This window comes from Ictidomys tridecemlineatus, chromosome 14, assembly GCF_052094955.1.
Source record: "Ictidomys tridecemlineatus isolate mIctTri1 chromosome 14, mIctTri1.hap1, whole genome shotgun sequence".
In the NCBI taxonomy this organism is placed as follows: domain Eukaryota; kingdom Metazoa; phylum Chordata; class Mammalia; order Rodentia; family Sciuridae; genus Ictidomys; species Ictidomys tridecemlineatus.
In genome coordinates, this window is record NC_135490.1 from 35,129,498 (window position 1) to 35,262,578 (window position 133,081).

The 133,081-nt window shown below is 37.3% G+C and overlaps 4 protein-coding genes and 1 long non-coding RNA gene across 12 annotated transcripts; 3 read left to right on the forward strand and 2 right to left on the reverse strand.

The window, feature by feature from the left end:
- The first annotated feature begins 2,712 nt into the window (after positions 1-2,712).
- Positions 2,713-21,561, forward strand: Tlr3 (toll like receptor 3). Of its 6 annotated transcripts, XM_078031063.1 has the most exons (10): positions 2,713-2,895; positions 3,183-3,290; positions 3,375-3,444; positions 4,864-4,943; positions 5,060-5,125; positions 12,915-13,056; positions 13,268-13,715; positions 15,222-15,413; positions 17,816-19,668; positions 19,893-21,561. In XM_078031063.1, the coding sequence occupies exons 7-10, from the start codon at positions 13,272-13,274 to the stop codon at positions 20,119-20,121; spliced, it is 2,718 nt and encodes a 905-aa protein (XP_077887189.1). In that variant the 5' UTR covers positions 2,713-2,895; positions 3,183-3,290; positions 3,375-3,444; positions 4,864-4,943; positions 5,060-5,125; positions 12,915-13,056; positions 13,268-13,271; the 3' UTR covers positions 20,122-21,561. The 6 variants fall into 6 exon arrangements, with proteins under 6 accessions (XP_077887189.1, XP_077887190.1, XP_021584703.1 ...); XM_078031064.1 differs by lacking the exon at positions 5,060-5,125; XM_021729028.3 differs by lacking the exon at positions 3,375-3,444.
- Positions 21,562-35,249: 13,688 nt separating this feature from the next.
- Fam149a (family with sequence similarity 149 member A) lies at positions 35,250-89,278 on the forward strand. 2 transcript variants are annotated; one of them, XM_021729026.3, is made up of 14 exons: positions 35,250-36,380; positions 64,017-64,127; positions 64,313-64,454; positions 68,677-68,819; positions 70,466-70,591; positions 71,542-71,712; positions 72,818-73,008; positions 73,823-73,977; positions 75,986-76,089; positions 76,582-76,791; positions 79,574-79,694; positions 80,949-81,077; positions 81,187-81,265; positions 88,481-89,278. In XM_021729026.3, exons 1-14 carry the CDS (start codon positions 35,734-35,736, stop codon positions 88,552-88,554), a joined length of 2,403 nt encoding a protein of 800 aa, XP_021584701.2. In that variant the 5' UTR covers positions 35,250-35,733; the 3' UTR covers positions 88,555-89,278. The 2 variants fall into 2 exon arrangements, with proteins under 2 accessions (XP_021584701.2, XP_013215765.2); XM_013360311.4 differs by lacking the exon at positions 35,250-36,380 and adding an exon at positions 59,338-59,472.
- Positions 49,010-60,718, reverse strand: LOC120893104 (uncharacterized). The gene is made up of 2 exons (XM_040294788.2): positions 58,644-60,718; positions 49,010-56,346 (listed from the first exon to the last, which is right to left on the reverse strand). Exon 1 carries the CDS (start codon positions 59,630-59,632, stop codon positions 58,994-58,996), a length of 639 nt encoding a protein of 212 aa, XP_040150722.1. The 5' UTR covers positions 59,633-60,718; the 3' UTR covers positions 49,010-56,346; positions 58,644-58,993.
- A 5,179-nt stretch (positions 89,279-94,457) lies between the features above and the next one.
- LOC144370335 (uncharacterized) lies at positions 94,458-97,668 on the reverse strand. Its single transcript, XR_013430318.1, has 3 exons — positions 97,541-97,668; positions 96,450-96,508; positions 94,458-95,787 (listed from the first exon to the last, which is right to left on the reverse strand). It is a non-coding gene; the product is annotated as an uncharacterized LOC144370335 (long non-coding RNA).
- On the forward strand, positions 97,664-118,097 carry Cyp4v2 (cytochrome P450 family 4 subfamily V member 2). Of its 2 annotated transcripts, none has more exons than XM_005329193.5 (11): positions 97,664-98,156; positions 102,573-102,685; positions 103,163-103,248; positions 104,088-104,278; positions 104,660-104,729; positions 106,107-106,233; positions 108,255-108,428; positions 112,851-112,953; positions 115,276-115,410; positions 115,507-115,686; positions 117,245-118,097. In XM_005329193.5, exons 1-11 carry the CDS (start codon positions 97,943-97,945, stop codon positions 117,415-117,417), a joined length of 1,566 nt encoding a protein of 521 aa, XP_005329250.2. In that variant the 5' UTR covers positions 97,664-97,942; the 3' UTR covers positions 117,418-118,097. The 2 variants fall into 2 exon arrangements, with proteins under 2 accessions (XP_005329250.2, XP_040150714.1); XM_040294780.2 differs by having other exon boundaries at positions 98,151-98,290.
- Positions 118,098-133,081: the final 14,984 nt, after the last annotated feature.

Consider the following 133,081-nt stretch of genomic DNA (forward strand, 5'->3'; position numbering starts at 1 on the left):
AGTTGGACAAAGTGTAATTACTACTCAATATTAACGTGACTTTTCAAATAGATGCATTGAGGAAAAAAGTCTCCTATTTGCCCCACAATTTCAATTCTCTATATATGTGGTCAAAAGCTGAAATGATATAATTTTTTTAATTGATGCTTTTTTTTTTAAGGACTGGGGATTAAACTCAGGGGTACTTAACCACTGAACCACATCCCTAGCTCTATTTTGTATTTTATTTAGAGACAAGTACTCACTGAGTTGCTGAGCGCCTCACTTTTGCTGAGGGTGGCTTTGAAGTCGAAATCCTCCTGCCTCAACCTCCCAAGCAGCTGGGATTAGAGGCATGCACCACTGCACTTGGCTGCAATGATATAATTTTGATGTCTTATTTAATCCATATGGAAGATTGTAAAGATTGTTCCATAGAGTCTTCTGCAATGTAGTATTGCAGATTTTAATAATGACAATAATGAAAAGGATAATCAAGCTCATAATTAAAAGGTTCCCACTAGATATATATTACCCTTAATTATAAAAAATTATTTGCCTATAATTAAACTGTTTTTAAAATGTTATTTAAAAATAGTTACTGTTTTATAATTATTATTTAATAATTATTGTTAGTAGCAGGCAGAAGATACCAATGTCCTTGTAGTTTAACAAATATATAAATGGTAAATTAATATTTATCACTTCCTGAATCTATAAATTTCTATTTTCTCAAGCTATTTTTCCAAACTCTATGTACACATTATCTTATAAAATTCTCATGTAAAAAGAATCCCATCAGTTAAAGAATGGAATTTATTGTATATTTAAAGGAATTTGGCTTCTAGAATTCAGTAGATCTGCTGCAATACTGTAGCTTCACAATCACTTTGAGACTGGCTGATGTATAATGCTGTAAAGTGACAGTAAACACTGGATTTGTTATTTTATACTCGTGAGCATATAGCACATTTTTTATTTAATTCTCTTATAAAGGGAAAAATAAAAATTTTTACTGCAACACTTACTGCCATATTCCTAAATGAGTTAGTGCATGATTAAGAAATGTACATTGGATAGAAAGTGACCTGTGTTGTATTTAGAAAAGAGCAAGAATTGAGTACTAAGAACACCTGGATTTTAACTAGCATTAAGTCTAAACCTGAGGTGGGGTTGTGACTCAGCAATAGCAGGCTCGCTGGCCCAGCATATGAGAGGCCCTGGGTTCGAACCTCAGCACCACCTAAAAATAAATAAATAAAATAAAGGCATTATGTCCAACCACAACTAGAAAATTTTTAAAAAGTCTAAATCAATCATTGCATTATGAAACCATTAATAAAAATTATTTATTGAAAGACATTTGCTAGGCAAACAACTTTATGAAAAATCTAACCCACATAAGGAAACATAAGACATAAGAGATAGGTGTGAAAGGTTTCGGAGGAAATGTGTTGGATTTATCTAATGAAACATTCTATACCAGTCCAAATTATTTTTGAGTTAAAGCAGCACGATCATTCATTTGCTTTTCTGAAATTTTGGTAGGACTTATTGAGGAGTCCTGTTTCTGTTCCATTTGACATTACTGGGGTAACTCAATTGGCATCAGAAGTTCTATTCTCAATTTGACTTGCTCATATTTCTAGCAAGCTGAAGCTAGTTGTCTTCTGGGAACTCAGTTGCAACTGTAGCTAGAGCCTCCATTCTTCCCCACATATCCTTTGCACAGGCTGAGTTCCCAAAAGGAAGCATATTAGAGAAGGTGTTCCAAGAAGATGAATTCCAATATGTAAGTGTTTATCAGGCATTGGTAATCACGGTTAGCAGTCTTACCTTCCTACTTTCTAATCCCCTATTGGCCCGAACTAGTCACATGACAAGCCCAGAGTCAGTGTAGGAGAAGACCTTATAATGGTTGAATATTGAAAAGGAGCATGGCTCATTGGAGGCGAAAGCAACAATCTACCATAGAAGGATGGCTAGAGCGTTATAATACAAAGAATGTACATGATTCTGCCTTAAAAGACCTCACAGAGATGAAATCTTTTAAAGACTATTGGTTTTATTGCATATCCCAGTGGGTAGATGTGGGTGACAATCGTTTACTCTGGATAGCTGCTTGTGGTATTATTTTATAGATGTTATAACTGAAAAATCAGAAAAGTGTGATCAAGAGCCTAGTAACTACAGAGTGGTTGAGTGAAGACTGAGTCAGAAGAGAATAATTTGCCAAGGTGAAACTTATTTCGTTTTTATCAATTCTGCAATCAATTCAAGTTATCTACATATTTCAAATTTCTGAGACTGTTTTATAAGTTGTTTGCATAAAGAACCATTGTGGTAACATGTGTTAGGTCCTTAGGCAAATCACTCACCTCTTTAGGTTTCATTTTCCTCATTTCTCATAGAAGAATGTTAAATTAGATGTCCTCTACAGTTCCTTCTGCTTGTTATATTTTACTGTATAACAATCTGGTTATAAACATCATTGTACAACAGTAATAAAAGAGTGTGAGTTCATTCCTTGGAAGCACATTCCTTTCACTAATTGGAGTCACCAAAGCTAATTGAGAATGAAAGAGTGCATCTAAACTTTCTCTGGACACACCTATTTGATCTCTAACAAGTATCAACTAGAAAAGTGGACTGGAATGAGTTAGGACTGGCTCTTGGCTTTGTGACAGCCAGCTCTTTCTCTGTTGGGAAACTTGGTTTCCTCTTTGATCAAGAGGTTAAATTCTGCCTTGCTTATTTCACAGGTCTGCAAAAAAGATAAAGCACGATAAGCGAAGGGAAAGTGCTTTAGATTCCCTCAGGGACTGAAGTTTCTTTTTCCATCCCTCTCACCCCACACTACTCAAATCGGACAGCGGTTGCCACAGTCTGCAAAAAGTAGAAGGATTCACTGCCAGTGTAAGACTTTATTCCTTAACTTCTGCAGTTCCAGCCCCGCCCAGAGTAAACCCGGGTTCCCACCCTTTCAACTTTCTCCATCGTTAAATTCGTGATCATTTCAATGAAATCCAGGAGAGGATACCAAAATATTTTCAGATGAGACGTTTTTTAAGAAGCAATTTACACTGCACCGAGATTGTCCTGGTTGTCCCCGCCGCCCTCCCTCCAGCCCTCCACTACCTTTGCCCTCTTTTGAATGCACCAAATACAAACGCCTTGTTGTATTTTTTTTTTTTAAACTTCAGTTTCACTTTCGAGATGGCAGTAAGCTCACCACGCAGATTTCCCCGATGAAAAACGTCTGGATGTGAACTCATGAAAAACAAGGAACCGGCAGCCGTCATCAAGGGAAGGTATATATTTTAAATTCTTTTGGGGGGTCAGGATTTCTCTTGCTGAGTAAAGCCAGAATTCACTTTGATTTTAACATTCATCAGTCTTTCTTTGGTGCTGGAAATCGTGTCAGAATCATTCAACAAGGAAAATGGAAGAAATGGGATGAGACAGGTATGGACAGAACTGTGTCATAAATCAGAATACAAATAATAGCAAAAAAATCTAAGATAATATAACATTTTATGCAGCAATTTAAAAAATTGTTTTTAAATTCTTTCTCTGTAGAACTCTGTACCTGGAAATACACATTAAGGAAGCTATGGAAGTCATTTTGCAATAGCTTTTTTTTTTTTTTTAAGTCACACTTTTTAAAAAAAGTCACATTCTAGGAATTTAGAAAACTTTGTCTATTTCTCAGTTTTGTTGACTGGAAAGGAGACAGGAGCTGGTCCTTTTCAATAATGAGCTTGAAAAATAAAAAAAAACTCTTCAGGTGTTCCTAAGAGCACATAGATGGCTTTTATTTAATAATGGAAAATGAGATTTGGAAAGATGTTCAGATGTGTAGAAAGATCAGAAATTAGCATCAGCAATTGTGGGGTACATAGGTGAAAATAGAGGCAGCTTTCAGTGGTATTAAAGTTCTGGCAATTCCAACTTTACAGTTGTGACTATGTGCTAGTATGTGTCTGCATATAGGTACCTGTGTATCAACTTAGAAAAAAATATTATAAAGTTTACAAACCAAACCATACAAACTCACCTGTAAATAGTAGTTAACTCCACATATCCTGGCTCCAGACTCCAGATCCTAACCATAATACAATACTATCATCTATCAAAATGAAAAGTAATTTTATGCACCTTAAAAAAACTTCCCAAAATTACAAGTCACCTTGAAATTTTTTTCTTTCTTTCCTTCATTTTTTTTGTTTCTCTTGATCTCATTCAATAGCAACTAGTTATTCACTCTCATCTCATCCTTAAGCTGTATTTTTGTCTGATTTATTTAAGTGTGTCTTGCAATAATTCTTCCTTCAGGTTGAATGGTTATAGTTCTATTTTGTTTTCTGGATGTTTTTGTTTTTGTTTTTTGGTTTTGTTTTGTTTTTTGGTACTGAGGAGTAAACTCAAGAGTATTTAACCCCTGAGGCACATCCCCAGCCCTTTTTTGAATTTTATTTAGAGACAGGGTCTCAGTTGCTTAGGGCCTCGCTAAATTGCTGAGACAGGCTTTGAATTCTTGATCCTCCTGCCTCAAGCACCCTATCGACTGCTGGGATTACAGGCATGTGCCACCGTGCCCAGCAGGTTCATGGCAAATGTCTGTCTGTGCCCAGCAAGTTCATGTCCTCTGTGCTCTGCAGATTACATGGTTATAAGCTTAGTGAATCTTTGCCAATATCAAAATACCACTTCCTTTTCTTTCATTGTTCAGCTGGTCATGAAATTTAGATTCAAGATGATTTCCCCTAACATTTTGAAAGTTTATTTGTATTGTTTTCTAGTGGTTTGTGTGACTGATGAAGAGTTTTATACCCATCAGGATCTCTTTCCTTTGGAAGTAATCTATTATCTCTCTCCTTACAGGACTTTTTGGTGAATGGTCACAATTCTGAAATTTTGCAAGACCCTTTCCATGTATTTTCATGTATCCTGCTTATCACTTGGTAAGTGTTTCCCTTCAGATGAAGTGTGTTTTCAGATCTGGGAAGGTCTTTATCATTTAGAGACATACTTTGTAAATGCACTAGTCCTTCTAGGTAATTCTGGTCTCTATCTACAGCTGGTCCAGAGGAATAAATATCTCCTGAACAAGAAGAATACATTGCAGGACTGTACCTCTGAGTAGGTAGGTAGAAGTAGTAAGTCCTGATGGTACTAGGAGAGGAGATGTTGGGGAGAATCTCAGACAGGTGAGCTGGGGGGAGTCGGTCCCTCATTTCCAGAATGTATCCTTTCAGCCCCACATTCTTCATGCCCCTGAGCAAATTGGTAACATGCATCCTTTGTACCCAAGGTCATGATGTTCTTCAAAACCTTTGGATATAAAAATTATGTGCAGCTTTAAATATTTAATGCCAGCATTATAAAGGCTTGAAAGGCTGGAATATTCATTTATAAAAGCTATTTATTTCCCCTGAGAACTATACTAAAATATCAGTAAAACTTACTAGTGTAATTCCTAAATACTCAGACTAGTTCTATTTTTCTAGAATTAGTCACTGATTAGTATTTTATTCTCTGAAATTTACCTGGCTTTATTCTTGTTTCGTGAATTAGATCTTTTGGGAAATCAATTTAAATATTATTACCATTGATTCATTTCACACTCTGAGGATGCATTCCATTTTTTAAAAAATATTCCAAAGTGAAAGTAGGTTGCTGATCATATATCAGACAGTACTATGTTGGACATACATCCCACCAAAATAAGATAAGAGTGGTTTTCTTGAGCTGATTAAATCCCCATTGGAAAGCTATTTATTTAACAGGTATTTGTTTATATATGAAACAGCTATGTTCCAGGCATTCTTGTAGGAACAGGCAATACTATATGGAATAAAAGCAACCATAGCCTCTACTATATCTTTACATTCTAGTGAGGAGGAATGATTAACAAGTAAATAATATTAGATAATTCTCATCAGCCACAGGATGGAAGAAGCGATTTGATAAAAGAAGAACAAAATGAGAGGATTTAAACTTCAGATTTCAAGACTTACTATAAAATTATATGAGCCATGCACTGTGTACACTTATAATCCCAGCAGCTCTGAGGCTGAGGCAGGAGGATCACCAGTTCAAAGCCAGCCTCTGCAACTTAGTCATGCTAAGCAACTCAGTGAGACACTGTCTCTAAATAAAATACAAAAAAGGGCTGGGACATGGCTCAGTGCTTAAGTGCCCCTGGGTTCAATTCCCAATACCCCCCCCCAAAAAAGACTATAGTCATCGAAACAGTGTGGTGTTGACATAAAACTGACAAAGAAAGTAAAAGAGAGCCAAGAGCCCAGGAATAGACCCACACTGAGGTGTTTGGTTTTTAAGAAAGGCACAGAAGCAATGCAGGAGCAAGAAGGAAAAGTCTTTTTAAAACTATCGTCTAACTGGATATACACTTGAAAAAAAAAATGAACCTGACTCCTGCTTCACTCCATACATGAATATTAATTTATCAGAAATCACAGAATTTCACATGAAAGCTAAAATGGTAATTTTTGTGGGGGGCAGGGCAACGGTATCAGGGATTGAATTTAGGAACCATTGAGCCACATCGCCAACCCTATTTTGTATTTTATTTAGAGGCAAGGTCTCACTGAGTTGCTTAGTGCCTTGTTTTGCTGAGGTTGGCTTTGAACTGGAGATCCTCCTGCCTCAGCTTTCTGAGCTGCTGTAGTTATAGGCGAGTGCCACCATGCCTGGATAAAAATCATAATTTTTTAAAGAAGAATATCTTAAAAATTTGGGAGTAAGCAAAGTTGCTTAAGACCCAGAAAGCAATAAAAATAGAAGAAAAAATGTTAAATTCGACTTCATCATAATTGAGAAGACATTCACAAAATAAGGAAGCAAGCCACAAACCGGAAGAAAATGTCATGAAAATATGAATCTGACAAAGGACTGATACCCAGATATATAAAAAAGTTGATAACAATACTAATCTCAAAACAACCTAATGAATAAATGAACACAATCTTTTTGTGTACAATAGTATATATGGACAATAAGCACAAGGGGATTTTTAAATGTGATTAGTCAGCAGGAAAATGCAAATTAAAAATTATTTACCTATGGATACATACTCACAAGGAAGATAAAATGAAAGGAGTAACAGTATCAAATGTTCATACCAATTGGCCCAAACATCCAATTCTAAGTACTTATACAAACGATACAGAACACATATGTCTATGAAGATGTGTACAAGAATGTTTGTGACAAATTTTATTCACAATGGTGAGAAATTTCAAGCAATCCAGGCATCTTATTATATAAGCATGGATAAAGTATGCTACTCAATTAAAAAAGCGAAAGAAAAAAATATGTAGTACTTCCTCTTTATCTGCAATTTCTCTCTCTGTAGTTACCATTATCCATGGCCAACTGTAGTCTGAAAACATTAAATGGAGAATTCTAGAAATAAATAATTTGAAAGTTTTAAATTCTTACCAAGTAGCATAATGAGTAGCATAATGAAATTTCATGCTATCTCACTCAGTACCATCGGGACATGAATCATTACTTTGTCTCATGTATCCATGGTGTATAGGCTACTCACCCATTAGTCACTTAATACTTGTCTTGGTTATCAGATTTTCTGTCACAGTATCACAATGCTTATTTTCAAGTAAACTTGATTTTACTTAATGATATCAAAATGCAAGAATAGTAATGCTGGCAATTTTATTTAAAAATTTATTAAATGTCCCCAGCTTAAAGCATTTTTTACTTTATGAAGGTATGAAAGCAATGCACATTCAGTAGAAACTAATTTGCCGCAGTCCGGCTGCAGCAAAATAACCCCGGGGGTGACGAAAAACTTGTGTACATTGATATAGCAGGAGTGGGAGCCGTTTATTGTAGGACAACAGAGGTATTTATACATTCCACACAGCTTATCTTAATTAACATAAACTAGATACAGCAGTCAACCAATAAGGAATCTCCACACTTAATGGCTCGCTGGCGTTACTTCATAAACCACTCCCTCTGGCATTTTGCCAGGCGCCATCCTGACTTGTTTACAGACTCTAACACTAATTAATTTTGAATTTGATCTCATCTGGGTTAACATTATATAATACAATAATCTATTGAAATGCTGAGCAGTAGCAGAAAGCTGCAGCTCCCAGTCAGCCACATAATCATGTTAATAATCAATATTCTATAGTGTACTGTGTTGCTAAGCTATGATGTTCAGTAAGGTACGTGTATTTAAAAGTGCTTTTTACTTTTAGTATTTTCAACTTACAATGGGTTTATTGGAATATAATCTCATTGTAAGTTAAGGAGCATCTGTATATTGTTATAATTGTTCTATTTTATTGTTAGTTATTGTTGTTCGTTTCTCACAGTGCCTAATTTGTAAACTATGCTTTATTATAGGTTTGTATGTGTAGGAAAAAATGTGACATCCAGAGAGTTTGATATTATCTGTGGTATCAGATGACCACTGGGGTTTTTGGAATATGTTCATAGATAAAGGAAGACGACTTACAGAAATAATAAATGTGGATAAATTTAAAAACTAATATGCTGAGTGAAAGAAAACATACGAAAGAGAATGAATATGATGTGTGTACGACGCAGAAAACGAATGGATAGTGGGAAAAAGAACAGTGCCTACCTCTAGGAAGTAAGAGTGGGAACAAAAAGAGATGAGGAAACTGTAGGGTTTGCACTGCACAGATGTATGCATTAGTCAGAACTCAGAGGATGTACACTGAATATTTGTGTATTTCATTAAATGTGAATCCTACATCTAAAGAACAACTCTATAAACAAGAAACACTGTAGTTAAGAATGTACATGTTTGTGAAGTGATGATGGATGAATGAGTAGATATATGATAACACAAGCATGGTCCCTATAATGTTATTGAATGGTGCTGTATATTTTTATTTTAAAATGTCAATATCAATACAATGGACAAAAACAATTAACTGTGATATATCTATAGCAATGAAAATGAACAAATGCTATTATTATGGGACCTTTGTGTTCTTTTAAGAATTAATGCTGCCCATAAATATGACAAGAGTGTAGCAGAGCTTGGTAAGCTGAATGAAAAAGATGTCACCCTGTGCCTCTCAGCAAGTGACTATGGAATGATCAAGGCAACGTGCTATGAGACATATATGTGTGTGTGTGTGTGTGTGTGTGTGTGTGTGTGTGTGTGTGTGTATGTGTGTATTTCCCCCCCACTTGTAATTAATGACTTCTTCAGAATGATGTCTATATACTATAGTTTTTTCTATACATACATACCTATGATAAAATTTAATACATAACTTAGGCACAATAAGAGACTAATAAAAATAACTAATAACAAAATAGAACAATTATAACACCACTCTGTAATAAAAGTTATGTTAGTATGCTCAATCTCTAAAACGTCTTAATTCCTCATTCCTCATTGTGATATTTTTATATCATGGTTTGCCACAAGTAACTGAAACTTCAGAGGGTGAAACTGTGGCTAAGGAAAGATGAGTATAATGCATTAAGCTCATTAACATGTACTACACAGCAGCTGAACTTTTGTATAGGAAATAACAAAGTTCTTGCTTTGGGGAAGGAGGAGGTGATGACTGGAGAGGATCATGAGGCTTCTTGGGTGTCATAATCCTTTTTTTCTTGATCCAAGTGTTGATTACATGGACATGCTTATTTTGTGAATATTCATCAGCTTTTACTTTTGTGATTTGTGAGCTGTTCTGTATATATTTAAAATATAATTGCTAAAATCTAAACAAACAAACAAACAAAAAACCCACAGTGTTGGTCCTGGTGTGCAAAAGCTGAGCTCAGGTCTAGGCACATAAAACAAAAGACAAAAAGAAAGGAAATATAAAATTTATGTATGCAGAGGATACACAGGAGGGTCATTGTCTAAGTAAATGTAGTTCCTAAGAAAAGAATATAGGAAAGTAGGAAAGGAAATGATTCAAGTAATAATAGAAAAAAGAAATTATAGAAGTTTAAGGAAAACATGAAACTTCACATTGAGATACTGTAGAGCTTATAAGCTATGTTTTAAAGAAAAGACAGTTTGAAATTTTACATTACTGAAGATAAAGACAATAAAAAATTTTTTATAGTGAAAAACAGAAATGCAATAAAGATGTCCTTTATGTTAAGGAAGGAAAATCAGATGGGCATCATCAGACTTCTTACCACCCTGGACACTGGAAGGCAGTGAAATAATGCCTTTATTATTATGCATCAAAACTTCATATAGCCTATACATCGAAATCACTGAAGACAAAAGGAACAAAAGCAAGACAGGGGTGTCAGCAGAAGAACTTCTCAAGGAGGTACTCCAGTCAGAAAAAAAAATATTTCAAGAGAAAATATACTGAAATCCATAAGAGAGTGACATCAACCCAAGAGTGCAGTGCAATAGAGTTTGTGATGACAGCCATGCAGCAAGCTATATGTATCCATCCATCCATCAGTCCACCTCTCCACCCATCCATCCACCCACCCACTTACCTCTCCACCCATCCATCCACCCACCCAACTACCCCTCCACCCATCCATCCACCCTCCCACCCTCCCCTCCACTCATCCATCCACCCACCCACTTACCCCTCCACCCATCCATCCACACACCCACTTACCCCTCCACCCATCCACCCACCCACCCATCCATCCACCTACCCACCTACCCATCCATCCATCCATTTACCCATTTATTCAAACTGGTGATTCAGCCTATGATTAAGAGGGTAGATGAGTGCTTACTTTAACAAGACTTAAACAGGGGGAATGATAGACTTTAAGGAAGTCAAGTTTCAAACAGTGAACTAAAGAAGACATTATTCCGAAGAATTGGTTAGTTAAAACGGGGAATAATCCATGTTGCCTTCATAGGGTCATCTGCTAAGAGGCATAAGGTGACATCTTTTGCACTCACTGTACACTTCTGCACTTCTGTTTTATTTATGGGCAGTATTTATTCTTTAAAAACTGTATTGAGTGCAAAGATCCCATAAATTAAAATCTTACTTCCTTTCATCTCTATGTGTAAAGCTGTGATTGGTAATTTAGGCTCCTTAAAGCACCCATTTAAAACATCAAATGGGATTTATTTCATTTATAAGAATCACCAGTAAAAATATTAAAGTAGTTATGTAATTTTTCATGAGAAATATTATTTATTCACTATATAAATGTTATCATTAAAACTTCCAAAGCCCTTTGGATTTTGTTGATGTTATACTAGCAAATACTGAGTGACCCATGGATGCCTCACAACCCAGGATGTTTTTTTCATTCTTTAAAATGAAATTGAAAGCAGACCAGTTTGAAAGACATGGATCTCCTTGTAGGAAGAGTGATTGAAATTGTCCAGGGAGAATGCTGGTTGCTGCTCAACCTATGAAGGCAGCCAGTGGTGTACTCTTCCCCTAATCCAAGGTCCAGTTAATAAGAAGCTTTTGGAATCCTTTTCACCATTCTTGAAGTTCTTTGAATTTCAGTGAGTTGACCATATTGGTGCTCTCTACTATTGCTTTCTTGTTTAGTGGTTAGTTGTGAAAATCTCATTATACATACTGTCTTTTTTGTAAGCTTTCTCTATAAAGTGACAATTTTACCAAATAGAACATAGTTGTAAAGTCGTAATTATCTATATAGAGATCATGAGATTATCACACTGATGTAATAGTATTAGAAATTACTATAATTTCTGCTTTATGCCAAGTACTCTTAGGCTATACTACTTCCTTTCATCCTCATAACACCCTATGAAGGAGAAAACTAAGACCTGAGAAATGAACTAATTTACCAAAGGCTACAAAGCAGAGGCACCAAGAACAGAATGCAGTTGAGGTAACTCCAGGGTCTGTCCTCTTAACCTTTATGTTTCTCTGAGTTTTACTGAAGCTACAATAAATATATACTTATATAGTTGTAAATGACATTTGTTAACTTTAGATTTTTCAAATTAATCTAGACTAAGTATTGCATGTTTAGTCGTACTTTCAGGATGAATGCTAACATTTCTTATCATGACAATATCAAGCAGTGGTATAGCTGACAGTTTTAGGATGGAAGAAATGTGGAGAAAACACAAGAGCGTGCATTTCTTGTATCACAGAATGAGGTCCCAGGAGATTTTTGTGTAAAGCTGGTTGCACAAGAAATATAATTCTAGGTATACTCTTCAAGATTATAAATAAAACATTAAAATTTAAAACTAAAGAAAAGTTGGGAAGAGAATGAGGAAATAGTGTAATTAAATTTCTTAGTGGGGAAAAAAAGTGCATAATTAAAGTCAGTAAAACCATGGATGCCCATTATGTTCTATGAGCCTGGAGGACATTACGTTAAGTGAAATAAGTCGGACACAGAAAAACAAATGCCTTATGTTCTCACTTACACGTCAAAGTGAAAACAGTTGATTTCATGGAATTATAGACCATTGGTTGCCAGAGGCTGGAAAGGGTAGGGAGTGGAGTAGGGAGAGAGGGTGGTTAGCAAGTCCAAGGGTGGAGCTGGACAGCAGGAGTAATTTCAGACTTTCTATGTAGCTCAGTAGGATAATGGTGATTGACAATAAAGTAGTTGCATATTTCAAAATGGCTTGTAAAAAGGATTTTGAATATGTTCCACACAAAGAAATAATAAATGTTTGAGGTAATGGGTATGCCAGTTACTCTGATCTGAGTATTGAAATGTCACAGTTTTACCCTATAGATAGGTACGATTATTTTGTGTCAATGAAATAATTTTTATTTCACTAAAATAAAAATTTTGACTAAAATAAAGATTTTGACTAAAGTTGGCTGATTTATCATTTTAGATATAGTCTTCAAAATTATAAATGACACAATAGATTAAATAAACAATCACTGAGGATAAATGGTGAACAGAATAAGGAAGGAGTATGATTATGTTCTCTGTTTTTATAGTGGGAAGTAAAGGCTCAACGTCAGCGAAGATAAAAGGATAAGTTTCTGAAGGGGATCATGAGAATTTAAAATAGAAACTGTCAAGAGAGCTTACTTTTGAAGATTGCAACTGGCGTAGAGGTACAGGACAAGAAAGGAGTTGGTATGTTTCTCTTTTTCATCTTTCTGTGCTATTTGAATTATTTCTGTGTGGTATACTACTTGTATAATATATAGCATAAAAGTCGTGGGTAAATAACATCATACATAGTCATGTTTTGGTTATGTATTTTACACGGAATATACCAATGCATGTGAAAGCATGTATTAATAATGTTGTCCATTGTTTTTTTCATATTTCTTTCATTGGGTAGAATCATGAGGCTGCATTTACCTTATCGTATCTACTTCTTTTGGGGACTGTGGCCCCATTGGATTCTGTGTACATCTTCCACCAACAAATGCACTGTGAGACATGAGGAAGCTGACTGCAGTCATCTAAAGTTGACTGAAATACCCAATGACCTCCCAGTAAACATAACCACATTGAACCTTTCCCATAACCAACTCAGAAGATTGCCACCTGCCAACTTTACAAGATATAACCAACTTACCATCTTGGATGGAGGATTTAATAGCATTTCAAAATTCGAGCCAGAATTGTGCCAAAATCTCCCGTGGCTTAAAATTTTGAACCTCCAACACAATGAGCTATCTCACGTTTCTGATACAACGTTTGCCTTCTGCTTGAACTTGACGGAGCTCCATCTAAGGTCCAACTCAATCCAGAAAATTGAAAACAACCCTTTTAAAAACCAGAAGGTAAGGTGGGAATGACCATTTCTATCTCAGAAATGTGAAGTTACGCTGTCCAGTGTTAAGTTTTCAAGAAATTTATTCATGGCCTTACACTTCCTAAGTATCAAGATAAGAGTAAGGAATATGGTTTACCCAGTTGGGACTGGGGGGACTCATACGCAGATTTTGCCATTGGTTTTGAAGCCGTTTTCAAAATTATAATCTTAAATCAGTTTCAACCTTAATTTTAAAGAAATCTACCTCTTTTGCTTACTCCCAAAATATGGACTGAGATAGAAAAAGTAGGAGTCATCTAATAGGAAAGAAACATCGGATAGTTTCATGAGGATCCCGGAAAATAAATTCACAAAGCTGATGATTTAGTATCTAAGGTAGTGAAAAAAAAATGTTGGGTCCAAATTCTGACTTTAAAAAAAGCTAGTGAGTTGATACAATGATAAACACAATGTTCACTAAAAATTATCTACTTGTTATTGAAGGAATCTCCTCAAAGGATCAACGTTTTCAATAGCTACTACTTCTTTCTTTTCAGCACCTTGCTTGAATTTGAAATCAGTGAACTAACATGTGTTTTTATCTATACTTCTGAAGCAATTTTTAAGTGTCTTCTTAAAGTCATTTTCTAGTCTTTTTGTTTTCTTCATATGCCTTATTAAAAAAAAAATGGAGCATACTACCTCCTTAGAGGCCAAGAGCAACATACAAATTTAAATATGCCGAGAAACCTTAATAAGGTGATTTGTTGACTAGCTATTCTAAATCTTTTCTTGTGCCTTCTTAAATTTTCTTGTGGATGAAATGTCTTTGGACACAAATACTTCAAAATCTGACTTAAGAAATTATTGACAAAAATGTTATTTTTCTTTTAAAAACATAAATAAAAGCCTTATTCTCTTTAATGGGGATTACATTAGATTTCTTTCCCTAATGGATACTATGGGGTTTTTTTACCTTTTACCTGAGTTTGAAGTTAACATGTTCAAAAGTAAGATAAAATGATAAATACTCCCAATACTGAAAAAACAAATTTAATATTTCTGTGTTAGTTATGACCCCAAATTTATATAACTTCAAATATTTCTCAGCACAAAAATCTTTCCAGAATTTTATGGATGGCAAAGCTTTACACGTGTTTATTAAAGTAAATGTTATTCTTTTTCTGTTATTTATTTTCAAGGTTAATGCATAAGACTGCATGTTAGATAAGCCACATGGATATTCCTTGTATCATAAATACTTATTTAAATAAATTATGATTTTTTTCTATAATAAATAAATAAGCTTTTATTTTGGTAAGATAAATAAAGTGACTTTAAAGGAAGAAACAAATCCTTGCAACAATGGTGTTTTTAATCACCACCAATGTGATTTATACTCCCATTACTGGTTCTCTATAAAACAATAGGTGACATTTTGATATTGAGATATTTCTGAGATTGACTTAAATTTAGAGGAGCTATTTTTAAAAGTGAGACTCTAACATATGTATTATTTTTCTTTTGTGCTCAGAATTTGATCGTATTAGACCTGTCTCATAATGGTTTATCATCTACAAAATTAGGAACTCATCTCCAACTGGAAAATCTCCAAGAGCTTATATTATCAAATAATAAAATTCGTGCTCTAAGAAGTGAAGAATTTGATTTCCTTGGCAATTCTTCTTTACAAAAATTAGAGTTGTCATCAAATCAAATTAAAGAGGTAAGAAGTAAAGTTATTTTGTTTTCTGTCTTTTAATCAGTATCATCTCTCCTGTGTCACAGTAGGACGCTAAAGAATTTTGGAGGAAAAAAAAATTTGTAACCTTCACAATATCTTCCAGAAATGCTGCACACTTATTGCTTAGGGATGTTGGTACCAATGTCAAGACAGAGTTTTGGTAGTGGTTAGGAGATGAGGCTCTGCCACCAAACAGCACCGTGTTAAAATCCTTATGCCATTTTATTCTTTGACCTTGAGAAAATTACTGATCTTATTTTCCTTACCTTTAAAGTGGAAATAATATTCTCTATCTCACAAAATCTCTGAAAGAAATACAATAGTATAATGGCTAAGAGCACAGGTCTTAGAGTTGAGCCAGCTGTTCCTCTGTGTGGACTTTAATCTTTTAGTGATGTAATGGAAGCAAGTTATTCAATTTCTCTCTGCTTCAATCTCCCAGCTTTCAAACTGGTATAAAAATAACTGTACTTCATAGAACCACATAGTAAAGAATTTAGTACAGTGCCTGTTGTATAGTAAGAGCTCAAGAAATGATAGCTTGTACTGTGTTTATAATATCCTTTAATGTAGTATTCTAGTTAACTATTTAAGTTGAACTATTTTCATACACAGCTGTGTCTGTATTTTACACATGTCTTATACTTTTACAGGCTAAGAAAGATTGGAAGTTCTTAGCTAGAACAGCTTCTCAAAAGCTATATTATTTTTCAAATGAAAAGACTGTTCAAAATTATCCTGAGATGACAAGGAAATATTTTTGAGCAAGCTACTCATTTTATTCTTTAAACAGCATTTTTTTTAAAATTGAAATTTATTGTCATCATCACATAAAATATGTAAATAATAAGGGGTAAGAAAAATGAAGGCTAATAAAAATCACTCAGAAATCTATAATCAGAAACAAGCACTTAGCATTTGGGTATATTCATAATTATTATCCAAATAATTATGAGAAAAAAAAACAGCAACAACTAAAATTTACACAGTACCTAACAGAGTGCCAAGCATGTGACAAATTATTTTTAATATTTTATGTATATAATTGTTTTAATCAACTCACTCTGATGGTCGTTTTGCATAAGAGTAAACTGAGATGAAGAAAGGAAAAGTGACCTATCCAGGGTCCTTCAGAACCCAGCTGATTATAGAGCTGGGTTCCTGGCAGTGTGACCAGAGCCCATGTTCTCACCAGCTGTGCTACATTGCCTCCTGAGGGTAAGAATGCTTCCTGCTCTTTAAAGTTAGTGTCATGTCATACTCATCTCCCATGCAATTAAGAACTGTTCAAAAATTTAATTTTAATGGTGACAAAATAATGCTACCACGTAGATGTATCATATTGAATTTAACAATAATTTATTTCATTTAATCATTCCTGCTTTGCATTCTAATTTCTGTTATTTTCGAGGAAGCACGCTTTTTTTCACGTTTTTCTCTATCACCCAGACCTCTCACAAGTAACACATTAGCAATCAGATTGCTCTGGCTCCCCTGGTGGGTTTAACTGCCAGGGACTCCTCAGACAGTCCTCTCTGGATTCCTTGTCACCCTCCATCTCATCTCATGGCCCAGCATTGAGTCCCCAAACAGATAAGGTTTCTGATAGGGAAGTGGGAGCAGGCAGAAGGGAGTTGGAAACAGTATAGTAAAATAAAGTCAGGAGAAAACCTGGGTAGAAAACATGAAAGGTGTGTCGCTGTTTCATGATAAAAGCTGTCCGTTATTTCCCTCCATAACGTTCACTGACAGGCTGTCACCAAGATAAAGCCAGGATCTGCCCCAGGGGTGACTTCACAGATAATTCATTAGTTACAGTTGTATCAGTGGGATAAAGTAAAAAAAAAAAAAAAAAGTACCACGAGTCTCGAATAGGAGATCTGGGACAACCCCCTGAAGAAGTGGCATCTAAACTGAGCTCTGAACACTGAAGAGAAGTGGCCAGTGGCCTGGGGAGGTGAGAGACTGGAGCAAGTGGATGGTACAGGGACAGAGTCAGGAAAAAGCTCTGAGGAATGGAGAGAGATGCCTTGCCCAAGGGAATGTAGTGGAAGGGGAAGGGAGACCCAATAAAGAACCACATTTAAGTTTTCCAAGGGTCACACAGAGTCTTTTTTTTTTTTTTTTTTTTTTTTTTAGGGGATTGAACGCAGGGACAATCAACCACTGAGCCACATCCTCAGCCCTATTTTGTATTTTATTTAGAGACAGAGTCTCGCTGAGTTGTTTAGTGCCTCGCTTTTGCTGAGGCTGGTTTTGAACTCATAATCCTCCTGCCTCAGCCTCCTGATCTGCTGAGATTACAGGTGTGCGCCACCTTGCCCAGTTTAGAGCCTGTTTATAGATTGTGGTGGTTATTAACCTTTTCCCCTCTCCATCTTTAGTTCTCTCCAGGATGTTTTCACGCAATTGGAAAACTGTTTGGCCTCTCCTTGAACAATGTCCAACTGGGCCCCAGTCTCACAGAGAAGCTGTGTTTGGAATTATCAAGCACGAGCATCCAGAATCTCTCTCTGAGTAACATCCAGTTGTACAGAACCAGCAACATGACGTTCTCTGGACTCCAACAGACAAATCTCACCATGCTCAATCTTTCCCACAACAACTTAAACGTGATGGGTAACAATTCCTTTGTTTGGCTTTCGCATCTGAAATATTTCTTCCTGGAGTACAATAATATACAGCATTTGTCTTCTCACTCCTTTTATGGACTTTCCAATGTGAGATACCTGAATTTGAAGCGATCTTTTACTAAACAAGGGATTTCCCTTGCTTCGCTTCCCCAGATTGATGACTTTTCCTTTCAGTGGCTAAAATGTTTGGAGTACCTTAATATGGAAGATAATAATCTTCCTGGCATCAAAAGCAATATGTTCACTGGATTGGTAAATCTGAGATACTTAATTCTATCCAACTCTTTCACAAGTTTGCAAACTCTAACCAATGAAACATTTTCATCACTTGCTCATTCTCCTTTACTCTTGTTCAACTTAACCAAAAACAAAATCTCAAAAATAGAGAGTGGTGCTTTCTCTTGGTTGGGCCACCTAAAGGTGCTTGACCTTGGCCTTAATGAAATCGGGCAAGAACTCACAGGCCAGGAATGGAGAGGTCTAGAAAATATTTATGAAATCTACCTTTCCTACAACAAATACCTACAACTGACTAGCAACTCCTTTGCTCTTGTTCCGAGCCTTCAACGACTTATGCTCCGGAGGGTGGCCCTGAGAAATCTGGAGAACTCCCCTTCACCTTTCAGCCCTCTTCATAACTTGACCATTCTGGATCTAAGCAACAACAACATAGCCAATATAAACGATGAACTACTGAAGGGTCTTGAGAAGCTAGAAATTCTGGATTTGCAGCATAACAATTTAGCACGGCTGTGGAAACATGCAAACCCTGGTGGTCCTGTTCATTTTCTGAAGGGTCTTTCTCACCTCCACATCCTGAATTTAGAGTCTAATGGCTTTGATGAAATCCCAGTCAAGGTGTTCAAAGACTTATTTGAACTCAAAAGCATCAATTTGGGACTGAATAATTTAAATGTACTTCCACCGTCTGTCTTTGATGACCAGGTGTCTCTAAAGTTCCTGAACCTTCAGAAGAACCTCATAACATCAGTTGAAAAGAATGTGTTTGGGCCAGTTTTTAAGAACCTGAGTGATTTAGATATGAGCTTTAACCCATTTGATTGTACCTGTGAAAGTATTGCCTGGTTTGTTAACTGGATCAATCAGACCCATACTAACATCTCTGAGCTATCAAGGCATTACCTCTGCAACACTCCACCTCAATATCATGGATTCCCAGTGATGCTTTTTGATACATCATCCTGCAAAGACAGTGCCCCCTTTGAACTCCTGTTCATGATCAGTACCAGCATGATATTGATTTTTATCATTGTTGTACTACTTATCCACCTGGAGGGTTGGAGGATATCGTTTTATTGGAATGTTTCAGTACACCGAGTTCTTGGTTTCAAGGAAATAGATGGACAATCAGAGAAGTTTGAATATACAGCGTATATAATTCATGCCCATAAAGATAGAGATTGGGTCTGGGAACACTTCTCCTCAATGGAAGAAAAAGACCAATCTCTCAAATTTTGTCTGGAAGAAAGGGACTTTGAGGCAGGTGTCCTTGGACTTGAAGCAATTGTTAATAGCATTAAAAGGAGCAGAAAAATTATTTTTGTTATTACACAGCATCTATTAAAAGATCCATTATGCAAAAGGTAGGTAAACATTGTGAAATTTTAAATATGCACTTGTTTTTCAATTAAACTTTCTAGTATTACTACTTAACAGCTCAAAGAATTTTGAAAATAAAACTTTTAAGAATCCTGATTTTTAGTGGCAGATTGAAGCAGATTCCAGAAACAATCTCCAATTGTTGAACTTTTGGCTGTTCGAAACTGTATATTGATTATTTAACTTATTTATTTATTATTTTGCTTAGATTCAAGGTACACCATGCAGTTCAGCAAGCAATTGAACAAAATCTGGATTCCATTATATTGATTTTTCTTGAGGAGATTCCGGATTATAAACTAAACCATGCACTCTGTTTGCGAAGAGGAATGTTTAAATCTCACTGCATCTTGAACTGGCCAGTTCAGAGAGAACGGATAAATGCCTTTCATCATAAATTGCAAGTAGCGCTTGGATCCCGAAATTTAGTGCATTAAGTTTATTTAGAGATTAAATTATCTAAAGGGTAGTTTTTCAATTTAAAAAGTCCCATGGTAAATTTAAGTTTTACTAGAAAGTAATCTGGTACAGGTGATGGTGTTACATCACAGTTCTAGCTCTTCCATGGAAATGTATTTCCCTGTTTCAGGCCTCATGTGGAGAGCTGCTTGATCTAACCCAAATAAACCCCTAATAAGCACCTTCCCTGCAAATGAAGGCACAGTTGGTCATTGAGACCCATCACAACTTGAAATCATTTAAAAATAGTCCTCACTTTTAAGAAAGTTAAAGTTTTGTGTGGTTTTGAAATAATTAATGTTGGATACACTTTGAAAGATATTTGTTTTAATGAGCTTAAGGCTATTTCAATTGCAAAAGAGTAAAAGTTTAGAAAAGCTTAGTTACATTAATTTTTCAGTTGAAAAACTTTGTATTTGAGTATACCACTATTAATTTATTCAATGTGAAAAACCCCTTTAAATTTGCATAGCCAAGGGGAAGAAATCTCTTACAATTGAGTTTGGGAAAATTCATGAAATAAATATTGCAAGAAATAGTTACTTGTATTTTTCCAATGCATGAGTTTCTGCTCCAGGAGAGTAGAAACAATACTATTACTTAAAAATAGCATAGAAAGGCTTACTCCCTGTTAGTCAGTAAGTAGATTGGCTTTGTGGAAACAAAGAATTTTCTTCCCTAGTCACAGACTCAGGAGATGATGCTGGTCAAATCACTTGGTCCTACTGGGATTCTTTGATTCCCAATCTTGAAAATGATGATGACAAATAAGAAGTTTCTGATGATGAGTATGGTATAGTATATTTACATGGAATGTACTATTGCACCATAAGATAATATGCTGTATGTGAGTTAATCCCTAGCTATCTAGAAAGAGTATTATTTTAAGTTTTATTTTTGTTTTACAATAAAACAAAAAAAATCTTGTCTTGTTTTATAATGAAAAGAGTCTAGTTATTAGAAATAGGTGTGACAAACTTTTTGGAATATTCATAGTTCTGGTATTCAAATGTAGGAAAGAATCAAAGTTATAATGCTAATTTCTGCACTTGAAATGCTCTTTTGTCTGTGAAAGTTAGGAAGCATCTAAGCTGTCCCATTTTGATTTAAATACATTAGTATTCTCGGGACTAAATTCACATGAACTTGGAATAAATAACTCAGCACTGCTGGTTCTGAGAGTGTAGAATTTAAGCGTATGAAGGAATGATTTTACTTTCACATTATTTGCCAGCCTAACACCTCAGACACTTGTTTTATAGCATTTTAGATAAGATTTGTTTTTAACCGATATAATCCTGTTTTTGCATCATAAGATAAAAATCACAAATCCTTGTTTTCTTAATACACTTTGTATGTTTTGTATCAAAATTCATAGTTCTTCATTAAAATATTTCTAAATAAATTATTTTTATAAATTATTTGTTGATTTGTGAAAAGCAGGGGAGGAAATAATTTTGCTCTGATTTTCTTGTGTACTTATAGGATAGTTGATCAAATGGCACAATTTAAATTGACTTCAAATGCATTTTTTTTTATCAAGTTGCTTTAATATTTAAGAGGTTAAGATACCCAAAGAATAACTTGTTTAAATGGATACAGTGTAAACCTAACTTGTATTTGACCCACACAGGAAGCAACATTCTCAACTTCTGTAGGATGCCTTTAATTGTTCTCAGGGGGAGTCCTTGTCCCTTGGGTTCAAGAAAAGGGAATTGCAGAAAAGGATGTTTGTCTGACCTCCTGTTTACTTGCCACAGTGGCTTGCCTTGTTTGAATAGTCTCTGGTGCCACCATGTAATCTGATCACTCCAAGGCCTTCCTGTTTTTCATTTTGCAAAAGGAAACCCAATCTGAGTCAACCTGGAGTTTAAAATAAATCTCAGTATCCAAGTTTTACCTGAAAATTATACCTTTCAGATTGTGATAGATTGTGTGTAAAGGGGACACCCTGATAAATGATAGTGACCATTAGAATATAAAGATACTTCAAACCAAGGTGTATTTCTTGCAATCTATAGAAACAAAACACACTGATGATTGAGTGGGCCTAGGGACAGGTGTGATGAGTTACTGTAATAGGCTCAAGAGATCTTTTTAGGGTAATGAACATATTCTAAAATTGGAATGACTGGGCAACTATGTAAGTTTACTGAAAATCATTGAATTGTGTAATACAAATAGGTGGCTGATGCCTTGTGAATTATGTATTTATAAAGAAACTTTAAGAAAGTTTTAACTTTAAGAACACTAACTTAGAAATAGTGTTCACTGAGAAGCTGCATATGCCTATCCCTTTTGTGCAAAAGGATGAGATAAGTTACAGAAAATGGGACAGAGGAGTGTGGGTAGGAAGTGATCCTCCTTGGTGAATGTAGACAGCACAATGTTCCATAGAATAGAGTCAGATACTTCAAAGGTGGGTGGGATTTTGAGGAAAGAGAGAGAGGGCACAATGAGTAGTAAGAGGGAAGGTAGGGAGGGAGATGTGAACTGGTTATTGGGAGTTAGAAGGAATGCTGAAGAGGATGGAGCCATGCTATGGAAGGAATGGCAGAGGCATTTAAATTGAATGAATTGAGGTGTTCTGGAGTTGTGAGTTGCAATTGGTAAAAACAGGCATTATAATCATATTCTCTCCTGGAACTTATGACTTAGATTTAGCTAAGTGATAACGAGTTGTATAGAGGAATATAGCTTATCATTTCATATCCAGCCCACCAGGTTGACTCTCATCTAACAAAGAGGTTTTGAAGCACTTGACTTTTTTCAATAAACATAGACACTCCTGACCCACACAACATTTTAGTCGATGATGAACTATGTATATACAACAATAGTTCCATCATATTATATTGCCTAGTGATGTCATAGCCATCTCAGCTTGCATAAATACACTCTATGATGTTTGTAAGACAATATTTCCTGAGGACAGATTTCTGAGAACAACCCCATCACACTGTATCCATGGCTGTACATCTATGCTAAGGTAATAAAGCATGCCAATCAACTGATCATTAGCTACTGAGTACAGTAGGTTGTATATAAGCCACTCTCAGCTCTTATAATTCCTCTAACCTTGATCCATCTTCCTGTTTAAGGAAGACACTGGTTCTGTTTTCTGACTTCTCCCTACCAGTGTAGCAAACCATCCTATGTGTGCACTGGACAGAAATCTTCAAACTTTTCTTTCTTTCTTTCTTTCTCTTTCTTTCTTTCTCTTTCTTTCTTTCTTTTTCTTTCTTTCTCTTTCTTTCTTTCTTTCTTTCCTTTCTTTCTTTCTTTCTTTCTCTTTCTTTCTTTTTCTTTCTTTCTCTTTCTTTCTTTCTTTCTTTCTTTCCTTTCTTTCTTTCTTTCTTTCTTTCTTTCTCTTTCTTTCTTTCTTTCTTTCTTTCTTTCTTTCTTTCTTTCTTTCTTTCTTTCTTTCTTTCTTTCTTTCTTCCTTTCCCTCCCTTCCTTCCTTCCTTCCTTCCTTCCTTCCTTCCTTCCTTCCTTCCTTCCTTCCTTCCTTCCTTCCTTCCTTCCTTCCTTTCTTTCTTTCTTTCTTTCTTTCTACCAGGGATTAAACCCAGGGGCACTTAACCACTGAACCATATCCCCAGTCCTTTCTTGTATTTTATTTTGAGACAGGGTCTCCCTAAATTGCTGCAATTGGCTTTGAACTTGTGATCCTCCTGCCTCAGCCTTGCAAGTTGCTGGGATTACAGGCATGCGCTATTGCACCCATCTCAAGCTTTTCAATAAGGGACCTCTTCCAGTTTTGAATGAGAATTTCTGGAGAGTCAATGTCAACTCTCTTTGGTCCCAACACAGGGCTAAACCAGTCGGGGTCACTCCAGGTGAACTGGGCTGGCACAAAATCATCACACAGGGACAGAGAGATATCTTTTTCTTTGGGTTCTGTGGTGGCTTCTCTGACCCAAGGCAGGCAAGAAAGAGAAAGGAGCACATGCTGAACCTTTTTACTAGGAGAAGCCATTCAAAGGAGGCAAGGGTTCAGGTTTCAGGGGATTGAGTCTAGCTTCCTGACGTCTTGCTGTCAGCAGATTGACTGACATTTTGGAAGGCCACGCCCATCCCAGGTGTTGTGTGGGGATCATAGGCAGAGCCAGCAAAAAGGACACATAATATCACCAGCCCAAACAGAGGGGCAATGTCAGTCCAGTCCACTTTTGTGCTCATCGTGCATACACACCCAGCCCATGGCTGGCTCGCCACATACACAGCTCCTGTCCAGAGCAGCTCCCGACACGCTTTTATCTTAGGTAAGTGCCCCAGAAAATAGACTCTGGGATGGAGATTTGCCTAGAGCAGATTTGAGAGAAATGATCTTATTTCTAGGGAGTAAAATAAACTGTGTCATGATAAGGATGAACCCTGTGCAAGTGCAGTTTGCAGGGGAGGCCTCGGCCCACCCTTCAGGGAGCGCAGGAGCTGGAGGAGCCCAGAGTTGGTGCAAGCCTAGGCAAAAAGAGCTGGACTGCTCTCTCTCCCATCACTGATGCAGGTGGCCCCAGAGAGGAAGTGTGACTGTGTGTGACCAAGACTGTGGTCAGAAGAAATTCTGAAGGAGGAACCTAGCTGTGAACCCTCAGATGCTAACACTGTGAGAAACAGGTGCCTGGATCCTGAGATCCTGAGCGGGGGATGTCCATGTTTCTCTCCAAACCACTACACCTTCTAAGTCATTTAAGAATTAAAATATGCAGCACTCAGATGGCTTCTTCTGGCACTTCTGCAAGCTTCCAACCTTTTGATATTTTTTTAAGTGAAGTCTTTTCCAGAATTTTGGGGGAAGAAATGACTTCACAAGAGCATGAACTCTCTCTCTCTCTCTCTCTCTCTCTCTCTCTCTCTCTCTCTCTCAGGTTATTCTAACAGAGTTAATGGCCCCTAGACATAGACAACTAAGGAACACACCTGTAATTCAACCAATTTTGATTTCACTCATTGTACTGAGTGGGGAGACACATTATGGGGTATCTTAGTAAGAAGTTTCTTGAAAAAACCTAGTTGGGGTACAGATGGGTAATTACAGGGAGAGAAATTAGAACACGGATAAAGTTGTAATTTCTTGAGAAATTACAATCTCTTAGCCAAGAGAAGAGCACTTATGGTTTTGGAAGGTGGCACAGTGACCTTCAAAATCATGAAGTGATCATGCTTTAATTTTACATGGTAGGGTAATCTTGTCTGGGATTGGTATTCTGTGAGGTTATTTATGCCCAATAGAATAACATAACCTACCCACAGGCTAGCTTCTGATGGTCAAGGTGTTTCTTATAGAAATATCTTTTTGATCTAGTGAATATTTGATTTCAAGTGACAGAAACATAAGATCATTTAGGCAAAAAAGGGAGAATATTTGTTGTATAACCTAACTGGGAAAAGATCAGGGGTTTATTCAGCTCTCAGGAGGAGCTAGAATAAGGGGCTTAAATATTACCACTCCTCTGTATGTGTTAGCATCTATAGTTTGTACTGCTGGAAACATGGTTGCCCATGGTTATAGTACATTTTATGTTGCTATCACAAAATACCAGATGCTGGGTAATTTTAAAGAAAAGAGGTTATTTATCTTTCAATTCTAGTTGTTGAGAAGTTCAAACAGTATGGCACCAGTACCTGACCAGAGCTCCCCTGTGTCACAACACGGTGGAAGAGTGAAAGGGGAGCTAAAAGCATGCACAATGAGCTAAGCATCTGGAGTGGCCTTGCTTTACAACAACCCAGTTTCAAGAGGATTAATTCAGTTACACAAAAACTGATTCACTCCCATGAGAAGGCATGAACCCATTCTTGGTGGTGGAGCTCCCATGACCTTCACTGGGCCTCATCTTTTAAATGGTCTTAACACCATTACATTGGGGACCAAGCTTCTAATACATGAAGCTTTGGGAAACAAACCACATTGAAACCATAGCACACAGGATCTATGAGGCTACCATCTTATATCAACAAGGGACTATCTCTCTTTCCTAGTCTCAATTTCTAGAACCTCAAGAAAGGCCTCTGATTGGCTCAGCCTTGGATATGTGTCCATGTTTGTCTCCTGTGGTTGGTAGTACTCACTAGAACCCCATGTCTAGAATGACAGAAGGAACAGAACTCCTAAGAGAATTAGTCCTGTTTCTCAAGTGGTGGGGGGCAACCACGAAAGCAAAGCAATTTACATATACCACATGAGACGCATATGACTGGTTTGCTTGATAACCTGGACTTGGCAAGGTATTAACATAAGAAACCTGACTGATGTTATTCTTTCTTTTTCTCTCAATGCCCTTTTTTTTCCTTTTTAAATCCTACCATTTGGATGAAACTTTATATTTATGACAGAGCTTTCCAGACACTTTTAGTACAAAGGGTGGCCTGGCTTCATGGTCACAGAACTCCAGTTTGGTATTTGTCACAAGCCCTAACTCTTGCCAGGCAAAGTTCGCCACCTCCCCAGCTGGGGCCCCATCAGCCTCTGGAAACTTTCCTGATGAAGGCAGCTGTGTTGGCTCTTTTCCTGGAGCCTCACTCCACCTGTTCTTCCACCTGCCACCTGACGCTCTGAGCACCTCCAGGATCTCGAGGGTTCAGAGCACAACAGAAAAGAGATACAAAGCACAGAGAAGGCTTTTCTTGGATGGCACAGGTATGAACTGGTGTCAGGGCTTCAGCAGCACAATGTTGAGTTGCTGGCTCACCTTCTCCTGAGACCTTCCATCACTTCTTCAGAAACCCAGGACCTTCTTTCACAGTCTGGTTCATAGTCTGGATAAACTTCCAGTCAGCCACTCCCAATACAGATTCTACCAGGATCTGGCTAGAATAAAACGTGTTCAAAGCTTTCCATCACCCTGTCTCAACCCAGTTTTCCAAACTGGTCTCCCACCGTTGTTCTGTACATCTCAGACATCAAGTCCTGTTCCTCAGGAGTCTTGCAACACCAGTCTTATAAACTAGCATCCTGCAAAAGGGCTCCCTGCCAAATAAGATGGGAAATACTGTATACTATCCTCCACTCTCAGAAATACACAATACATATCTGGATATTGGAAAGCTAAGATGCCTGGCAATAAAGAAATTTACTTAGCTTTTTCTTATTGAGACATTTCCTATACCAATTTGATTAGAGAATCCTTCTAATCATATAACTACTAACATTCTGCAGGTTTTGCATAACACACTTTTGAAAAAACTCTAAATAAACTAAATGATTCTAGTTCTCTTTACACTCCTTAAGAAACCTCTCTCCTTCATACCTTTGCCCACCTTAGGCTTCATATCTCATTCCTCACTGTCTTTTCTTCTACCTTTACACATATTTCTTAAAGTTCCAACTAAACACCATTCCTATTAGTAAATTGCTCTAGCCAGCATTGCAGCCTCTCCCTTCAGGCACTAGATGCAGATGTCCTTTTCTTTTAGAATGGATGAAAGCATGCGGTTGGAAAGCCTAAATATATCACCAAAGAAATTAGTCAGTGGGGCAGGCACAGTGGCACATGCCTGTAATCCCAGCAGCTCAGGAGGCTGAGGGAGAAGGACCTGTGAGTTCAAAACCAGCCTCAGCAAAAACGAGGCACTAAGCTACTCAATGAGACCCCTTCTCTAAATAAAATACAAAAAAGGGGTGGGGATGTGGCTCACTGGAGTGCAAAATAGGGCTGGGGATGTGGCCAAGTCCCCTAAATTTAATCCCCGGTACCCTGCCCCACCCCAAAAAAGAAATGAGTCAGTGGGAAAATGAGGAGTTAGAAAGAACTTTTTTTAAAATAGTAGAGGCATATAATCAAAGATGGGTTTTAATAAGGGCAAGGGAGTGAAACTATAGACCAAAGATTGAGGTTCTGGAGATGCTCCTATTAGAAGGAAGTTCAAATTAGCATGACTTTCAGAATGCGTCGCAACTAGGTGAAGTTTCTCTCTCTAGCTTGATTTTTTACCGCTTCTCCCATGCTTCATACTAGCCTGCTGAGCCACTCGGTGCCCAAGCACTGTCACTCTCACAACTTTGTGCATTGGCTTATGAGCCTCCTTCTGCACTCACAGTGCCTCACCTCTCCACGTGGGAGTCATCTTTACCCTACAGAATGAATCGTGTCATTATTTATGGACCATTAGGACTTGACTCACCATTTTCTATTTTGAGCCAGGTCTCCCAAAGTTTCTTAGGGCCTCATGAGGTTGCTGAGGCTAGCTTTGAAATTGTCATCCTCCTGCCTCAGTCTTAGGAGCTGCAGGGCGTGTACCATTGCACCCTACATAAAATGAATAAATTTAGAAGTAAGTGTAGTTATAATTTCTTTCCTTCGGGATCCTTCTCTGGTTAGTTAATGTAATTTGGTGTCACATAAAATAAAAATTAACTTATATTATGAGCTACTATGTTCTAGGTGCTAGGCTCCTGTGCTAGGCTCTGCTCCAGGGAGCTCACATGTATAAGTAACATAATTCTTACATGGTGTCATTATTTGTGTTAGGTCCCATTATTATCCCCGAATTAAGTAGAGAAAACTAAAGAACATAGAGAAGTGTTGGGAGCTGCCACATAGGAACCAAGCGCCCCTTAGCCTTGAGCCATGAGAATGTGGAGATGTGGCAAGCCAGCCATGGGCTGTGTGTGTGTGAAGTATGAGCATTGAGCTCAGAGGGTGGACAGAACCGATGCTACCCCTCCATTTGGGAGGGCAACATAAGGGTCATTTTTAAAATTTATTCTAATTTGTTATACATGATGGCAGAATGCAATTCATTTCACATTACACATATAGAGCATAATTTTTCAAGACACTGATTGTACAACAAAATATTTTCACACCATTCGTTTCTTATACATGTATTTAGGGTAATGATGGCTAACTCATTCCACTCCATACTCCATTACCCCCTCCTTTGCCTAGCTAAAGTTCTTCCATTCCTCCCATGAGCTCCCCCACCCCACCCCCTGCATTGCCATTATGTGTCAGCATCTTCATGTGAAAGAAAACATTTGGCCTTTAGTTTTTTGAGATTGGCTTACTTCACTTAGCATTATATTCTCCAACTTCATCTATTTACCTGCAAATGCCATGATTTTTTCTTTCTTTCTTTCTTTTTAAAGAGAGAGAGAGAGAGAGAGAGAATTTTTTTTTAATATTTATTTTTTAGTTTTCGGCAGACACAACATCTTTGTTTGTATGTGGTGCTGAGGATCGAACCCGGGCCGCACGCATGCCAAGCGAGCACACTACAGCTTGAGCCACAACCCAAGCGCAATTTTATTCTCTTTTAATGCTGAGTAATATTTTATTGTGTATATTACTAAACTTTCCCTATCCACTCATCTACTGAAGGGCATCTAGGTTGGTCCAACAGTTTAGCTATTGTGAATTGTGCTGCTATAAAAATTGATGTGGCTGTGTCCCTGTAGTATGCTATTTTTAAGTCCTTGAGAGGGATAGCTCGGTCAAATGGTGGTTCCATCCAAGTTTCCCAAGGAATTTCCATACTGCTTTCCATATTGGGTGCACCAATTTGCAGTCCCACTAGCAATGTACAAGTGTGCCTTTTCCCCCACATCCTCACCAACACTTATTATTGTTTGTCTTCATCATAGCTGCCATTCTGACTGGAGTGAGATGGTATCTTACAGTAGTTTTGATTTGCATTTCTCTAATTCCTAGAGATGTTGAAAATTTTTTCATATGTTTGTTGATTGATTGTATATCCTCTTCTGAATAGTGTCTATTCACTTCATTAGCCCATTTATTGATTGGGGTTTTTTTTTTGGTATTAAGGTTTTTGAGTGTTTTATATATCCTAGGGATTAGTGCTCTATCTGATGTGCTTGTGGTAAAGTTTTGCTTGCATTCTGTAGGCTCTCTATTCACCTCACTGCTTGTTTCTTTTGCTGAGAAGAAGCTTTGTTTAGTTTGAATCCATCCCACTTATTGATTATTGGCTTTAATTATTGTGCTATTAAGAAAGTTGTAGCCTAAACCCACATGATAGAGATTGGGGCCTACTTTTTCTTCCATTCGGTGCTAGGTCTTTGGTTTAATTCCTAGGTCCTTGATCCATTTTGAGTTGAGTTTTGTGTATGGTGAGAGATAGAGGTTTAATTTCATTTTGTTACATGTGGATTTCAAGTTTTCCCAGCACTATTTGTTGAAAAGGCTATCTTTTCTCCAATGTACGTTTTTGGCATCTTTGTATAATATAAGATAACTGAGGTTATGTGGGTTAGATTCTGTGTCCTCTATTCTGTACCAGTGGTCTACAGGTCTATTTTGGTGCCAGTACCATGTTGTTTATGTTACTAATGCCCGTTAGTATAGTTTTAGCTCTGAAATAGGGATGCCACCAGCTTCAATCTTCTTGCTAAAGATTGCTTTGGCTATTTTGGGTCTCTTATTTTTCCAGATGAGTTTCATAATTGCTTTTTCTATTTCTATAAGGAATGCCATTGGGATTTGGATTGGGATTGCATTGAATCTGTATAGTGCTTTTTGTAGTAAGATCATTTTGACAATTAATTCTGTCTATCCAAGAACAAGATAGATCTCTTCATCTTCTAAGGTCTTCTTTAATTTCTTTCTTTAGCCTGTCGTAGTTTTCATTGTAGAGGTCTTTCACCTCTTTTGTTAAATTTATTCCCAAGTATTTTATTTATTAATTTTTTTAGGCTCTTGTAAATGGGGTGGTTTTCCTAGTTTCACTTTCAGCGGATTTGTCACTGATGTACAGAAATGGCCTTTGATTTATGGGTGTTGATTTTATATCAACGTAAAGATCTTTTTGCTCATTCTGCCTATGATCTCCACACAGCATATGAGATGGGTGTGGCCTTCCTAGATGTCAGTCAAACTGCTGACAACAAGACTTGAGGAAGCTAGATTCAACCCCCTGAAACCTGACCCCTTGCCTCCTTTGAATGGCTTCTCCCCAATAAAAGGGTTCAGCATGCGCTCCTCTCTCTTTCTTACCTGCCTTGCCTCTTTTGTGGGAGCTGGGTCAGAGGAGCTGTCACAGAACCCAAAGAAAAAGGCATTTCTCTGTCTCTGTGTGATTATTTCGTGCCAGCCCAGCTCACCTGGAGTGACCCTGACTAGTTTAGTCATGTGTCACAACAGAGAAGCTTTATTATTGGTAAATGGCAGAGACAGAATATGAACTTAGACATTCTAGCCCCAGAGTCTATCATACTGTGAGGCCTCTCTGTGGTGCTTAGTAAATATTTATAAAATCAAAAAATATATCTTATTGTTCAGAACTTTTAAAAGTTTTATCATCAAATTTGACAGTATTTTTCTTTAAAGTTTCTGGTCTTAGTGTCATACTAAGTAAGGCAATTTCACTTCATGAAAATTCAATTAATTATTCTGGTTATCTGTTTTAACTTTCATGTTTCCAAAACACAACATTTCTTCATAGCAGTGTTGTCATAGCTCCTAATACTTTCTCATTCATATAGTGAAGCATTGTCATGCACATCAGAAAAATAATCAAATTCTTAACTAACCAAGATAAGCAGAAGAATTTTATCACATAAAACATTACTTTGACATTTCTAATTGTCTAAAATAAACACTGTTATAGATAGACACAATGATTTATTGTATTTTGGTTCATTTTCTTATTCTTGAAATAATGACTTGAGCCAGACCATTACGTCACATCACTTAAGACTCACCACTAATAGAATGGCATGCTGTGGTAATTAATGGAGTAGCCAGGGAGCATCTAATGTCTGGCTGAAAGACTGTTGATGGATGAACAATGGTCATGAAAGACCTAGCATCTTGCTAAGAATCATTTAGCATGTTTGCAATTGTAGGTCGTTTTCAAAGGAAGGACCTTCAAACAAAAGGATCAATCATTCCTTCATGTCCCTTTTCACCGGCTGGCTGTTCAGAAGGCTACAACCACTACCTTACCCAACAATGGCACTCCCGCCCCCTCCCCTGCCAACTCCTGTTTACAATTTCTGTCATTCTCCCTATAGATTTGACCTGTAAAATTATGACTATCATTTTAATTTGTAGCCAACTTTAGAGCAAATACACCCATTGAAGACTTTCATAGAAATATCAGAAAAACACTATGATTCTAAAGTGCCCTCCAAATTAACTAAATATTCACTAGTCTGGTTCCTAGGGTTGTCATAACAAATTTCCACAAACTGGACCCTCCTAACAACCTCAACTTAACTTGATTACACTAGTCACCCCCAATCCAGCTTTATTTTCTAGATTTCAATTGCCTGGTGTTGAACACAATCCAAAAATATTAGTATAGTGCAATTAGGAATTAAGATATTTCTAGAAGGCCTGACGCGGTGGCATATGCCTGTAATTTCAGCAGCTTGGATGGCTCAGGCAGGAGGATCTCACGTTCAAAGTCAGCCTCAGCAAAAGCAAGGCGCTATGCAACTCAATGAGACCCTGTCTCTAAATAAAATACAAAATAGGGCTGGGGATGTGGCTCAGTGGTTGAGTATCTCTGAGTTCAATCCCCAGTACCAAAAAATTCAATTAAATACAAAAATATATTTCTAGAGAGAAAACAAAAAAATCAATCATTCACATAACACTTATTACAGTATATTGTTATAATTACTCTAGTGTATTACCAACTATTGTTTCTACTCTCTTTTTGTGCCTGTTACAATTTTCATTGGTATGTCTGTATGTAGAAACATATATTGATATGTACATGTAAGGGTTGGTACTATCCTCAGTTTTATACATTCACCGGAGGTATTGGAATGTATTCCCCACGAATAAGGGAAATCTACTGTGCATCTATACAGACTCCAAATAAGGTCACATTTACATGAATTGGGAGTGAGGACTTCAACATATCCCTTTGAAGGATACAATTCAACTCATAACATATACGTGCAAACATCCCTTAGAGGATACTTTCAAGGATGGAATCTGGAAGAGCTAATAGCTTTTTGTGTTGCTTTATTAATAGTATTCATATCCGCAGAAGGGAAGTGATTAGTAATAAAGGATAGAAATATCTACCATCAGACAGGTGGTTAATGTACCACTGTTCAGGTACAGTTGCTCTTCCTTTTGGACGGAGCCTGATTGGTTCTTAAGGCTAATGCCCCTCATGTGTAAACCATATGACACCCTCTGCCCGTCCTTGCATGGATCCCAGGCTCACCTAAAATTACTCCAACTAATTTGGTCTTAACAGGAATTCCCCTACTAGAGAAAGAGCAGAAGATGCAACACTCTGAATCAGTGTTTTATGAATCAGATTAGTGGAGCTTCATTTATCCTAAGAAGCTCATCAGCTGTGCTCAGGAGGGGCCAGATTTCTGAGCGTGAAAAATCGAGAATCCTGAGATGTCCCAGTAAACAGTGCTGCCTCCAAGAGAAATGAATGAGTTTAATCAGGCTTTACTCACTATGGCCCTCCCTCGCTGCCTGTCCCTTCAAATTACATTACATATGTTCAGAATCAATCAGGCTAAGATTAGTAGATTAGACTCTGAAAACCCTACTTCAGAAATGATCTCCACTTGCATAAAGAGAGACCTAATACTAAGGATTTAACTGCCCTATGAATCAGAATCAAAATTCTTGTGATATAAACTACAACAACCAAAAATTAGAAACTACTTTTCAATACTGAAGTGGTGTTTGAAAAAGGTCCAATGGTCCGATGGACATTCCACACTTTGGACACTCCTTGGTGAGTTGCTACAGAAGAACTGTGAGAACATGGAAAATGGTGGTGGGTCAGCCTGGCATTGTCACAGAGGTGGCACAGCTCCCTGACACTTCTATCTCTGGTTTCTGTTGCTGCTCTTGGATGTGTCTGTGTTTCTCTTTCTCTCATTTTGATTCTGACAACTGCATACCCTTGCCTTGTCCAATTCTAATTATGATCTGACCTCCTTGCTACATCTCTTATTACTCTCTCACACACAAACTCTCTGCTTTCTCCAAGCTAATGGTGACTGTGGTGGTTGCCACCAACTTTATTTGTTTTCTGGGATGCTCCCCTGACACCTAGCATATGACATGAAACTGATTATCCCATGCTCTGGGAAGAGCACAGCTTCTTTGCCTCTCAGAGCTGAATGCAATCTCAAAGAAGAAAAGTGCCTAGAATGTGTTTGTTGTGGATGGTTGGATGCAGAAAAGTGATTACAACAGGTTGTCAGTGTCATAAGCGGGAAGTAGCTAGCTGTCTACAAAAGAACTCAAAGCTTGGCATTGCCATGGAAATGTACCATGGCTCAGAATCCAGTTTGATAACTTTTTTAAAGATTAAAGCATATAGTTGTGAATGCCAGTTTATTTTATTCACTATAAAATTTACTCTCTTTTTCTTGCCTCAGGCCAGAAAATACATCTTCTGAGATAAAAACAGAACCCCCTGAAATCAATGGATAAACCCTGTCAATATCTTTTTTAAACCTTGCTCAGTACTATCCCTACGGTGCTGTTGATGTTCACACTCATACACCATGCTACTGTTCACAAACTTTCCCTCAAATTAAGCAAAATGCAGTTTATTCCCTTTAAGAGCTCACCCCTTTCTGTCTTTGAATCTGTAGTTTGTATTTAGTCGGCATGATTAGTTACAGTTCTTAAACATCTAAGCTATACACTTTCTTGGTCTACTCTAATAGGTGTTTGAACATACACACTATCTATGGATTTTACTAATTCAACTCTTTTATGTCCGATTTGATCTCCAAGTTCTTGGATAAAGCACCTCACTGTTGTTCCCATGTATCACCCACTATGAACATGACCCTCAAAGGGATGGGGACAGTGGGCACTGCCATTTCAAGTGTACTCCCCTGAATACATATTTTTACCCACCTTCCCCACATCAGAGACCTGACTGACTCTGACCATATCACCTTTGGCCTGGTCAGACTGAATGAATTCCAGAACCTTTTGGAACCAGGATTGTGTTTCCCAGGGCTGTGTGTAGCTTCCTCTCTCTCACCCCGAGCCTGCTGAATCTGGTGAAGCTAAGAGTGATGGAGAAATTTGAGACTGTTTCTTTAAGGCATGAACCAAGGAGGGAAGCCAGTGTTTCCGTTGCAGACACTGCCCAGCTACAATCCCGGGGCCCAATTAGCGGTGAGCTAAGCAAGGTTCTGTTTAGCTTAGCAACCGCCTGCGGTCCCTGGGGCCTGTCGTGGAATCTCCAAGCAAGTCAAAGCCCCATCTACACCCTAAGCCCTCGGTGGTGCTGCCAGCAGCAGGTCCTTTCCTTGGGTTCCCGGACCCCTGACCCTCAGAGGTGTCCCGGCACAGGGACACAGAAGGACGCATTGCTCCTCGCGGAGGGTGGCCGACTTCCCACTGCCGATCCCCACAGCTCAGCCCCCTGTGAGTGGGTCAGTCTGTACTCCGAAGGTCTATCCCAACTCCAACCATGCGGAGCTGAGCCTCCGAAGATTTCCTAGGGGTGGAGAGAGAGCCAGAGGCCACCAGGACTCCACCGTGTCCCAGATCCTCGCTCGCACCCGGGATCGCCCCGTCCAGATCCCTGCGGGCGGCCTTGGATGGAGCCCTGCAGCACGGCTCCTCGTGTTCTTGGGCTTCTGGCAGCAGCGAGGACCTTTCCAAGGTCAAGTCATGAAGGTTGCTGTGTTGGACCTTGGCTCTCTCTTTGCCAAAATCTTCAAGACTTCGACGACGGCGTCCCCCGAGGTTCCCTCTCTGGTCGCCTCCTCCGGACACTCGGGAGGTGCTGCTGCCTCGGGATCAGCGGGCTCTGGCGGGGGCACTTCGCTTAGCACGACCCGGACCCTGACCCTCTTACCCTCGCTAGCTCCCGACTCCTCCTCCGCCTCCCGTGGCCCCGCCACGTCGTTGCACCCGCTGCTCACCGCCTCCTACCCCAGGGTCTCTGCCGCTAGTCGCACCGCAGAAGCATTAAGGTCCCCCTTTTCATTACCCGGTAGCCCAAGAACTCCAAAAGTCCAGCCTCTGCCCCTGCCTCCCCCCTGCGGCGGCTACAGTGCCACCAGCTCCCCCGCCCACCTGGGGGCCCTGGCGCGGCCACCCCCTGGCCTTGGAGGAGTCTGGGCTGCTCTGCCCTCTGTCGCGGGGGACAGCAGTATAGTCGCGAGCCCACGGAACCCTCGCCAGCCTGGCCCTGGGGAGCGAGAGCCCAGTTCTTGGATCCCTTCTGAGCCTGGCCCCAAAACACTGGTCTTCACTTTGCCGGACATCGGTGAGGAGTGGGCCTCAGACAGCGACTCGGAGGACAGCGGAGAAGGGTGAGTAGCTTCAAAATGCAGGCGTGCCTTTCTTGGGTTGAGACCACTCACCCCCACCTGCCAGACCTACCATCCTAGGTGCACTCCAGAAAATGCGCTTTTTGCATAACTTCCGCGAACTCCCCTGGGTGTCCTCCTTGCTTTTGAGCAACTTTCTTAGAGTGAATCCTCTGCTGTTTACCAGTGGAGAGGAAGACTGAAGGAAAGGACAAAAATTTGTTTCTTTTCTGCCCAAAGCGTGGAAGCGTGCAGAATTCAATTATTTGATTTACCCAAGAGCTTTAAAGGAGCCTTAAAGTCTCTTTCTTTGCCACAGAATATAGCAGATATGCAAATAGCTGAATGAAACCCTGGCAACAAGGATTTGATTTCAAGAAACAGTGAAACACTCTCTGCTTCTCTACTTTCTAAGGATCAGCCCCAACCCTAATCCCTGGTGGGACGGGTTTCCTTCATGTGACATCTAGATAATTAGCATATGTATCATAGCATCTGACACAAGCAGAGCCTTGTAATGCTCAGGATATTTCCCCTAAAGGTCTTTAGTTCTTGCCATTGTGTTAAGTTACTGCAAAAAGTTGACTACCTCTATGGGAAAGGTTTCGATGTGAAAACACACACACACACACACCTTTCCCTACCAAGATCAGTAACGAATATGTTACTCTAACATCATGTGTGTTCAGAATGAAGGCGAATTTTAATTTTTAATGAGCAGAACATATAGCTAGCTATCCTTAAACGCGTACAAATTTTTCATCCTTTTGAACGCTACAAAATAATAGTGAAATAGTCCCAAGAAAGATCAGAGGAGCCCATTCACAGTTGGAGGTTTCTGCATGGTGATCTCCTGAGGGAAGAAAGGCAGTTTTATATCAAGCTATTTCCTAACTTACCTGCTGCACCCCCACCCCCCACCCCACCCCTCACCAAAACCCAAAATAACCCCAAACCAAAAAAACATGTTCTGACTGGAGGACTTTCCTTTTAAGACTGACTCTTATTTCATTCACAATTTAAATAATTACAATTTTACAAAACAACATGACATTCATTACAAAGCTACAACAGGCAGCTAAATATTATGAAGTTATCTCCTTTCATTTAAAATGTTGTATTATGAAATGTGTTTATCAACTTCTGTTTTCCCTGAGGAAAATTAATTGCACTTGGAAGTGGCTAGGGTACTACGCCTAAGGAACTAGACCTTTGTTATCAGCAGCTGTTCCTTAACATTTATGCAATTAATGATTCATGAGTAAACAGATCTACACCCTGACCTTATACTCTGGTCTCTCTGCTTTTAACAAATAGGCCCAGGAATATGCAGCCTGTTTAGCAAAAGAAGTGGAAATGGTTTCAATTCTTGAGCATATTAGCCCACATTTATATTGTCCAATACTTTATAATAGATACATCCTGAACAGAACTGTATTTGGCATTATTTACAGAAGGACAATTCGGTATAAACAAACCCATCCACTTTCACTAAAAGTTAATAAATTGAATTTTGGATAATTGCCTTGAGAAACACGCACATGTATTTTCAAGACTCTTCCTGATGAAGTATGTTTTCATGTAGTATTGTCTGTAATAGCAGATGAAGGCATGAAGGCATGGACAGAGGCAGAAGAGCAGACAAAACTCCCACATGCACACACAGTTTTCTTTTTAAATACATAGCTGCTCCATATATTTATATGTATGTCTCGTGCATGGTAGGCAAGGGCTCTACCACTGAGCTACATCTCCAGCCCACACTGCATTTTTTTTTCTTAGTCACTAAAATGCAGAAAGGGATAGAAGGAAAGGAAAAAAGTATTGAGGCAATTGTTCCTTATTATAGACCTTTTAAATTTGAAAGACTATATTTCCCTCTTGGATTTGTTTGGTTTTTTTTTTTTTGTAACAATGAATAAGTAAACATCATAAGACAACAAATATAAATTCTCTCCCTGCCAGCTCATATGTCAATTAGCAGATAAGTGCTGCTGTTAGCCTGCTTGGTTAATATTAAATTCAGTATTTGATGTTCAAAACCCTGAAGACATGAAAAAAGAAAGATGGTTAATGTAGAAGTAAGAAGGAAAAAAAGGATAGCTTGACCAGAGAGGATGTGAATACATATAAAACAAATGGAAACATATCCACCAGGAATATAGATCTAATTTTAAAATGATTGCACTGTTATTAAATAAAATCCTAATTCACAATTCATATATATATGTGCATTTTACTTTGGATCTGACCTATACTTGACCTTTGTTAAAACTAAACATAGCAAAAGTAATTTAAGTACAAACATAAACAAACTCTCTTGCACTTCAGAGCCCCCACCCTCACCCCCACCACGGTGATGTTGATTAGCAGCTTGGGCTTTGAACTTTGACCCAGAAATTCAACAAATGAATGGTCTGTGGAACAGATGCTTACCTTGTTCCTTCACAGACATACTGACTGCTATTATGAACCAGGGGAGAGAATACTGAGTTCTCTTTCTTTACCCCAATGTCTTGCTCCCCTAGATAGGTTATCCACTTCTTTCTATCCTGACCGTTTTTGCCTCCAAATACATTTCATTTATACATTATTCTGCATTTACCCTGCTTTTCAGTGTTCCTCATCCCTCTTCACTGCCTCAGTTTTGTACTTCTGGTTTGAACCACACAACTGCCACCTTGTAAAGCTCTTATTCATTTGTTTTGCAAATAAAAGAATCCTAGCAGTTAATAAGAAAGTAGATGTATTGAGGTATGGAAGTAGGTGGGCAGTAGGAAAGGAGGTGGGCAGATCAATAATTGACATATATAAATGTTGGTAGGTTGTAAACTTCATGTAGTCACAAAGTATTTCTGTCATTTGTAAGTCATTGTCACTAGCATGTACTAATTTCTGAATGATTTGTGGTCTATTGTTGAAGTCATGTTAGTGTGGAAATATTGCAGTAGCTGTAAGAAAGGTTTATCAAATTAGCTGGCAATAAAATCACCAGAGTGACTCATACCTCAATCCATCCATCACTGAAGCAGGCTAACATCTGAATTAAGCCTACAAACCTAGAAATTGGTCAAATTGGATTCCAATCTCAAATCATTTACTGTCTAGTAATTCTGGACCAGTTATGCATTCCAAGTGGTAGTTTTTCTTCCTTGATAAAATGGCAGTGATAATAATACTTGCTGCAAAGTATTCAATTGAAGTAATATATTATTATTAATTGAAGCACTAATTGACATAATATATTAATTGCCTAACACATGGAGAAGTATTTTTTTAAAAAAAAAACTTATCTATGATGACTATCTGCTTTTTGGTACCAAAATTAACTTTGAACACATTTTATTAAATAAAATGTTTCAGGTAAAAAGAAGAATACGATATAATATGATTTATTTATATTATCATGTGAATATAATAAATGACATCTTTTAGTTCAATAATTTTGGAGAACAAATTACATTACATGATAATTTTTCTTTGTTATTTTCTCTGCAAGTCTTGTAAAAGATAAAGGTTAATTTCATTAACATGTTACCACTGATTTCTGTGCTGTGTAATACCAAGAAGAAAATGTATTTACTACATGGGGATCAAAATTTTAATTTTTAGGGACAATACAGAATAATCAGTAGCATCATAAGTTACACATGGCTGATTCTTTGTATATCAGTTGTTCATTCTTACCTGTAATCTGTGATTTACATTTACATCTCATGTCCTTCATTATACTATAATCACTTTGTCTTATGATGCTTATAGCAATATAAGCCCACAACATTTTCTTCCTCATATAATCCACTTTCATAAATTCCTAGTCTCAAACATCTAAAAGCAATTTAAATATTCTTCTTTTAGAATAATTATTGTCTTGGGTTGTTTTGTTTTGCTGTCCTGGAGTTTTCCCAGAGGTAGTGATGCTTTCTGCTGGGACTTTGCATTTCCACAGACATGAATGGTGAGCTCAGTGTATGATTGTCATGTGACTCTTACTTTCTATAATAGTCACATGACCATGACTTTCATTAAAAATAGTAATGAACTTGATATGGTCTTCCACATCTAGCATTTGCTTAAACCCAAGAAAACAATTTTGCTCTGCTATGTATTTCAAGAACAGGTTTTTAGTTTTTTCTAATATAAAAATTAACATGTATAACATTTGATGTCCCAAGTTTATAAAAACAATAATTATGATATGCAATGAGAACCATTTAGACTTGTATAATAGTAACAATTCTTTTAAATTAATATAATTTTAGAGCATGGATTGAAGTCATATTGAGGTTGATTTAAATTCCACTTTTTTATTTTTCTTAGACTCCTAATTAAGTATTCAAATTAAGCACTTTACTTAACCTCTTTAAATCTCACTTTCTCGTCTGTAAAATGGAAATTAACAGTACCTATTCAAATAGAAACTGTAAAGACTAAAAGAGATAATATATATATAGCATTCTCTGTAGTGGCTAGCACATAAGCACTCACTAAAAATTCATTGCTATTATTTTATAATGTTCATTGTTATAAATATATTTTTATCTATCACCCACTTTGTACAAAGTACAGTTTATGCTATGATCTGCAGTTGTTAATGTGTTATTTTTCAAATACTAATGGTCAACTTGTATTTAACAGTTATCCATCTAATATTCATACATAGCTTTACTTTTTGAGTAACTACAGAAAAACTGGAAATGCATCTTACCATCAAAGGGTAGGAAAAAGTTGATGAGTGAACCAGGAGAGGTTTCAGAACACAGAGCTAGGAGAGAAGATGCTCACAGATTGAGCTATAGGAAAAGGAAAGTTGTCAGAGACTGGAGTTCTAAAGAATGGGTAGCACTGGGGAACCTACATTTGGGGTTCGGGAGGACATTCTAGGAGACTAGAACTGTGAAAGAAAGCAAGGAGGTATAAAACTACATGGCATGTGAAGAGCATAATTTGTTAGGATATAACTTTTAGAACGCCACGGGAGGCTTGGATACCAGGCTCTGTTTAGTTGACACTGGAATAGCTAGCTACTGCATATGTTTAGGCAGGAAGTGGCCTCAGCAAGTCTGAGCTTTGAAAGGATTAAGTTCATGCATAGGGAGATACTAGAGTCTCTCTCAATAAACTGTGTGAGAGGTGAGAGTGAGACATAGAGGTTCTTGGGAATGAAGTAATCAAAAGAAAGATACTAGGATGACAAGCATCGTACCTTAGCAACATGTTGGGAAGGATGAAGAAAGCAAGGCAAAGAGCTTTTGTGTGTCTGGGAGGAAACTATCATCAAGGTGAGAATCCCAGAAGTGGGTTTGTCAGGTAGATGAGGAATTCACTCTGGTGTATTCTTGAGTTGAAGTCTTAGGAAAACGTCTAAGACAGACATAGAAAACATCTTAGGACAGAAATGGACAAGCATGATGGATCTTAGAGAAAGGTGAGGACTGCAAATATCCATAGCTCTCCCTCTGTGAGTAGTGAATGCACACAGCAAGTTTAAATTATTTAACAAATTACATCATATACTGTGCAAGGTACTTAGTGTTCCCTATTTTTGTCACTAAATATTTTAAGACCTTTCCAAATAAGAGATGTATCCCCTCTCGCTCGACCATTTTTCTCCAGATGGGCTCCATTAAGTTACCTGTGAACAATTACCTGTTGTTACCATCTCCCTTTCCATGAAAAGGACATCAAGTAAGGATAAGCATTTAGAAACTTCTACAGAGTAACTTTATGTCTATTCGACTCTAATAATGAAATGTTAATTTTTCTATTTTTGCATCTTTTAAAATCTTATTAATTATTAATTTATTTATCAATGGTAAATTTATTATTAATTTATTTTTATTATGTTTCTGTGATGGCCAGAATGAATTGGAAATTTTAAAAAAATGGTTGGACACTGCAGATGATTTGAAAAGCACTGAGTAGATTTTCCTAGATACTTTTTGATCAAATTGATCAAGAGATTTCTATACGTGAGAATTAAAAAAAAACCCACATTATTATTATATTTTATTCTCCTTATAATGTAGGGCTAAATATCATTAAAATAGTCTCCTATGATGAAAGATGAGATTTTTCTAAGTTGTTCTGTTATGCCAGATTTGTGGGACCCCAGTAGACCTCCAGGAGCCGAATCCGATGCAATCACACAAGAGTCTTTATTGCAAGCTTGAGCCTGGACTCACAACCGTTGCCTATGCAGCCGTCCCAGGGTCCTGGTCCTTTGTTCAGTGAGATTTTATCGGTTTGGGGGGGATACTCTATGCGTTACAACATCACACAGCAAATCATTCCACACCGTGGGAAAATCAAACAACAACTCTTAACATTGATGAGCACATTCAAGTTGGGCAGGGGTGATTGGTTAGTACAAGAGGGGGATTCGTTTGAATTGATTGGTTTAGACCTCGAGGGGTGTACGTGCTGAACTACATGGTTTCCCAACATGTTATGAACCACCATAACCTACTGGGGGGTCATCTGGTATCCCAGGTATTTTCCCTGTCTCATGCTGATTGAAGGTTGCTAGGGGGTTGCTATGGGTCCTCACCTAGCCTAACTGAGTCAGGGACACCTGGCGCCACAGACCTCTCCTGTTATTTACAAACAACTCAGCAGGGTGGGTATGTGCTTTGGAGTGCTCTGAGGTAGAGCACTTTGCTCTGAGGTAGAAGCTGGTTTCTCAAAAATGAAGTCACATTCTCAGTTCAAATGATGCAGAGTTGATGCTCAGTTCACAATGGCTTTGAGAACTAGGGCTGTGGGAATACAGCCTGTGGTCAAGGATCCACTGTTAGGAAGGAGGGACTTTCTGATACTTATTATTGCTTTTATCAAAGTTGACATGGTAAGTCAGCAGCAGTGGCTGTGTCATGTCCCGTCACAATTGCCTCAATTCATTGTCAGTCTCAATGACAGTTTTTCTCAGAAAGTGTAACCTATAGACAGAGGACCTTTGACAAGGAAATTTATACGTATGGCAAGCTCTCTTCTGTGGTTGTCAATCTATAGTCCATTATTGAGAAGAGTTCCTTGCTTAAAGCTAATAGATAGTTGCAATTTATTAATCCCTTTGAATTCTATGGGGACAATCATGTTACAGTGAGGTGAGTGATCTCATGCCACAGGAGGGGATTTTCCCCTAGTTTAATTTCTATTTGAAGATTAGATTCTGCCAAAGTAGCAGGAATTAAACTCAGTTAACATAGGTTTGAGCCTCCTTCTGATGATTACGTGTATCTATAACATTCAGTGATAGTGAAGAAGCCCATTTGTTCTCTGATGGCCTGTCCTTTCTGGAGTTACTGAAATGATTATAATCTCTTCTGGTCCTTCTTTTTGGCCCAGGTCTCCTGCACACACCCATGAAGGCCCTTCCTGTTAGTGACCTCTATCCCTTACTTCTGTGATATTCCTGGGAGCTCCTGGAGTCAGCCTGCTGCTGTCTCTATTTTCTGAAGCAAACATTTCAAAAAGAAAATGAAAACGCTAGGGAAAAAATTGATCAGTTTTCCTGATTCATGAATGGTTTACCACATATCCTTCACATACAGAGAACACTGAATTCCCTCCTGGGTGCAGTGCAAATATTTGCTTCATTTAACAACAGCCCAACCACATAGACATTTGTGAGTATGCATAATTTTACAATCCATAGGCAATAGCTTTTATTCGTTACCTGAACATTTTATGATCTTACAAATAGTATTATAGATCACGTATATAATAGCACATGATTCATTAAATAGTATGTACTATTCATGAAGTAAAAGAATAAACACTATTCATTAAATGAACAATGAAAATGCCATCTTTTATGAAGCACAGAAAGTATATAAAGGCTTTGCAATGATTAAATATCTCTGAACTTGGAAAAAAAGTTGATGATCTTTGGAAATGATAAAAAAACTCATAAAAACTATTTTTGTTTAGTAAATTGATTATTGCATCTAAGTTGAACTAAATAAAATGTTCATTTCATATGTACATTCTTCTTAGAATAATTGTATTCTTACATTTATAATAACCATAAATTTCAAAATTATATTCAAATAATGTAGCTTTATGTAGTGTTAAGAATGAAAATGAGGACAGACTCCACCTTGGTTACTCATGACTTCCATCAGGCTTTTAATACAAATGATTATACTTCAGAGAATGTCACTAGTCATAAAATGGTTAAAAAAAATGATTTTTTAGGATGAAATATTTAATTTCATTTAAATTCCTAATATCAAATAGTGCAAAGTCTTAGAAATTATCCATGTATCTGCAGGACTCTTCATAATCTAGGTGAAGTAAGAGTCTATACTGAATAAAAAATCTCTCACTGCGAACAAACACAGAATTTCAATGCTAGATTAATGAATGTAAAATAAATCCTAGTAAATTTTAATTTAAATACATAAAGTAATATTTTAGAGAAGCAAGTGATATGTTCTCAAGAAAAGCTCTACTTCAGTTAGAACTTTATTTATGTATTAGTGTTAACATTTTTGTAAGCTTGTTAACTAATATGAACATTGCTCAAATAAGTACTATTCTACAAGCATTTGAAATACATATTTTATTTTCTAATAAAGAACCAAAGAACCAAACACTGCACACATGTTTTATAGACATTATAACAAATTTCTAAAACATATGCACACAATAGGAACTTTATTTTCCATTTTACAGGTGAAGAAGCTGAGGCTCAGAAAAGATAATAAATTATCTGATTCTACATAGTTACTAATGAAAAACATAAGATTTAATTCCAGACAGTCACTCTATATTATTTGCACATATGTGGTCTCAAGGGTTTTTCATGGATTATCTAAGATAATAACTAGGATTAAAATCTGCTTCTAAACTAATGTGCAATATTTTTCCTGAAAAAGATAAAAACAAACTGACTCTAAGCAATTCTACTCTTTCCAATTGAAAAAATTTGAAAAATAAAAAAATCATATTATTAAGTAATCTAAAAATATCTTCTTCAAAATAATGTTCCTATTAGTACTAATAAGGAAACAGATGCCTATTAAAAAGTCATTTTAAAAATGACATTTTAAGAATAAAACATTCATTTTGTCAATTCACTTTAATTCATTATGTAATCATGCTTGTTATTAATTATTTTGTGTATATTTAATGCCAAATCAAATATTTTATTCATTCTAGTAAAACAGATAATGAGAAACATTGTCTTTTACTCCGGAAAAAAAAAATGGAGAAGCAATTAGATATGGCACTTGCTAGGGAAGGCTGTCTCTGTGCATTAGCATTTTCTTAATTAGAGGTTTCACTTAAAGATTTAGAAAAAGCCTTATAATTAAATATTGACAACTATAATCCTTGCCAGGCCCTAATACTCATGTTTACTAATGAGTGTTTCTTCCACATAGTATTTATCATTTTAGATCTTGTTTGACTGCTGATTTCTAAAACTCAATGATGTATTTTTGAAGATCTGGAAAATAAGTTTTTTTAATTTTAAAATTTATTGCAGTGATGATTTTAAAATTAGCCATTAACTAAAAAAAAAAAATCACAGGACAATACAAAGATGTAAATGAAGTATTGATTGCCTTTGTCTTATTTTTGAAAGGATACGCAAGGCTTATTTTTGGCAAAACATGGTTGTTGGTTTACACAGTTTGCTCTCATACTTGCAAATCTTGCCTGTATCTTTATGAGATGGGTTAATGAAAAGAGACAAATGCTAATTAATGTTGGGACACCAGTTATCCACAGACTTTTTTCATTCCTGCACATTCTTGGGGATATGCCCCAAATGCCAGGCTCTTGATGGCTCTTTATTGGGACTATTTCTCACGGTTGCATTTAAAATGATCACCCTTCACAGATGAGGGACAAATTGCAGGCTGGCCACTAGTTGCTGCAAAAGAATTATTGCCATGCTCAGTGTTTTTGTAACATAGTCAGCTGTTCATGCTGGTGTTTTCTAGAACCAAATGGTCACCCTTGTAGGAACGGGATTCAGAGAATGAACACAAATTCTGACAGTCTGGCTACTGCTTTCCCTCTAAGTAATAAAAGTCTTTTATCTCTGATTCAGGACTCTACTGCTTCTCAAGCCATCTACAAAATCATGACACAGCGTTTTAGTCGGCTTTTATGTTTGTGACCAAAATATCACACAAGATTAACCTAGAGGAGGGAAAGTTTATTTGGGACTCATGGTTTCAGAGGTCTTAGTTTATTGATGGCCAACTCCATTGCTCTGGGCCTAAGGTGAGGCAGCACATAGTGGAAGAAGGGCCCGGTACAGGCAAGCTGCTCTCCCCCCATGGCAACAAGGAAGGAGAGAAAGGGGAAGGGGAGAGAAAGAGAAGAAAAGGAAGAACAACCCTTCCAGAGCACACACCCAGGGATCCATCTCCTCTAGCAATGCCCCACCTGTCTAAGGTTACCACCAGTCAGTCCGTTTAAACTGGGGTGGACTGATTAGTTCACAGCTCTCATAATCCAATCATTTGCTTCGGAATATTCCTGCACTGACAGATACTTTTAGGGAACATCTCCTATCCAGTTGATAACATTCACCCTTGACCCACAAAAGCAAATGTCCCTCTTATAATGCAAAATGCATTTAGTCCATCTGCAAGAATTCCAAAGTCTTAACAGTCTCAGCATTACCCAAAAGTCCAAGTTCAAAGTCTCCCCTGACACTCCAGCAAACTCTTAGCGGTGAGCCCCTGCAAAAATCAAAAGCAAGTTACATATGTCGAGTATATAGTGGCTCACAGCAACTATTCCCATTCCAAAAGGGAAGTTTACGGGCAAAAAAAGAAGGAATGAGACCAAACAAGATTGAATCCCAGTTGAGCACAAGGTCCCCTAACTCCACATGACTAGCACATCTACGACATGATTGTGAAATGTTCTCACTGAAGGGCTTGGGAAGCCCTCGAGCCTTTGGCAGTATTGGTTGAAGTGCACTTGAGCTTTCTGTTAACCTGGCTCTCTCCACAGCCAACGGCTTTTCTCAGAAGACTATCCATATTAGTAGCATCTGCTAACTCCTAGGGTCTCTATTCCAGCTTTGGCTTCCCCTTCACAGCTTCCCACATTATCTTCTCTGGGGCAGCCTGCAGGGATACCAACCTGGCTTGGTACACTGTGCCTGGCCTCCCAGGCCTTCATTTGGAATTTCAGTGGAAGACTCCATGACCCTTTAACTCCAGTATCCTGCATTCCTGCAGAACCAGCACCACAAGGATGGTGTCAAGATCTGCCACCAGCTTAAGCAAAACCTGGGGCCCCTGGAATCATGGCTGCAGTGGCCTCTGAGTGCCTGTGTGGGCTCAACATGGTAAAACAACTTTCTAGACCTCCCTGTGTGAGCAGAGCACTCCAGTGATCTCAAAAGAATTTTCCCTTCTATATCCTTGAGACCGCAATGGGTATGGTCTTGCAAATTCTCAACATGCTCTCAAGCCATCTCTCCTGTTGTAATGTACAAAGTACTTAGCATCTTTTAAGGGCTATAATTTCTTTAACAAGCACAACTTTCTTGGCTACAAACTGCAAGTTTTAAAAACTCCTTTAGCTCTGTTTTCTGCTCCCAGTTCTCAAGGTAAACCTGGCTAAAAGCTGATAGCAATATCCATGCCATTGACTGACTGAATGCTGTGCTGTCTTGATATTTCCTCTGCCAGACTAATGCATCCATCACTTTTAAATTCAGCCTCACATGAAGTCTCAGGACTGTGGGCAAAATATATACAAGTTCTTTGCCTTATTTCCCCTTGAGCACAATCCACATTCCTATCATCACTCTGGTCTTCTGAGCTTCTACCAGAATCACTGTTTAAGCTCCACTACAACATTCTAAGGCTTTTCCAACTTGTATTCCCAAACTTTTCCAAAAGCTTCTGAACCACATAGTCAGGTTAGACATAGCAGTGACCCTACTTCTTGGTACCAATTTCTTATTTAGTTAGCTTTTGCATCACTGTGACCAAAATACCAGACAAGAGCAACTTAGAGGAGGCAAAAAAATTTGGGGGGGGAGGTGTTAGGGGCAGCTCATGATCTTAGTCCATAGAAGGGAATACTCTGCATCCAAACCATAACACACACTAAAATGCTAGCTTGAGACACAGTTTAATGAAATCTCAGATCCTTCACATTTCCTTGACAGCCGACATTATGGTTTTATGTAATTATGTGATAGCAAATTTAACTGGCATACTATTTTATTTATAAAACCATCTTTTTATGCTACAACTGCAAGACAGAAATTCTACTCTTAAAATTTGCAATCTTCTACACTCCATAAAATTTGAACTATCCAAAATTTTGTGGCATATAGGAGAAGGAGATACACACTGACACAGTGAGAAATTTGGTAGTGGCTAGTCACTTTGTTATCTGCATCCTCCACCCCCAAACATGTACATCCATAGTCAGAAAGGGACAGAATTATGATAAAATTCCTAGATGCATTTAAATCATGATTTTGTGAGTAGGAAATTTAACTATCATATATTCGTCCATACTAGAGACAAAGGGTGTTTAGTTTTCAACATTTTAGCATTTCCATAGAACATGACAACAATTATCAGTCTCTGTGGTAGCATCTCACTTTCTTTCAGTACTTTTTTCTGTAAATAATAATGGCATTTTGGACTTGCTGCTTTGTGACATGAGTCTGTCACTCCCATCTTGAACCATATCTCTCTCTCTGAAAGAGTACAACGCTAAGTAAAATACCTGCATCCACATGTGAGGCTGTCTTGACCGTGAACCTTGCACAGAGAAGGAGCCTAAGCAGTTTCTCAAACACAGAGCAATGATGCTCCTTTTCTATAGCTGATGGGAGCCAGCTTGGAAACCTGAGCAAGACACTCAATTCATCAGCTGGCCAGCAAGTAGAAAGCTCTGCCCAAGAAAGAATATAAGTGTAATGATATATGTTTCTATTTGGGTGGCTTTTCCCTGTGGATCTGGACTCTTGTTTTTAATATTCCCATTTTAATAATTCCCATGAAACAAAATCTTTCCATTATTATCACCTCACTTTCCTAGTTTATATTATTTATTATGAAGGGTAAAGTGAGAAGGCTCAGTTCTTGTAATCAAAAAGGATAAATTAATCCACTTTCCCTTCAAAACTTTTATCGTCACAAGTTCCCCTTCCCTTGCTGGATGGGTAGAATCTATCCACTCTCCAAGGTCCTCTGCCATATAGGAGCATTATGGTTAATTTTATGTGTTAACTTGACTGGGCTAAGAAATGCCCAGATAGCCAGTGAAACATTATTTTGGGATGTGCCTGTAAGACTCTTTGCAGAAGATATTAGTACTTGAATCAGTGGACTGAGTAAGAAGATCTGCCCTCACCAGTCTATGAAGGCATCATTCAGTCCATTGAGGTCTTGAACAGAAGATAAAGGCAGAAGGGAAAATTCTCTTACTTCTGAGGCTCAGCTGTTGTTCTCTCCTGCCCCGAGACTGTGGAACTCCTGGTTCTTTGTCTTCAGCTTCTGGGACTTAACATCAGCAGCACTCTGCACTTCACTTCTGAATTCTCAGGCTTTTGACTTTGGACTGGGATTTATACCATAAATCCCTACTTCTGGGTCCTAAAAACTCAAATTGAATTACACCATGGCTTTCCTGGTGTGATTCAGTTTGAGTTATTTTGTTTTTTGTTTTTTTCTTTTTTTGGAAAACTGTTTATCCATACATTGGTTTTTAAAACCTGGTTCCTGAGCTTGCAGATGGCAGATCGTGGGGCTTCTCAGCCCTCCATAACCACATGAGTGGATTCCCCTGATAAATGTCTTCTTATTTATGTCTGTGTATCTCCTATGGGTTCCATTTCTCAGAGGAACCCCAACTAATGCCAAAGGGATTGAGAGAGGCTTGCTCTTTACAAAGGTGCAATAGATCTCACAATTCTGTAGTGATTTTGAGCTAACTTTCCACTTGAGAACCACCGAAGAGGCTTACTGAGGAATAGAGTGGAATTTTATTATGGCAAAGTTGTTAGATATGTCAACTACAAAAGCTGATTACAATTGCTACTGTAATTGTTAGGACAGTTATTTCAGAGGCAAAACTTGTAGTCTGAGAATCTTCCTTTCCTAAGGCAGAGTGTATTGCTGTTGATTGTACTATCCAACAGGAGCCAATGCTACGGTCTCTTTCCAGTCTGCACTTATTGGCATCTCTTGGGTAGGTTGAAATCAGCCATGGAGGGAGTACTGACACCCTGTAAGTCCGCAAACATCTTAAGTCAGGGCTTTTTTTTTTTTTTTTTCCCCAGTGAATTGGTTTACCAGCTCAGTGATGCTAATGAGTTTTATAAAACATGTTTACTTTCAAAATCATCCTGGATATGACGGGTAGATTGAAATTAAGAGATTGTTTTTACAAAAGCCTTTGAGGTTACTGAAAATGATTCTGTTGTATGAACATTCAAAAGAGAAGTCTGAGAGTTTGCACCCAGAAGTCTCACAGCTGGAGCATAGGTACCAAGTGACTTTTAATGTTTGTTTGTTTGTTTGTTACTCTCTCCTACAACATCCATCAGAAAATGGCATTTGCATTCAGTGTAAGGTTTCATGAGCAATTGTTTGCTGCAGTTATATCACTGAATCTCAATGCGGACAAGAATAAGCAACTGTATATGAAAAGGATAGTCTGAAAATAGTCTATTTCCTAACGCAAATCATTGACAAACTTACTGCTACTTTTTTTTTATGGTAGTGAGTGTCACACCTCACAATTAATGTGAAAGTTAAGAACCATGATTTTAGATAATATAGGCATGAGAAGAAATTGTGCTCTGCAGAAGGAATCATTGCAATTTTTAAACCTTCTCAATTCATGATAAAAGAGCTGATTTTTATAGCTAAATGCTGTAAAAAAAGTAAACCAAACAAAATAACAGAAGCTTCTGTGAAATACCTTAGTATGCAATATGTTTTTTCCTTCTTATAATCAGGAACACATATTTTTATCTTTATTAAGATCAAGGACTTAGCTGTACATCTACAAACTGTTTACCCATACATTGATTTTTAAAACCTTTGTATGTTTCAACATGGTCCTTGGTAAATACTAGATAATCGTTCATTACAGATTAAATTCAGAAAGGATTACATTTATTTCCTATGGCAGACTGTGTTAAGGACCCTGGCAATCTCAGGTCATCTTAATCCAATCAAGTATTAAGAAGATTTAAAATTGGGTTTCAGGTCCTATGAGGTTGTTCTATTTCCAATTCACCTGAACTTCTGGGTGTGTTTCTAAATTTATTGTTTAGCTTTTCTAGTTGCCCTCAGCTTGTGGTTGGTCTAAAACAATCTATCTTTGCTGAAAGTAGAATCGAGGGAATTTTTATACTGAGATAATGCACAGTGTGGGATGGAAATCACCATTCATCTTCCAAGGAAATCTTCTTGAAACAATTTTTCCTAACGGTTTAATGTCAGAATAATTTTTTTTTTATGTAGACTTTCATCCTGCTTTATGGTCCATGTGGGGCAAAAATAGGGGCTTCCAACAGGGACAGTAATTATGTAAATTAGAAGTGTATTTGGAACACACACACTCACACACACACACACACACAGAACTAAGCTCAACATGTATTAACCAAATGAGCAATTGAAGTACATTAAATAATGATACATTAAATAATATATCCTTCAAGAATTAAAAGAAACATGGAAAGATCACCTGTTTTCACCATACAAATACATAAATTTCAAGTGGATTATATTTCTAATAGTAAAGGTAAAACAATGAAACTTCAAGAAGAAAACTTAGGTAGATGATGATGACTTGGATAGGTAACAAGACATTACAATCAGTAACCCCCAAATAAAAGATTTTTAAATTTCACTATATTAAAATTAAGAACTTCTGCTTATCAAAACAGACAGATGACAGAAAGTATTTAATTATCCTCAGTAAGATTTGCAAGCCTGGCTGGCCGTGTAATTATAATTCATGGCTGGAAATAAAATTCTTTAGAATTTGATTTTGAGTTGAATTTAGCTTCGGTTCTGGCTTTATTTATTTTATCTGTGAAAGGTTGGAAGACAAAACCAGTGGCAGATTAAGACTTAGAAAACCAGAAAAATTCTTCATCTATCAGAATCTTATTAACCTTAATTATTTGAAAAATATCTTGATACAATACTATATTCCAATTTATGCTGTTTTTAATACAAGGTAAATCTTTAAAGATGTATCATCTATTTTTATAACTGAAGCCATCTGTGTTGAAAAACACTTGTTCAAATTAGAAATTCCTGAATTTCATTGAATTGAAGCTGCTATTGAATAAAAGACTCACTATTATTTTACATTCCACTGCAAAAGAAATGTGCAAATTATTATAAAATACTTTCATCGTTAAGAATTTTAATTTTATTCATATTACGAACGCTCTTTTAAGACTTAAAAGACTTTTACAAATCATAAATTATTCTTATGCCAATGTAAAGGAGAAACTATAGGCTAGATAAATTCTTAAAAGTTGTCAACATTCAAAGACTCTTTTTTAAAAAATTTATTTATTTATTTTTTTATTGGTTGTTCACAACATTACAAGGCTCTTGACATATCAAAGACTCTTATGAAGCCCTTTCCTGCATGGCGTTGTTGAGGTCTTTGTCTTTCCAGACAATATTTTCCATGCTATGAAGACACAGATGAGGCAGCATTTGCATAAGAACAAAGAGCTCTTGATGCTGTGCTCCTAAGTTGGCTTTGCAGTTATGTGGAGCCCAGCTACATTTGACAGAGCCTGGGGAATGTGAATGAAGACATCTGCTTTGACATCTCCTACCCTCCCTAGAGCAGAATGGGTAAAGGCTAGACAAGTGCTCAAGTGGTGTCCCTACACTTCCTTCTGAGCAACTGACACTCACCTGCAAGCTGGGAGGTAAATTTCTGAAGTTGCAATACATACACATAAAATTTACCCTTTAGCCACTGATAAGCACATAATTCAGTGGCATTAGGCATATTCACAATGTGGTGAAATCATCACTACTATATAGCTCCAGAACTTTTTGTCATCCCAAACAGAAACTCTATACCCATTCCCAATAACTTCCCATTCCCCCCTCTCCCCAGTGCCTGGCATTCACTATTCTGCTCTCTGTGTCTGAGTTTTACTGCTGTAAGTATCTCAGATAAGTGGAATCATAGAATACTTGTAGGTTTGTGTCTGGCTTATTTCACTTAGCACTATGTTTTTAAGGGTCATTCTATTTTAGCATAAGTAGGATTTTCATTCTTCCTAAAATCTGAACAATATACTATTGCATATAGTTATTTCATGTTGTCTATTCGTTCATCTGTTGATGGACATTTAGATTATTTCTCTCTTTTAGCTGTTGTGAATAACGCTGCTTTGAACACTGGTATACAACCATCTCTTTAAGTCCCTGCTTTCAATCTTTTTGAATATATAGTCAGAAAAGATACTGCTGGATCATACAGTAATCCTATGTTTCAGTATTTGAGGAGCTGCCAAACCGTTTTTTTCCATAATCACTGCATCATTTGACATTCACACCAGGAATGTACAAGATTGTAGAGAATGTTCAATTTCTCTACAATCTTGCCCACACTTGTTATTTTCTTTCTTTTGGAATAGTCACTCTAATGAGTGGGAAGCAGGGGGATGATCTTTATGGTTTCATACAAATACTCCATGATTGCTGCTTAGCTGACCCCTGTTGTTAGCAGCTAGGCAGGTACTTTGGAGGACAACCACCTATGCTTGCTGGGGGGTGGGAGCAATTGCTGCCTCTTTATGGTTGGGTTTTTATTGTTGTTTAAGATAAGGGCCTGTAAGATAAGAAACTTAAAAGTACCCAAACTATAAAATCATGGAGTCACTCTGACTCACTTATTTTAGGTGATCTGAAGTCAACTTTACTCATGTTATAACACTAAATTCTCCACCCAGAACCATTCGTGTCCACCATTTTTTTGTTTGTTTTTGAACATGTGATATATGAACTGTTTAAGAATGTGCTGGTCTCCTACATGTATTGATAAGTTTTTCCTATATGAATATGCAGAGTTTTCCTTGATGAAAGTCCCTTGCTTTCTCTGTTCAGGGCAACACTGATTTGAGAATTATCCCTAATGCCCTCCTAACTTGCTTCAAGTAATAAAGCTTTCCTCCCTATTTTATGTCTTGGTAGTGCTTATGGGCTTTGCACTCAACAAGAGGCAATCCCATAGTCCCATGGTATGTTGTGAGATTCTGTTGATGATAGACATGTCTCAAACTCAAAGATCAGGATGTAAAAACTCATGGTCTTTATTTTCTATTTTTGTAAGTTCTTAGGCTGACATCTCCCTGAACCTAAAATAGTAATCAAGTTGTATGTAAAGCATCTTCATGCGTGGCCCTGTGCTAAGTAGAGGAAGAATAGACTCTGGCTTTCATGGCGGGCATGAGCCAAACAGCTAGAATGTAGTCATCCTGAGACTGTTTGGCAGTCTGAGTTCTTCTTTCAGCTTTGGTCAGCTGAGCCTCCTGGAGCATGAAGAAGAGGAACCCTGGGATCTCCTGAGTCTCTCCTTTTCCTTGGCCCCATGTTTTTTCCTAGGTACCCAGCATTGCTGCAGAATTGGACAATCTTTTGTGTTTGGAAAGAATGTTCTTTGGCTAGTGTTCCCACCCAAAAGATAGACTGGATTTTACTCACGAGGACTGTAGCACATTGTAAGAGAAAGCCTGCCTGATAGCTTCATGTGCAGGCAGTTTGGGGGAGTTCTGGGGTTCTTGCCCCTGGTATGCATTGAATTAGCTGAGGGCCTCCCTTTCCTCCTCTGTCTGATGAAGGCTTTGATCTCTACTCCTTCGCATTGATTAAAGGTTCAGCAGGTGCTGAGGCTGGAGTACAAGGCTCCGTATGACACAATACCTGAGCTCAAGTGCTTTGGGGGTTGGGAACAAGGTGTGAGTGGGAGCAGGGTATAAAGAATGGTAAAGCAAATAAATTCAAACTGTGGTTCCCCCCTGGGAAATAAATTCAAACTGTGGTTCCATCCTGGGCCAGCAATAGCAGCAGCCCTTGGGACTGTGAGAAATTCAAATTCTCACCCCAGACTTGCAGAAAAAGAAACTCTGGGGTTAGACTCAGCAATTTATATTTTAATGAGCACACAGCAAGTTGGGGTGCATGTTAAAATTTGAGAATCGCTGAATTCAATTGTGATACAGCAAGCAAAATGCAGAGTGAACAGAAGACAGTGATCACTGGCCGTTCTCTTTCTGAACGTAGATTTCTTTTTTTTTTTTAAACTCTAGACTTAGCGCTAATTATAAAACTTCCATCACCTAGTTTTTGTATTCTGAAATTGTTTGTGTGTTCGTGATATCCTAATAAGGTTTTGAAGTTAAATAATTCAAATTTATGAAGACTTTGTATAGCAGTGTTTCATAAATGTGAACAGGTAACACAGTTGATTTTCATTATTCTCAATAGTTGGGTTTTTATAAAGTAGCTGCAGACACAGAAATGGTGAGTTACTGTACCATTGCTACCGGTCAAAATACAGAGTTACATTCCTGTGAGCCTCTAGTATCAACATTTTTGTCAACTAAACAATACATAATCTTGTCTACTGTGTGTTTGTGTCTAAAGATATATTATTTAATGTATATGGTTGATATACTGCAATATTTAATAGCACTACAGTTCATGACTGAATGAAACCCATCTGACATGTATGTTTCCTCAAACAAGACACATCATGGTCTTCCTCAGGAACACTAGACAGCACTTAAGCACAGCTCATAGGGACCAACGTAAGCAATGATTTCTCCAACAAAATATCTCATTGAATAGACCCCTCGGAGTGCCTACTTATTTGCAGAATGAGAGCTGAAACAAGAATGCAGGGTCACTTTCTTCCACCTCAGCTGGGAGCACATGTTTCAGGTAATTCAAACTTTTCATCATTCTGCACACATCTGCAAATGAGCATGAAAGCACTCAAGTACTGATTTGGTGGTTACAAGTAAATTTTAGCAAGCAGGAAAATTCACAAATAGTGAAACAGAGGATAATAAGATGAACTATATTTTAATATTTCAATTACACAAAAGGAAACTGTAATTTGCAATAGTGTTTCAGCAATTACCACAAAGTCTTTGTTTTCTATTCTACTATTTAAAAGAAGAAATTAAACAACAAAAAAACATTTTAGTAAAATATGTCCATATTGATGCTATAGTTTGGGAAATTGAATTCTTTACAGAATATATGTGGATAGTTGTTTTCATTTTGAAATATGGATGAATCCTTTATAAAAATATAAATTGATTTTGTATTCTTTCTTTTTTACTTTTTGATGAAAGTATAGCAAAATAAATTCTGAAAAGTAAGAAAAAGTTATTGGATATTAAGGAATGTTATCAAACTCATTTAGTCAATGTATTATGTTGAAACAGGAAATTTCTGTTTCTTTAGTCCAAAACAGTATAACACTGACAATTTCATATGGTTCTGCCTAATTATTATTGTCCTTATTTCAGCATTCATTTTTAAAACTTGGGGTTCCAAAAGTTAGGCATGTTATATTAAATAATAATTCTCTTTCCATGATTTTAGATAAGCCTGTAAACCTCATAGGTTACTCAAGACTATGCTCTATGTTTTTTCTATATTCTTCATAATAAAAAAGTCTTTCAATTTTTCATGTGCTATCTCTTTTCAAAGACAACTTTCTTATCAATTTAAAACCCCTTATATTCATTGCTAAATATAGTGCATGTTAAAATTTAGTGAGCCCATTTCAGTTATAAAAGACTTTTGAAGTATGTGTCACAAAGACTGAGGTATGTGTTGAATAAACTATGTTATCAACAGCCTAATTTAGAGCATAGGCCCTGCCTGTGTGGCATCTTCTCTATACCTTAGTTTTCTAATCTGCAGAATAGCACTAACAGTAGTGCCTCCTGTGAGCAACTGTCCAATTAATACACTAATTTTTCTCAAGTGCGTCAAACAGAGCCTAGCATGTGGCACATATCAAGAAAATATTAGTAAATATTATAATAGAATATTTTATAGATTTAAAATACAAAGAAAATATAGTGAAAGGAGGTTTAACAGAAATCATCGAATTAGATTTGAGATTGGATTTCATAAGGTAAACTTTTGAAGTCAGACTGGATCCATCTGAGTAAAACTGTTTGTCTTTTGTAATTTACCTGATGTTTTGGACCCGATTTTCTGTACTGAAAAGTGATCACCTTTCAGGATAGCTGACTTAGAAGAAAGGTATGAGACCTCTAGGTTTTTGTCTGCCAAAGCAAAAGCACTCTATCACCTATGGTAGACTCTACTGTCATGACATTTTCCATGAGCTGCTCCTGCAAGATCTCTCCACTGCAATAGTGATTTATGATCTAAATAAGATTCTCCATCTATTCTGGACTGAAAATTCAGGGAATCCTATCTTGCCAAAAAGATACATGCATTATCGATATTAAAATCTGGGCACAGTTCTTAAAGGGACAAAAGAAGGAAAATTGTGACATCTAGTGGCTTTTGGGCAATACTGCAGCAAACGTTTCAATCCCAAAGTCAATATACATGCATCTCGTGTTACATAAACTATTCCTAGAAACATTTCATTTAAAAAAACCTATTTAGTATCAGATATAAATTTTTGCAATTTCCTGGAATCATTTTAAAATAATGTCCTTATAAATTTCAGCACTGAGGTTAACTTTTTTTTTTTTTAAGTTTCTCTGTACCTGATGAAACATAGATGACCTTGGATCTCACAGGGAAACAGATAGGACACGTTAGGGCTGGGAAACATACTAACATCCACTTTATTCATCGTAATTATTAAAAATTCTATAGTGGAACCAGGCATAGGTAGTACTTAGACTTGAATACTTGGCCTTGAAAATGTATTTTACCCCAGTTAATTCACTCCATTTCCTATAGGTTATGAAAATGAGCTAGAGGAATTTCATTTCTAAGGCTAGAGTGTAGTAACTGGTCCTGATATAGTTGTGTCCCTCCAAAATTTTGAAACAAGTACATATTAATAAACTAAACTGCAAGAATGGAGCCTGATTTGTAGAAAACTTACTAGGTTATGTGACATAAAGCATCTATCTGCAGATGGAGAGGCAGGACTTAAAACGACATAAATCTTCAGTGAGGATTATCAGGCCTAGAGTTCCTGTAATAAATCTTGCATTTACCAGCTATAGGGCTTCATTCTTTTAAACTTGACTTGCCCACCTACCTCAATCTATACATCCTCTGGTGGGGAGAGAGAGTAGGTGAAATCTTTCTATAGTTCTCTTTCTCTTGTGAGTTAAAATTCTATTTCGAAGAAGCAAGGCTGGAGACACCCATCTGGACAGACCTTCAGCCTGAGAAAGACCCCGGGAAGGTATGGTAGGGCCAGAAACCTGCGCGCTGGAGGTCCGGAGAAGGCGAAGTGGCGGGTCTCCAAAGGTCAAAGCGCTGATCCGTGGGTAATGAAATCCGGCCTGGGTCGGGGAGAAGGGGCTTTTCCTGAGGTCCCTGGGAAAGCCACAGGCCGGCAGAGGGCCAGATTCGGCGACTGGGGACAGGGAGTGCCGACCAGGATTAGGAAGTGGGGGAGAAGTGGACCCCAGTCCAGCCCGGCCCGGCCCCACCCAGCGAGAGCGCAGCTGCAGAGGAGAGAGGAGGACTTGCGCCGAGAGCTCCGGAGGCGTCTCCCCGCCGCAGCGGAATCTGGCCCGTGAAGGTCCCAGGGATCTGGAGAGGGCAGGAGAGCTCGGCGCCCGCCCCCCAGCAGCCGCGCCCATGGGCCGCGCAGATTGGGTCCCAAACGCCGGGAACTGCGCGGCTGAAGGCCGGCGCTCCGCGAGTGTGGCCCGGCTGCACGTGCAGGGCTAAGTCGGCCGAGGGGGCGCAGGGCTGGGCCGGCGGGGAGCCGAGGCCCCGCGGGTGCGGGGGCGCGCGGCCGCCTTCTGGCAGCCCGGGGCGCGAGGAGGAAGCCAAGGCGCAGGGACGCGCAGGCCTCGGGGCGCAGGGCCTGGCCCGGGGGACACGAGCCAAGGTCTTGGGCTGATTGTAATTGGGTAAGTGTTCATGGGCGAGAGGAGGTGTAAGGAATTCTTTCTGGTGTCCTCTTTTTGTGCGAAGGGCCGTGATTTTTTTTTTCCTGCCTGCCAAACCGGAGTCTATCCTGGTCTGTATTTTCCTGCATCCATTCGTGAAAGCCTGACGCTCTGACATCATCAGGCCTTCCCAAGTGAAGTTGCTCACTTGGTCTGAGAAGCCTTCCTAGCGTCTGATGGGACTTCTCCATCAGGTCCCCAGAGCCCTGAACTTGTCTTAGGACGTATGAGAGTGCGTGTTGCAGGAGCAGCTTCGTGATAATAACCCTTGAGTGACCTCATCTGTGTTTGCCAGAAATAGACCAGAAAAGCAGCCTGCGGTTTAACCCAGCAACAGTGCTTATTTCGGATAAATCCTTTCAAATGGAAGCGCGACTTTCCAAAAACTGAGATTGATCCTGCGGGTCTACTGTGAGGAGTTGTGCTCTCTCACAGGTCCAAGGATAACACTAGAGAAGCACGCGGAGGCAAGCAGGGTTTATTTAAAAAGGGGGTGGCATAGACTTCTCCCGGCAGGGAGAAGGGGGCCATGGCTGATATCCTGTTATACCAAGAAGTGGGGGTGTTCTTTTTTATAAGCCTTAGGCTTCCTTTGTTCTCCTGCCCCCTTTTGCTAATCTCTCTCCTTCCTGCATACTTCTGTGACTAGGCCCAGGGGATGCTCAGTGGGTTGGCCAAAAGGAGAAAAGCAGATGGGCTGGAGGGGCCAAGTTGGAAAGATCTGGATGGGAAGGGGGCTTAATTAACTACTCTCTGTAGGGAGGGACAATCCCTGGGACAGGTTACCTTAGCAACCGGTTGGAGCCAGGGCAGGTTATCTTCATAAGGGTGGAGGAAGGGCTCTGGAGGCATTAGCATCTCCAACTTCCAGGACTCACTCAAATTGGCTTCCTTGATCTGATCCGACTCGATTTACTTATCTATACCGACTGCCTGTCTAATTCAGGCTTGAAGATCACTGCCTAACATTTTAATTTCTACAGGACAATGTGGCAGAAGTTTGTGGGCCATCGAGAAGCAAACTAAAAAGTAAAAATAGATGATTAATCATTTACCTGATAGCTGGAATGCAGTGACTCCTGGAGATTGGTTCTCAGTCTTCACTTTGCAATACAGTTCAGTGACTGCACTTAGGTCCACACTGAGGGAACTTAGGTCTTGCACCGGAATAAATGCTCTGACAAGCAATAGTTCATTATCTCTAAAATTTAAGCAATAGAGAAAGGAACTAGCATAAAATTGTCACATTTCTATGCACAATGTAATATAACTTTATTAGATATTCCACATTTAAGTTTTAAAAATATTTACCAGTTAGAATGCATCCTGTAAGTTTGTATACTTTCTAAGACTGTATAGAATGTAGACGTTGAAATTGCAAGGGATTAAAAAGTGTTGAATGTTATGCATGGAGTAGCAGTTCAATGCTTGGTTAGCGCATAGAGAAACCTAATAGCCAAAACAGAACCCAAAAGAGGCAAGAAATATTATGAGTTTGTTTTGAATTCACAATGTTAGTAATTTGTGGTTCCTGGAGAGATATATGCATGTCAGTATCCTGCATCCTTGTCCCAACTGCTTTCCTGTCTTCTTGGTGACCTTTGGCAGTCCTTGAGTTGTGGGCTCAAATAAATTCCTCAAATAACATCCAGTTTCTTCCGCAATTTGTGGTCAAAATGTGTAGGTTATCATCCTCAACCTTGAAGTGCAAGAATTTGCACAGAAAGACATGAGGAAGGGAAGAGGAAGAAAAGGTTGCAGAAATGGAGTGGAATTAGTGTTTTAAAGTATCCATTGGATAGAAACCCCTATCCAATGTAGAGCTCACTGTAGAGCTTCCCATTCCTGCCCTCCTTGCTCCACACCTCAGATCCTCAGCTACTTTCATATGAGCAGGACTGATGGTTTTAGAAAGGATTTTCTGTCACATGCAGTGAGACATTAACATGTCCATTTTGAAATCAATTTTCTTCTTAGTTTGAAAAGACTCCCCCCCACACACAAAAAAGAATGAATTTTATAGAGGAAGAAATTATTCTTCATTGAAAACAAAACAAACTGGGCATGCTTCCAGTAAGTGAATTTTTGCTTTGAGGTTGCACAAAAGGCAGATGTGCTATGAGCAAGAAGAATGGTGATAAAGAAGACTAATGGAGCAGAGGCTTCATTTAGTCATGAAAGTCATTTGCGAGGTAGATAGAAGCTATTCAGAGAAGAGCTGTGACTTTCTATCCTCTCTAGAAAACTTTAAAATTCTCTAGAAATGTCCTGAATTTGGAGAACGGTGTATTTATTTATTTTTTATTTTTTTTTAAATGTCTGGTCCCAACATGATCTTTTGTGATAAGTAAGAACATTCAGAGTAATTATAGAGTAAACAGTGTTCTGTGTTTGAGTGACTCATTGAATCTTTGCTTATTGATTCTTTCAATAAACGTAGAAAGTATTTCTTGTGTGACAAGCATTATTTAAGATGCTACAGACAAAAAGATTAATAATGTGTCAAGTTCAAAATTTTAAAATGCCCAAAGAGATCTATTTAATCAGAATGCTAAGGAAGGTACAAGGAAACAACCAGAACTATTATAGGTGCATATGTAGTGTAGCAAAGAATATGGTATCAATAGGGGTAAGTGCTATCCACAGTTTCAGACAACCACAAGGAGTCTTGGCCCTTTATCCTAGAATGAGGGAAGAACTTCTGAATTATTTTATAGATGTGGATAGTATCCAGGAGAAGGCAAGTGTCTTGCTTAAAGTATCAGGAGAGAACAAATTCTAATCCATTGTTATAAAGATATCATGAAGGAACAATATTTTAGTTAATTAATCAAACTGGATTTTAAAATTATTTCTCAGTAACATATTAGCTCATATATGAATGCATACTTCTTAAGTTCAAAACACGACTATAGTTAGTTGATTTTTGGTCAGCTATTTTGTAGGATTTTTTTATGTTTAACTAAAAAAGTTATTGAGTCACAATGTAAATGATAAGTAACTGATGGTTTAAAAACAACTGAACAGAGCTAAAGGAAAAGCAGTTTATTAAAACATGAAAGTTATATTTTTTCTCTGGTATTCTTATTTTAACATTTTTTTTTTTTTTTTTGGTACCGAGCATTGAACTCAGGGGCACTTGACAACTCAGCCACATCCTCAGCCTTATTTTGCATTTTATTTAGAGACAGGGTATTACAGAGTTGCTTAGCACCTCTCTGAGTTGCTGGCTTTGAACTCCTGAGCCACTGGGATTACAGGCATGTGCCACCTATCTTCATACTGTATTTACAATATGTAAGTAGTAGGGAGAAAGGAAAAAATCATATAATTCTGTTCTTTTGTATAAAACACATTTATGAAAGGTAGGGGTTCTTGCTAATCTCTATAGTTTTAATATATTTTTACAATTCCCTTTTGTGTAGATTATGATAGATACATAAGTGTAATATTTATTCCAAGTATATTAAAATAAAAATATTGAAAATTAGTACCATTTTATTTGTTTGTTTGTTTGTTTATTTTATGGTGCCAGAGATCAAACCTAGAGCCTTGTGCATGTTAGACCCCTGAATTACCTCCAGCCCCTAAATTAGGTACCATTTAAATTGAAAACAAAAACAAACTTAAAAAAAAAAGTACACATTGAGTAGTGGTGTTTTTGTTGAGAATGTTGAAAGTGGAAGTTATTCTTCTAATTTATTATCACATCTTAAGTTAATGTACGTTTTATTCATATGAGAGGATATGATATCTACTTTAAGAATAAAAGTAGTTTACTATTAAACATCAGGAAGATATTTTGACTAGAGGCAAGTAAATGTTTTAAGAGGTTCATTGAAAGGGCATTTTAATGATTAACACAAACTGTGCTACAGTTAGGTTTAACAGCTTATTTGAAATTTAGATTTTCTTTTATTGCAGTTCTCCATTAAATTTTAATATTTTCAAACTCTGTAAAACTCAGAATATACACCAAGAAACAATGCTAAAGTAAAATAGGTTAGATGTTTGTGTGGCTTCTAGTGATTCAAAAGAATCTGATCTATTTCAGAATATATGGGATTCATGATTTTTACTGGAGTCCCAGTTGGAGTTTTCAAGGATAAGGGAACCTGGTCAAGGGCAACCTGAAATCCAGCCCATGTTTTACCTCTTGCCAAGTCTTACACCTTGGAGTAAAGCCACATCTGAAATATTGACCTGTTTGGGGTAACTTACTTCTCTGGCTACGTCTCCAAAAGTTGTTATTATTATTTCACTTCACATAAAGATGCATGCAGATTATTGGCCACCTTGATTCTAAGAAACATTAAAAACACAAGATCCTAGGCTTTAGTTTCTTAAGGGGGTGTGTTACGTGTACACACACACCTGTGTTTGGGGGAACAGAAGGAGAAGAGGAGCAACCTTATACAAAAGGAATTTTACAAGTTTTAACAAATATTATTTAATGAATATATCATGACATTAGTGGGGCTTTCCATGTTTCTTTTGTTTTTCAGAAGAGGACTTTCCGAAGGTTCTAGAAAGCACAGTGTTGCTGTGAAAAGCAAAGATCCTTTACCATCACATTTTACAAGAAATGTTCAGAAAGCCATTGATAAATATACCTGGTAAGAATTCACCTGTTAAATGCTGCTGATTACAAAAATCAAAAAAATTCCAATAACAAATCAGTGATGGGCCATCATGAACCTTTTAAATTAAAAGGCAGTTTTATTTTTAACCTAATGCAAAAATATTCTTAAATTAGTGCACTCTGTGTAAATGTTATGTCTGTTGCTTATGTTCATTCCAGTAGTGAATCCCCATCATCGTTTTCATCTAGTGGAAGCTGCACACCCACGAGAGCCCACGATTCATGGTCAAGGTCTTCAACACAGAGTTCTACCACTGGCTTGTCTACAGAGAGGAGCTCAGTTTATTCCTGGAGAGATGATGTATGTCTCGGAATTTTTTTGATGATACCACGATTATAAATTATGTGAAGAATTGCCTTCTTAGGTTCAAAACAAAAATCTTTTTACCATTTACAGAAGCACTACCAATTATATCCATCTATATGCATACATATGTATATATAAAAGTATTTACAGGTTACCGTGTAAAAATTTTGAAGTACCAAAATATAGGAAAAAAAAAATTGCTCGTAATTTTATAGCCCAGAGTCTTAGCTGTTAATAATTTTATTTTTCCCACCCTCTCACCCTCTTCCCATTATGTTATGTATGACTCCTTGTACAGTATCTATGGCAATTAGGAACTCAAATAAGAAAAGAATTTTGGAAAAATAAAAATTGTGAAGCGTCTCCATGATTAGGGGATTTCTCCACAATATTCTAAACCAGATGTTTTACTTTTATTTTCTAACCCTAGAGGGAGTCATTCATTTTAACGCTTCTTGGTTCTTTGTGAGAGTGGGACTCTTAGCCAGGTGAGCTTTAGCTACAGCTCCAGCTTTGCTAAGGACTTTGCAGGCTCCACAGTCTCCTTCCTCCTTATCCCTGCAGTGTCCCAGAACATAACTCTCTAAAACCCATGTGATTAAGGCAGAGCCTCTGGATGGCACCTGGGTGTTCTGTTTCTATCTCCTTGTTTGCTGTATTGTTTTTTTTTTTTTTTTAAGAACCCTTCTCCACTCCTCATGGTGCATCTGAATCTACTTACTCATGTAGTTAGATAGCAGTGAGCCTCAAAGAAGTGGGAAGTCACAGGGCATGGGAAGGATCTGGAAGGGAGTCATCTCATCACTCAGAGGACTTTTTCAGATGTGACTCCCTCACTTAAGATTACCTCTTCAGCATCTGCCTGCCCATGCACTGCAAACCCTCTCACATCCTTTTTCCCTGAAAAGACTGAGAGCCATTAATTCATCATGTCCCGATTCTGGAATCCATTTATTTATTTATTTATTTATGAATGACAGTGGAATGCATTACAATTCTTATTACACATATGGAGCACAACTTTTCATATCTCTAGTTGTATACACAGTATATTCACACCAATTTGTGTCTTCATACTTGTACTTTGGATAGTAATGATCATCATATTCCACCATCATTAATTATCCCATGCCCCCTCCTTTCTCGTCCCCCCCCCATCTATTCCTCCCATGCTCCCTCTCCCTATCCTACAATGAATCAGCCTCCTTATATCAAAGAAACCATTCAGCATTTGTTTTTGGGGGGATTGGCTAACTTCACTTAGCATTGTCTTCTCTAACTCCATCCATTTACCTGGAAATGCCATGATTTTATTCTCTTTTAATTCTGAGTAATATTCCATTGTGTATATATGACACATTTTTTTAATCTATTCATCTATTGAAGAGCATCTAGTTTGGTTCCACAGTTTAGCTATTGTGAATTGTGCTGCTATAAACATTGATGTGGCTATGTCCCTGTAGTATGCTGTTTTTTGTAATATTTATTTTTTGTAGTTGTAGTTGACACAATACCTTTATTTTATTTATTTATTTTTATGTGGTGCTGAGACCCAGGGCCTTGCACGTGCAAGGCAAGCACTCTATTGCTGAACCACAACCCCAGCATAGTAGTATGCTGTTTTTAAGTCTTTTGGGTATAGACTGAGGAGAGGGATAGCTAGGTCAAATGGTGGTTCCATTCTTAATTTTCCAAGGAATCTCCATACTGCTTTCCATATGGCTACACAAATTTGCAGTCCCACCAGCAGTGTATGAGTATACCTTTTTTCCCATATTGTCACCAACACTTATTGTATCATAATAGCTGCCATTCTGACTAGAGTGATATGAAATCTTAGAGTGGTCTTGATTTGCATTTCTCTATTTGCTAGTGCTAATGAACATTTTTTCATGTATTTGTTGATTGATTGTACATCATCTTTTGAAAAGTGTCTGTTCAGGTCCTTGGCCCATTTATTGATTGGGTTATTTGGTTTTTTGGTGTTTAGCTTTTTGAGTTCTTTATATACCCTAGAGATTAGTGCTTTATCGGATGTGTGAAGGGTAACAAAACTACAATTATCTTATATTAGACAAAAGTGCCAAGAGCAAGGCATTGGAGAAAAGATAGCCTCTTCAACAAATGGTGCTGGGAAAACTAGAAATCCATATACAACAAAATGAAATTAAACCTTTATCTCTCACCATGCACAAAATGCAACTCAAAGTGGATCCAGGACTTAGGAATACAACCAGAGACCTTGTGTCTAATAGAAGAAAAAAATAGACCTTAATCTCCATTGTGTGGGACTAGGCCCCAACTTCCTTAATAAGACTCCTGTGGTACAAGAATTAAAATCAAAAATCAATAAATGGGATGGACTCAAACTAAAAAGTTTCTTCTCAGCAAAAGAAACAATCTGTGAGGTGAATAAAGAGCCTACATCTTGGGAGCAAATCTTTACCCCTCACACATCAGATAGAGCACTGGGATTCTTTAAGTACAAATTTTCAGGAAATTATCCAGGGAAAGTCTTATGACTTCTATTTGTAGAATTTAAAGTATTCTAGCTGGGTGAGGTAGCTCACATCTGTAATCCCAGCATCAGAAGGCTGAGGCAGAAGGATCATGGGTGGCTGAGGCAGAAAGATCATGAGTTCAAAGCCAGCTTTAGCAACTTAGCCAGGTGCTAAATAACTCAGTGAGAACCTGTCTCTAAATTTAAACATAAAATATATAGGCCGGGGCTGGGGATGTGGCTCAAGCAGTAACGAGCTTGCCTGGCATGCAGGGGGGCTCTGGGTTCAATCCTCAGGACCACATAAATAAAATAAAAGATGTTGTGTCCACCGAAAACTGAAAAAAAAGTATTAAAAAAATTCTCTCTCTCTCTCTTTAAAAAAAAAAAATATATATATATATATATACACATATATATATGTGTATATATATATGGGCTGGGGATGTGGCTCATTGGTTAAGCACCCCTGCGTTCAAACCTCTACATCTTACAATGACTTTTTCATTTCCTTTTAAAAATTTTGGTTACTTTTTTTTTTGATAGAAAATATTTGCAAAAGCAACAAAATGAAAAAAAAAAGAGAGAAACAAAAGTGAACCTTCTCCCATGCCCCAGCCACCCAGTCCCCTCCTAGGAAACAAATTATTATTAGTTTTTCTCTTATTTTCACTTTAAAAGCAATAATTTGGTTCCCCTATGATCTGGGAATATAGTTTGTTTTCAATTTGAGAGAATCAGATTTAACACATAAATCAAGATGGCTATTTTGGGTCAAGTGTGTCTAGCTGAATGTGCATTTTATTGCTTTCAATTGCAGATTAGATTTCAGATTCACATACTCCTAGAAGAAAACATGGCTAGGTCTCTGTGATTATAAGTTATGTGAAGAATTGCTTTCTTAGGTTCAAAACAATATCTTTACCATTTATAAAAGCATTCCAATTATATCCATCTATATACACAAGCCTGTGCAGGGTTGTTTCTCCCAAACACAGTAATGTTTATGTTAGTAATATAATGTTCCACTTCTTGGCTGATAGGACTGTTAGCTTCCAATAGAGACCATCTAGGGTTGCTGAGAGACTTTCTCAAGTACAATTCATTACAGCTGAAACTGTTCAAGCCATCAGGAAAAATTAATATGCTGATCTCACCCTAATAACCACACCTCTTAGGACAACTAGGATTTTTTTTTTCTACGCCATTGATGAAAAGAAAGTTGACGACCCTTTCTTCAAAAGTAATTTCTTTTTCCCAGGTATAATTAGAAGAAAAAAATAACCTATACTTTGCAGGTGTGCTTAAGCACAGCAGGCTCAACTATGTGAGGGATCTAGGTCTGTGTACGTGTGTGTTTGTGCATGTGTGTGCACATGTGCATGCAGATATCAGGGTATGTGGGGGTCTGTGCATCCATCTGATGCCTTTGTTCATATGTGTACCTGCGCCTCTGTGTCTATGAAAAATTTCAAATAAGGCTCATAAGTCATGAAAGAAGTGATCTCTTTCATAGTTAAGGAATCTGAGGCTCGAAATGAGATGCAATTAATTCATTAGAAAAGTCAGAGTTGGAGCACCGACTACAAAGCCCACATTCTTTTTACCTTATAATACTTCTTACTATATCATAGATTTGAAAATGCTTTAAATATCATTGATTGTGAAAGCTATGTTTCTATGGCTCTTAGGGTTCAATGCGCATTTCTGTTTCAGGAGTTTGACAAAGCCAATGCACAGAAAGTGCAGCAGTTGTTTTGGGAGGTCGAGGAAATGCTATTTGAGGGGAAAGTAAGCCCTCAGACTCAGAATCTAGTGACTGAATGTGGTGAATGGGCAAGAAGATCCCTCCATCTAAGGTAAGCATATCCTCCATAGAAATTCTCTGGAATATGTTTTCAAACTAATCACTTCTGATCTGGGTCTATACAATCAATACATTTTGTTGGAAGCCATATATAAATTATGGGTTTGTTTGAACCAACATAGGAGCTGCTTTTCTGGGAACTCCTGGATGAAATTCCCCAGTTTGAGAAAGCCCAGATCATGCTGTTTCCCTGTCTTAGCTCACAGCATTAATATCAACCCCTCTCACCCTGAAACCTATCCCTGCTTTTGATGTACTCCCCTTAAATAAAGAATTGGAACCTTTTTCAGTCCAGTTCCTATCAGGACTGGAAGACCCGTCAGGCGCTAATCTCTGGCTTTGTCTTTATTTCTTACTAATTATTTCAGATTGTTTATCTTCCCAGTGGCTCACCCCCCCCACCCCCCCACCCCCGCAGCAGGAACCTACTCTGCTGGGGTGCTGGTCACCTTGAAAGCACTTGCTCAATCAAAATACCTATCCAGAGCACAGTCTTTTACTGATAGGTGCATCTTTTGCCATGGTGCCTGAGCAGATACAGACACCTGACAGTATTCAGGTGCTTCTTAATTTGTGAGAAGCAAATCTAGCTCATTCAGAGAAAGGTACTATATATGCAACAAGTGCAAGAATATTAGATGTGGTCTTTGACCTTCACATTTACTCTTTATGAGCAGCAGGTGATTGTCAGCGCTGAGAACAACCTGAGGGGCTCCTGTGGGCAGAGTATTTGCAGAATGACTGGATAGGTGAACTTTTCTATGTCATCATTGTTCCTGATGTAAAGAGGGTCATTTATTATTTTTTAAATACCAAAGGTAGAGAATATAGATTGGGTCTGATGGGAAGCTTTGCTTCCTGTCATTCAGCCAACCTACTTAGGGGAAAGTCCATTTCAGTTATCCCAAGTTCCTCCACATTATATCTGGGAAGAATGAATTAGAACATTCAAATAAGTGCTCATGAATTTTCTAGTTAGCTTGACTAGGAAACTTTAGAAAAAAACCCTAAGCAATATATTTTTTCTTTCTTTTCAATCCTTCCTGAATCCCTACCTTAAAGTATATAATGTGTCCATAGATGTTAATTATACATGTGTGCTTTTCTGGGAGTGGCTTACCTTCCAAAAAAATTCAGGAACTCCAACTTGATTATCTTACTGTTCTTTTACATTGTTAGGATAAAAAGGAAGGAGGGAAAATGGAAAAAGAAAAGACTGCTAGGTGTATAAGCTTAGTGCATATATTTATATGTTTTTATTCATTAGGTAAATGTTAGTTAACACATAGAGGGGGTTTCATTGTACTCTTCCTTGCCCTAGGCACCAAGTCTGATATGCTTTATCTCCAAGCCAGCTCATCAGTCCTGCAAAGTAAATAAACAGGCAAATAACATCGGTGGCCTAGAGAGCCAGCGCACTGTGCCTTGGAATCTAAGTCTCTGGCCAGAACAGACTGTCTCGGCTTCCCAAAGCTCAGGCTTTTTCTCTGACACCATGATGCTTCTCATGTGCCAATACACACTACATCATGTCATATCCATGCCTTCAAAAACATTATTGCATCCTACCTTTGCAATCACATAGCATTTTTTCCTTGTCTACTCCATTACTAACTCTTTACTGTCTTTCCATTACAGAGTATTAGGAAGACAGCTTATCCTGCCAACTGATGAAGGGTTCCAACACTTGCAGGGCAATGTGCCTAGTTCTGCTGGCCACAAACCCTTATCTGATGCCCCAGAATGCAGCAGCAACACCCACCAGTATGTTGATATATGTTACTTCCAAAAACTATCTGTTACTGCGTTTTAGTTATCCTTTTATATGTTTAACTCATCCATGGGCTTTGGTTCCACCAAATATTCAAATTTAGATTTCAATGCAGGACAAATGCGGAGAATATTTTCACAAGATGCTTCTGATCCTAAATTAATTATGCTTGAATATATGCATACATGTAAAATATTTATGAAATACAAACACATGCATATAGAAATTAACTTCAACTTTTATTCCAAAGGCACTGTGAAAGCCAGGCTAAATGCAAAATCAAAAACTGCTTCATTGTGATAGAAGAGATAGCCTCAAGAAAATAGCAGAAGTAAAGCTTTATCCTATTTTTTGGCTTACCAAAAAGTTTTGTTTGGTTGGTTTTTGTAGTGTTTGGGTTTGAGTTATGTTTGTTTGTTTTGTTTTATTTTTTTTTTTAATTATTGTTTTTTGCCGGGGATTGAACCTAGGGTCTCATGTATTCTAGGATATTGCTCTAACAGTGAGTTAAACCCCCACCCTTTTCATTTTTATTTTGAGACAAGGTATCTGTAATTTGCTGCAGCTAGCATCAAGCTTGCTATCCCTCAGCCTCAGCCTCCTCAATAGCTAGGATTACAGGTACGCACCACCACTCCTGGTTTATAGATTTCAATAAATATCTTTATTCCTTTTACACCTATTTGGCATTGAGCTGTGGTACTAGCAAAGAGGATATAGACATATAAAATAATTTAGCCTTTTAAGAAGCCTTTAAGTTTTTTTTTTAATGATGCTTGTGTTAAAATGCTTTTAAGGATCAGTTTTTGCAAATGTAATAGTTAATGATTTTTAAATTTGAGGTTCTGTGCTTTATGGCCACTTTAAAGATCCGCCATGTTGGTGCATGTGTTACATTCTTGTTGTTCTACAGAATCCCATATAGGATGTTCTTTTCCCATAGGTTGTGCATCTCTGGTTCTCAAATAATCCCAGCCACACTCTCAGCCTCTGCCCTGCCAGGCCCTGTAGGCACAGGGACTGCCCACCTCACAGCATGTTCATCCCTGGAAGAAGAGGTTTACGATATGGATGGAAAAGTGGAAGAATATTTTGCTTTTGACAAAAAAGAGGAGTAAGTAGAATTTTGTTTGACATCCACTTCATAGTATAATAGTTTGACATTTATTTTTATTACATGCTCATTTTGTGTTTTGTATATTTTTTATTTTATCTAAAAGATTTCTATTCTTTTGAGAATACTGTACTCCCCAAAGAGTTCAGATTCCTAACAGGAAGTATATGTGCTAGAGCGGTGTTTCCCTGCCTTCTTGACTGGATGGCACAGAGAGGAAACAAGAGCTCTGACCAGCATGCTAGTGAAAACAGACAAGGCCACCAGGCTCTCATGCCCAGGGACTGTAGGTTCCTTACCAAGGGCAAAGGGAAAGTTCTAGTCTCTGTACTAAATGCATATTTTGTTCTTAAAGCTACAAGTGTTGTAGGATAGCAATTTGCTTCAATTGAAAATTGTTACATTAAAAAAAACAACTAGTTGCCAAAATAAGTCTTAACAAATTTAAAAAGGATGAAATATCAAACATCAGTAACAGGATGAAAACTGGAAAATTCACCAATATGTATAAATTAAACAATAGATTTTTGAATAGCTGATGGGTCAAAGAAGAAATCAAAAGGGAAAACAAGAAAATTATCTTGAGACAAATGAGAATAGATATATACCTTACCAAACCTTATGTGATAACAAAAACAGTTCTGAGGAAAGTGTAGAGCAATAGATGCCAACATTAAAAAAAAAAAAAAGAAGAGATATATCAAGTCAGCAAATGAACTTTATACCAGAAGGAACCAGAGAAAGAAGAACAGAGTAGAGGAAGGAAATAACCCAAATCAGAGTAGAAATAAATAAATCAGAGACCAGAAAAAAAACAACAGAACAGATCCATGTAACTGAGAGTTGTTTTTTATTGTTTCTTTTGGTTTTTATCCTCTAGCTCTATTGAGGTATGATTGATAAAAATTGTGTATATTTTTTAAAAAGTGTGCTGTTTAAAAAGAATTTTACATTTATTTGTATATGTATAAATATGCATATGCATGCATGTCAGATGATAGAATAACTTTAGAATGGATAGATAGAGAGATTGGGAGAGAGAGAGTAAGTTACTTTAACTTAAACATGGATACCTCTAGTGATTACACTGGGTTTTCATTCTTAGTGGTGATGAACGTCTTGAACGGAAACCAGCTCACCGTGGCAGGAAGTGGCATAAACATGGACTTCCTCCTATTTCCCCTCATGACTGTATCAAAGATGCTGTGGCAGCAGAAGTGTTTGATCATGTCTGGAAAAATGTGGTAGAAATATTAGAAGGACTGATTAGAAAACACTGGGAAACTACACTTAAAGGTACTTATTTGCAGAATTTGGCCACCTGAAAAGATAAAAAAAATGGGCTTTGTGCTCCCCGCCGCCCCCACTTGGCTTCACCTAGAACAGGACTGGGGTGGGAAGACAAGTGGTTTTCTACCTTTACTCTCAGGTGATCTTTAATCATTTCCAAAAGGACATTGTTGTTTTTTGAGTTACAAAAATAATACCTTTGCACTCTGAAAAAACAAAAACAAAACTCAGAAATGCACAGAAAGAAACTGGAAGTCACATTATCTTATTGTGGTTAAACCAAAACAAAACTTCACCTAACTACTCTCTAATAAGGAGGATATTTATTTTTAATTATTGATGGCATGATTTATAGAGTAAAATATGAACATAGCTAACCTAATAATCACTTCGTTTATCTTCACTTAAACATATAAAATGTTCTCTAAAGCATCTAAAATGGAGCAGAAACAAATCATGGTAATATTGATGGTGGACTTTGATGACTAGTTTTAGGTATTTGATACAATGGGGCAATAAACATGATAATTCTAATGCTGTTCTTTTTCCAGCCAAAAGGATTAGTCAGGCTTTTATAAAACTCTTGAGAATCTATTTTTGCTCCATTATATAATCTCTGTTTTGCTACTAACCATTGGAATGATGGTATGGTAACCAGTTGGTTCATGGGGTCTCTGCTCTCTAGTGCATTGCTCTTTAATTGATGGGCTATAACTTAGATTTTTGGTGACTCAAGAACAGATGTTTTCTTTGCAGAGTGAATTTATTTGTCTTAGGTAATCTGATGTTTCTCATAATATTGATTTTTCTCTTGACACAGAAGGGAAAAAACAGAAAGAAAAGTTGAAAGTCTCTGAAAATAGACCCTCACAGGTACTCCTTTCCCAGCTGAGCACTGATGTGGCCAGCGTCCCCCCATCCAGGAGTTCTGAAGCTCGCAGCTTGCCCATGGCTTCTCATCTTAATCTACCCCAGGTAGATGCATTTACATCCTGTTTCCCTTTTGTTTTTACCTTAGTTTTTCAAGAACACCATTCTATTGAATTCAATTATCAAAATATTTAATAGTGTTTGTCAACAAGATTAAAATATAATGTAGTTATTTCATGGTGTTTATTTAATAGCACCACACATGCTCTATGAGATACTAGTTTGAGATGTGAAATTATTTTCGAAATTTTGTGAGAGGGGGGAAAAATGCTTTCCCCTAAGTTTGTAGAAGTTTTGAAAGTTATAAATGGCCTCCTTTCCTTTCACCAAAGTAACAAAAGAATTAATGAGTGTTCATTAATGAGAATTACTTGGGTTCCTTAAAGAGTTAGTACTTGTATTAATTGCACCATGTTAGTTGTTTTGAGGAGATATGGAGATGAATAAAACTGGGTCCCTGACCTAGTGAAACAAAAATTATAACATAAGGTCAGATGCATTATCTTCTGTGAGGAATGAGCAAAAATAGGCATGGTAGGAGAATCCAGGAGAGATTGATTCATCCTGATTAGAGGATGGGGTTGATGTTGGACACTAGAGCTGAAATCGGAACAGAAACATGAACAAATGAGTAGAACTTTTGTGGCTAAGAATTTTGGGTGGGCCACTTCAGGCCAGGCAAAGGCATGGATGCATGAAAGATAGATGGTTTAGGGCAATGATGGACTGAGGATTTAGATAACAGCAGACTGGGAACAGCAGGGCATGGTGGGGGAAAAAAAATGGGGCTTTGGAATCAGGAGGTCTGGGCTGAGTATTATTTTGGACATGTTAACTTCCTGAGCTTTAAACTACTTATCTGTGTAACAAGGAGAATAATACGCTAAGATATGGTTGTGAGGATCAAATTCTAGAAAGATGTGAGAAGTTTGAATTAAGATTTATAACCATATATAACCACCTGATACACTGTTCTTGAATTTCATGCTCATTCATAGATCTAGTAGCAGGTGAGGCTGGAAAGGATGGGCCTGTTCATGGGAGATCTTGGATATGCTAGGGAGTTTGGACTTCATGTTCCACACAGACCTTCTTATGTGGGAGACCAGAGAAAAGGAATCAGACAAGATTCCTGGTCTTGAGCTATGTGCCATTTACAGACCAGTTGGAAGGAGTCAAGCCATACTGAATGCATGTACACACACACACACCACACGTGCGCATGTGCGTGCACAGAGCCAATATTATTGATAGTAATGAGAATGAGAGTTCGAGCTTTGCTTATTAGAATCCAACTTTGAAACTTGATGATACCATTCATTAGCATTATGATCTCAAATCAGTCATTTTCTCTCAAAATCTCAACTTTAATATGTTACCTATGCAGTAGGAAGCTGTGAGAATTAAAGGAGATATGACACTTATTATAGTGTGTAGCATGGAATAGGCACTTCATAACTCTTAGCTTTTATTATAATCAGATGCTAATTACCTCTAATGTATTATATTTTATAATAGATATGCTTTAGCTCATAAGTGCTGTAGGGTTCAGAGGAAAAATATACCTTTTACAAAGTAGAATAAGACATACACCAATTCCTAAATGATAGTAAGATTTGTTAAACTGAAAAAATACAAAAAGAGGCACACTTAACATAGGTGCAAATAAGCAGAATGCCTGTGTAAGACTGGCAAAACTCATCCCTGAACAGGGCTTGTGGTTTGGGGAGCAGTGAGTTAAACAGTATCTAAGCCTTGCAGCCTTATTTTGCTTTCTAGAGTAAGGGCTTTACAATAAGCTTCTTTGCTTTTTACTGTTTGAGAGAAACTTTTGGAGTTTCTGCCTGCTTCTTGTAGTTTTTGGTCTCTTCAAACTGCTCTGATAAGTTCAATATAGTATTTTCCACTTTGTTTAGTATGCAGTATAAAATATGGTCCCTTGATTATTTTTTTTTAAAATTTAGCCAGTTTGTACCATTTGTTTTCTGAAGATTTGACAGGCATTGATGATTGGAATATTGTTTTACTCTTTTTTTTTTTTAACTTTTCTCAGATTCATCGCTTCTCCAACAATTTCTACAGCGATTTGAATGGTGTGATGACAATTCAAGCAAAACCACTCCAGCAGAGACCTATGTATTTTGTGGATAGAACACAGTACGTATGAGGAAGAACCCAACCACTTCCCTATGCTGGAAATGCTAGAACAGGAAGTGTTTATGTATATACACTGCAGGAACATGGGACAGTGAAAATCCCATTTAACTCCATGCTCAGGATGTGCCTGAGCATACCCCAGAGGAAGTACAGCCAGGGTAAAAGCAGGCTCTTCTGACATCAATCACAACATAATTCCTGTTGCATTAAGAAGAGATGAGAAAAGCTCAATGCAGTTATGAATTTCTAAGCTTGTGGGCTTCGCTACCATTTGATTACAAACAATGAAAAAGTGACATTTTTGTTCACCTATGAATTTATTAGTATAGAAATGGAAACAATAGTCTGTCCATTCATTTAACAAGTACCTCTGGGAGTATGTTCTGGGTACCAGGCACTATAGTGCGTGACACAGAGGAAGGTACCAAGAGTTGTGTTCAGTCTTCTCATAGTACTTACATCTGAGCAACTAACTGGAGTTTTCTCCCCTAGAAATGAACAAGAGGACAAATCATCTAGTATGGGCGCCAGTGCTCCGTCCTCTACACGGTTCCGCCTGGCTAGAATCTCAGATACTCACAGATTACAGACTTCTGCCAGGAAAATACCAGCGCACCGGAGGCTGCCTTCTCTTACTTCAGATTCACAGAGAATAAAAACCCCCAATATGTACAGTGATGAAATTCTTAGGGGAACAAAACTGTAAGTCTTGTTTCTTTATCTTGGTAAACAAAAGGTCATAGGGCAGAGACATTGTCAATTAGGATTGATGGATTATTCTGAACAAAGTATCCTCTATCAGATTTTATTTAGATGCTTTTCTTCCAAGTTCATTTGAGTATTCAACACTAATTTTGTTCCAATAGTTGTATGTAACTGTGTACATACATTTATTTATTTTATTAATGAAATTTCATGTATTTTCATTATTATCTTAGTTATTCCTCACTACAAACCTTTCCAGTGGTATTCATATTATCTCAAATCTAAGATGAAGAAACAGGCTGAAAGAAGTTGAATACTTGCCTAGGATCATCATCACAGCAGGAAGGCAGAGCTGGGGACAGCCACAGTGCTCTTGGCTTTGGAGTCCGCCCTAGGCCATAGACTTTCTACTGTAAGGGACTGAGCTTTAGAGGAGTTGAACTGAAATCCCCTTCAGGAGCTGGTGGGTTGAGCAGCTTCCAACTATTAATCACCAGACTCTCAAAAGATGCATTTAGAGCATCATTTGCAACTTTTTGTTAGACCACCTTTCTTTTACAACTGATATACATCAGGCACTAGGACAGATATTCCTGGTGGTATTTGGATCTCTTCTGTTCATGCTTTCAAGTCATCTCTCCCACCTTCAGTCTCAGCGTGGCTGCCCCCCACACCTGATTCAGCTTATGCCCGTGTCAATAGCACGGACCGCTCTCTCCTCTCTTCCAGTCTTCCAGGGCTCCACTATCAAACTTTCATCAGTTTGACGAAAGTTTGATAGTGGAGCCCTGGATACCTCCAATTGTACATTCCTTCCATGTTTTGGCCCCTCTTTCCATAGAGGAGAATTTTTAAAGTTTTTTTCTCCCACTATTAACAATGCTAGGGACCTCTTTTAGACTATTTTCCCTAATTGTGCTCCAATCCTGGGAATTCAAATATCACAGATAGACTGTCTATCTGTATGTATAGCAATGCTGGCTTTATGCAGAAGAGTAAAATTTTTTGCCTTCTTTGAGGGGATCCCTCTCACCCTCTTTGACTATGCATAACTATTTCCTATTAGTTCTCTTCTCCTCTTTAATTCTGGGCAACCTTATCTTCCTTTGCCTCACAAACACACCAGCCATGCATGGTTTGATATGTTTATGGTCTGTCCTCTGCATTTTTTTTTGTGTGTGTGTATGTGTGTGTGTAGTGGTCCTGAAATTCAAACTGAGGGCGAATTTGTGCCACTTGGGCACTCTACTCATGAGCTACAACCCCTGCCATTGACTTCAATTTTATGAAATAAATTTTTCTCTAACTATCAAAGTACCAAACACCCTGGAACATGTTGAAAATATAAAAAGTATGAATAGAAACCAAAGATCACTTGTATGTTTCTCACACAGAAATATAGAAATGACAATGGTTGGTAAAATTTCTGTCAGCTTTGTCTAGGATTATATTTTTTCTTTCCTTCCCATTGTCTTTTTCCTAACACCACCTTACTGTTGTGTAATATTGCGCTTTTTTGTAGACTTTTTTTCACTTAACATTATATCATTTATATTTCAGTTCTCAAATATTTTTAAAAGCATGATTTTAATGACTACTCATCATGTGGGTATATCATAATTTATTAAGTATTTCCCTATCTATGAAATTTCACTCTTTTCTATATTTTCATTTTGATGATGTGCAGTGGAGATAATTTGATATCAGTCTCCAAAAAGATATCCTTAAATTCTTTCCTAATGATACAATCCTAGAAGGAAAATGAACAGGTCAAAGGTTATGGATATTTTTTAGGTTCTTGAAATATTTTGCCAAAGTACTTCCTGCAACAGTTGTACAAATTTATAGTCCCACTGGCAATATAAGTCTCCTTCCCCTCGGTCTCTAAAGTTGAGGTCCTGCATATACTTTTTAAAAACTTTATAGCTTTATAGGTTAAAAAGTCTCCTACTATAACTTTCATGACTTTGTTATTAATGAATAAATAATTTTGAATCTGTTTCTAGAATGTCTTATCTATTCCTGTGCAAAAACCAATTTAATTTTTGAATGTTATTATCTGATAGGGACAGTCTCCTGTCATTACTCTTCTTTTATTAGAATTTAGTCAGTGGCTGATTGACAGCCCCTGCTAAATAGGGGCAATGTGATTTGACCCACTGATTTGGTACAAATTTAAAACAAATAATCTTTACAATCGAAGTGTCAAATTTAAACAGAGCATACACATTGGGCATCATAGTGTTAAATCTATAAAGAATGTTGGAAAACTGAAATCTTCGTGATATTTAGTTTTCCTACCAGAGAATGTCTTTTTGCCTCTAATTTCATATCACCTTTTTATGACTTCACATAAAATTCTGTATTCTTCTTCATCTAAGCCCTGTGCATTGATAATTAATTGTGCCTCTTATGGATTATGCTTTTCTTAAATATATATAAGTCATAATATATATAATTTCATTGATCTCTAATTACTTGTGTTTTCAATAGCTGGTCATAGGAAGGAGCTAGATCTTCAATTTTTTCTTCGATCTGTACAGTTCCCAGTGTGGCTGAGCATTTGGGTGATCCAGATTGACAGCCACTGCTAAATAGGGGCAGTGTGACTGGAGCTGCTGGTCCCTGTCTCATCTCCCATCTCCCTGAAGCATGGCGTGTTTTCCTTGAACATTGCTTTTGGAAGGCAGATCGTGATTGGCAGCTCAGATTGGAATTGCCTGCTAGGGGCTGACCCCTCCGCACTTGGGTACTCAGATGCATGTTGTTGTGTTCACAGGCAAACTGGCCTAGACCATGTGTCTTCCGCACCGGTTCAAACCTCCTGGAGCAGGTTGCCCCCAATAGGCTCGGAGGCTGGGGAGCAGATCACAGCTGTTTCCGGATCCCGCTCTGTTTCTGTAAGACAGATTTCATTATAAGTGCAACCGTTTTAGTTAATCTGTGGGAAAACAAGTAAACCAGAACAATCCTGGCACTTCTAAGAGAAGTCAGAACATAAGAGAATGCTCTTCTTGGCTGCATCCAAAATGTCTTCATAATCCACTTCTAGAATATAAATGGCTCATGAGACTTTAGAGGGGGATGATATAAAAATTGGTCTTGAGCTAAAACAGAAAGTTCAGGTGTCAAGGAGATAGACAACGAAGAAAAGAACATGGAGATTAGGACAAGGGACAGGCAGAGCCATGTCTCCATCCTGCTGTGCAGACACACTGATTTGGTACAAGTTTGCTTTCATCTCCCTGAACCTTAGTTTTTTCATCTATAACAATTCCTGTCTCAAGAAATTGTTAGAAGGATTAGATGAACGCATACATTTTAAATGTACGATATAATGACTGACGTAAACTAGGAGCTCAGTAAATTATTATCCCTGTCAATTTTTTTAAACCTTTTTTATTCATTTATTGTATGTGGTGCTGAGGATTGAACCAGTGCCTCACACGTGCGAGGCAAGCGCTCTGCCACTGAGCCACAACCTCAGCCCTACCTTTATCATTTTTATCAGCTCTCATTTTTGCAGCTGATTTTTGCCATATTTATTGCAGTACAGAGGCAGTGTCTTTCTCACTCAAGCTCAGTGCACCCATGCTCTTGGTAGTAGGGGTAACCAGGTTTCTCACAGATTTACAATGATCCACACGCCTCACTCTGAAACAAGTAATTTGTGTCTTTTGTAGGAAACATGAAAGGACGACCGTTACAGGAGCATAGGGCAGAAAGAGAAAAAAACAAAACAAAACAAAACAAAACACTAAGTTAGGGTTTTCTCTCACATTCTTTTCTGCCACCTTAATCACAGCAATAGAACCTGTCCCCAGAAGGCCAGAGTGGCAAAGCTTGAATGTGTAACCTGAGGATGAAATAATAAAACAAGGCAAACGCTTCCCAAGCCCAGAATTGCATTTCTAACATAATTTACTGTTAAGAATTTTGTGTGGTTAAGGTTTTTGATACCTATTTACCTATTATGGCATTACCTTTTGGGGGGACTGATGTAATTAAAACATGTGGATATTTAGAAGTCCTTGTATTTGGCAAATTGAAATAAGTATTTTAAAGTAAGTAACTCACTGAATAAATAAGTGAATGATTGAAGCATCCAGAGATGTTGTTTTGTCTTTCTAAGGAATGTATTATTCTTCATTCAGTACAGGGGAAGGTATCCCCAAAACCACGTGTCAAGTGCAATGCCTGATGGCATAGAAAGATCCCCTCTTCGAGAAAAAACCATTACCCTGGAACAACTTTCAAGGCCCAACACAACCCATACATTCCGGGTAGGTCTGCTGTTAACCATAACTTTGATTAGAACAAAACAAAACACAACAAAAAAGATATATATTTTTTAAATAAAGCTCTTCCCTCATTTTATTTTCTTCTTAACAGTCGGATACACCTCGAAAAGGTTCACTGACACAGATGGAATTTGCTGGTCACACATGGACAGGTCAAAGTATTTTGATAGGTCAGTATTTTCTTTTTTTTTTAACCTAAAACTATTTTTTAGTTTATATATGACAGCAGAAAGCATTACAATTCTTATTACACATATAGAGCACAATTTTTCATATCACTTGTTGTATACAATGTATATTCACACCAATTCATGTTTTCATACATGTACTTTGGATAACAATGATCATCACATTTCACCATTACTTATAACCCCATGTCCCCTCCCTTCCCCTCCAACCCCTCTGTCCTATCTAGAGTACGTCTATTCCTCCCATGCTCCCTCTCCTTATCCCACTATGAATCAACCTCCTTATATCAAAGAAAACATTTGGCATTTGGTTTTTTGATATTGACTAGTTTCACTTAGCATTATCTTCTCTCCATCCACTTACCTGCAAATGTCATGATTTTATTCTCTTTTTATTTTTATTGCTGAGTAATATTTCATTGTGTATATATGCCACATTTTTTAATCCATTCATCTATTGAAGGGCATCTAGGTTGGCTCCACAGTGGCTATAAACATTGATGTGCTGTATTTTGTCAAATGTTTTTTCCATATAGTATGCTGTTCTGAAGTCCTTTGGGTATAGACCAAGGAGAGGGACAGCTGGGTCAAATGGTGGTTCCATTCCCAATTTTCCAAGGAATCTCTGTACTGCTTTCCATATTGGCTGCACCAATTTGCAGTCCCACCAGCAATGTATGAGTGTACGTTTTTCCCCACATCCTCGCCAACACTTATTGTTGTTTGTCTTCATAATAAATAGCTGCCATTCTGACTAGAGTGAGATGAAATCTTAGAGTAGTTTTGATTGGATTTCTCTAATTGCTAGTGCTAATAAACATTTTTTTTCATGTATTTGTTGATTGATTGTGTATCATCTTTTGAGAAGTGTCTGTTCATGTCCTTGGCCCATTTATTGATTAGGTTATTTGTTTTTTTGGTGTTTAGCTTTTTGAGTTCTTTATATACCCTAGAGATTAGTGCTCTCTGATGTGTGAGGGGTAAAGATTTGCTCCCAAGATATAGGCTGTCTATTCACCTCACAGATTGTTTCTTTTGCTGAGAAGAAACTTTTTAGTTTGAGTCCATCCCATTTATTGATATTTGATCTTAATTCTTGTGCCACAGGAGTCTTATTAAGGAAGTTGGGACCTAATCCCACATGATAGAGATTAGGGCTTACTTTTTCTTCTATTAGATATAGGGTCTCTGGTTTTATTCCTGAGTCCTTGATCCATTTTCAGTTGAGTTTTGTGCATGGTAAGAGATAGGGGTTTAATTTCATTTTGTTACATATGGATTTCCAGTTTTCCCAGCACCATTTGTTGAAGAGGCTATCTTTTCTCCAGTGCATGTTTTGGGCACCTTTGTCTAATATAAGATAATTGTAATTTTGTGGGTTAGTCTCTGTGTCCTCTATTCTGTACCACTGGTCTACCAGTCTGTTTTGGTGCCAACACCATGCTGTTTCTGTTATTGTTTCTGTTATTGTTACTCTGTAGTATAGTTTAAGGTCTGATGCTGCCTTTTTCACTCTTCCTGGGAAGGATTGCTTTATCTGTTCTGGGTCTCTTATTTTTCCAGATGAATTTCATGATTGCTTTTTATTTCTATAAGGAATGTCATTGAGATTTTGATCAGAATTGTATTAAATCTGTGTAGTGTTTTTGGAATTATGGTCCTTTTGATAATATTAATTCTGCCTATCCAAGAACAAGGTAGATCTTTCCATCTTCTAAGGTCTTCTTTGACTTCTTTCTTTAGGGTTCTCTAATTTTCATTATAAAGATCTTTCACTCTTTCTTGAAGTTGATTCCCAAGTATTTTTTTTTTTTGAGGCTATTGTAAATGGGGTAATTTTCCTTGTTTCCCTTTCTGACGATTCGCCACTGATATACAGAAAAGCCTTTGATTTATGGGTGTTGATTTTGTATCCTGCTACTTTGCTGAATTCATTTAATAGTTCTAGAAGTTTTCTGGTGGAACTTTTAGGGTTTTCTAGATATAGAATCATATCATCAGCAAATAGTGCCAATTTGAGTTCTTCTTTTCCAATGTGTATCCCTTTCTTTCATCTCTCTAATTCTCTGGCCAGTGTTTCAAGAAGTATGTTAAATAGAAGTCCTGAAACAGGGTATCCCTGTCTTGTTCCAGTTTTTAGAGTGAATGCCTTCAATTTTTCTCCATTTAGAATGATATTGGCCTGGGGCTTAGAATAGATAGCCTTTATGATGTTGAAATATGTTCCTGTTATCCCTAATTTTTTGAACATAAAGGGGTGCTGTATTTTGTCAAATGCTTTTTCTGCATCTATTTAGATGATGTATGATTCTTATCTTTAAGTCTATTGATGTGATAATTACATTTATTGGTTTCTGTATGTTGAACCAACCTTGCATCCCTGGGATGAATCCTACTTGATCAATGGTGCACGATCTTTTTGATATATTTTTGTATTTGGTTTGCCAGAATCTCCCTGAGAATTTTTGCATCTATGTTCATTAGAGATATTGGTCTGAAGTTTTCCTTTTTTGTTGTGTCTTTGCCTGGTTTTGGAATCAGAGTAATATTAGCCTCATAGGATGAGTTTGGAAGTGCTGCCTCTTTTTCTATTCCTGAAATAAATTGAAGAGTATTGGTATTAATTCTTCTTTAAAGGTCTTGTAGAAGAACATGGCTGTTTATCCATCCAGTCCTGGGCTTTTCTTGGTTGGTAGACTTTTGATGGTGTCTACTATTTCATCACTTGAAATTGACCTGTTTAAATTGTGTATATCAACCTGATTCAATTTGGGCAAATTATATGACTCTAGAAAATTGTCGATGCCTTCAATATTTTCCATTTTACTGGAGTACAGGTTTTCAAAATAATTTCTAATTATCTTCTGTTTTTCTGTAGTGCCTGTTGTGATATTTCCTTTTTCATCACCTACATTAGTGATTTGAGTTATCTCTTTGATTCTCAGCATGGCTAAGGGTCTGTCAATTTTATTTATTTTTTTCAAAGAACCAACTTTTGTTCTGTCAATTTTTTCAGTTGTTTCTTTTGTTTAAATTTCATTGATTTAAGCTTTGATTTTAATTATTTCCTATCTTCTGCTGCTTTTGGGTGTTGATTTGTTCCTCTTTTTCTAGGGCTTTGAGATGTAATGTTAAGTCATTTATTTGTTGACTTTTTCTTCTTTGAAAGAATGAACTCCATGCAATGAACTTTCCTCTTAGAACTGCTTTCATAGTGTCCCAGAGATTTTGATATGTTGTATCTATGTTCTCATTCACCTCTAAAATTTTTTTAATCTCCTCCTTCATGTCTTCTGTAACCCACTGTTCATTCAGTAGCATATGGTTTAGTCTCCAGGTATTGGAGTGGATTTTATTTTTTATTTTATCATTGATTTCTAATTTCATTCCATTATGATCTGATAGAATGTAGAGGGTAGTATCTCTACTTTTTTATATTTGCTAAGAGTTTCTTTGTGGTATATTTGGTCTGTTTTAGAGAAGGATCCATATACTGCTGAGAAGAAAGTGTAGTCTCTTGTTGAAGGATGAATTATTCGATATATATCAGTTAAGTCTAAATTATTGATTGTATTATTGGGTTTTATAGTTTCTTTGTTCAGCTTTTGTTTGGAAGATCTATCTAGTGATGAAAGAGGTGTGTTAAAGTCACCCAAAATTATTGTGTTGTGGTCTATTTGATTCTTGAACTTGAGAAGAGTTTGTTTGATGAATGTAGATGCTCATTGTTTGGGGCACATATATTTATAATTGTTAAGTCTTGTTGGTGTATGGTTCCCTTGATCAGTATGTAGTGTCCTTCTTCATCCTTTTTGACTGACTTTAGTTTGACGTCTGCTTTATTTGATATGAGGATGGAAACCCCTGCTTGCTTCCGTGGTTCATGTGAGTGGTATGATTTTTCCCAACCCTTCACCTTCAGTCTGTGTGTGTCTTTTTCTATGAGATAAGTCTCTTGGAGACAGCATATTTTTGGGTCTTTTTTTTTTTTTTGATCCAATCTGCTAGTCTATGTCTTCTGATTGGTGAGTTTAAGCCATTAACATTCAGGGTTATTATTGAAACATGATTTGTATTCCTAGCCATTTTTGTTTATTTTTGATATTTAATGTGTGTTGGTTTCTCCTCTATTTAGTTTTTTTTCTGATTTTTCTAAAATGTAATCACTCCCTTTGTTGATTTTCATTATTGTTTTTCATTTCCTCTTTTTGGAATATTTTGCTGAGGATGCAGGCTTTCTAATTGTAATTCTTTTTAACTTTTGTTTATCATGAAAGGTTTTTATTTCATCATCAAATATAAAGCTTAGTTTTTCTGAATATAAGATTCTTGGTTGGCATTCATTTTCTTTCAGAGCTTGTTATATGAACTCCTTCTCTAATATTTCATCAACTTCGCTGTTCATGGGTTCTGTTATTATAGTGTCCTGGCATCCTGGATCTGGGTCCTGCCCAAGTTGGAGTAGATGGATCTAGGTCGCTGGGCTTGACCTCCCTAGGTAGTCGGATGGTTCGAAGTGGCAGTCCTGCGCCAGAGGCTAGGCTCTGGAGGGTGTCTGCCCCGCCGGGGGATGGGTGGATTGTGCCTGGTGTACCTGGGACCCACATAGGCCAATGTGGGTGGATGTAGGCTGCCAGGCTTGACCTCGACAGGTCAGCAGTTTTTACACATAAAGATAATGATGTAATTTGCAAAACTTTAAGTTTCAGAAAATGAAATTGAAGGTTATCTACCTTAATAGGCCTATTTTGACCATGTAGAAGAAAATAGCAAGTGTCCATGATCTGTGGCTCTACCTTCAGAAATTCTATCAAAAGAAAACCTGCACATACCAGCAGGGGCCACAGGGTGGAAAGGAGAAAATGGATCAGTGCTCTTAATGAACTGGGGTCTCATTTTCATTAAAAAAAAAAAATGAAAATCCATTCTGCAATCAAGTTTTTGTGCTTTTCTTTTAAATGAAACCCTTATCCTATATTATCTTTGAAAAGCTAGTGATAACAGTGTTTGAGAAAATGAACACAGATTTGCTAATTATTTTCTATCCTAAAACTTTCCAGATATATTTTCAGCCTAGTATGTTTTTGATTAATAAAATTAGAGTTGGAATGCAGGCCGGGATAATTTGATTTTCAAACTAATACCAACATTTTTTTTTTTCCCATGGAGGCAGTACTGATCATGTGAGGTGTGCTGTTCTGAAATCTGCTGGGTTCTACACTGACAAGATGTGCAGTCCTAAGAAAGTCCTAACCTCTCTGAACATCAGTTTCTTTTTTTATAACAGATTATATGGATAAAATAGTTTTTGGAAAATCTATGAAAAGGACATAGCTAGATGCCAGGCATGTACTACTTGATCAGAATTATAAGCCATTCGTATCATAAATAATCTTAAATGTCAAGGATAATGTATGGTGTTAAGGGAAATTTTAAAAATAGGTAAATTTTAAGCATTATATAACAGATTTATCACCGTTAATATTAGCCTTTCGGGGGCTGGGTTTGTGGCTCAGTGGTAGAGAGCTTACCTAGCATGGGTGAGACACTGGGTTCCAACCTCTGCACCAGATAAAAATGAAATAAAGATATTGTGTCCACCTACAACTAAAAAAAAAAAAACCCAAATATTTTTTTAAAAATCAGCCTTTCTACAGTTTTATAGCATAGTGATGTCAGGGATTCTTTAGTCCTTTGAAGTTTTTCTCTTATACTAATATCTCTAGGCTGCTGTGGCTTATGTTGCTTTTTATGTTCCTTAGCAGTGTTACCCATCATTTTTAGTGACAATGAGATTCCTGTAAGTGGCCACTGTGCTGCATTATAACGTATTACTTTTAACATAGTTGTAGATGGTAGGGGGAAAGTAAGCACTGATTTGTTTATTATTCAGTAACAATATACCAGGAAAGTCTCACCCTGTGCTAGGTTCTGATATAAGGGCCAAGATTCAAAATATCGAGGATGGATCTGGGGGTGTGGGGGTGTGGCTCAGTGGCACAGCACTTGCCTACCATGTTTAAGGCCCTTAGTTTGATCTTCAACACCTCCCCCCTCCCCCTCCCTCCCTCCCTCTCTCTCTCTCTCTCTCTTTCACACACACACACACACACACACACAGCAAACAAACACAAAAACATCAGAATGCTTTGGTTTGTGCTTCAAGGATCTTTCGGTCTTATGGGGAAGATGATGGAAATGGTCATGAGAGGTGATCAGGATCACCTAGCTCAATCTTCAGGCAGTAATGGGTGCAGAGGGGCTTCCCAGAGGAGATGAACAGCACATGAGGTGTGAGAAAGGAATGAAGGCTGTCAACTGAGATTCTGTGGACGACCAGTAGCATTGGTATCAAAAGAAGGAACTGAAGGAATTTTGAGGAACTCAGTTTTGGAGATGTTTACTGCAGCACAAGTGGACATGTCTAATAGGTTTTTTGGATGCTCAAAAAATGAGAGGAGGTAAGAGAGCTGGGCTCTGAATCAGTTTTAAATTTTACACTCCTAATCTTTCACCAAATACTTAGTCAGTGTCTTCTCTTATCAATAACTCTGATGTCATTGATGGTCAGAGATTGTTCTCATTTCTGTAGAAGCAACCAGGGGTACATAAGGGTTTCTAAGGCTTATTTTCTTTTTCTCTGACAAGCAGGCACTTGGCCTCCTTGTTCTCTTTGCTTCCAAGTCAAGAAGCACCAGGAGTTATTAACTTAGCTTTCCATTTATACTTGGGCAGGAAAAATAATAATAATAATAATAATAATAACCCTTTCTTTTTCTCAGGAATCCAAATGACAGTCTTCGTATATAAGAATTGCCTGGTTGGTAGAAGAGGAAACATTAAAATATTTTTTGGCGGGGCTGGGGATATAGCTCAGTTGGTATAGTGCTTGTATCACATGCACAAGGCCCTGGATTCAATTCCCAGCACCAAAAAAATTTTTTTTTTTCCTTTTTAAAAAGTATCATCTTGGGCTGGGTTTGTGGCTCAGTGGTAGAGTGCTTGCCCAGCATGTGTGAGGCACTGGGGTTCGATTCTCAGCACCACATACCAATAGATAAATATTTAAAAATTCATCAACAACTAATAAAAATATTTTTTAAAAAGTATCATCTACATGGAATGTACAAAACAATCCTCTTGAGAGGTTGAACTTTTAACATTCTAATGAGAATTACTTTCTGGTTTGTGTTTCAGGTTCACAATATTTGCCTAAATCTTTTCAGAGGACAACTGTGACTTCAAGAAAGAGGTTCCAAGTGGCATCTTGATATTAATTCACCAGAACCATGGACTCACTGGAGCATCCAAAGCCTCAGCATACCATTTTTCACTTGAAAAGTGGAAGAACAAGTATTATACTATTTATCTGTTTATCTGACAGTCTGCAATGTTAGGCTACCTGAGTGAAATGCAAATAAAATAAGTAATTTCATTTGAATACCTTACATTCTAAAGAGCATGAAAGTCAAAGTCACTAATCTTCTTTACTGGGAGCATTCCTGAGGTTCTTCAGGCTTTGCTCAGAAGATCTAATATGTGTTTCAATTCCATCATTCTATCAGTTAACGCACACAGAGTGTGTGCCTATATGCACACTCGAATAATATATATGATATATATTATCTAGGTCTATGCCATTTTGTAACTTTGTACCTTAATTTTTAAAATCTCATTCTCTTAATAATTCCATCAAAATCCTAATCACTAATAGATATAACTTCCTTCCTTGAAAACTAGTAAAATTGTGTTTGAGATAATCTGTCCCATTTGGAAAAGATTCTGATTATTCTAGTCATGGTGCTGACTTTGTTATATATGTTTAAAAGTGCTTTAATCATGAGCTTCTTTGTGCATCGTCAGTGGCTAATTAATTTTAAGCCAACTGTGTGTTACTAGTTTTTATTTCAAAGCCAGGCCTTGCATTTGAAAGTCCCCACATTTATATATTTTTAAAGCTGAATACAAAACATAATTAAAACTGGTTCTATATGGCTTCATCCTCATTATTTCAACTGAGTGTCCATGCACTGGAGAGAAAGCTTTGCAGCAGCATCGTCCTTATATCGTCACCATCTCATCTGTGCTCTAATGTCACCTCTGCAGTAAAGTCCCCACCCAGCCCATTTGCTTGAAGCAGCAGCTCCATGCCCCCCCACCCCCCCACCCCCGAGGTCTTCCTGCCCTGCTCTGTCTTCCTCAGTGTCCCTATCTGACAGTACTGTAGAAAATGGAGTGGGAATGGAAAGGAGAAATGTCAGTTGGAGGCAAAGCTAATTTATAGTGGCTTAAGTCCTTGTATTCATCTCAGATCAGCATTATTTTTTCTTTGCTACCAGATAATTGTACCTTATCAATCTGATTTTCACTAATCCAAGTTAAACTTTATACACAAGTCTCGACCATGCCCAGTGTGATGGAGGGAATGGGTAAAGGTCAGGGAGATGGGCTGGCTGTGAAACAAAAGCTACGAAAGTAGTATATTAAGAAATAAAGACGGGCTGGGGATGTGGCTCAAGCGATAGCGCGCTCGCCTGGCATGCGTGCGGCCCGGGTTCGATCCTCAGCACCACATACCAACAAAGATGTTGTGTCCGCCGAGAACTAAAAAATAAATATTAAAAATTCTCTCTCTCTCTCTCTCTCCTCTCTCACTCTCTCTTTAAAAAAAAAAAAAAAAAAAAGAAATAAAGACAAAAAGGCAAGAATTATATAGTTTCAAAGCAGGGGTGTGTCGGGTTGAGCAGACATGATGGGTCTGGCTCCTAACAATGAGATAAAAGCCAGTGCTTGCTTTATTTATAGCGGTACAGACCAAAGGGGATCCATAGGGATCTCCTTCCTTGGGGACAGGATAAGAGTGGAGATAAACAGGTTGCCCTAGGCAGGTTATGCCCATCTCTGGGTGGTGTTGTTTGATCCTAAGGCTGTGAGGTAAGGCAGGGTGCCAGTATGACCTGGGATTTCTTGAACCCTAGGGATTTCACCCAGGAGTTTCCAGAAAAGCAACTTCCCTGCCTTAATGGCTCAAACAAACCCATAATTTACATATAGCTCGCAACACATAAAAACGTGTATCACATAAATGTGTGACAAATTATTTTCAGACATTTCTGCCTATGAGGGGTGAGGATCATTTTCTGTTAAAGATGTTTGGAAATTAAAAAGTATGCTGAGGGGTTGGGGTAGAGCACTTGCCTTGCACATATGAGGCACTGGGTTCAATCCTCAGCACCACATAAAAATAAACAAATCAAATAAAGATATTGTGTCTATTTTAAAAAAAGCATGCTGAGATTAGTATTAGTGTTTTTGGTTTTGTTTTTCTAAATCACAGAATAACAAGTAAAAATGGGCCTAGAGTCTTGCCTCCATTTGATGATTTCTCCATTATATGCACCACTCCATATTTATAGCCAGGGAACATGTTAGGAAGTGGAAATGAGAAGGACCAGTATCTTTTTACCTCTTTGGGGGTGGCTAGTCTACGGAGCTCAACTCTCTAACTCCAGTGAATATTGCTAATGCTTCGTTTCTCACACCAAGAAGACCAAAGCATTTTGAAAATTTTCTAAATTACTCAACATGAGCTATGGAAACAGATCTAAGAGAAAACACCAGTCTTGGTTCATCAGTTGTCCAGCCTGAGTAATTTCTAGATGGGTGAGTGGTCTGGAACCCCTGTTTGCAGAATCCCTCATAAGTTGCTCTCCGGTCCCCCAGAGCTGCTAGAAGAGCTGTCCATTCCGCTCTCTCCCAGCCCTTCAAGCAACTTTATATTAATCTCTAGACACCATCCAACTGCTTCCCTATTCAGCCCAAATATCTCACAAGGGAGATGGCAGACAGGCAGCCTACCTAACAAAGAGATTGGGCATCCAAGATAAATTCTTTTTTCCTAGAAAATCACTGAATCTCTTTATTATTTTTATAATGGTAAAAAGTACTTTGAAAAATAGAACCAAATACAATGATAGTGAACTTTATCTTCTAAACATTTAGATTAGAAGATCAAGTGCTGTTAGAGATTGCATAAGGACTTGGTTCTCTTATTGATTCTAAAAGTGCTATCTCATAGCAATTTTTTTCCACTTGTGTAAAAGATATTTTATTTATAGGCTAAATGGGATTGAAAGGTTAGTACATAATCCTTATATCAAGGATGGTGCTTTTAAACTAATAAAATAAAAATTAGAGAAGCATTTCCACAACTACCTATTTTGATAAAAGAATCTTAGAATTTTTCTGCTAAAAAATTGCAAAGAGGCAAATTTAATTATTTCTGAGATCACCCAAAACCAAAGAAGGAATGGAGAAAATTTAAAATAATCTAGGAAAGTCTAAAATATCACAGAAAACTGTTAGATTTTATAAATTTAATATAAAAGGAAGTATTCATATATATTGTTCTGACCTAGAGTGGAATTTCTATACCATATTGAGATGTACATTTCTATATATAAATCATTTCAGTATATTTTTTATTTTCATTGTTTTCTTATGACTATAGATCATTGTGCAGGATTTTTAATTCTTTAACTTTTAATGAAATATCAAAGTGTTGAAAGTTTTTAAAAATTCATTGCATTTGTAAAAGCACCTTTACACTCTCAATTTTTATATAATTTATACACCTATCTATTTTACAATTTCTAATACACAGGCATTCATTCAATCATTTCTAACCACATAACAAGCCTTGCCCAGTGAATTCAAAATATATAAACATACATATCTGTGAAAGTTTAGTTCATTTATAAATACTCCACTATATCTCTGTTTCAGAAGATGACATCTCTACTTAAAATCATCATGAACTTATTGTTTCATAAAATATTAATTCCATGTTTGTGTAAAGTGTTCTCAGAATTGGACTGAATAAAAGTTTTGCTATAAAAGAATTTAGATTTTAGTAAAGGAGATATGCCATAAACAAGCGTATACAAAAATACTATAAGGTCAGCTAGCAATAAATGATATGGAGAAACAAAACAAGGCAATGTGACCGAGTACCACTGTAGCTGACATCTTCAGATATCTGTAGCTGGGGTTTGGAGAGGAGGTGTAGACTGGAGATATAATTTGGGAATTGTTGCTTTTACAGGTGCTCCTAAACTTACAATGGGCTTAAATCCTGATAAAACTATCATAAATCCAAAATATCATAAGTCAAAAATGCATTTAATATACCTAACCTACCAAACAACATAGCTTATCCCAGCCTGTCTTAAATGTTCTCACAGTAGTTACATTAGCATTGAGTTGGGAAAAAAATCATCTAACACAAAGCCTCATTCATAATAACATATCGACCATCTCATGTACTTTTTTTTTTAATACTTGCATCCAAATAAAACCTGGTAATGCGTGCACTACACATTAGGGTTATTGACTCTCATGGTTGCGTGACTGGCTGGGCACAGTAGCTTGCCACTCCCAGCATCACATGAATATTCTGTAGCATATTGCAAGCCAAGAAATATTCAAGATTTAAAGTTCAAATTCTGTTTTCTTTGGAATCAGTGTGCTTTTGTATCATTATATAGTTGAAAAATTCTGTGCAGTCATCATAAGTCAGGAACTGTCTGTACAGTCCATAGGTATAAAATGGATGAGATACCTTGTCAGTGTAGACAGACAGTGAGTGTAGAAAAGTAGGGAAGGAGAACAGATTAATAAACTTCTGAGATTTGAGCATGTCAAGTCTGCAGGTCTAGGATGTGAAGAAAAACCAGCATAGTACACTGAGAATGAACGGCTGGTGAAGGGAAGTCAAAATCAAGATAATGTGGAATCCTCAAAGTTAAATGGAGAGAAAAGTGTTTCAAAGAAGGGACAAGACCTGGAATGCTGTTGATAAGTCAATTTATATAAAATGAAGAATTGACCAAAAGATTTAGCCAGATGGAAAATCTCGGTAATTGCAAGGTTTGAGTATGTCCCCCAAATTGATTGTATTGGAAACCTTATCCCTAAAGACATGTGTTAGTGGTATTTGGAATTGGAACCTTTGGGATGTAATTAGGATTAGATGAGGTCATAATGGCAGGGCCCCTATGGTGCAATTAGTGACTTTTTTTAGAAGAGTCTTGAGCTAGCACACTTACCCTATCTTGCCATGTGATGCCCTGTGCTACCTCAGGATTCTACAGAGTCCCTGCCATCAAGTAGATCCTCAAACTTGAACTTCCCAACACCCCAAACCATGAGTCAAATAAACCTTTATTATTTTTTAAAACATCTAATTGAATACTTTATTGATTTTAATGTGGTGTTGATGACCAAACCCAGTGCCTCACAGGTACTAGGCAAGTGCTCTACTACTGAGCCACAACCCAAGGCCAAAACTTTATTCTTTATAAATTACCCAGTCTATGGTATTTGGTTATAGCAAGAGAAAATGGTCTAAGACAATGACCTTTAAAGAAAACCTCTCTTCCTACTGAGGATCATAAAAATTGTAATGGCCAAGGAATAGATATTTGGAGGTACACACAAAGGCAATATGAGAAAGAAAGTTGGTAAACAGGAAAACTATGTTGAGGTTAATGTTTTTTTTTTTCCTTTGTGATGCTGAGGATTGAACCCAGAGCCTCACTCATGCTAGGCAAGTACTATATACACTTTGACCAAATGGCTGGGCACCATAACCAAGTCGACATCTAAGAATTTGCTATTACAAGACCTCCTCAAAGAAAGCTACAAAACATTTATGGAAGAAACTAAAGAAGAGCCAAATAAATTAAGTGATGTATCACACTCATGAATTGGAAGACTCAGTATTATAAAGTGTCAATTCTCTTCATATTGATTTTTATGTTAAATTCAATTGGATATTATTTTTTAAAAAAAAATAGATGTCATTACCCCCGCATGCACACATGCGCGAATGCACGCACACACACACACACACACACATATTACAGATGGCTCTGATACCTAAATGCAAATGGTAAAATTACAAAGTTTCTAGAAATTAACAATGAGAGATTTTCTTTTTTACCTTGTGGTAGGTAAAGGTTTTCTAAACAGGATAAAAAGTATTAACTACAATGGAAAGATTAATAAACTGTACTTCATTAAAATTTTAAAACATTCTACTCATCTAATGACGTAGAAAAGATAATTGTAGTATATATCTGGCAAAGGTCTTGTAATCAAAGGACTTGTAAAATACAAAGTACTTATATTTTATATAGACATATATAACAATTGTTAATTAATTATACAAATGCATATATATATATATATATAAAACTATTTCAAATCACCAAAATTTCGTACAGTTCCATTGTTAAACATGGGCAAATGACTTAACAGGCACTTTTGAAAATGGTCAATAACCTCATGAAAGATGCTCTCCATTACAAGTTGTCAAGACAATGCATGTTAAAATCTCATTGTCATACCACTATGCCACCTAATGGAATAACTTATTTTAGAAAAGATACTATCAAAAGTTAGCAAGCATATGAAATATCTGGAATGAATCATAGATTGCTAATGTAAATTGGTACATTGGAAAATTGGCAGTTAATATTAAGGCTAAATATGACATATACCCTATACCCACTAAGTTTACTCCTAGACACACACACACACACACACACACACACACACACATATATATATATATAATACTCAATAGAAATATGTACATATGTGAATCAAAAACATCTAAGAGAGTGATCATACATAATTATTTATAACATAAGAGACTTGGAAACAACTGAAACATTCATTGGCAGTAAAATGACTAATAAAGTATGATATATTCAAACAATGGAATAATACATAGCTGTGAAAATAAGGTAAAAATATTGTGCTCAGTACTACAGATTCATCTCATAATGTTGAGTTTAAGAAACTAGATACAAAAATCATTATTGATTGTATGTTCTATGGTACAATTTGGGTGATGGCTAGATTTTTGTCCATAAAATTGTACATTTACGTATCATTCACTCTATTGATCTACTTGATCTTGGTATCTATGATTCAAACATGGGTGACAAATTTCCCTGCTACCTTTATGATGGATGTGTATAAGTATCCAGCCAGGAATTTATTTTATAATCTAAATTAAATATCTTTTTCATATCATAAATCATTCCAAGTGATAAAAAATTAGGAAACAAAAGTATTAACATTTACAAAGACTTTCTGTAGTTTATAATGTCTCTGGCCCATGACTTTAACCTTCAAAGGTACTGACTGTAAGCAGGGCAGACTGTCAAAGTCCTGGACCTAAGATCTTCCAAGTGGCATGGGCATCCTTTAATATGGAATGAATTTTCAGAAGAGGTTATGAGGAGACAGTTTCCTGCTCAGTTAGCTTAGCTCCCTGAACAATCTGTTCATGGTGAGCCTTCTTAGTTGCAACACTATGTACTCTGTTGTCACAAGGCTGTCCTGTGAGGAGGTTACTTCCATGCACTTCTTTCTGGCTGTCTAGTTTGGTTTGAAATTTTACTATTCCAAAGCAGGATGAGAACAGTCCTTATCTGCCAATAAGGGAAATACAGAAAGATGACTAAGGGACAAAGGTCTTATTTTATTGCCCCTTCTCCCCCAAATCTCTTGGTACCCCTCTTTCTCTCCTCTACAAATTGACTTTAAAATAAAGATGAAAGTTCTAAGCCTGGTGGTCCAGGTCTTTCTGGTTTTGCTCCCCCCCACCTATGCACATTATCTCCCACTACTCACTATGAATGGCCAAGAAAGGACTTTGATGGCTTGAGACTCTTCACGCCCTTCCTTGCTTTGGAGCCTTTCTTTGCCCATGTTCTTATGTGCTGCTGCCTGTTGTACCCCCCCCCCCACTCTCCCTTTACTAAGGGAGAGGTTATATGGTGTAGCCTTGTTATGTCCATAGAGATGATCAGTGAGTCAAATATAGATATATTTTCTACTTTTATAGTTGAAATTCACCTTACAGCTCCACCTCAATCTTTTATGGAGAAAGAAGCTAAAGCCCAAGAGATATATTAAAGACATTAAATATAAATGATTTTTTTTCAGTGCCAGGGATCTGATCTAGGGCCTTGCACATGCTAAACCAATAGTCTACCACTGAGCTGTGCCTCAGCTCAATGCATTTAGTTTTTAAAGAAGTCTTGAAGCAATTAGACAGTGTAGAAGTGAATACACTAAAAGTGTAAGTTACTTTTTTCTCCATTTTCACTCCAAGGAGTTCATCAGTGCTTTCCTTAATCATCAGTCTAGCTGTAAGAAAAAACAAAACAAGACAAAAAAAAAAAAACTACTTTTTCTCCCAGAGAAGCCTTACATCATATATTCAGTTCTTTTTGTTTGTTTGTTTGTTTGGTCTTTGTTCTGTTTTTTTCCCCCTTAATATTTTATAAATCACTTTCTATATGTCAGCAGCCTTTTCCCCCTCATATCAGAGACCCTTAGGAGGCTATGGATAACCTCGACAATAGCTATGAGAAACCTAATAATAATTAAGCAAAGGAGTCCAGGACAGTCTCACAATTTCATCTTCCTTTGCACTTGGTGCTTAGGGATTTGTTACTAGGATACGTCTTACTCAGCCCCTTGGTACCGGGCCTAGGAAAAGTCATCCTTCAGGACAGGGCATCTCTGCAAGCAGAAGAGAGAGAAACTGGAGTCCGTGGTCACAGCCTCAATAGAATTAGAATCTCCTTGTACTGTCTTTTTCCTGCCTCGGGCTTGGTCTTAGATCCATTTTGAGCATGCTCCATAGCAGCCGCTCCTTACCCTGAGTCCTTCCCCAAACTTTGGCCGGACATCCTATCTTTCCCCCCTCCCTTAGGCTCTGGCTTATCCTTGCTCTGGAGGATATTTTGGCAAATATCTGGATCACCACCTCATTTAGCTTTTCCAATCAGCTGACACAAACTGACATGCCGTTCCCCTAAGGCTGTGTCCCTAAAGCCCTGTGGATGAAAATAAAGTTAGCTGCTCCGAATGACCCCGTGCAGACGCCAGGGTTGCACCCTCCTCCCGCGGCAGCCAGTCCCGCAGGAGCACAGCAGCGCTGCGGCTTGCGCAAGAAGAGAGTTTCAACCCCGATGCGTCTTTATTCCAGTTTTGAAACAGACTGCTAGAAAGAACGGAAAACCCTCCTACACCCAGCAGCCTCGTCCCAGCCTCCCAAACCCTCGCTGGTTGGCTCCGGGGCGCCTGGGTGGGGCGACGTGAGTTCTGATCTCCTGTCCATCCAGGGGCTGTCCTAAATGTTCTTCTCATTCGGCCCTAAGAGCCTTCACCTACCTTCAAAACACCCCAGAGTCAGCTTGCACCTGTGCATTACGTAGGTTCCTGCAGCGCTCAGTGACAACCCTTGCGGCGCTTTCTCTTTCCGCCTGGGAGGCTGGAAACCCTGTCCCCAGGGCCCGGGGTGGCCGCTGCTGTGCTTCCGGGAGGCCGGGCCAGATCAGCCTCCGGCGGTGGAAGAAGGAAGCCAGCCCGCGGGGCACTACTCCGCCCCTCTGCGCTGAGCACCGCATCCCCGCCGCCCGCAGCCCCCGCCTCCCACCGTCCGGGAACTCCTCCTCCTCCTCCCCGCACCCTGCACTTGAACTCTAGACGGACCTCGCGGGCCGCCCCGACGGCCCACCCGCGCTGACTCTCCATCCCCATCGCTAACCCCGAGCGAAAAGGGACGCTGCAGAGATGGTCGGGCTCTGGCTGGGGCTCATCGGGCAGAAGTTGCTGTTCTGGGGCGCGGCCAGCGCCGTCTCTCTGGCCGGCGCCACCCTCATCCTCAACCTCCTTCAGATGGTGGCGAGCTACGCGAGGAAATGGCAGCAGATGAGGCCCATCCCGACCATCGCCCGCGCCTACCCCTTGGTGGGACACGCGCTATTGATGAAGCCGGACGGGAGGGGTAAGTAAAGGATGGCGCCCTGTAGGCCCGCACCTACCTCCACCTGAAGCCCTGCCTAGCAGGAACCCCAGCTGGATCCAGATGCGGGCACCGCACATCAGCTCAACCCAGCCTTCTACCTGTGGCGCTGGCAGGTAGGAGAAAGAAGAAGAATCACCCTCTGGAGAATGAATTCCCAATTCTATCCAGACTTTGACCCCTGCCAAAATTGTTTACGCCCCCACCCCACCCCCGCTCCCATCCCATAATGAACCTTTTACTTATAGCCCAGAATGCACTATTTCCAAACTCATGTCCTGCTTTTCTCTTCTGCCCACATCAGCTACTCAGATCTCAAAACTCTATATTTTCTTCTGTCTTGGCTTGTTAAAGCTTTAAGGGTGGAAACTCCCCTGGAACATGGCAAATACTTAAGCCCCTCTCCCTTTTCTCCCACTTTGGAAAACAGTGGACTGGAGTTTCATTTGAGGCTTACCCCCCTACTCTCGCCCAGACGTCATATGACTTGACCACTACATACTTTCGTTTCTTCTTGACCTTCACATTTAATAAGGTTTCATAATAGCAGTTAATAAGCTCTGCTGGTGGGCACTTCAGGCATATTTATAAGGCAAGCTATATTTATTAAAGAGCGAATTTTTTAATTGAAATCATCCTTTTAAAAATGATACTTTATGTTTTGTTAATAGGAAAACAAATCACTTTAAGTTAGAAAGCTCTCAAAAGTACCTGATATTTGCAATCTCCCATAGAAACTCATGGGTATACAATTGAGGATACCCAGAGCTGAAAAGATTGATCCAAAATGACGTAATTTTAAATGGATCCCATCCAGAATCCAGCACTTCTTCAGATTAATTATTAATTGTTTTACAGGCTGAGCACTGACTTCAAAGCTTGAAGGATTACTTAATTTTCACTTGTGATTCCTCAAATAAAAATAATGATGTCATTTCAACTTAACACAGATAAGATAAGGCCTTATGGGAGAGTGCTTTCCAAAATATTTTCTGGCAGAAGAAAAAAAAAACCTATACTAACCAAATATCAAAGTGAGTAATATTACAAGTAATTCAACAACACGTTTAGATATATGAAAATCACATTGATAGAAATCATCTGGATTAATACTAAAGGCAGAGCTAACTTCCCCCTCTATTCTGAGACGTTATAGTATTTTATATAATTGCATAGAAATACAGATGCCCCAGATGCCAACCATAATTGCCAAGTCACAATCTAAATATTGAAATCTCAAAAGATTAAAATCCCCTAAAGCCTAAAATTCCCCAAATCACAATCTTGAAATAGTAAAATCCCAAATGTTGAAATTCTGAAAGTCAAAACTAAAAACCAAAATTCTCATTGAAAAATAGTCTACTTAAGAGGGGTAGGAAGTAGTATCCCAGAAAGGGTTGTACATAGGATAGTGGCATCATGTTAGTCAAATGCCTGAAAATCTGGTGAAACATTATTGTGTGTGTGTGTGTGTGTGTGTGTGTGTGTGTGTGTGTGTGTGTAGGGGGATGTCATCAGAGAAGATTGAAGTTAAGTCTGAGGGGACTAGATGGGGAAGATTCACTCAACGGGGTCAGGCACCATCCAATCCATCATGGCCTGAGAGGGAACAAATATGGAAGGCAAACTGGTATCCCTCTGAGAGCTAGGACCAAATTTTCTTCTTCTGCCTTGGATGTCAGAACTCCAGGCTCCCCAGCCTTTGGACTCCACGACATAGGGCAGCATCTATTTCTCCACCCACACTGCCCCCACCCCCTCCACACACGCTAATTTGCTATGTATGCTATGTATTCCACCTTCACGTCATTTCTAATACTGGAGGTATAAAATGCACAGACTCTCACAGTTCTATATCATGTTATGCATTTTTATTGCACATTTGACAGTGACTTAGCACAATATTGATATTGTGTGTAAGCATCATGTAGCATTGAAGCATTCTCAATAAATGAGAGATGTCTTTTTATACATTTACATTAGTAAAAGAAAACATTTCTCAAGCTCTCAACTCTTTGGTCACTGTATATTTATATGTCCACCCATCATCATTGTGATTTTTGATCCTTCTCATCACAAGACTTGGGTGGTCTACCTTGGTATTTTAGATACCAGCACTTGGGGCTGGAGATGTATCAGTGTTAGAGAGCTTGCCTTGCGTGGACCAGGCTTAGATCCCCAGCACACACAACACAAAAACAAAACTGTAGATAAAAAAGTTATAAGACTGAGTGTACACAGTTATAAATCATAGTAGTATGTGTTATATGTGTTTATGGATTTCATTTTTTGACCTATTTCTTTTTTTTTTTTTTGAGGGGGGGAACAATTAGCTTTTATTTTTCTTAATTTTCCAAATTTTCAATTATTTCTTTATTTTTATCAGAAATACACAATACATTTAACAATACATGGCCATATTTCCAGTTGTCAATTGAGCACAATAACACTAACATAGTTAAATATCACTTTTTGGAATACTTTCTATTAAAATATTTCCACGTGGAAAAATAAGAATTCATACCCCATTTGAATCAAATATATGATATGTCAAGATTATTGTATTATCTTTGACCTATTTCTTTATGATCACAATTCATTTGCTTATTAATTGTTAATATATCCATGTGAGTAATGTTAATGTATTTTCATGTTTCTGATTATGAAAATGTTATTTTTGCTTATTTTTTAAAGAGAGAGAGAGAGAGAATTTTTTAATATTTATTTTTTAGTTTTTGGTGGACACAACATCTTTATTTTATTTTTATGTGGTGCTGAGCATCGAACCCAGCGCCCCGCACATGCCAGGTGAGCGCGCTACCACTTGAGCCATATCCCCAGCGCTATTTTTGCTTATTTTATTGTGAAAAATGATCTCTAAAGAATTCTGTCCTGTGTTATATATTTCTCAAATAAAAATTCCCTTTTAAAATGTAAGTAAATGTTTTTAAAATCATTTATAATATTTTTTTCCAGAATTATATTTTTAGGATTTTAGATGCCAGGGATTTCAGATTTCAGGCATTTTGATCTTTGGGGATTTCAATCTTTGGCATTATGGAATTCTTGTCTTGATTGAACTTAAAATCAAATATTTTTCTCTCAGTATTATATCTTTGGGGCTTATGACCCAAACCTAGACTATCCTTTCCAACTTTACACGGGAAAGTGATAGACTTAAGAGGTCTCATCATATTTGGGGGAGGATTCTAACAATTAAAGGAATAAGAACAGTTTTAAAATAAATCATGAACTGATTATATACTATTTGAAGTAATTGTCCTTGGAGTGACTTTCTGAGTGAAAAAACTAACAATATATTGCAATTTACAAAAGGGACTTTTTATTTCATCAAGTGTTAGATTTTTGGCATCAAGAAAACCGTTGCTCAACTTCCAACTTTTAACCAAGTTTCTTTAAGAAGTTGTTTAAAACTCTCTAATAGAGGAGTTGTGTTTATTTATTTATGTATTTACTTAATTTTACCTGTAAAAGTAACTGCATTTGAAAGTTGTTTTAAGGACTAAAATTTCTAGGTCACCACCTAGAACTTGTTTAGAGCAAATTATTTAATTACTAAACATTTACTGAGGCCCTGCTCTACACCCAGTATGGAGATCAGCAAAGCTGGGGATGTGAGAATATTCTAAGATATAGTCTCTGTTCTGAGAACACTGCCTCTTATACAAGAGGTCACGCCTTTCATTCTGTAGCTAATGTGGGAATTCTGATCTCAGTAACCTCACCTTGAAGAACGAACGTCTTCTAGTTGATCTCTAAACTCTCATTTCATGCTTTCCAATCCCTTATGTCAATGCCTGGAGGTGGGTGTGTGGAGCTGCACCTGGCTGTTGAACTTGACACCGTTAAGCCACAAACTTCAAGCCTCAAACTTCCCTGACCTTCTGTCAGACCAGATGAAGACAGGCAATATAATAGCATGAAGCAGGATGTTTTGACACTGGTGATTTGACCCAGCCTTTTTCACAGCAACTTCAACAACTATATTATCCACGAGGCATTTCAAAGCAGTGTGGTATAATGGTTAAGATCTCAAGTTCTGAAGTCATGGTACAAAGCCAGGTTCCACCAGTTACTAGCTCTGTGACCCTGAGCAGTGATTTTTAGAAAGTGCACATTTTGGCACATCACTAATAATTATCCTATAAGAGCTAACGTCATTATATTATTTGCAGTGGCAAATATTGTTTCAAGATAATTTTAGACCTACAGAAAGTTGTGAAAATAGTAAAGAGCATTCATGTCTGCCCTCTTTTCAGCTTCCTTTAATGCTATCAAATTACATAACTAGTGCATTTATCAAAATTACTAACATTTGTACAATACTATGAAAATTCTTGTCTTGATTGAATTTAAAATCAAATATTTTTCTCTCAGAATTTTTTCAGCAGTTAATTCAGTACACTGAAGAATACCGTCACCTGCCACTACTGAAGCTGTGGATAGGCCCAGTGCCAATGGTGGCCCTTTATAATGCAGAAAATGTGGAGGTGAGTTGTGTGGTAAATGAAACAGACATTTCTCTGCATATTTGATAGTGTGGAAATATCATCAGAATAAATGTAATACATGTATCCTTAAACACACATTTCTCTGCATATTTGATAGTGTGGAAATATCATCAGAATAAATGTAATAAATGTATCCTTAAATTTCATTTAACTGAGTATAAAGAGCAATGTATCTGTGCGTATTTGTTATCAGGTCTCAATATATTTGATCTTCTTTTTTTGGAAAGTGTACAGAAGGCTAGAGTTTTTAAGAACTATTATTAAGTCTGAATGATAGTTACATGTTCAAAACTCTAACTAGATTTCTTAGAGGCACAGAAATGAAAATGAAGATAAGAAAAGATAAAGATTATTAATATTGCCTTAAAAAGTAGTTGTGTTCAAGCCGAGTATTTCTATAATTGCAGTTATTTTGATGCCAATATATCTCTCAAATATTTTTTTTCTCTTCCTAAGGTAATTTTAACATGTTCAAAGCAAATTGACAAATCCTATGTGTACAAGTTCCTAGAGCCATGGCTTGGCCTTGGACTTCTTACAAGGTAAGTCAGTATAAATTTGTAAAGTTGTGTGGTAGAAATAGTTACTTCTATGTGTAAGTTGTTATTTTAGTAATTCACTAAATTTCTAAAGTAATTTAGTTATCTTTTGGGTTTTATTTTTGTCTTTGTTTTGTTTTTTTTTTTCTGTAGCAAGACTGTTCTCAGAAAGGGAGAGATTCCGGAAGGAAAGACCTAGCTAACAGTGGGCCCTTAACTGGCACAAGTTTATGGTGTATGGTGATCTCAGTCATGGTATTCCATGGTGGGTATCACCAGTAGAAGAATTATTAGGAGTTCCTAATATTATAGTGGAGCACGAAGAGGAGTGTCTGGAACAGGGAAATCTTGAAAAGCCAGTGGAAAAGGCAAGCAGCCCCAGAAAAGTACCTTGGGCACAGTGACCTTGATCTTGACCTGGCATCCAGAGTCTTATTTCTGACTCCATCCTCTTCGGGCTGGCCTAGCAAGAGAATTCAAACACAGTAGAAATCAAGATAGAGCCATGGAGCATGTGAACAATAGAAAACTAAGATATTGTAGGAGGAAGAAAAAAATTCTTAATCTTAGAATCTCAGAACTTAAAAATGGAGGAAAATTATTAAATTTTTCTATTTTATGAATAATAAATTAACTATTAGTATTATAGAACAATGACCAACATATCTATATTTTGTAACTACGTGATTATTATATGTGTTTGTCTTTATCGTTCTGACCAAAGCATTTGAGAATCTGTAGATGAAGCTGTTTCAGAATTTTGTTGACTTGGTTATATTCGTGCTCTTTTGGTTTTGGATATTACTCCTCTCTTATTTGTTAATCATGTATTGTATTTCTAGTACTGGAAACAAATGGCGCTCCAGGAGAAAAATGTTAACACCCACCTTCCATTTCACAATTCTGGATGAATTCTTAGATATCATGAATGAGCAAGCAAATATATTGGTTAATAAACTTGAAAAACATGTTAACCAAGAAGCATTTAACTGCTTTTTTTACATCACTCTCTGTGCCTTAGATATAATCTGTGGTAAGTCTGATTGATTTGTATTTAAAGTTATAATGTAAAGATGAAACTGATCAAATAGAAAATAACTCTCTTTTAGGAAGATAAATGAGGGGATTGGAAAGGACAGGGATTCTTCAGAGTGGTGCTACTGATAAATCAGCTGCCTAACAGAGAACAATCACTCCTATGGCAGTGGGCACAGTAGTCACAGAGCAAATTGCCAGGAAGGCCAAAAGTAGAAAGTAGAAGAAGCAATGATACAGGAAGAGCAAGCAAAGAAGAACGATACTGAAATGTAGAAGAAAAGAACAGGATTTTTGTTCTTTTTAGTGTCTGCCATTGCAAAATAAACACAAGATGTAAATATGAGCTGAATGTTTGCTTCTCATCCATATTTTATAGAAACAGCTATGGGGAAGAATATCGGTGCTCAAAGCAATGATGATTCTGAGTATGTCCGTGCAGTCTATAGGTAAATGCAATTCTTTCAATTATCTTTTAAATTATTATTGATTTGGGACTCAAAATTATTGCTAGTGATTTCTGTCTTGCATCTTTTTGTTGTTTTACAATGAGATGTTAAGCTAAAATTTAAACATGTATTTTAGCTTAAAGGAATATTATGTAAACTTTGGAGTATCTAGATTATGCAATAATTTTAAATGACTGCTTCCTAATATACTGGTATTGTGGTATACATTATAATTTACATTACAATAGTTACACTATGATGCTAAGTGATAAAAGACAGATCTAAACAATTTGTGTACTATGACAACCACGACCACAAAATAATTATAAGAAAAAAAAATGAGAAGAACCTATACCAATGTGCCAGCCATGGTTACCCTTATTCTGTGTATGGGCTTCCCAGTCTATTGCATTTGGGTTTTGGTGTTATTTTCCTTTCCCCTATTTTCTTTCCTGAGTAGTAACTGCTTTTGTAATTGTAACCAACTATTTTACTTTAAAATTGCCTGCAATATTTCAGTTACTAAGAGGCAGAATCAGGAACGATTTGGTGTATCCTGTCTTGAAGTCAGCTGCTCATTTCCCTTCATTCTAACAAATATCTACTGAACATCTAAAGTCTGCCAGTCAATGCACAAAGTTCTAACTGGTTTGATAAGGGTACACAGAACAGCATAGCATCAGAGACAGACACTGAACCACTATAAACTAACAGACTATGCTATTGCTTAGGAAGAAAAGATCAAGCTGATATTTGAAAGGAAAAATCAATGTGTCCTACAGACTGGCCTTGGAAGGCCTCTCTGAAGGAATGGTATCTAAGCCCATCCTGAAGGACAGAGCATGGAGGGGGCTTCTTGTGCTTTATCCCTGTAAAGGAGAGAGCTGCTTGGGACAACCATGTGACAGTTATTTAATGAGCACTTTCTTATAGAAGAGGCAGTCATTTTCTTTTTCTTTCTTTCTTATCTTTTTTTTTTTTTTTTTTTTTTGGTCATGAGGACTGATTAATGAATAGGTGGACCTTAAATAGAAGCAGATTTCATCTCAACCTTTAGTACCAAAGCCCCCGCTGGCCTTAGCAAGTTGAGAACTTACCCTGGAGAAACAAAAGCGGAGACCACAGACTATCCACAAGGGTGTTTTGTAGTGGGTTCTTCATTCCTCTTTAAATCTAATTTTTTAAAAGCCTCATCATATGTGTAATGGCCCCATTCCTTCATTGTTTAGCATGGCGCTAAGCTAAACATGACTAATCAGCATCAATGACTAATCAGCATCACTCCCAGGTACTACCTTTACCAAAATCAGGCACCAAGTCGGTGCTCAAGAAACAGACATTTCTGGTATAAGAGATATGTTTTCATCCTATTTATAGGATGAGTGATATGGTACATCGGAGAATGAAGATGCCGTGGCTTTGGCTTGATCTTTGGTACTTTTTGTTTAGAGAAGGATGGGAACACAAAAGGGGCCTTACGATCCTACACACCTTTACCAACAATGTAAGTCATTTGTTTTATTGTGGTAAAATACACATAACATAAAATTCACCATTATAACCCTTATAAGTGTGTAATTCGGTGGCAATCAAGGGCATCCATGATGTCACTCAGCCATCACCATTATCTATTTCCAGAACTTTTTAAGACCATGATTTTTATCTTTTGTTAGTGTAACAAAAGATAGACGTAGGACCATGGAACCTAAGTCTCATAAAATAAAAGTCAAATTGAACAATAATGGAAAGAAGTGGTCAGTATGATTACATTTGAATTATATAAATATAATTCTAGTTAAATTAAGTTTAAATTATGTGAATACTAATACTAATTAGGTACTTACTAAGTATCAAACACTATTCCAAAGGTGGGAAACAGACTGATGAATAAGACATGTATGTCCTCTACCATAACATAGATTATCCAGTAGGGTAGAAAACAATATAACAAATAATTACAAAACATGAATATGGGCAATAACAAACAGAATATTTTGTAAAAACATAAAGAGGCAAAGATCTTTATACAAGAGTCTTCTGGGAAATGTTTGGTGGTAGTTTTCAAAGATAAAGGGCATTCAAAGCAGCGCATACTTTAATTTTGTGAAAAAACTAAAATTAACCAGTTTCTACTATTTTATTTTCAATTAAAAAAAAGGCAGAAGAAAGGGATTTTGTTTTGAATGTAGAATATCAGTCTTTGAAAATCAAGATTTATTTGAAAATATATGTTCAAATTTGAATATACTGAACAAAGTATTAATTTTAATATTTTCTTCCTTTGCAGTAAATTTTGGTTAAATTATATTAGATTTGCTTCCTTATGTAACTGAGGAAAGCCCTGCCACCCATTGATCGAATTATTAATAATAAATCAATAGATGGATGTTAAATGAGTGTTGCTGTTGCTCTCAGTTGGCCACAGTATAGTATAATAGTAAATAGGTTATATTTTATAATTATACTTTTCTTTAAATTTCATTCATTAATACCAATATCAATAACTCATGAATTCTAGACTGGATGGACAATATCATATATATATAATATATATATTATTTATATATAATTGCATACTGAGATCTAGGCTATGAATTTCACAATAAATATTTTGTGATATTTTGCCCTTAAGAAACTTAGAATGTACTCATTCAAGCCATTTAGGAGCAGGTTTGTTCAATTGCCTGATTGGGAAGGAAAGTTCAAATGTGTAATGAAAGTCAGTGTGTGAACTTTAATTCTTTTATTCATTCAACAAACATTCTAATGAACATTTTCAAATGCCAGCAAGTGTTCTAGAGTTTGGAAATCTACCAATGAACAAAGACAAATTCGATACCCCATGAACAGTGGTGTTTAAGTTGGAGGAGAAGGAATCTGAACAGTTAGTATGTTATGATGTTAGGTGGTAAGTGAATTGGAGAAAAATAAAAAAAGGTTGGGAAAACAGAGCAGTAGGGATGGGGTAGCAGTGAAGGGGAAATATCTCTCTGATATGACAGTGAGCAGAGACTGGAGAGAAGAGAAAGAGCTAGCCATGTGGGCATACAAAGAAAGAACATTCTAGGCATAAGTAGTAGCGAACTTGCAGGGTGAATTGCCTAATCAGCCCGCTGTTACTTTTCTCCCAACATATGTAATTGAGAGTGATCTATAATATAATGATTGCGTGTTCTCTGCTACTTAAACTTTTTCTCATTAGCTTATTCAAGTTCTCGGGTACTATTTAGTAGAATATGATTATTCCCATGATAGACAGATTATAAAAACAGCACTTGAAAATTATGAATTTGTCTGACATTAAATTTGTTCTTAATGGTTTTACTCAGCAATGCCCAAATGTTAGCAAGGGGCTTTAATGTATTTTAATGAAGGCCTAAGTTTTCATAGAAATGGGGAAAAATAAAACAGGAAAGGTTTTTAAAAATTAATTTAGAGAGGCTAGTATATTTTCATAGAAAAATGTGTCATGAGACCTTATCAAAGTCCAAACTAAAGCCTGTGATTGATGTTGAAATTACATAGGTCATTGCTGAACGGACCAAGAAAATGAAGGAAGTTGGAGAATGTAGAGATGCTGTTCTCTCCAAAACTAAACGCAAGGCTTTTCTTGACTTGCTTTTAAGTGTGACTGATGACGAAGGGAACAAGCTAAGTCAGGAAGATATTCGAGAAGAAGTTGACACCTTCATGTTCGAGGTACTTTATATCCTCAGGTTATTTTCAGGTATCATTAACATTCCAGAGCTCAGGGTATAGTTCAGTGCCTAAACCTGCACTAGGCCCTAGGTTCCATCCCTCGTAAGACAAAAACAAAAAACAAATGAATTCCAGTTATTTTTTAGAGTCTTTAGAATAATTTTTAAGAAAGGAATCAATGTTAAAATAATTCTATATAACCCAAAAGATTATATTATCATCAGAAATTACAGAATTGAAGAACCTGATTGAGTACCAGGCCAACTTCCTTGTTCAGAATAAGTTTTTAATGCCATGGTAGATACCACAGTAGAGACATTCTTTTCTTAAGAAAACTTAAGGTCTGTCAGACTTTCCCAAGAAGAAGAGCCACCAGAAATTTAGTTCTCAGTTCTCTATATTACTTCATGCTTCCAAATCCACATGTTCACTTCCTCAGTACCTCCTTTTAAAGTTCTAACAAATGAGCACTTAGCTACCACAATGGCTACTTAAGCAGAGAGTAGAAAGAGTCCTTCTTTGGAGATCTGCACCAATTTGCAATGCTAAAGGGATTTCTGATCTTCATATATTTTTAAACAGTACTTTTTACAAAATAGTTTAAAATATTATATTAAATTTACAAAGAGTAAAACTCTCTATATGTGCATTGCAATAAAGATAAGCAAAATTTATTTAAAAAATGATAACACTCTTCAAAGGGAGGACAGTAGAATGCATCCAAGGTTTTGGTGACTCACTGCTAAGCATTGTACTGGCTGCTCTGCTACAGCCATCTGAATATAATGCCAGTGCTTGCGCATTCTATTCATTTAAGGGGGGGCAGGGTACCAGGGTTTGAATTCAGGGGCACTCAACCACTGAGCCACATCCCCAGCCCCTTTTTGTATTTTATTTAGAGAAAGGGTCTCACTGAGTTGCTTAGCACTTTGCCATTGCTGAGGCTGGCTTTGAACTTGTCATCCTCTTGCCTCAGCCTCCTGAGCCTCTGGGATTACAGGCGCGCGGCAATGCACCTGGCTTGTGCATTCTTTTTAAAAATTTAATTTTATTTTTAATTGACAAATAATAATTGTGTATATTTATTGGGTACAATATGGTGATGTTTGGATACATGTTTACATTGTGGCATGATCAAACCAGGTTAAAGGATCCATTAACTCACTTCCTTATTGTTCCTTTGTGGTTAGAATAATTAAAATTCACTCTTTTAGCAATTTTGAACTATACAATCCATTGTTATTAACTGTGGTCACCAAGCTGTACAACAGATCACCAGAAGCTGTTCCTCCTGACTAGCTGAGACTTTATATCTTTTGACCAAAATCTCTCCTTTCCCCTTTCACTTCCCAGACAGCCTTGAGCCAACACCCTTCTAGTCTTTATCTCCATGAGTTCAACTGGTTGAGGTCCCACATATTAACGAGATCATGCAATATTTGTCATTCTGTCCTGGCCTATTTAACTTAGCCTAATATTTTCTAGATTTATCCATATTGCCACAAATGGCAGAATTTTCTTCTTTTCTAAAAACTCAAGAGTATTCTAGATGATGGACACTTCAGTTGTACAGCCTATAGATTCAATGTGATTCCTGTAAACATGCCAGTGACATTTTCCAAATAAATAAAATACTGAGTTCTAAAATTCTCATGGAATCCCAAAAGACCTTAATATACTAAAGTGATCTTGAGCAAAAAAGAACAAAGCTGGAAACATCATACCCTGATTTCAAAATATGCCACGATATCAATACAGCATGATACTGGCATAAAAAGAGACATTAAGACCAATGGAATAGAATGGAGAACCCAGAAATAAATCCATGTATTTATAACCAACTTATTTTTGACCAAGTGCCAAGAATTCACAGTGGGGAGAGTTTCGATAAATGGTGATGGGAAAACTAGAGATCCACATTCAGAAGAGTTAAAATGGACCCTTATATCACCCTTTATATAAGAATTAACTCAAAATGATAAAGGATGTAAATGTAGTATGTGAAATTAAAATTACTAGGAGAAAAAAACAGTAGGAAAGCTAGTAATTTCTTTGGAGATGATTCCCTACAATAAGAAAAGCAAAAATAGACAAATAGGATGGTGTCATGCAATCTTTTTGTAAAGTTCTACAACACAATAGAAAAAAGTGATGTTCAGGATCAGAGAATTGAGTTCTAGTTCTACCACTATGCTGATTAGCAAGTGAAATGGTTTCAATGCTTCCTGATCTCAATCACAATTTCTCTATGTGCTAAAGAGAGATGAACTGAATCAGTGGTTTTAAACTTTTTTTTTTTTTTAAGAGTGCACTTTAGGGCTAGGGTTGTGGCTCAGTGGTAGAGTGCTCGCCTAGTATGCATGAGGTACTAGGTTCAATCCTCAGAACCACATAAATGTAAAATAAAGACATTGTGTTTACCTAAAACTAAAAAATAAATATTTTTTTTAAAAAGAGTGCACTTTATTGAAAAGAAATCTAAAGCAGAAGGTGGACATCTAAATTAACTGAAAAGGAGAGACAGAGAAAGAGATAAGGTGTGTGGACTCTGGGGCCATATCCCAGTTTTTACATGTATTAGTGTGGTCTTGTCACCTGGCCTAGCCCTTCTGTGCCTTGGCCCCATGGAAAAGTTATGATGACTAGATTTTTGAACGTGTTTCAAGGAGTCAAGCTTGGCACATAGGAAGCATGCCGCAGATACTGGCTGTTATTATCTGATGTTGAAGTGGAGGCACCTTACATCTCCATCCTGCCCATGTGCACATGTGCACGCACACACACACAGACACACACACACACACACACACACACACACACATCCATGCACACAGCCACTCATTCACACACATATGAAAATAATCAGCCTAATGATCTCTTTCTTTTAGTTCAAACATTCTTCAAAATTCTTATTCTTTTTTTCTTTGCTTCGAGTCAGAGGCACACCATGTGGACTATTGTGACTCCCTCCATGAGGGGAATGCAGGCAATAAACACCATGTCTTTTATGCCCCAGGTTCTAACCATTAGTTATTAAGGTGCTGGCCCCTCCCCTCTTTCACTAATATGCTTCAATAAACTCTTGCCTCATCCTGCACTAGGAATCTCAGCAGACTTCTTCTACACATTCAGACCAGGTTTCTACTCACAAATCCCAGAAAAGCTATTAAAAACTATTTAGCAAGACTACTTCTCTGTGTGACTCAGTAGCCAAATGAATGAAATGACCCAGATCTCTGTGTTTCAGAGTAGGTACTGTAAAGGAACTATAAGTTTAAGAAAATGCAATTAGGCATTAATGTCAGAAATTTGTAGACTGTATATTTTAAGGACTTGCAGAATAAGCCTCAAACAATTAAATGTGGGAGCTGTTTTATAAAACAAGTATTTGAGGGTGGTTTTTTTTTTTTTTTTTGCCCAGAGAAGGAAGCAATACAATGAGCACTGTGTATTATAGGAAAAATGAAAAAGTAAGATCATATATGGAGGAACATTTCTCTTTTTGTCCTAAAAGTTTTGCTCTTAGAGTTATATATATTACTATTTCTGATTTTTTTGTACATTTTTTGATGAGCTTACTGATTTTGCACATAAAAATGTCCGAGTGAGATGAGGATCAGAGCCACATGCCTAAAACACTGAGTGGACAGAAAATGAGGCTGTCTATGACGGTGACTTCTCCTGATCACAAGCCACTCCAGGCCATTTCGCACTTGTAGAGGAGGATAATGTGGCCTCTCCTTTGTCATCAGGCATTCTGGGAGTGGGGATCAGTTCCTACTTCTACCTTCTACCAAGCTATCTGGTCCTGGAGAAATTATTTGACTTTTTTTTTTGGTCAGTTTTTAATCTCTAAAATCTGAATAGTAGTAATAAGTATCTCCTGAAGTTTTTGTGAAGATTAATTAGTTTCTGCAAAGTACTAATATTTTGCCTAAATCTCAGCTAGCGTTAAATGAGGATATCTGTCACCTCCTTGAGGTGGAGACTTTTACCCAGAACCACACACATACCCACTGGTACTATTGAAAGGTAAAGCCACCCTCACAATGAGAGAAGGTAAAGAAGTACAGATCTGGCAAGTTGGCTCAGTAAGGTCAAACTTCTTTTCCCCTTTAAAAGGACGAGCTTTCTCAAATGGCTCCAACTGGTCCCCTTAATAGCACAGGACAGCCACTTCCCACAAAGTATGCAACACCTTGAGGCATAAATGTGCCATCTCTAAGCTTAAACCTCTGCGTTTAAGGTATGGTTTTATTTGTTTCTCAGTGAGGTGAGATATTGTACAGAAACAATTTATATTCCATAGTGGCATGACAGCTGTCAAATGTAGAGACAATTCAAAAGAGCTGTATAGACACTCCTGATCTTCTCAACATAACTCTGCTTTCTTAGCCTTTTTTTATTTATTTACATTTATAGGGCCATGATACAACTGCAGCTGCAATAAACTTGTCCTTGTACCTATTGGGTTGTTATCCAGAAGTCCAGAAAAAAGTGGACAATGAACTGGATGAAGTGTTTGGTATGTTTGGCCCCTTCACTAGTTCTATGGTAGGTCCTAAGTCCACTGAAGCAAATGTCATTCTTGCTCATTAAGGATGTGCCTACTCTAAGGACATTGGCATAAGCAGAAAGGCTCCTGTATAGAATCCTTCCAGAATCTTCCTTCTTGGCAAGCTTCATCCATTCCCTTGCAGGCATTTGTCAACGTCTTAGCAGGTGACTGTACTGGGCTTAAGTCTGAGGATGCATAGATCGATGTGATTGTCCTCCCGGGTCTAACTGCTTAATATGTCAGACACATGTACACAGAGCTTTGAGCCAGGGGCTGTGCCCTTGAGCAATGGGCAGAGGTGATGTTTGGAAGCACAGAGGAGCAGGTGAAGTTGTTATAAAGGTAGAGGAAAGCTGTTTCCTAGGACTGTATCTGATGACAGAGGAGAGAAGAGCTGGGTGAAGCTGAGAGGAGGTTAATTTCTGTTATACAGCAAGCAATCTGGAAATAGAGTCCCAGGATGATGCCAATAGAGATGTTCCAGGTTCTCAGACTTCCTCTTTTCTCTTTTTGTATCCTTACCATCTTGGCTTTTGTCTCCTGATTATTTTTCTAGGCACCATTACCGTCTTCAGAGCAAGAAGAAAGGAGAGGTGGGGATGAAGGATGTATTTATTGCTTGCTGCTACTGTTAAAAAAAAAATCCACAAACTGGGAGGCACAACACAATAGAAATTTATTCTCTCACATTCTGGACACCAGAAGTTCAAAATTAGTATCACTGAGCTTATTATCACTGAGTTGGTAGAACTGAACTCCTTTTGGAAAAATCAATTTCTTGACTCTTAAACTTGTGGCATCTGCCAGCATTCCTTGACTTATGGGCTCATCACTTGAACCTCTTTCTCTGTCTTCACATAGCCCCTCCATATCTCTCTCTCTCTCTCTCTCTCTCTCTCTCTCTCTCTCTCTCTCTCTCTCTCTCTCTTTCTCTCTCTCTCTGTCTCAGTGTGTGTGTGTGTGTGTGTGTGTATGTATCTTTTAAGGAAATTTGTGATGGCATTCAAGGCCCACCTGGATAATCCAAGACAACCTTTGCATTTTAAGATCCTAGATTTAATCATATCTGCAAAGACCCATTTTTTTCAAATATGGTAACATTTATTGGTTTCAGTGATCAGGACCTACCTAATATTTTGGGGAGCCATTGTTGGTCTGCTGCAAGGGGCTACCATCATTCTTATTTAAATCATGTATCACATGGTTCTCCATAGCCAGAAGGTGAAAAGGAAAAAAGTTGGATTAGCCAACCAACCACATGGTCTCTGACACATTTTTCTATAGAACAGAATTGAGGAAGAAAAAATAAAGAGGGAAGGTTGGAAAAGAAGAGCATTCTAGAAAGGGAGGAACTAGATGAACAGTAGCACAGAAGTGGAAAAGATTGTGGCTTGGAGGACAATAGCCAATAATGATGGACAACTAGAGTTTCAGGATATTGGTATAATGGAGAATTGAGAGTTGAGGTTGGGAAACAAGGTTTGTGTTCAGATTGTACAAGGACTGGAATGTCACATCAAGGGATGGCTTCATCTTGTAGAATGGAGACAATCTAAACTTCCATAGCTGCGTTTCTGCAGTCATTTTTTTCCACACTGACTTAATTTTAGAGTGCCTCAGGAAAGAAAATATGATCTTCTAAAAGCTCATAAGTTCTTTTGAAGGAGTTTCAGTGTTTATATCCTCCATAATTTCTAGCTCGTTGCTAGTTTTGCGAATGCTTTTTAATCTCATATAACAATAACAATTGTTGTCACTAGAATGTTCTGCTGTTTGTCATGTGTTCTGCATATTATGACTTCCTTCTAAAATATTGTAGTATTTTTGAGCAAATAATCTTTGGGTACCGTGCTGCAAGTGCCAACTCTGTCATATTTTTAAGAAAGGCAACATTACATAATATAGAAGGAATAATTTTAAAATGTAAAATTTAGTGGCATTTAATATATTCACAGTGCTTTGTGACTGTCACCTAAAGTATTTTAGCACCCCAAAACAAAATGCTATACCATTTAAGCAGTCCCTCCTCATTCCCCTGACCCTCAGCCCCTGACAACCACTAATTCACTGTGACTCTGTAAACAAAACTGTGCAGTAAGTGACCTTTAGTGTCTGGTTTCTTTGACTTAGCATGTCATCTGATTGTATTTTGATCATGTATAATAATAGAAATTCTACTTCAGGGTATTCAACCTTTGGTGTTTGATTCATGTGTTCTACGATGCTCTCACCTCTGCCCCAAGCCCAGACAGTTCTTTCATTGGCATTTCATACACTTACTTCAATCAGGGAAGTCTGATCATCCTGCTACCTTGGAAGACCTGAAGAAACTTAAGTATCTGGAATGTGTTATTAAGGAGACTCTTCGCCTTTTCCCCTCTGTCCCTTTGTTTGCCCGGAGACTTAATGAAGATTGTGAAGTGGGTAAGTGTCCTAGAAGTGAACCGGTAGGGAGAGTGTGTTTCATATCTCACGTCTGTCTTGCTCCAGTGTCATGATGGGTTGCTTACTTCTTGACAGCCGGTTACAAGATTTCCAAAGGCACCGAGGCGGTCATCATCCCCTACGCATTGCACAGAGACCCCAAATACTTCCCAGATCCTGAGGAATTCCAGCCAGAACGGTTCTTTCCTGAGAACGCACAAGGACGCCATCCATACTCCTATGTCCCCTTCTCTGCTGGACCCAGAAACTGTATAGGTTTGTAGCCTTACAATTGGGTGTGACTTTTCAGGCCCACATGATAAGCAGGTTTCTCACCAGGATTACTTTGAATTGTGATGAGCCATTACCCAAATGCAAAACAAAACAAAAACAAAAACAAAAACTGGTTTATTTTTTTCCTCCATTTTACATTATAGCTTTAAAGTATTCCAAAAGCATATTTGCAAAGCATATAACAAATATGCTATCATAAAGTATATTTGTTTTCTAGGGATGCCATAACAAATTAGCACAGGTTGGCTTAAGCATCAGGTATATGTTTTCCCACAGTTCTGGAGGCTAAGGTGACAGTGAGGTTGGTTTCTTCCCAGGCCTCTCTCTGGCTTGTAGATGGTGGCTTTCTCCCTATGTCTCCATGGGTTTTTAGGTTTTGTGGGCCAATGTTCTCATCCTTCTGAAGACAGATTGTATTACAGCCCACTCTAATGACCACATTTTAACTTTAAATTAACTTGATTAAGGTTCACACTTAACATTAATTATCTCTTTACAAGAACCTATTTCCAAATACAGTCACTGTCTGAAGTACTGGGATTAGGACTTCTAAAGAAGAGCACAATTTACCATATAACATAAAGCATAAACGTCTCACTCCAGATAGGGTCTTAAAATGTTACACATGTGGGATTAAAGTTAAATATAATTTATCACAGTAGAAAAACTACATGATTGGTTATGTGTAACCTTGTTTTTGTGTTTGTTGCTTTTAAGAATTTTATTTTGCAAAACCAAAACAAAAGAGACTTGTCATGTGACTAGTTGAAGTACTTCAGAAATGAGTATCTATCACCATGTATTATGAACACTCTTGGCTTTAGTATCTCTAAAGCATTTTATCATTTATATAAATGCAGACATTAGTAAAATGAGACCGGATTTAAATGAGTGACTCTGAAGCATATTTGGTATCTCTATAGTAAACTAAAGGACCAATAAAAATCAGTTCAGAGTAGTAATTCTTAAGCTTGAATGAGTTCAGGATTCATCTGGGATGTACTCATCCCTAGATTTTCTTAAGGAATTAGTTCCAGGACTTCCGACAGATACCAAAACCACAGGTGTACAAGTGCCTTGTGCAAAATGGTATAGTATTTTCCTATAACTGATATACATCATCGTGTATACTTTAGTTACTTGAATACCTAATACAATGTAACTGCTGTGTAAGCAGTTTAGATACTGTATGATTTAGGGAATAGTTACAGGAAAAGCAATACACTTCCAGTGGAGATGGAATTATTTTTCAAATATTTTCAATTCACCATTGGGTGCATCTGTGGATGTGGAATATGTGGATACAGAGGGTCCTCTGTACTACTAAAATTCAGATTCTCTGGGCTGCCACTGATAACACTGGGTGAGAACAGAAAGGGGTACTTGAAAATCTTCATTTTTTTAACAAGCATCTCAAGTGAGTCTGATTCTTTTAAGACCTATGTGAAAATATTAAGTTGGTTATTTCTCTAACAGGGCTTCTTATTTCTCACATTAGAGTTGTATATCATTAAAATGATGTATTTATATTAATTTAAAGGTCAAAAGTTTGCTGTGATGGAAGAAAAGACCATTCTTTCCTGTATCCTGAGGCAGTTTTGGGTAGAATCCACCCAGAAAAGAGAAGAACTTGGCTTGTCAGGAGAATTGATTCTCCGGCCAAATAATGGCATCTGGATCAAGTTGAAGAGGAGAGACATAGATGCATCCTAACTATGTTCTTGGGCCATAGCCTTATCATGAAAAAGATGTTTGTGTATAAGAAACTTGGTGTTTACAACTTAAGTGCACTTTTAGCCTTCCTTCTTTTTTTTAGATCCTAATTACCTTTATATATCATGAATTATTAGAATAGAGTCCTCTTGGTAATCTAGTGCCTTATAGGGTTAGTTAATGGCTTTCAGATAAACTGGGAGTTTATAGTTTACCTGCTGTACTCTCTTATGTAAAGGAATAGAATCAACAAGAAGGTAAATTTCTGCCCAAAGTCATGCTAGTTGGGATAGGGCTAGAAACACATAGAGGTCTACACTCTCAATCTTCCCCCTTCATTCTAAGACACTATCTATTGCAATATGCTATTGCTCTGTGGACCTTAGGTTTGTGCCTAGATGTGTTTTAAGAACTCAGGACTCTGCCTCTGGTTTAACTGATGTTTTTTTTTTTTTTTTTTTTAATTCCTTCACTCTTGAGGGAACAAAGAAGCCATTCATCTTTAGTAAACAACCCAATAATATCTCAATTAGAGATTAGGCCTTTAGTGAATTCATTTCTGCACAACATACTTGTCAATCTGATAATCTGATCCACATTCCTTGAAATGTTTTGATACACAGTACTTCTAATACTCAGTGATGTTTTTCCAAAACTTTCAATAAATAATTGTAACAAAATTGGTTTATTGGTTTGTTTCAATTTTCAAAAAGCACCAATAGATAGAAGCAAGGAGTGGATATCAAATGAAGAAGTTACAAAACCACAGCCATTTTCAAAACACTGTTGTCTGGGGCATTTACAGGTAGAGTCAGTAACAGTGCCCACATAAGTATCCTAAAGAGGCTAGAACCCAGTCCCTAACTTGATGAGAAAAGCCAAGGAAGTAGATGAGAAATTTGGAAACATTTCCTATACAATGCTTAACATTATTTTCTAGGAAATTCATATATGTAGAATACTCTTTCCCAGATGATTTTTGTGCAATAAAACTTTCTTTGTGGAAATTGGTATTGCCTCTCAAGTGATGCACTTACGTTTAACCTAGCTTTTATATGTTTATTGAACCTACACTAGGCATTAAGTTAAATTTAAAGCAAAACATGACTTGATATTACCTCTTGGTATCATATCTCTATTTATCCTGAAATACTTTGTATTCATATTTTAATTCATTTGACACATGTCAGAGTTGGAACTGAGAAATTACATCGTTTCTATAGTATTGAAAATATAGATGCTGATTTTTTTTAAAAATAAGAAGATAACCAAATATGTATGTCCCCATTATCTGTCTTCTGCTTGAAAGAGTTACCTCTAGAAAAATAAATTGTATTTTAAACTTGGTTGCTATATTTTATTCAAAGAATTGATGTTGGTGTGAAATATAGATAACTTTAAAAGATAAATCAGTGGCTGCTGATTCACTGTGGGCAATAAAAAAAAATAGCACTTTTGAAAGTCAAAGTCCTCAGCGACACTTGGACTTTCTAATAATAGTTCCTTCTGATTGTGAATCTCTGTGACTCAAGAAAGAGGAGAAGTAGAACTCCAGAGCATTCTGCTCAGCTAATAGCAGAAAGTGGAATCTCCTAGGGCTGCAGGAAATCTCCTGGGAATCAGCAAAAGCCACGCTATCATTGGGCCCCAGGGATTTAGAGTCTAAAACTTCTAATGAAGGACTGTGGAGTAGGTGCATATTTTTTGTCACGGGCAAGAAAGTCAATTCCTGAACCAACTGACCTGTCTTATGATGCTGGTCATAAAATAAATAAATAAATAAATAAATAAATATTCACTCTAAATGTTTCTAGAATTACAAAAATATCTTTCTGCCCAGCATCTAATGAAGTGCCGTATAGGTACATTTGAATTTGTTTTAGTCTGCCTATAAACCTCCCTTTTCTAGGAATAGCATACTTTAATTGTTAGGGTAACCTTATGATAAACTCCATCCCTATTTCCACTGTTCTCAATCTTCTGCTTCCCCAAAATACACATGCTGTACCAATGTGGTTTACTTGGCGATCTCTGGTCCCTGAGGTGATCCCACTTTCCCAGCTTAATCTGATTAACCCAAGAAAGTTCAAACTAGAGTTCTCCCCTTGCTTTGTACCAGCTGGGGTTGGGACCCTTGGTGGAAACTTTAGGTCATGAGGCTTGGGATGAGTCAGCAATTGAACCTCTGGAGCAGTTACTAGGAGACAGCAGGTGAGGAGGAGAGAAGACATAAAGAAAAGAAATGGAGAGAATCCTGCAAGAGTTTGAGTCCTAGGTTCCAGCCAATGATAAGGTTCAGCTGCTATTCCAACAGAGGATTGATATCCAGAATATATAAAGAACCAAAAAAACACTTATCACAAAAAACTCATAAATAACCCAACCAAAAAATGGACAAATACTTAGATACCTCTCAAATAAAAAATACAAATGTCCAACAAATATATGAAAAAAATGTACATCTTTAGTAATTAGAGAAATGCAAATCATAACTACATTGAGAGTTCATCTCAATTCAGTTAGAAAGGCAGAGTCATCAGGAATAAAAATAAGATCTGCTAATGAGAGTTTTGGGAAAAAGGAACATGTATACACTGTTAGTGGGATTGTAAATTAGTACAATCATTATGGAAATCAATATGGATTTTCCTCAAAAGACTAGGAATGAAACCACCATATGACTCAGCTATACCATTCTTCAGTATTTATCCAAAGAAATTAAAATCAGTATACTATAGTGATTTATGTATATCCCACAATTATAGCAAAGCAATTCACAATGGACAAATTATGAAGCTAGCTTTGGTGTCCAACAGCAAATAAATGGATAAAGAAAAGTACACACACACACACACACACACACACACACATAATGCAGTGGAATTTTATTTAGCAAAAACAAAGTTATGTCACTTTTAGGAAAATGATGAACTTGAGAGCATTATATTAAATGAAGTAAACCAGACTTAAAAGTCAAAGGTTGTTTTTTTTTTTCTCATATTTTCTCTAGAAAGAAAAATAGGGAGGGGAAGAGAAGGAATCTCATGACTATAGAGGCCATAGAGTAGAGTAAGGGAAAGAGGAGAGAAGGAAATTGGAGGTCCTGGGGAAATTGATCAAATTAAGTTATGTGCACGTATAAATACAGAACAAAAAATCCCATTATTATGCATTATTACATGCATCAATAGAAAATTAATCTAAAATTTCAGAGTTATATCATTCTTTGAGTAGGGCATAGAAAGACAAAGACTTTTTTTTGTTAAAATATACCTCTAGGGAGAGCAATCTATACCCACCCCTGATTCAGGTGTGCTTTCAGGCAACTCACATGGGAAGAAATAAAAATATTAGATGAAATTTTAACTGCATATCCTCAAACAATTGAGAATGCTACAAATGATTTTTTAAAAAGGAAACCTCTGCATGAGTTCTGTGCCTGTAAGATGAAATACATTTTTCTGGAAGTCATCTATGAACTGTGGGTAAACTGAGCAATGTTGGTGCCATTAGGCAGGGAAGCCTGGTATCAGGAACTCCCAGTAGGAATCCACTGGTTCAAGAATGCCTGATTCACGAGACCCCCTGCCTAGGTCACTGCTCAAGTTCTAACAGCACCAGAGATGGGAGTGACCCACTGGAGCCAGAGACCTCCTGTAGATGGGTGTCATTTGCCAAAAGTCAATCAACCTGTTTACTGCAAGACGCCTGCCACACCCAGAAGCAGCACTGAAACAAGACTCCTCCCATTGAAACCTTATTCCTGCCTTTAAAGTACTCCCCATTAAATAAAGAATCTGGGCCTTTTTCAGTTGTTAAGAGGAATTGGAAGACCCACCAGATGCTCTGCTTTTTATATCTAATTTCTGGATCTGTCTTTATTTCTTATTGATTATTTCAGACTTTTTATTTTCCCAGGCAGCTCACACCTGGACAGAGAACTCTTCTGTCAGGGTGCTGGTCACTCTGATACCTTTGTTTTCTAAACGCATTTCAATGCATTTTCCCTTTTTTTTTTTTTTGTATCAGGGATTGAACCCAGGGGTGCTTAATCACCCAACCATATCCCCAGCCCTTTTGTTTGGGTAGGGGGATTGTAAGTGTGCTTCACTATTCCAAGCTTTCCCACCTTTTTAATAAATGCATAATTTACATATATATATTTACAAATATATATATGTTTATAGTAGACAATATAGTAGACAATGCTTTGATGTGCATACATGTTGTGAAGTGATTACCACAACCAAGCTAATTAAATTACTATCATCTCACACCATTATCATTTGAGTGTAGGGATTGGTAAGATCTACTGGCTAGCCAATTTTATATGTACAATGAAGTACTATTAATTATAATCACAATTTATTCATCCTACAAATTGAAACTTTGTACCCCTTGACCCATATCTCCTATTCCCCCTACTTCCCAGACCCTGGAAACCACCATTCTACTCATTGCTAAATTGACTTCTATTTTTTTATATTATACAGAAGATAATCATATAATTCAAATAATCATATTATTTATTGATTTATTTTATTGATTATGTTAAAAATGAGTGACAGTGGAATGCATCACAATTTTTATTACACCCATAACAGCAAAATTTTTCTTATCTCTGGTTGTATATAAGGTATGTTGACACCAATTCATGTCTTCATACGTGTGCTTTGGATAATGATGTCTACCACATTCCACCATCCATGCTAATCCCCTGACCCTTCCCTTTCCCTCCCACCCCTCTGCCCTATCTAGAATTCATCTATTCCTCCCATGCTCCCACTCCCTACCCCATTATGAGTCAGCCTCCTATATCAAAGAAAACATTCAGCATTTGTTTTGGGGGGGATTGACTAACTTCACTTAGCATTATCTTCTCCAGCTGCATCCATTTACCTGAAAATGCCATGATTTTACTCTCTTTTATTGCTGGGTAAAATTCCATTGTATATATATTCCACATTTTTTTATCCATTCATTCACTGAAGGGCATCTAAGTTGGCTCCACAGTTTAGCTATTGTGAATTGTGCTGCTATAAACATTGATGTGGCTGTGTCCCTGTAGTATGCTGTTTTTAAGTCTTTGGGGTATAAATCCAGGAGAGGGACAGCTGGGTCAAATGGTGGTTCCATTCCCAGATTTCCAAGGAATCTCCATACTGCTTTCCATATCGGCTGCACCAATTTGCAGTCCCACCAGCAATGTATGAGTGTGCCTTTTTAATCATATAATTTTTGTACTTCATTCTATTAATGCATTGTGCCTCAGTATACTTTGCATTCTATAACAAAATACCTGATGCTGAATAACATATAAAAAAAGATTTATTTGATTCATAATTCTTGTGGTTGGAACACTATAAAAATAACAACAATATACATCAATACATACATAGAACATTACAAACATATACAGAACATTTATTTTAAAAACAGCAGAATGCACATTCTTTTCAAGTTACACACAAAACATTTTCCAGAATAGATAATATGCTCGGCCTCACAAAGCACTAATTTTAACAAACTCACAAAAACTGAAAACTGTCTAGAGCCTTCTGTGGGCTGTGTGTGAACTACATTGGCACCATAGTCTAACAGGTAGGAGAAATGGTGTCTGGGAACTTCCGGTGCACATTTCCTGTGTCTGACTGCCCAGACACATTGTGAGCCCTGCCAAAGGTCCCACACAGCACCGGAAATGGGGTGACCTGCTGCAGCCACACAGCCTCTCAGAGATGGGTGTGACTTGCCAAGATGCCAATCAACCTGCTGACTGCAAGACATCATGAAGCAAAACTCCACTCCTGAAATCTTATCCCTGCCTTTGATGTACCCCCTTAAATAAACACAGGGGCCATTTTTTTAATTGTCCAGTGCCAGCTCCTGTGTGGACTGGATCTATCAGATGCTCCATCCTTTAAACCTAGTTCTAACTTTGTCTTTTGTGCTTCACTAATTATTCTAGACTTTAGTTTCTTAGGTGACTTACACCCTCCTGAGCAAGAAGAAGAACCCCCTTAACAAGTCGCTGGCCACCTTCCCATAGAAAACATAGCAGGTATTTTGTCCAAAAATATTGACTGTTAAAATACTGGTTCCTTATCAATTTTATGTCTGAATGATGATCTATTCACTGTTGAAATCGTGTTGTGTTCCTGTCACTTCTTCCTTTAGTTCTGTTAACATTTTTTATATGTTTATGTTTTTTTTAGATTGGATGTATATGTATTTACCATTGATATATCCTCATGAATGGATGCATGTTTTATCATTATCAGTAATTCCCTGTTTCCACAGAGGATACACTGTAAAATCCTCATTGGATGCCCGAAACCTCAGGTAACACTCATCCCTACACATACTTAGCACTGGGATATCATGACAGCTGATCTGACAATCATGGCTCACCTGTGACTGAAGATGTGCAGTGCATACAGCATGGATATGCTGGACAAAAGGGAGATTCACATCCCAGATGGGGCAGAGTGGGAGGATGTGAGATTTTTTATCACACTACTCACAACAACATGCAACTTAAAACTTACAAATTGTTTCTAGAATTTTCCATTCAATGTTTTCAGACTGTGGTTGACCAGGGTTAACTGAAATCACAGAAGCAAAACCATGCAGGATGGGACTATCTTCATGACCTTCTTTGGCTCTTGTAATGCTTTTTGATTTAACTCTACTTTTTCTGATAGAGGATGACAACCTCTTCTCTCTGTGGGCTGCCATTTAAGTGTAGTATCTTTTTCTATCCCTTCACTTCTATATTATGTGTTCTATTATAGCTAAAGTTAGTCCCTGGTACAAATCACATAATTTTTTTTTCACTGTGACTTATTTTTATTTTTATATTTTTATTTTTACCATATGATTTATTTTTATCTTTTTTATTCATACATGACAGCAGAATGTATTTTGACATATAATACATACATGGAATGTACATACATCAATCATATTGTCTATTCTGTTCTGCTGCCCTTCCTATCCCCCCTACTCCTCCCCTCCTCTCCCATCCTTTCTCTCTATCCAATCTAATGTGACACACTTTTTATTTTCCTTTTCTCATCACAACATCATATACGTATTCTGTATAACAATGAGGTTCTCCTTCCATCTTCCGTGCAACTCTCCTTCTCCCTCTTTTTCCCTCCCACCTCTCTTCCCTATTTACTGGTAGTCTTCTTCTCATGCTCTTCCTCCCTATCCCATTTTGAGTCACCCCCCTTATATCAGAGAAGACATTCAGCAATTGTTTTTTAGGGATTGGCTAACTTCACTTAGCATAATCTGCTCTAATGACATCCATTTGCCTGCAAATGCCATGATCTTGTTATTATTTAGTGCTGAGTAATATTCCATTGTGTATAAACCCCACATTTTTTAATCCATTCATCTATTGAAGGGCATCTAGGTTAGTTACACAATCTAGCTATTGTGAATTGTGCTGCTATAAACATTGATGTGGCTGTGTCCCTGTAATATGCTCTTTTTAGGTCTTTTGGGTATAGTCCGAGAAGGGGAATAGCTGGGTCAAATGGTGGTTCCATTCCCAGCTTTCCAAGGAATCTCCATACTGCTTTCCAAATTGGCTGCACCAATTTGCAGTCCCACCAGCAATGTATGAGTGTACCTTTTTCCCCACATCCTCGCCAGCACTTATTGTTGTTTGACTTCATAATAGTTGCCACTCTTACTGGAGTGAGATGGTATCTTAGGGTGGTTTTGATTTGCATTTCTCTGACTGCTAGAGATGGTGAGCATTTTTTCATGTATTTGTTGATTGATTGTATGTCCTCCTCTGAGAAGTTTCTGCTCAAGTCCTTGGCCCATTTGTTGGTTGGGTTATTTTGTTGTTGTTGTTTAACTTTTTGAGTTCTTTGTATACTCTAGAGATTGAGCTCTATCTGATGTTTGAGGGGTAAAAATTTGTTCCCAGGATGTAGGCTCCCTATTCACCTCACATATTATTTCTCTTGCTGAGAAAAAACTTTTTAGTTTGAATTTGTTCCATTTGTTGATTCTTGGTTTTAACTCTTGTGCTATAGGTGTTTTATTAAGAAATTTGGGGCCTGCCCCCACGTGATGAAGATTAGAGCCAACTTTATCTTCTATTAGATGCAGAGTCTCTGGTCTGATTCCTAGCTCCTTGATCCATTTTGAGTTGACTTTTGTGCATGGTGAGAGAAAGGGATTCAATTTCATTTTGTTGCATATGGATTTCCAGTTCTCCCAGCACCATTTGTTGAAGATGCTATCCTTTCTCCATTGCATGGTTTTAGCATCTTTGTCTAATATAAGGTAGTTGTAATTTTGTGAATTTGTCTCTGTGTCCTCTATTTTGTACCATTGGTCTACCAGCCTGTTTTGGTGCCAGTACCATGCTGTTTTTGTTACTATTGCTCTATAATATAGTTTAAAATCTGGAATCGCTATGCCACCAATTTCACTCTTCCTGCTTAGAATTACTTTAGCTATTCTGGGTCTCTTATTTTTCCAGATGAATTTCATGATTGCTTTTTCTATTTCTGCAAAGAATGTCATTGGGGTTTTGATGGGAATTGCATTGAATCTGTAAAGTGCTTTTTGTAGTATGAGCATCTTAATAATATTAATTCTACCAATCCATGAGCAAGGTAAATCCTTCCATCTTCTAAGGTCTTCTTCTATTTCTTTCTTCAGGGTTCTATAGTTTTCATTGTATAGATCTTTCACCTCTTTTGTTAAGTTGATTCCCAGGGATTTTTTTTTTTTTTTTTTTAGGATATTGTGAATGGAGTAGTTGTCCTCATTTCCATTTCAGAGAATTTGTCACTGATATACAGGAATGCCTTTGATTTATTGGTATTGATTTTATATCCTGCCACTTTGCTGAATTCATTTAGTTCTAGAAGTTTCTTGGTTGAACTATTTCGGTCTGCTAGGTATAGGATCATGTCATCGGCAAATAGTGCTAATTTAAGTTCTTCTTTTCCTATATTTATGCCTTTAATTTCTTTCGTCTAATTGCTCTGGCTAGTGTTTCAAGAACTATGTTGAATAGAAGGGGTGAGAGAGGGCATCCCTGTCTTGTTCCAGATTTTAAAGGGAATGCTTTCAATTTTTCTCCATTTAGAATGATGCTGGCCTGAGGCTTAGCGTATATAGCTTTTACCATGTTGAGGTAAATTCCTGTTATCCCTAATTTTTCTAGAGTTTTGAACATAAAGGGATGCTGTATTTTGTCGAATGCTTTTTCAGCATCTATTGAGATGATCATATGGTTCTTATCTTTAAGTCTATTGATGTGGTGAATTACATTTATTGATTTCCATATATTGAACCAGCCTTGCATCCCAGGAATGAATCCCACTTGGTCATGGTGCACGATCTTTTTGATGTGTTTTTGTATCCAATTTGCCAGAATTTTATTGAGGATTTTTGCATCTATATTCATTAGGGATATTGGTCTGAAGTTTTCTTTCTTTGAAGTGTCTTTATCTGGTTTTGGAATCAGGGTGATGTTGATAGAATGAATTTGGAAGTACTCCCTATTTGTCTATCTCCTGAAATAGATTGAAGAGTATTGGTATTAGTTCTTCCTTAAAGTTCTTGTAAAACTCTGCTGTATATCCGTCCGGTCCCAGGCTTTTCTTGGTTGGTAGTCTTTTGATGGCTTCTTCTATTTCCTCACTTGATATTGGTCTGTTTAGGTTGTTTATATCTTCCTGACTCAATCTGGGTAGTTCATATATCTTAAGGAATTTATCGATACCTTCATTATCCTCTATTTTATTAGAGTATAGGGTTTCAAAATAATTTCTAATTATCTTCTGTATTTCTGAAGTGTCTGTTGTGATGTTGCCTTTTTCATCCCATAAGCTAGTCATTTGGATTCTCTCTCTTCTTCTCTTTGTTAGCATGGCTAGTGGTCTTTCAATCTTATTTATTTTTTCAAAGAACCAACTTTTAGTTTTTGATTGTTTCTTTTGTTTCGATTTCATTGATTTCAGCTCTGATTTTAGTTATTTCTTGCCTTCTACTGTATTTGCTGCTGATTTGTTCTTCTTTTTCTAAGGCTTCGAGGTGTAGTGTGAGATCATTTATTTGTTGGCTTTTTCTTCTTTTAAGGAATGAACTCCATGAAATGAATTTTCCTCTTAGTACTGCTTTCATAGTGTCCCAGAGATTTTGATATGTTGTGTCTGAGTTTTCATTTACCTCTAAGAATTTTTTAATTTCCTCTTTGATGTCTTCTGTAACCCTTTGTTCATTCAGTAGCATATTGTTTATTCTCCATGTGATGTAGGATTTTTTCTTTCTTATTTTATTATTGATTTCCAATTTTATTCCATTATGATCAGATAAAATGCATGGTAGTATCTCTACTCCTTTGTAATTGCTAAAGATTTGCCCTGTGACATAATATATGGTCTATTTTTGAGAAGGATCCATGTGCTGCTGAGAAGAAAGTGTATCCGCTTGATGTTGGGTGGTATATTCTGTATATATCAATTAAGTCTAAGTTATTAATTGTATTATTGAGCTCTATGGTTTCTTTATTCAACTTTTGTTGAGAAGATCTGTCCAGTGGTGATAGAGGTGTGTTAAAATCTCCCATGATTATTGTGTTGTGGTCTGTTTGACTCTTGAACTTGAGAAGAGTTTGATGAACTTAGCTACACCATTGTTTGGGGCATATATATTAATGATCGTTAAGTCTTGTTGGTGTATGATTCCCTTGAGCAGTATGTAGTGTCCTTGTTTATCCCTTTTGATTAGCTTTGGCTTGAAGTCTATTTTATTCGATATAAGTATGGACACCCCTGCTTGCTTCTGAGGTCCATATGAATGATATGATTTTTCCCAACCTTTCACCTTCAGTCTGTGTATATCTTTTCCTATCAGATGAGTCTCCTGTAGGCAGCATATTGTTGGATCTTTTTTTTAAAAAATCCAGTCTACTAGCCTGTGTCTTTTGATTGGTGCATTTAAGCCATTAACATTTAGGGTTACTATTGAGATATGGTTTGTACTTCCAGCCATATTTGGTTATTTATGTTACTTAACATGATTTGTGTTTCCTCTTTGATTAGTTTTTCCTTTACTGTACTACCTCTGCTGTTGGTTTTCATTGTTATTTTTTATTTCCTCTTCCTATAATATTTTGCCAAGGATGTTTTGAAGAGGTGGTTTTCTAGCTGCAAATTCTTTTAACTTTTGTTTATTGTGGAAGATTTTTATTTCATCTTCAATCCTGAAGCTTAATTTTGCTGGATACACGATTCTTGGTTGGAACCCTTTTTCTTTCAGCGTTTGAAATATGTTGTTCCAGGATCTTCTAGCTTTCAGAGTCTGTGTTGAAAGATCAGCCATTATCCTGATTGGTTTACCCCTAAATGTAATCTGCTTCCTCTCTCTTGTGGCTTTTAAGATTCTTTCTTTATTCTGTATGTTGGGCATCTTCATTATTATGTGTCTTGGTGTGGATCTCTTATGATTTTGTACATTCGGCTTCCTGTAGGCTTCTAGTATTTGGATTTCTTTTTCATTCTTTAAGTCTGGGAAGTTTTCCAGTATTATTTTATTCAACAGTTGCTCATTCCTTTGGTTTGGACCTCTATACCCTCTTGTATCCCAATAACTCTTAAGTTTGGTCTCTTTATGTTATCCCATATTTCTTGGATGTTCTGCTCATGGTTTCTTGACAGTCTCGCTGAGCTGTCTATGTTCTTTTCAAGTTGAAAAACTTTGTCTTTGTTGTCTGATGTTCTATCTTCTAAGTGTTCTACTCTGCTAGTAATACTCTCATTTGAGTTTTTAATTTGGTTTATTGTTTCCTGCATTTCCCGGATTTCTGTGTTTTTTTTTTAAATATATATATCCTCTATCTCCCTGTAGAGTTCATCTTTTGCTTCTTGGATTTGTTTATATGTAATTCATTGTCAAAGTGATCTTTCATTGTCTGAATTTGCTGTCTAATGTCTTCCTTGAGACTCCAGATCATCTGAAGCATGTATATCCTGAACTCTTTATCTGACATTCCATCAGCTACAGATATTACCTCTTCTAATGTTGAATTGACCTGCATTGTTTGTGGTCCTTTCTTTCCTTGTCTTTTCATACTGCTCATGTTTCTTTCCAGCTTTGTGAAACGGTTGTGTTAATGGTTTTTCCCTTATATATTTATATTGTTCTTGTATAGCTCCAAAATCCCTCTTTTGCGGAGAAAGACAATGTTAACAGTTCCCAATATCAACAGTACATCATCTAAGCACAAGTTTTCATTATTAATACATTTATAGTTAGAATCTAAGTCTATAGATATTGGTTTCAATTATTATTTTAAAATATAGTCATTAGTTTCATAAAAGGCATACTATATCTAGTGGCATATAGAAAACTGAATTTCAGACAAAGGATGTTATACTTGGAGGGAAAGGAGTGAGGGTATGAGGTTAAACTAACTTAACAACTTTGGAGAACTCTAACCAATAGACTGGTAATTTATGGAAGAATGTATAGATTCAACCTCCTATCTGTATTTAGATAGAGAGTAAAAGTTAGGGGGTTGAAAGTGGGATTGAGGGAATAAGAATAAAGAAAAGGAAAAAAATAACAAGGAAGAAAAGAGAAAAAAGAGAGAAGGCAAAAGAAAGTAAGAAAGAAATAAGGAAAAAATGGGGGAAGGCGGGGCATATGCAATTCCTCTATATTATATTATTTTGGTGATTCGGTCGTTCATGCACAGTTCTTGGTTTCACATATGTTGAGGTTGTGAAAGAGAGAGAAGAAAAGAGAAAAAAGAAAAAAAAAATCTCTCAGAACTCTATTTTCCTTTCTTCCAGTAGATGGCGTTGTTTATTCCTAGCTTGAGCCTCTGTGTGTTCAGGGTGGTGGATATAGCCAGTGTGAAAGGATATGAGCTTCCACCTGTATCCTCCCTACTCTAGTCTCTGAGGTGGAAACCAGGTGCCTGTACAGTTGTTGTTTTGCGTTGATAGCTACACCCCCCCCAAAAGCTTGTGGGAAATATTTTGAGTTATTGCAACTAAGGGTAGGGGAGTTGGAAACTGGGTACCTGGATCAGCCGCACCCCCTTTGATGGGTTTTAAGGGTTGATGGGCTTCCTCCGGACTAGTGCATGGGGCAGGGTCAAGCTTCCTCCTCCGGTCTCCAAATTACATAATTTAAAAAAAAAATCCATTCAGCTACTATCTGTCTTTTGATTATAGAATTTAATCCATAAATATATTTAATGTAATTATTGATAGGTAAAAACTTAGTGCTGCCCATCTTGTTATTTGTTTTCTGTTTTGTATATCCTTCCTTGTGATTGATTATTTTTTATACTGCTATGCTTTGATTCTTTATCTTTCATGGATCTATTAAAAGTAATTTTTTTCATGTTTATATTATTGGTATAACCTTCTATTTTAGGCTGAGAACAGCTAAAAATTTTTATAGATATACTCTACATTTTAAGTTCTGCTTCCCCCACATTTTATGTTATTCATATCAAAATTTATACCATATATATATATATATATAATGTAACCACTGACAAATTATTATAACTATAGTTATTTCTAGTATTTGTTTTTTTAGCTTTTACTAGAATTAAAAGAGATTTTTGCACAACCACTACAGTAATACAGCATTCTGAATTTGATCAATTCTTACCTTTATACTGAGTTTTATTCATTCATATGTTTTTATTTTCTTAGTGTCCTTTTTTTTTTCAACGATTGAACTCCCTTTAGCGTATTTTGCAAGGCTAATTTAGTGATAATGACTTCCATAGGTTTTATTTGTTGGGAAAACTCCATCTCACTTTTGAAAGACAGCTTTGCTGGGTATAATATTCTTGTTTAACAGGCTTTTTTTTTTTTTTTTTTTTCCTTTCAGGACAGATGCTCCTGACATAAAATGGGATAGGTCACAATAAACTCATCAATAAGTTGTAAAAATCACAAATCAAAATTGTATCTGATACACCTAACCTACCAAACATCACTGCTTAACTACATGATACATTGTACATTGTTGGTTGTTTACCTTGGTGATCTCATGGCTGCTCCTCAGCATCATAAGGGATTATTATACTTTATATTGCTAGCTTGGGAAAAGGTCAAGATTCAATTTTGGAAGCAATATTTCTACTTAATGTGTATCAATTTTGCACTATTGTAAAGGGAAAAAGAGTTGAACTATCATAAGTTGGTGACTGTACTTTAAGTATGTCATATCACTCTCTTCTGACTTACAAAATTTCTAAGAATTCCTCTGATGGGAATACAGATATCTTTGTATGTATTAAATTGTGTATATGGTTGCTTTAAACATTCTCTTTGTCCTTGACTTTTAATGATTTGATTATAATGTGTATTGGGGGCAGATGTCTTTATATTTAATCTATTTGGGTTTCTTTGGGATTCATGGATCAGGATGTTCATATCCTTCTTCACATTTGAGATTTTATTTTCATTATTTCTTTAAATAAGCATTTAAAGGGTTTTTTTTTCTTTCTCTGCTCCTTCTGGGATTCTTAGAATGCATATAAATTTTCTTAATTGTGTCTTACAAGTTCTTTAGGCTTTCTTCATTCTTTACTAGTCTTTTGTTGTTGTTGTTACTCTGGTTAATTTCAAAGGAACTGTCACAGAGCTTGCTGATTCTTTCTTTGTTGAATCGCCTATTTTACTTTTGCACTGTTTTCCTGATTTTGAATAGCTGTATTTACTTGCAGGTCATTGAACTTACTTAAGATAATTATTTTGAATTCTCTGTCAGGCAATTTGTAGACTGACATTATTTTTTTTAGTCAGTTTCTGATGCTTCATTTTGTTCCTTTGCTGTGTTATTTCCCCCTGATTATTTGTGATCCTTGCAGCCTTATATTGGGTGTCTGCACATTTGACGAAGTAAGCACCTATTTTAGACTATAAAAATTGACTTTATCAAAGAAAGCCATTAATTATTAATTCATACAGAGATTCTTGGTGGGCTATCTGATGGGGTCCTTGGGCAGGCTTGCTACTGAAGTCAGGAAGGATAGCGTGCTACATGGGTCTGCAGGGGTGGGTCTAGATCTTAGGTCCAGAGAAGCTAGCCTGGCACCAGGACCTACTGGGGTGGGCCTGGTCACTGTATCCATAAAAGCATGACTGGAGAACAGGTTGAGAGTGGGGCTGCAAGGATCCTGTGCAGAAGAACTGGCTTAAAGTCTTGAGGGCTGACCTGACACTGGGCGGGGGGAGGTCTTGAGCTGGAAACTTCAGAAGCCAACCTGACTTTGAGCTCACCTGATCCCTCTGTCTATGGAGTTGGATCTGTTCTGAGTCCACAGCTGGCCACTAGGGCCCACTGGAGTGGGCTTGGCAGCTGGGTTCACTGGACCTGAGTTCATTGGGGAAGGTCTGGTGATGGGATGGGTCTGAATCCTGGGTCTTCAGGAGTTAGCCTGGACTGTGGAGTCACAGGGACAAGCTTGGAGCTGGGGTAGGCTTCAAGCTTAGCTTTGTGGGGAGTATCTGGAGCTCCAGGGTCTTCCTGGTCTGAAATAAGCCAGAGGCCGCTGGGCCCATGTGGTGGGCCTGGAGGTTGGGTTTGAGAGTACCTAACCTGCCTGGAGCCTGGTTCTGCAGTGGCTGCCCTGGTCCTGAGATTCACTAGG

Bases quoted from the DNA above. Each gene is read 5' to 3' on its own strand.
- Tlr3 (XM_078031063.1), top strand. From the start codon at position 13,272: ATGAGGCTGCATTTACCTTATCGTATCTACTTCTTTTGGGGACTGTGG. The intron at 13,716-15,221 runs GTAAGGTGGGAA...TTTTGTGCTCAG, and splicing joins ACCCTTTTAAAAACCAGAAG to AATTTGATCGTATTAGACCT. The intron at 15,414-17,815 runs GTAAGAAGTAAA...CTCCATCTTTAG, and splicing joins CATCAAATCAAATTAAAGAG to TTCTCTCCAGGATGTTTTCA.
- Fam149a (XM_021729026.3), top strand. From the start codon at position 35,734: ATGAAGGTTGCTGTGTTGGACCTTGGCTCTCTCTTTGCCAAAATCTTC. The intron at 73,009-73,822 runs GTACTTATTTGC...CTCTTGACACAG, and splicing joins CTGGGAAACTACACTTAAAG to AAGGGAAAAAACAGAAAGAA. The intron at 81,078-81,186 runs GTAGGTCTGCTG...TCTTCTTAACAG, and splicing joins ACACAACCCATACATTCCGG to TCGGATACACCTCGAAAAGG.
- LOC120893104 (XM_040294788.2), bottom strand. From the start codon at position 59,632: ATGATGTCAGAGCGTCAGGCTTTCACGAATGGATGCAGGAAAATACAG.
- Cyp4v2 (XM_005329193.5), top strand. From the start codon at position 97,943: ATGGTCGGGCTCTGGCTGGGGCTCATCGGGCAGAAGTTGCTGTTCTGG. The intron at 102,686-103,162 runs GTGAGTTGTGTG...TCTCTTCCTAAG, and splicing joins ATAATGCAGAAAATGTGGAG to GTAATTTTAACATGTTCAAA. The intron at 106,234-108,254 runs GTAAGTCATTTG...GAAATTACATAG, and splicing joins TACACACCTTTACCAACAAT to GTCATTGCTGAACGGACCAA.